We start from the raw sequence: 112,026 nt of genomic DNA, 5'->3' as shown, positions 1-112,026 counted from the left end.
GTTTATTCCATAGAGTAAAACTCACTTCATACCGTTTTGAAGACCTTTTGTTTTGAACAAAATACTTGAGGTACAGTAGCATATGTCTACTTGACCTGTTGTCTCATTGTTGTGAGAGTTCGGTTGAATTCATCAAACTCACTTTATATTGTTTACTGTTTATTTTTGTAGCAATTCGAGTGTAGGATAAATCTGTTGCTGGTAATAAATATAACAAGGTTCTATAAATAAACTACCTGTCTGTTCTTCTCTATTCAATTGAATTGAATACTGCTTGGAAAGTTTCAAATTCTTTGACATGCAAAACAACTTATTTTTAAAGGAACTGAAATAGTTACAGGCAGCACGGTGGGGCAGTGGTTAGCGCATGTGCGGCACAGTTCTGAGGTCATGACATCGAACCTTCCTGTGTGGAGTTTGCATGTTCTCCCTGTGCTTGCATGGGTTTACTCCGGTTTACTCCCACATTCCAATGTTAGGTGAATTGGCCGGTCCAAATTGTCCCTAGGTGGGAATGAGCAAGTGAGTTGTCTGTCCCTGTGTCCCCTGCCCGAAGATAGGATGGGCTCCAGCACCCCCGCGACCCTACTGAGGATAAGCGGTGCAGATGAAATGAAATGATCTGCATTTCTATAACGCTTTTCAAGTCAATGACTTCCCAAAGCGCTTTACAATGTGCTACACATTTCCCAATAGCGCTAACCTGCTTATTGGGGGTATTAGGGGTTCAGTGTCTTACCCAAGGACACTTCGACATGTAACACGGACGAGCCGGGATTCGAACTGGTATCCCTTGATCCCAAGACGAGCGCTCTACCTCCTGAGCTACTGCCGCCCCATAATAATGAATGGATGGGTAGATGGATGAAATTTTTACTTTCCCTGGTAATGAGTTACTTTTACTACAGAGTCATTCAGTTACTAACACAGTTATGTTTTGGGAGAAGTACTGTAACTAATAACTTATTTAAAGTAACGTGCCAAAAACTGCTTGTCAGGGATAAGAATGGTAAGCTATCATTTTTTAATCCCGGCTCCTCCGTGTTACATGTCGAAGTGTCCTTGGGTAAGACACTGAACCCCCAATACCCCCAATAAGCAGGTTAGCGCCTTACATGGCTGCACGGCCGCTATTGGGAAATGTGAAGCACATTGTAAAGCGCTTTGGGAAGTCATTGACTTGAAAAGCGCTATAGAAATGCAGATCATTTCATTTCATTTAATATAGTTTACATTTAGAATGGAGAAGTTTCACTTCTTAAACGCCATTGATAGTTACTTTCCCTGGCAATGAGTTACTTTGACTACAGAGTCATTCAGTGACTAACACAGTTATGTTTTGGGAGAAGTACTGTAACCAATGTTCCCTGTCATTTTGCAGGGGTCTGAGCGTTCACATGAAGTCGGTGAGCAACGCTTGAAACAGCAGTGAGCAACGGCAATCCCAAGTGTGGCAACTAAATCATTATCAAACGTGTCCAAAACTTGACATCGAGTTACATTTTGCGGAGTTTCCGGCAATGCAAAATTATTTTTCTCTTTTGTATGAATTGACTCATGTACGATTGCAAAGGTTGCAGGCTCACAAACGTCATTTGTTTTTACAATTCCTTCACAAGATATCCATTTCTTTTTATTTCCTGATATATTTTGTCGCATAATATTAACATTTTTGGGGGCTTATTTAGTCGGTTGTAAGATACAGAATTGTACTTAATCACATTTTTAGTGGAAGTACAATGTTGGCAACAAGATTGACTTGATATCATTGGAAATTATTTGAATGCAACACAAACTTTTTCTTCTTTTTTCCGTGCTTTTTTTCTACTTTTTTTTTAAAGGAACTTAAAAAAATCTCATTGTGTTTATTTTTTTCGAGCTGTTACTTTTTTCTTTTTGTTCTCTATTTACTTTTTTTCCTATATTACTTTCTTTTCTGGCTTTTTTTCTAAAATTTTCCTTCTTTTTTTCTCTTCCTTTTGTTTATTTTTTTCTCAGCTTTTCACTACCTTTTCATTTTGGTATTTTTTTCTTTTTTGTTCTATTCCCCCTTCCTTGAAGTCATTTTGTGCATAATTGTACATAATATTTGGTCATGTTGGGATTCAAGAAGCAAAAACAACCTGAAGAGCCGTTTAGGACCCCAAAGAGCCGGTTCCTTTTAGTGAGCTGAGCCGAAGAAGCCGGTTCTCGACAAACTCTACTAACTTTACTCAACTTCGTTCTACTCTGACTCGACTTCCAAATACCGCATTTAGGACACAACGTCAGGGGAACCCGTGTATTTTGACCTTCATGCACTGTAACTTTGACTTAAATCGCTTCTTAATTAGTAATTTTGAGCCCTCATTTTTGTGCGCCGGCAAGATTTTCTTGTGCGCAGCTTAGAGGGAACACTGACTGTAACTCATAACTTATTTCAAGTAACGTGCCAAAAACTGCTGGTCAGGGATAAGAATGGTAATCTTTTAATACAGTTTACATATAGAATAGAGAAGTTTCACTGTTTTAAACAGAGTTTACATTGAAAAATGGCGCGTATAGATTTACTGTACTAACACATCCATATTTGCCATTAGCTTTCAAGATAGCAAACTTGTGTTAAAACAGGTATAATTTAATTTCAATCGATAAACTTATCGAACAGAAGGGGTTTAAAAAATAATAAATGATCGATATATTATTTAAAACCGGAATTTATGGAAGATAAGTCAAATAGGCAAGGAAGTTGATTGGTTGAAATCCAAGGTGTGGGCGTGACTAAAACGGCGCGTGGGTTCGCTTGGGTGACACAATTAAAACAACTTTATCTTCACGGGAGAAACGCGTTTAATTGAAGAATACTTACAGCTTGAGTTTATGTCTTTAAGTAGTTACATTTTTATGTTCTCGCTTTGGGAAGAAAAAAATGTGACGCTCGGAGACCGCTCGCGCAGCGCCGCTGTCCCCCCCCGGAAAGGATTTACTCCATCGAAAAGCATCATTTTCAAGGGCCAAAAACTTTTTCATCGTCGGCTTTTCTTCGCTTGCATTTTTCTTCTAAATCGGTGGAGTAAAACGATCGACTCTACGTTGGGATTTTCCCATGCAATCGTGCAGTGTGTCTGTCGCCGTCGCTGCCTGCGCTGCCGCTCGGAGTCTCGGCTCTTCTGATGGTGGTGATGAGGAAAAGAAAATGGCGGCGGGAAAAGCCAGCGAAACCGAGGAGGACTTTCCGACACTGACAGCGCAGGAGAGAGACGCTTTAGCCAGGATTGACAGGTGAGGATTGGGAACTCGTAGGGTGTCGAAGTCCCGGGGAGGGCCTGTACTTCACTCCCCTTAACGGACACCTATCCCCCCTATGTTGTCTTTTTGCAGCTCACTGTTTGGATTTCAGAAGCTTCATGAAGATGGCGCCAGAACGAAGGCGTTGTTGATGAAGGTAACACATTTCGAGTGTTTGTGACCCAAAACGCGCATTGTAACTCAAAATGCTTTCCACATTAGGGGTTTAAAGGAAAAAATAACACATTGTGGAGACGTCCTCCCCTCTAAAAGCTAACCTGCTCGCGAGCGGCCCTCTTGTAGAGTCGACCGAGGCCACTTAGCCTGTTTGTTAGCATGCTAGCTTCGTAGTTAGCCGCTCTCATCCGGTGCTCAGCGACCCTGCACCTGCGTCTCTTTGCATTTCGGTTGTGAATTTAAAAATAAATCTCCCAGCGCCATCTTGTTGGTATTAATATAATATTTTCGGTGTTTGTTTAAATCTCGGGTCGTCTCATGCTTTGTTGCAGCCGAATATCGGCCGTTGTGCTCGGCGTGTCAAAGGTGGACCTGCTGTGGCTGACGTTTTCTTCTAATATCGTCAAAGATTCATCATAACACTCTGGATATTACGTGGAAAACGTGTTTATTATAATAGAATGGAAGGCATTACACAGAGTGTCATGAAATTCTAAGATGTCCCATTTAGGGCGCACGTAGAATTGAAAACTATGTACAATTACTTATGTCAAGTCATGTTTATTTGTATGGACCTTAATCACAAAGAGTCTCAAAGAGCTGCAGGGATCAAAGACTATTGCAAACTATACAGACTGTTATGACAACATCCCCTGATCTAAAACCTATCTATGTGGCGGCAGTAGCTCAGGAGGTAGGGCGCTCGTCTTGGGATCAACGGATCCCAGTTCGAATCCCGGCTCGTCCGTGTTACATGTCGAAGTGTCCTTGGGTAAGACACTGAACCCCTAACACCCCCTAATAAGCAGGTTAGCGCCTTACATGGCTGCAAGGCCGCTATTGGGAAATGTGGAGCACATTGTAAAGTCATTGACTTGAAAAGCGCTTTATAAATGCAGAAAAATAAATCTATCTATCTACCTTGGTCATATCCCTTAAGGGGGTGACCGGCAGCAAGACAAACACATACAATAACAAAGAAAAAATAGCAAAAAAAATAACACACACAAAATTTTTGGGGCCATGGCCAACCCAATTGCCCAAACACCCAAACAAGTTAGGCACTTCGGCACCTAAGCCGGTCATGCTTTCGTCCCTCCAGATGAAACGGGACACCAGAAAGCGGCCACTCGGCTCAGGGTGACACAACACACTCTTCTGTTCGACAGCTTTCACTGGTTTACCCCTGCCGCATCATACAGATGCCCTGCCCATCCCTTAGAATGCGTCCAAACATCCCACTTTCATTTTACATCACCTCTCCACTAATTCCTATCACCAACAAGAGCTCTAGCTTCCATTAGATTCATACCTCTTTCCTGCAGTGCACTCATAACACCATCCATCCACGTCAATCGCGGCCTTCCTCTTTTTTTCGTTTTCTTCTAATATCGTCAAAGAATTATCTGACTCAGTGTTGTAATAACACTCTTGATATAACGTGGAAAACGTGTTTATTATAATAGAATAGAAGGCATTACACAGAGTGTCATGAAAAGATGTCCCATTTAGGGCACACGTAGAATTGAAAACTATGTACAATTACTTATGTAAAGTCATTTTTATTTGTATAGACCTTAATCACAAAGAGTCTCAAAGGGCTGCACGGATCAAAGACTATTGCAAACTATCATTACAGACTATTATGACAACATCCCCTGATCTAAAACCTACATGAGGGCAAATACACAGATACATAGATATTGTCAACATAAAATATAGGTTATTCATTTGCTATAGAATAGAAGTGTGTTTTAAGCCTAGATTTAAACAGTTCCACTGAGGTTGCAGATCCAATCTCAGGGGGAAGAGCGTTCCACAGCACCGGGGCTGGAATGGAGAATGCTCTCAAACCTGCAGATCTCTTCTTGGCTCATGGGATCACTAGTAGACCAGCGTTTTCAGAGCAAAGGCTCCGGACCGGAACATAGGGGGAATGAAATCTGAAAGTTATGAGGGAGCAAGTCCATGCAAGATTTTGTGTACTAAAAACAGAACCTTAAAATCACATCTTAAGCTAACAGGGAGCCAATGCGGGTTAGCTAAAATCAGGGTCATGTGATCAAACCTTCTTGTCTTAGTTGAAAGCCTCGCTGCAACATTTTGTACCAGCTGAAGGCTCTTGATTTTGGACTTCGGGGGACCGGAGAGTAGTGCATTACAGTCATCGAGACGGGAGGTCACAAACGCGTGAATTATAATCTCTGCATCCGGCTGAGACAGCATAGGGCGTATTTTAGCAATGTTGCGAAGATGGAAAAAAGCTGTTCTAGTAATATTCTTGTGTGTGCAAATGTGCAAAGAATACATTTTTTATTTCATTTCCTTTGCCGTATTTTCACATACCTAGGGTGCACTGTGTAGTTGGTCTTATTTCTGTATTAAACACTACACATGGCGCACCGCATGATAGGTGTAACAGCCTTACGACTACACAGACAAGCATAGGAGTGTGCATATTTAAAAGGACGACAGAAGCAAAACTGGGTTTTGTTTAAGTAGTGATTACAAAGTAAAACGCACAGATGAAACTACATTTAAAAAAGAGGTCGTGCAAAACAGTTTGGCACTTATATTTTTACTAGAAATCCATATCAAACATCCATCCTTCCAACCATTGTCTGCACTGCTTATCCTCAGTAGGGTCGCGGGGGTGCTGGAGCCCATCCGAGCAGTCTTCTGGCAGTGGGTTGGGGACTGAACTAGTTGCCAGCCAGTCCCTGGGCACACACAGACAGACTATTCACTCGCTCATTCACACCTAGGGACAATTGGGACCGGCCAATTAGCCTGACATGCATGTTTTTGGAATGTGGAAGGAAACCGGAGTGCCCGGAGGAAACCCACGCAAGCACGGGGAGAACATGCAAACTCCACACAGGAGGTTTGATCTCATGACCTGAATACTGTGCCGCACACGCGCTAACCACTGTGCCGCTTTCGATCTATGCTGCCATATCAAACATAACTGTCTAAATACTGGTCCTCTGTTTCTGATCAGCTTCGCTAAATCTCCATTAAAAGGTTCACTATCCTTACCTCCTCGGAAATGCCGGCTGTGTCAAAAAAGTTGTGTCCCGGGGAACGCACGTTGATTCGAGACTATGCGTCCCCAGCAAAAATGACGCGTCTAGGGCGCAGGGTAGCGGGCAAACCAGAACACTGCACCAGGGGTCGGAAACGTGGTAGTCGCAAAAGTAGTAGCTACCAGCCATAGCAGCAAACTATGTAGATTTGTTTTTGTTTTTTGTGTTTTTGGGGGGTTTTGAGAAAGAGCCATACCAAGTATTTTAAGACAAAATTGAGCAAAACCACCAAACCTGCTCTCACGCTAAAAGTTGATTTTTCAGTGCATTTTATTTCACTGTGGGAATTGAACAGATTTATTTAACATTCATGAAATAATAATAACGCCCGTGTCCCATATCAACAAATATTCCACTTTAAACTTGTCTCCCTCCCACAGTTACTAAAGATCATTAACTCATATTGACCATCATTCTTTTCGTGAATAATGGTTTTAAAAGAAGGTGCAAACGGAGTTCTTTTGTAAAATTGTCACAAAAAACTGCAAATGGAAGTTGATGTTATGTATGATGTATTTCAGCCGACTGGGCATGTGTGAGAGAGACTGGAGCGTGCTGTGTGTGCATAGCTCCGCCCATCCTTACTGCTCACCCAATGAAATTGTTCGGTATGCTTCGCTAGCGTTTTTGGGCAATTTGATTTTTCTGAGTGATTGATTATAACGTGTCTCAATAGTGAAGCATGGATTGTTTATTTAGCTTCCACAAACAGGATTCTTTAGCAATGTACAGCCAAAACGGGGTCTGTTGATGTGACACCTTGACTGTAAACTGTAGTTAAGACCGTGCTCTTTATATACTGGACCAAAAAGGTATTGCTTTTTAACAGTTATGTGTTTATCAATCTCGAGTTTGTGTTGATTGGAATCAGAATGCTGCAGGGTCAATATGCACCGGTAACATTTTGTCTCCGAGTCGAATGTACTTGTGAAAAGAGCCATGCCTGGCTTCTTGAGCTATTGGTTCCCAGCCCCTGAAACACACACCCATGATCATAAAGTACAAAAGATTACACAAGTGTGATGCTCATTTGCAAAGTGCTACACACGAATCACCTCGCTAGGTGGTGTAGGACATTAGGAGTGGCTAACTCCCTAAGTTGCAGCACAGAGCAGTGTCTGAAACTCATGAGAAAAAGTTAGCGGACACCCGGGCAGATAACTCTGAAAAGTTGCCTGCCCAGCCATAAAGTTGCCTGCCCCATATACCACTCCTCTTTCCACGATGCTTTTAATGTACGTTTACGTTTTGTAGCGTCATACATTTTGTTAGCTTCTTTTGAATCTTTCTTCTGGGGCTGAGGTTTTGGCTTGATTCCTAACCATTTTTCCATTTCTCTTGTGTTCTCTGTGCGTCTAATTTGGAAAATATATGCAAATGCACGACCTTATAAGGCTCGGGAAAGTCAGGAAGTTATTCGATGCAGGCTTCTGATTGGCTGCAGAGTATGCAATTTGCCAAATGAACCGAAATTTTGAAATTTCCAAACCGAACGAAGATTTCAAAATTGGGACAAAGCAAACCTTTGATTTGAAAAAAATAAAAAAAGATTTTTTTTCTTTCTTTCTTGAAAAAGTTGGCGGCCACCTGGGCGGAGACGTTTTTTAAGTTGTACGTCGACGTAAAAAATGCACGCCCTGGGCGTCCGGGCAGACATTTTTTCCAGACACTGCTGTTTTCCAGCTAAGATACACTCATTCGCAGGCATTTGACTGAAATCAAATTCAGGCGAGAAAAAAAACCCATTTCTGTATATGTTCCAATTTCGATGATTTAATGTTAGTAGCACTTGCAGTGGGGACAGAACGTTTGGAGTGTTCCTTTTCGAAAGAAACCAAAAGCGTCCATATTCTCTAAGAAGAGCATTCAATTGTCTTATATTGGGATTTGAGGCTAATTTGACAGGATTGTTAAAGAGACATTTTGGAGGTTTGGAATTCATTTTCAGTTTTTGCTTTTAATGTATGTTTACGTTTTGTTGCGTCATCAATTTTGTTAGCTTCTTTTGAATCTTCTGGGGTTGAGGTTTTGGCTTGATTCCTAACCACTTATCAATGTTTCTTTTGTTCTCTGTGCATCTACTTTGGAAAATCATAGGCAAATTACCTATAATGCTCTGGAGAGTCCGGAAGCATGAAGTAATTCGATGCAGGCTTTTGATTGGCTGCCGAGTATGCAAAATGACAAACGAACTAAAATTTTTAAACCGGACTAAGATTTTGAAATCTGAATAAAGCAAACGTTTGATTTGAAAAAGAGATGTTTTGTAAGTTGTACGCCCGACGTAAAAATGCACGCCCGGGCAGACGTTATTTCAGACACTGCTGTAAGCAACAGACTTGTGTTTGAATGAGTAAAATGCTTAGTACATTGTGAAGAGCTTTGGTGGTCTTCAATGAACGATTCAAGGCGCTATACAAAAACAGTCCATTTACCATTTGTCAGGGGATGTAACCTAACAGCTTTTTCGATGAATGCTCAAGCTTGTACTAAATTATCTTTTTGTGACCGGCATGTTCCAAACAGATTCTGTGATGTGAGACGTGCAAATTCAATGGTTTTTTCTTACCTGTGGATTCCTGCTACGACTCACATTCTAGATCGTGGGTCGTCAACCTTTTTCAATCCGATAGCTACTTTTTGTTACTGATAGACTAGAAAACGCTACCATTTTGATATACGTATCTAGTCAAGTCATGTATATTTGTGACACCCTTAATCACAAAGAGTCTTAAAAAGCTGCACAGACCACAGACTGTTATGACACCATCCTGTCCTGATCTAAAACCTACATGAGGGCAAATAATACACAGATATTGTCAGCATAAAATATAGGTTATTCACATGCTATAGAATAGAAGTGTGTTTTAAGCTTAGATTTAAACATTTCCACTGAGGTTGCAGATCCAATCTCAGGGGTAAGAGCATTCCAGAGCACCGGGGCCCGGATGGAGAATGCTCTTGAACCTGCGGATTTCTTCTTGGCTCTTGGAATCACTAATAGACCAGCGTTTTCAGAGCGAAAGCTCCGGACCGGAAAATAGGGGGAGATTAAATCTGAAAGATATGAGGGAGCAAGTCCATGTATGAGTTTGTATACTAGCAACAGAACCTTAAAATCACATCTTAAGCTAACAGGGAGCCAATGCAGGTTAGCCCAAATCGGGGTCATGTGATCAGACTTTCTTGTCTTAGTTAAAAGCCTCGCTGCAGCATTTTGTACCAGCTGAAGGCTCTTGATTTTGAAGTTCGGGGGACCGGAGAGTAGGGCATTTCAGTTATCGAGGCGGGAGGTCACAAACGCGTGAATTATAATCTCCGCGTCCGACTGGGACAGCATGGGGCGAATTTTAGCAATGTTGCAAAGATGGAATAAAGCTGTTCTACTAATATTCTTCAAGTGTTTTTGAAAGGACAGTTCTGGGTCAAATAGGACATCTAAATTTTTGACTGAGTCACTCTGGGTGATATTACATTTGCAATGTTCAGAGCAATTTTTGAGTACAACTCACGGTATTTAGATGGACCAATAACTAGCATTTCAGTCATTTCAGAGTTAAGGCGCAAGAATTTGAGTGACATTTTTCTAAACATGTTTCTAAAATAACAACAGCATTTATTATAACATAGGAACATTCTGGCGGGCCATCAGGGTTTCATTGGCCCCACCAGAGTCTCATAAACTTGTATTATTTAAAAAAAAGAAAAAAAGAGGACAGAATTTTTAAATATACCGTAGTTAATGGTGTATAACACGCACTCTTGTATAACGCGCACTCCTAATTTTTTATTAGATATTAGTATAAAATCATGTCTTCCTTTTTCTCAGTTTAAACTTTGATGTTGGATGACATACGAAAAGGCGGCCAATTTTAACCCGTTATCACACTATTTGTTTTTGGTCACAATTTCAGAGACAAATGTGAATTTCGCTGAGCGTTTCGCATAGTACAATGACAATAAATTCGTCACTTATAATGCTTAGAATAGAAGGGCACACATTGATCATAGATGTACCTACTTGATTTTGCTCTTTGATGCGAATGAATTTGAAATGTACACAATTATCTTTCAGGGGAAAATACCCCCAAACCGTCTACCCGCCAGGGTCTCAAAATTATATGAGAAAGACTGAACAATTTAAGATGTTACTACGGTATTGCCAGTTTGTAATATTCAAAGTCAACCCAAAAAAAAGAGAGAGGCCGGGATAAAGAGAGAGGGAGAGGGCGTGAGAAACAAAAGAGAGGAAAAGAGAAGTCGTAAGAGGGGGAAAAGAAAGCGAGAGGAAGAAAGAAATCCAAAGAGAAATAGAAAGACAGAAGGAGAGAAAAGAGAAAAGAAAGCGTGAAGGGTAGGAAGAGAGAAGGAAAAAAGGAAGTTGGAGCAAAAGAAGTTAAAAAGACACACAGAGAGAAAGAGACAAAGAGCAACAAGGGAAGAGAAAAAGAGAGACACAGAGAGTGGAAGAGGCAGAGAGTGGAAGAAAAGGGGTGGAAAAGACAGACAGAGAGAGAGAAAGAAATAAAAGTACAGTTTCTTTGTTCGAGGCACCTTTCTTTGGCAACATTAGGTTGACATATTTCAACCTGCAGCTTGTTTTTCTCTTGCGCTTCTCTGAGTGTTGTCTCGCGGGCCGGATTCAATCCCTTAGCGGGCCTGATCTGGCCCGCGGGCCGCCTGTTTGACACCTGTGATCTAAACGATCGAGCTGTTTTGCAAGGAGAAATGGGCCAAAATATCAGTTTCTCCATGTGCAAAACTGATAGAAGCATACTCCAAAAGGTGGCGCTACAAAATATTAACTCAATGGGGCTGAATCGTTTTGCACACCCACTTTTTGTGAAAATATCCAATAAAGTGTGTTCCACTTTGTGATCGTGTCCCACTTATTGTTGATGCTTCACAAAAAATACATTTTTTAATATCTTCATCTTTGGAGTTTGAAATGTGGCAAAGGGTCACAAAGTTCAAGGGGGCCAAATAGTTTCGCAAGCCACTGTATATAATCCCCGTTTCCCCTCATCCTGCTTTGCAGCACTTCTATATATAGTATATCTAGTTGACATTTTATGTTGTGTTTGTCATTGTTTGATTGTGATGGATATGAAATTACCGTATTTTCCGCACTATAGGGCGCACCGGGTTATAGGGCGCACCCCGAAAAAATAGTTTTTGGTCCTATTTTTGACATACATAAGACGCACCGGATTATAAGGCGCTACAATGGGAACGTCGACAAAACAGTCAGATAGTTCAGTCCAACTTCTTACCCCCTTAACATTCCCAAAGCTTGCAAAGACGCAAATACGTGTCGAGAACACGTGCGGATGCGGTGTCCGTACGATGTCACTCAAATGCATCATTTCAAATATCATTCGGAAGGTTAAAGTCTTGGGATTCAAGAAACGCCAACCATTCCTTAGTTTCTATTTTCTTTTTCGCTCGCAACTTTACTGTGCATATGACAATAAACACTTGGAATTGAGTTTAATTCACCCAACTCATCACAGCAACATCAAGATCGTTCTAAAACAACAAACCGGGAAAATATAAAGCCGCATAGCTCACCTAAGTTCTCACGTTCAATAATGATACGCAGTCATGGTCTTCTTACAACCGTGGGTGAAGTAAATCCAGGAGAGTAGAATATTTACAAATACAGACTAATGAAACATGTTTCTTTATGGCGTACTTTAGCAAGCTTGCCATTCAGTCATCTTTTTCGGCCGATTGCAGGGTTTGTTTTGGCCATCCAGCCAATCCGAGGCTCCGAATAACTTCAGCCAATAGCGATCGATTTAACGGATGATTGACACATTGGTTAGCCAATGAAACACCGGTATATAAATCCCAGCATACACCGCGGACTTGCTACGCCATTGCTAAACTCGGCCGATTGCAGGGTTTGTGTTGGCCATCTAGCCAATCCGAGGCTCCGAATAACTTCAGCCAATAGTGATCGATTCAAATGATGATTGACACATTGGTTAGCCAATGAAACGCCGGTATATAAATCCCAGCATACACCGCGGACTACTCCACGTTAGGGGTAAAATCGAGTCGGCGGCTGTTGAGTAAGTTGCGAGACCTTGCGACTTAAAATTGAGCCATATATAAGGCGCACTGTATTATAAGGCGCATGGTCAGCTTTTGAAAAAAATGAAGACTTTTAGGTGCGCCTTATAGTGCGGAAACTACGGTAATAACTATGATTAAAATACTACAACTGCTAGACATACAACAGATGAGTAAAAGAGCTGTCTCAGAGTTGTGGTGTAGGGGTTTGTGTGTCCCAATAACCCTAAGAGCTATGTTGTATAAGATTCCAAGTCCTACCAGATGGGCCAGGGGGATTATGTTCAACTGTAAGGGTTTGTACCGGAAATTCTTGAACGCTTGGATTTTCATGTTTTCAAATTCAGGAAAATGCTTGCATTTTGGGTGAAGATTCTGAAAATGCTTGGAGTTGTTGCCATTGCCACGTTTCACGGCAGTCTGACACGATAGACCACTCTTTAAATCACAGGTGTCCAACGTCCAGCCCGTGGGCCAGATCAGGCCCGCCTAGGGTTTTGATCCGGCCCACCAGACATCACTGAGAGAAGCGAGAGAGAAAAATGAGCTGCGGTCTTAAATATGTCCACCAGGTGTCGCCAAAGCCAGACAGGACTTGTAAAGAAACTAAAGCTCTATCTCTTTCGGTATCTCTCTCTCTCTGTCTCTTTCTCTTTTTTTTATTATTTCAGTCCTTCGATCTCCTTTTTTTCTCTTTCTTACCTTTTCTTTCACTCTCTCGCTTTCCCTTTCTTTTTCACACTCACTCTTTGACTCTCTCGCTTTCACTTCTAATTTTTCTTTGTTTCTTTTCCCCCTCTTTTTTATATATTATGCTCTCTCTATACCTCTCCCCTTTTCTTTCTCTCTGTCTCTCTTTATTATTTCAGTCTGTCTATCTTCTTTTTTCTTTCTCTCTTTTTTTCCCTTTCTTTCTTATCTTCTCTTTCACTCTCTCGCTTTCCCTTTCTTTTTTGCACTCACTATTTTTCTATATCTCTTCGACTGTCTCCCTTTCACTTTTCACTTTTTTTCTATATTATGCACTCTATTCCCTGTTTTCTTTCTCTTTCCTTTCTCTCTCTCTCTCACTCCTTACTCCATCTCCCTTGTTCTCTTTATCTTTCTCTCTCTTTCTTCGTCTTCCTCTCGCTTTCTCTTAAATCATAGCAGTATTTTTGCGGCATTTCTGTAGCATTTCAGTAGTATATTAGTAGTATTTCCATAGTAGCATTTCTGTAGTATTTTTGTAGCATTTCTGTAGTATTACCATAGTAGTAATTTTGTGCCATATCTGTAGTATGTTTGTAGTATTTTTGTAGCATTTCTGTTGTATTTTAGTAGTATTTCCATTGAAGTATTTTTATAGCATTCCTGCAGCATTTCTGTAGTATTTTTTATCGTGTTTCCATATTAGTCTTTTGTAACATTTCTGTCGTCTTTTTGTAGCATTTCTGTAGTGTTTTTTTGTAGTATTTCTATATCATTTTTGTAGTATTTCAATAGTAGTATTTTTGTAGTAATTCCATAGTAGTATTTTTGTAGTATTTCTGTAGTCTTTATGTAGTATTTCCATGGTAGTATTTCTATTGTATTTTCATAGTAGCATTTCTGTAGTATTTTAGTAGTATTTCCATTGAAGTATTTTATAGCATTCCTGCAGCATTTCTGTAGTATTTTTCATTGTGTTTCCATATTAGTCTTTTGTGACATTTCTGTCGTCTTTTTGAAGCATTTCTGTAGTATTTTTTTTGTAGTGTTTCTGTGTTGTTTTTGGAGTATTTCAATAGTAGTATTTTTGTAGTAATTCCATAGTAGTATTTTTGTTTCTCTAGTATTTCTGTAGTCTTTATGTAGTATTTCCATGGTAGTATTTCTATTGTATTTTCATAGCAGTATTTCTGCAGTATTTTTTAGTATTTCAGTCTGTACTTTTTTGTAGTAATATTTTTGTAGTATTCCTGTCATATGTTTTCTGTAGTAGTATTTTCTTTGCATAGCATTAATGCACCGGTATTTTTATAGAATTATTATTGAAGTATTACAATAGTATTGGTTCTGTGTTTTTGTGGTAGTATTTTTTTATGATAGTATTTCTGTCATCATACTGCTGTGCGTCTTTGTCCCTATTTTATGGCTCAATTTCACGATCTAATGAGGAATCGGCACGATATTTTGTGGCTACGCTTCCGATTCAGGGGCGTGTTTTTCACTCGCAACTCTGTTCTTCTCAGGCGGTCCGCTGCTACGATTCAGCCATCCTCAAGGCGGAGGGAAAAGTAGAGCCTGAGGTGTTTTGCCAACTAGGCCACTTCAACCTCCTCTTGGAAAATTACCCAAAAGGTGAGTGCGCACTTTTAAGTTCCTCTTTCCATTCCTGCTCTCCTACTTCAGGGTACCTACGGGCGCTTGAAATCCTTGAACATGCTTGAAGTTTGGGTGCTTGTAAATGCTTGAAATTGTTGCCATCGCCATGTTTCTTGGCAGAAATTATTACAGGAATGTTTTTTTAAAAGGTGCGTGAAAAAATGACAGCGACACGCCTGCTCTCGTGGCTTGTCATGATGCAGTTTTCATGTGAAGCATCACTGCCCCCAACTGGTCACACCCAAGAGGACAGCTCTATTTAGAAAACTGCTTTCTTGACTCGGCTCATTGAGAAGAGACAGCTGTTTTGGCTCACTAACACCTCCTTAATGCTATATTATAATTAATAACAAAACATTAAGCCCCAAATCATTAGGTAATTAGTGATTTTACGTATTTTGTCCATCCATTATCTGCACCGCTTATCCTCAGTAGGGTTGCGGGGGTGCTGGAGCCCATCCCAGCTATCCTCGGGCAGTGGGCAGGGGACTCCCTCAACTGGTTGCCAGCCAGTTGTAGGGCACACAGGGACAGACAATTCACTCGCTCATTCACACCTAGGGACAATTTGGACCGGCCAATTGACCTGACATGCATGTTTTTGGAATGTGGGAGTACCCGGAGGAAACTCACGCAAGCACGGGGAGAACATGCAAACTCAACACCGGAGGTTCGATCTCATGACCTCAGAACTGTGCCGCACATGCACCAACTACTGCACCGCCGTGCTGCCCATGTTTTTTGTAACACATGAAATATAATTGAAAATATTCACAGATCTAAAAAACAAAACAAAAACAATTTTACTCACTGAACACATTTAAAGTCAAACAATAACATAAAATCCATGAAAATGCAAGACAATAAAATGCAATTAAAAAAATTGACCCCTCAGTGCTATAACTGAATGCTAAAACGCTAACTATTTACAATTCTATTTTGACCAATTTAGACTCAGATCTTCTGAAAAACACCCAAAAAAGATAAATTAAAATAAGTAGAACAAGAAGCAAAAGATCAGCAGTCTCTTAGATTGAATGCACTCTGCTTCGGAGCAATCAATATCATCCAAATGAGACATTTGGCTCATTTTTCTGTTTTTATGCATATGGGACTTTCTTTTTTGTCTTGCGTACTGAACTCAATTATTACCCGACACCTATAGATCCTTTACCGTGTTTGTAAACAAATGTGACGTAGGCACGCTGCGCGCGCATTGTTAAAGCAGAACGTCAGAATTCATGTCAGTTTATAGCAGCCCAAAAAGATCGTAAAACCTAGATCGTGACAGCTCAAAATACAACAAAGTGTGTGCTAGCAGCGAGATGCTGACTTTATTTGAGTCATCAAAGTCAACCATACTAATATCAACTATCATTATTTTTGTACGTGCTGTACTTCTTCCCTTGCAGGTACTAGAAAATTAAAAAATTTGGCCTTGAAAGTGCTTGAAAAGTGCTTGAATTTGGGCATGAAAGAAGTGTACGGAATCTGTACTTGTCCATTTCTTTGTCATTCGGTCCCTTGTTGACTGTGATCGTCCATCTTTTTCTACTTTTTACAGCATTATCGGCATACCAGAGGTACTACAGTTTACAATCAGACTACTGGAAGGTAAAGGAATATTTTTTTCTAAATTTGATTTTATTTTATTATATATTTATCCTCTGAGCGCCACATCTAATCCTGTTTCAAACAAGCTTCACGTTTTTATCAATGACTATGAATTTGAAATCTAAACCTTGGCACTCATGTTTATATGGTGGTCAATTTTAAACCATTGTTACTTTTATTTCTTTCCATAAAAACAACTGGTATCAACAAACTAAAGGAGGGGTGCGTCGTTTGAGGTTTCCTGACAAAATGTAAAATTACATATTTTCTCTATTAAGTCAGTGTCTGAAATAATTTCTGCCCGGACGCCAGGGGCGTGCATCTTTTACGTCGGGTGTACAACTTACAAAACGTCTCCGCCTGGGGTGCCCAACAACTTTTTGAAGGGGAAAAAACGTTTTTTTTTTTTTTTTTTTTTTTTTTTTTTTTTTGTTTTTTTTTCCCCAAAACGAACGTTTGCTTCATTCAGATTTCGAGATCTTCGTTCGGTTTGGAAATTTCGGAATTTCGGTTCGTTTGCATACTCTGCAGCCAATCAGAAGCCTGCATCGAATAACTTCGTTCTTCCGGACTCTCCCGAACGTTATAAGGTCGTGCATTTGCATATCATTTTCCAAAGTAGAAAGATGGATAAGTGGTTAGGAATCAAGCCAAATCCTCAGCCCCAGAAGAAAGATTCAAAAGAAGCTCTCAAAATTTATGACGCTAGAGCAGGGGTCGGGAACCTTTTTGACTCAAAGAGCCATAAAAGCAAAAAATATTAATTTTATTTTAGGAAAGAGCCACACCATATATTATGAGACAAATTTACTAAATTGCTAAACCCGCGCCCCAGACAAAAGCTTAGTCTTCAGCACATTTATTTTTGATGATTTGATAAAAATTATGAAAAGAGAATAATGCCAGAGCCCCTGTCCCAAAATCAACAAACATACCACTTTAAACTTGTCTCTTACTTGCAATTACTCAAGATCGGTTAAACGCCTTTTGACCCGTTTTTTCATACATATTGGTTTCAAAACAAGATGCAAGCAGTTATTGTGTAAAAACGTCACAACATTCTGCAAATAGGGAGCCTGATGAGCTCACTTTTGGCGCAGACGGCGTAGGACGAGAGATGGGAGGGAGTGCTTGCAATTTTTGCATAGCTCCACCCATCCCTCCCACTCACCCAATCAAATGACTAAGTTCTCTTCCGGTGTTATGGCGTATTTACAGTTCTGTGGATTCATCATAAGGTATCTGAACACTGAACACAGATTATATAGTGAACTTTTATATAAAGGATTCTTTAGCGTTGTACAGCCAAAACGAGTTTTTTTCCCCTTTTTTTTTTTATGTGACACCTTGACTGTAAATTGTAGTGAAAAACGTGCCCTATATATACTGCGAAGTAATAGTCCATTATTTAGCAGTTAGGCTTTGCGTGTACCCAAATAGGATAGACAACTCGAGTATTGAACAAAATGGGGAACTTTTGCATGCAATCAAATTTGTCTCTGAGCCACAGATACTCATAGAAAGAGCCATATATGGCTCGCGAGCCATAGGTTCCCGACCCCTGCGCTAGAGGATGGTGGAAAGAGGAGTTCACGTGACTTGTAGCAGACGACACAACGCAAACATCGCATGAATGAGAATGAGTCAATACAGGTTACATACTGATGGCAGATGGAAAACATGCAATGAATGTTATAAGTAGATTTAGAATAAACTTAATTTTAAAGTGTTGTTCTGTTATATATATACTGATTATCGATCCTTAATACTGCGATTAGTCGTCTTTGTGTGTTTCAAGTTGTGAAAAATGGCCCACGATGCTTTTAATGTGCGTTTACGTTTTGTAGCGTCATGAATTTTGTTAGCTTCTTTTGGATCTTTCTTCTGGGGCTGAGGTTTTGGCTTGATTCCTAACCACGTCTCCATTTTTCTTGTGTTCTCTCTCTACTTTGGAAGATGATATGCAAATGCACGACTTTATAACGCTCGGGAAAGTCCGGAAGGACGAAGTTATTCGATGCAGGCTTCTGATTGGCTGCCGAGTATGCAAATTGCAATACTCTGTACATACTGGTGGCAGATGGAAAACAGCGATGCCATATACATGCAATGAATGTTAGAAGTAGATTTATAATAAACTTAATTTTAAAGTGTTGTTCTGTTATATAGTCTGATTATCAATCCTTAATACTGCGATGAGTCGTCTTATTGTGTTTCAAGTTGTGAAAAATGGGGCAGGCAACTTTATGGCTGGGCAGGCTAATTTTTCAGAGTTGTCTGCCCTGGTTTCCTGTAACTTTTTCTCACGGGTTTCAGACACTGATGAAGTGTGAGTTCAAACTGCCTTTATCCATATTTTCCACTGCTTTTATCGTAATTTTATCATCAGTGTTACTGCCACGGAGCGCATTATGCCGGAGCAAAGGGGGCGGGAGAGATGGGGGCGGGGAGAGTGAGTTCTCACGTGTGCTTGCGGTTTCCTTTAAATCGAGGATAAAAATGGCGACGTGAGAAAAACGTAGTACCCATCCCTCAACGTCATAATGCCACTAGTCACCAAACATCACTGCAAGACCAATGATAATAACAACAATAGCAATAATAACAGTTATGGTATAATAATAGCAACAATAACAACAAAGTTAAAAATAGTTTTAAACGCGGTATTTCCAATCTCCCGTATCACTCATATCCCGTTTTCTTCATCTCTATTCCGCCAGTGTTGTTTTTTTGTATTAGATTTAAACACGTGAATAGTTGGACATGGTTTGATCTCGTCTTGTAAATTGTTCCAAAGTTTGACTCCACACACAGACACACACATACTTTTCCTGGTGGTTCTTACCTTTGGGATTATGAATTTACTACAGCCCCTTAAGTTATAATTTCCCTCTTTCCGAGTGAATCATTTTTGGATGTTTTCTGGCACTATGTTTTTGTTGACCTTAAATAGCAGTTGTGCAGTGAAATCATCCAATTTTAATAATTTGGACTGCAGGAATGAAATATTAGTATGATCCCGATATCCTACACTGTGTATGGTTCTAATTGCACGTTTTTGGAAGATAAAAAGGGGCTGGAGTGAACTTGTATAATTATTGCCCCAGACCAGGGGTCGGGAACCTATGGCTCTCTTCGTTATTCATTATCCATTATCCGTTATCGGTCAGTTCATAATACGCTACAAAGCCTAGGAGCCGGGACACTTACTCTCAGCCAAAAGGCCAAGCTAAAGTCCTAGCCCTAAAGCCTTGCTGCGATCATTGCGAATGCACCGTTCCCGGAGGTACTGCAATACCGGGCCGATGCGTGGAGTGGACAGAGCAAGCTCTTATTCCATCTCCGGAATGCAAAAATCAAAGGCCAAGCTAAGGACCTAGCATCAGGCTAAGCTAAGGTCCTAGCATTAAAGCCTTGCTGAAGTGCCAAAGCGACTAGACCACTAAGACTGGTACACGCAAAGCCAAACCAAAGCTATATATGATGGTATTACTTTGCAGTATATATAGGGCACATTTTTCACTACAATTTACAGTCAAGGTGTCACACAAAAAAAAGGGGGGAAAAAACTCGTTTTGGCTGTACAACGCTAAAGAATCCTTTATATAAAAGTTCACTATATAATCTGTGTTCAGTGTTCAGATACCTTATGATGAATCCACAGAACTGTAAATACGCCAAAACACCGGAATAGAATTTAAAGTTATTTGATTGGGTGAGTGGGAGGGATGGGTGGAGCTATGCAAAAAGTGCAAGCACTCCCTCCCATCTCTCGCCCTACGCCGTCTGCGCCAAAAGTGAGCTCATCAGGCTCCCTATTTGCAGAATGTTGTGACGTTTTTACACAATAACTGCTTGCATCTGGTTTTGAAACCAATATGTATGAAAAAACGGGTCAAAAGGCGTTTAACCGATCTTGAGTAATTGCAAGTAAGAGACAAGTTTAAAGTGGTATGTTTGTTGATTTTGGGACAGGGGCTCTGGCATTATTCTCTTTTCATCATTTTGATCAAATCATCAAAAATAAATGTGCTGAAGACTAAGCTTTTGTCTGGGGCGCGGGTTTAGCAATTTAGGAAATTTGTCTCATAATATATGGTGTGGCTCTTTCCCAAAATAAAATTAATATTTTTTGCTTTTATGGCTCTTTGAGTCAAAAAGGTTCCCGACCCCTGCCCCAGACCTTTGCACAATATGTTAAGTATGGCAGAACTCGAGAATAATATAATAAATACAATGCATTACAGTTTAAAATGAATTTGGCTTTATTCAGTATTGAAATGGTTTTAGATACCTTAGTTTGTATGTCTGATGTGTGTTTTCCAGCTTAATTTATTGTCTATTATGACGCCTAAAACGTGATTTCTGATACAGTGTCTATTGCAGCACCATCTATTTTTACTTCTAAATCTTGATTTGCCCTGCGATTACCAAAGAATATTACTTTGGTTGATGATGAGGATGACCTGCATTCTTGTTATCGTGTCTGAATAAAAATGTTCTGATCACACACAGAATGCTGCCTTTCTCTATGGTCTGGGGATGGTCTACTTTCACTACAATGCCTTTCAGTGGTGAGTATTATTTCATATTTCATAATTTATGTTTCATGCTCGTCCAATAACTCATTGAGACACGAAGCAACTGGCGTAACTTGTCTCAAATTACTTCTACTAAGTATGCATCGGATCTGTGACAGAAAATTTTGTGCCTGAAAATGACTAGAAGTGCACTTTGTTTCGTCCACACAATAAGATTATCATATTAGCATATCAATATCATTTATATCATTTATGTGTGTGAGTTGTTCGGTCCATTTCAACCCTTTGGCTTGGGCCAGCACCTTTGTCGCGATCCGACATTCCACCACACGAATGTTGAAATGAGAGGATGCTGCTTTATTCATTTCCACACAGCAGTTGGATATCACAAAGACAGCATCGTCAGGGAGTTGGACATCACTGGCCCTCAAGGGTTCAAACTCTATCAATTTTGCGGTCCCTTTCTCTGCCAGGAATGAAATGGACTGGCTGGCGCTTAGCTATGTGCCGTGAAGACTTCATTTAATATTATTATTATGTTTGAGAAGGAAATGAAATGTTTTTGAGTGTTTGAGGAGTACGTTACTAGATTGGATGGATTGAGAAATGAAATTGTGAGAGACAGAACTGGAGTAGTAGTGGAACTGAGCAAGCATGTGGATAAGAGAGTACTCAGTTGGTTTGGACACATGGAGAGGATGGATGAGGAGCGAATGTTGAAGAGGATCTACAGAGCAGAAGTCAATTGAAGGAGACCAAGGGGAAGGCCGCGATTGACGTGTGCACTGCAGGAAAGAGGTCTAAATATAGTGGAAGCTATAGCTCTTGTTGGTGATAGGAATGAGTGGAAAGGGGTTGTGAAAGGATAGTGGGATGTGTGGACGTGTTCTAAGCGATGGGCAGGGCACCCGTATGATGCGGCAGGGGTAAACCAGCGAAAGCTGTCGGGCCCTGCTGTCGAACAAAAGAGTGTGTTGTGTCACCCTGACCCGAGTGTCATGACCGCTTTCTCGTGTCCTGTTCAATCTGGAGGGACAAAAGCGTGACCGACTTGGGTGCCGAGGTGCCATCTTGTTTGGGTGTTTGGACTTTTGGGTTGGCCATGATCAATTTTTTGTGTTTTTTTTCTACTTTTTTCTTTTTTATTGTATCTGTTTTTGTATACGTGTTTGTCTTGCTGTCGGTCACCCCTCTTGAGGGATATGACCAAGGTAGATAGATAGAATAGAAGCGGCGTGGCATCATAGTGGGGGCGTGGCCTAACTTGTCAACATCCTGTGAAAATCACCAGCCTCTTTAAATTGGCGACTGTGGATCTAAGGGAAGGTGAGAGAACACATGTTCCAAAGGATGGGCAGGGCACCTGTATGATGCGGCAGGGGTAAACCAGCAAAAGCTGCCGGACCCTGCTGTTGAACAGAAGAGTGTGTCGTGTCACCCTGACCCGAGTGACATGGCCGCTTTTCGTGTCCCATTTCATCTAGACAAATAGATCGATGTTTGCGCGGGTAAATTTGCGGGAGTGACTTGTTTGTCGCTTAAGAGAGCTCCAACTGCTGCACCACTAATCAGTTTGCTGTTTCTTCACTATTTACTCCCCTGAGCATTAAAAGCTTAATTGCCCACAAAACATGTACTTAAAAAGAAGTGAGAGAATTTTCCGTTTTGCCATTTCAGGCTATTTAATTGTCATCATAACTGGCCACTTAACTTAAAGTAGATTAATTTGTATTTGCATTTTAGATCTTTGAGCAGTTTTCCTGTTTCGCTTTCGCTTTATTGGCCAACTGGGTATCTTTTAAGCTGATTAAAATAAGAATTTAATAATCTAGCGTCTAGTCATATACCAAGCTGTTATTTCTCGTTTGATATCATACCTCTTTTCTTGCTATCATAGGTCATTTTTTGATGTTGCATTTTCATTTTTGGCCAAGTGTTTCACATTTTCGGTTGAGACGTCGACCGATTATCGGATGGGACGATTGTCTGTAGGGCTGAGAGTCACGATTATTTTTATAATCAAGGAATGGGATTCCTGAAGAACACATTTTTAATGACTTCCACTGATTTAAAAATTGAAGTTTTAGACGGCTAGAAAAGTAGTGCACAAAACAGCATAGTCAAGTCATGTTTATTTGTGACGCCCTTAATCACAAAGTCTCAAAGGGCTGCACAGACCACAGACGATTGCAAACTACAGACTATTATGACACCATCCCCTGATCTAAAACCTACATGAGGGCGAATAATACACAGATATTGTCAACATAAAATATGGGTTATTCATATGCTATAGAAAAGAAGTGTATTTTAAGCTTAGATTTAACCGTTTCCACTGAGGTTCGAATCTCAGAGGGCACAACACCGAGGCCCGGACAGAGAACGCTCTTGAACCTGTCGATTTCTTCTTTGCTCTTGGTGTAACGAGTAGACCAGCGTTATCAGAGCGAAGGCTCCGGACTGGGACATAGGGGGAAATTAAATCTGAAAGATATTAGGGAGCAAGTCCATGCATGATTTTGTATCATACCAAGAGAACCTTAAAATCACATCTTAAGCTAACAGGGAGCCAATAGCTAAAATCGGGGTCATGTGATCAAACTTTCTCGTCTTAGTTAAAAGCCTCGCTGCAGCATTTTGTACCAGCTGAAGGCTCTTGATTTTGGACTTCGGGAGACCGGAGAGTAGTGCATAATATTATGATAATAATATTATCATAACCAGGGATCAGAATGGAGCTTTTCATTTTCAGCTGAAATAGCCAGGGTCCAGGGCAGAGCCCGGTGGGGGGCTCAGCCCCCCTGAAGTCAACAGCATTTATCTTATTTGCTATGTGAAAATTGCACTAGAATGAATTAAATCCAACAAAACAGAAACCATGTATTATATATATATATATATATATATATATATTTAAAAAATAATAATATATTGACATTAAAAGCATTCGTAATATTGAACATGATCATGATGATACAAAATAATCTATTTTAATCATGTTTATAACAAATTTTAAATTTTGTTTATCCTGTTCTAAATATTGTATAAACACAAAAGATAAAATCATTTCATAAATAAATAGATTTATAAATACCTCAGATTGGGATTTTCTGTCACACAGGGGAACCAGTGGTTGACTGCTGCTAGTATTTGAAGTGGAAGGATTTGAAACGGCCAATAATGTTGAACCGGTGGCTGCCGATTTTAAATGCGGATCCGAGTGCATCATTTGATCGCCGGCAAGCTATTTTTGCTTTGTGCTTGTTAATTTTAGCATGATCGATCAGTGCCACACAACCTCGCGTACCATAATTGATCAGATCGACACAGTATAGACACTTTGTTTTCCCTGGAACATCACACTTTGCGACGAACTGGCTCAAAGTTTCTGTAACTTCCTCGATCTTTGCGCCGATTTTAACGTTTACTGTGACAGTCTTCTCCAGCCATGACCACTTAAATTTATTCTTGATTCCTTTATCAATCTCGGAGACAAAAGCCTCGTCTTCTTTTCTTAGTATTTTCATATTTACTTTTTCAAACACTCATTTCACCGTTTGAAAAGACCGGAAGGAGCGCCATGTTTGAGAAAGCCAATGCTCTGAACAAAAGCTCCGCTGATTGGTTATCGGCGAACCTATCGACCAATGGTCTAACTGCTAACTTGGGGTGATGAAACAGTCACGTATCATACCTCACCCCCCCAAAAATATTTTCTCATCGAATTTAGACGATTTACGGGGATGACCTTTGGGGTTCAAAAACAGCGGAAATCCGCGGATCCGCGGAAAATTCTGATCCCTGCATAACATTATGTAATATAAAAATAATCCAAGTATGTGTCAATTAAATTGTCAAGAAACAAAGATGCTTACAAATATATGCTACACACCTGCAAATATGTGAGATACTCTTTTCCTCCCACCTTTTCAAAAGATTATACTTATTATACAAAACAAAAAGAAATAGCTATACATTTTATTGTATGTGTATCATTTTTCTTTATCCACAAGAAATATATCCAAAATGTTAAACCCCTTTTTAAAATGTTGTCAACAATTTTTTTTTTGGGGTTAAATCTTTCAGTAAGATTAAAATTCCCAATATAAAACTTGCTCGTACCTAATATGCCAAGAAATCTGTCCTTTATGTAGAGTTAAACATGCCATTATTATTTTTTTTTTTAACTTTATTTATTTTATTTACTTATTTTCCACATTTTTTTCCCCAGTACTTTTGCAGCCTTTTCCGTTCCCTTGAAAATTGCTCACTTTGTTTTGTAATGGAACTGTAAAATGCTGCAATGTTGAAACTTACAAACCAATTTTGTTTGTAATGATGCAATGTTCAAGAAAAAAAGAGATTCAAAAATAAAAATGTCAGATAACTTTTTTATAAAAACGGTCCTGGTGCACTCTGCCGGACCAAAGTGGGACATCAACTCTCAGCGTCGAAACGGAATCTGGTGTAGTTTGATTTGCATTGATTAAACATATTTAGTGACTTAAATCAGGAATCGATGTCCTATTTAGTTGCCTACTTTTTTAATAGTTGAATTCATAGATTAGTTGTTGCAGCCCTACTGTTTTAGATAGAGATAGATACTTTATTCATCCCCGTAGGGAAATTCTCACTTCCAGCAGTATCCTTGTGTTGAAAAATAAAATCATAAAATAAAAGATATAGAATACAAAAATACCAAATATAACGTGTTGATATAGAGTATTTAAATAGTGCTATGGAAAATACACACTGTAATAAAAGTAGGGTAATATGCAACTGTGGAGGTGGTGTTAAATGTGGGAAAGAAAAAGAGAGAGAGGGAGAGAGCGTGAGAAACAAAAGATAAAAAGTCGTGAGAGGGGGAAAAGTAAGGGAGAGGAAGAAAGAAATCCAAAGAGAAATAGAAAGACAGAAGGAGAGAAAAGGGAAAAGAAAGTGCGAAGGGTAGGAAGAGAGAAAGAGAAAAGAGGGAAAAGGAAAAATTGAAGTTAGATCAAAAGAGGTTAAATGACTCAGAGAAGAGAAAAAGAGAGACACAGAGTGAAGTAGACAGAGACAGAGTGGGAGAAAAGGGGTGGAAAAGAAAACGAGAGAGAGAGAGAGAGAAATAAATAAATACAAGTACAGTGTCTTTGTTCGAGGCACCTGGCTTTGGCAGCATCAAGTTGACATATTTCAACCTGCAGCTTGTTTTTCTCTTGCGCTTCTCCGAGTGTTGTCTCACGGGCCGGATTCAATCCCTTAGCGGGCCTGATTTGGCCCGCGGGCCGCCTGTTTGACACCTGTGATGTAGAGTATTTAAATAGTGCTACGGAAAATACACACTGTAATAAAAATAGGGTAATATGCAAATGTGGGGATGGGGTTTAATGTGGGTTTAAAGAGCCTCGTGGCATGAGGAAGTAATGATCTCCTCAGTCTGTCCGTGGAACAAGACTGTGACAGCAGTCTGTCGCTGAAGCTGTTCTTCTGTTTGGAGATGATGCTGTGTAGCGGATGTAATGTTTTCTGAATCTTGTTCAAACATCTCTACTTTTTTAAATGTAATTAGACTTTTTCATGACTTTTACCAAGGGCGATCAAAGCATTCCAGGAAGTTTTGTACATCGATCCAGGATTCTCTCGAGCCAAGGAGATCCATCTCCGACTGGGTCTCATGTTCAAAGTCAACACAGACTATGAGTCGAGCCTAAAGGTAGGGGGCCACCTATGAAATTTGCGAAACGCTTTTGGAGTATTTTCCTAATTTCTGCATTGATGTTGTATCCTAGCATTTTCAGCTTGCTTTGATTGACTCCAACCCATGCACTTTGTCCAAAGTTGAAAGTAAGTTCACCTTCTTTATGTTTTCACTTCGAATGTTGACAATGACTACCTTTAATGGAATGGTCTGCATTTCTATAGCGCTTTTCAAGTCAATGAAGACCTCCCAAAGCGCTCTACAATGTGCTTCACACTTTTCCCTTTTACACACTAACTAACCGATAGCAGCGTCAGCCATGCAAGGCTACTACCAGCTATCAGGGGGAATTGGGGATTCAGTGTCTTGCCCAAGGACACTTCGACATCTAAAACAGGAGCCGGGAATCGAACCTACGAGCTCTTGATGCCAAGACGAGCGCTCTACCTCCTGGGCTACTAGTCTGATAAAACTGTCCTCTTGGATGCAACATTACGTGGCAGTAACGCTTCACATCAAAACTCGATAACGAGGACTGGGGCCACCATTGGCGTCATTTTTACGCACTTTTTAATTTTTTTTCTTTATTTAAAAGCTTGGTCTGTCGAGTCAGACTGCCGGGAAACAAGACATAAAGCGCTTTGGGAGGTCTTCATTGACTTGAAAAGCGCTATAGAAATGCAGACCATTTACCATTTTGATCGCCGGTTGATTTCTTCTTTTGGAGGTAGTGGAAACATTGAAAAATGAACCTTGAAAATGCTTGTAAAGTGAATGAATGAATGAAAACTTTATTCGGACATCAAAATAAAAACAGAACAAAAACAATAACTCAACAACAAAATTACGTTACATAATATGTTCGAAAAGGGGTAGTAAGAAGCAAAATCTTATATTCCCTACCCCTTCATCTTCCCCACCAAATACACCAATGATATAACAACAAATGTAATGATATTAATAATAACAGTTTTGATATAGCCCTGCGATTGGCTGGCAACCAGTTCAGGGTGTCCACTGCCCGATGATTGCTGGGATGGGCTCCAGCACCCCCGCGACCCTACTGAAGATAAGCGGTGTAGCTAATGAGATGAGTTTTGATATAAGAATAGCAACAATAACACAAAGTTAACTAGACGCACTATTCCCAATCTCCTGCGCACTCATACCCCACATTACATTGATCAGATATCAGTAATTATAATAATAACAATAGTCACATATTTTATACACTAATCATCGTAGTACCCATCTATTAACGTTATAATGCTACTAGTCACTAAATATCATTGACACCAATGATAATAACAACAATAGCAATAATAACAGTTATGATATAATCATAGTAACAATAACAACAAGGTTAACTAGTTGTAAATGCGGTATTTACAACCTCTCGTATCTCTCATATGCCATTTTCTTCATCTCTGTTTTCCGCCAGGAATGTTTTTTTGTATTTATATTTAAACACGTGAATAGTTGAACATTGTTTGATCTCGTCTTGTAAATTGTTCCTAAGTGTCACTCCACACACAGACACACAAATACTTTTCCTGGTAGTTCTCACCTTCGGGATTATGAATTCACGACAGCCCCTTAAGTTATAACTTCCTTCTTTCAGAGTGTATCATTTTTGGATGTTTTCTGGCACCATGTTTTTGTTGTTCCAAAGTTTGACTCCACACACACACATGCGCACATACTTTTCCTGGTGGTTCTCACCTTTGGGATTATGAATTCACGACAGCCCCTTAATTTGTAACCTCCCTCTTTCCGAGTGAATCATTTTTGGATGTTTTCTGGCACTGTGTTTTTGTTGACCTTAAATAGCAGTTGTGCAGTGAAACATTTGACTAAATCATCTAATTTTAATAATTTGGACTGTAGGAATAAAATATGAGTATGATCTCAATATCATACCCTGTGTATTTTTCTAATTGCACGTTTTTGGAGGATAAAAAGTGAACTTTTGTAATTATTGCCCTAGACTTCTGCACAATATGTTAAGTATGCCAGAACTAGAGAACAATGCATTATAGTTTAAATTGAATTTGATTTTGGCTATGAAAAAGCCTCACCAACCCTGGGTTTCCCCATGTTGACAATGACAAGCCTCTCTAATATTTGAAGTAGGAGAACTTGCGCAATTAGCGGTCGACGAAATATTTCTTTGCCCCACTGTATCCATTCCTCTTCTCATACGCATACCCAGCAAGGGCAGCCCCCGTCCTTCTTCCCCTTTCTCTACCCTCCCTCGCTCTATCTGCCGAGAGTCACTCAAGCAGTTTAGATCAGACACTGCGGCGTTCCGTGCTCAAGAGGGTCCACGGTCACACTTCCTTCCCATTACTCCCATTTTGTCCATTTCGATTCGGGTTTCCATTGACGGACACCTCAGCAGAACTTTGCCAAGTTTCCCCTGACCAGGAAGGAACCGAAGGACTTATTCAAATTGCGTCTCCGTGTTTAAAACCTCACTTTTGTTTCCTTTTGCAGTTCAGTTCCACATTGCTCATCTGTATGAGATTCAGGTAAGTCTGTCTTTTGTGTTTCTTTTCTTAGCGCTTGTTTTTCAATTCGGATCGGGTGCCGCGAAATTTTGCAATGTTATCCGATAGGAAATGTGTGGGGGGTCTTTTTTGGAGTCTGGACAAACAAAATGGGGATAAAGGTGGTGCATGAGTGGGAGGCGAAGGCGGGGGGGGATAGGAAATTATTCCTAGCCGATCGACGGGGTTGCCACGGAAACCTGAGTCGGTCTCTCCCCTTTATTTATATGCTGCTAGCGTTTCTCTGTAGATAGATAGATAGATACTTTATTCATCCCCGTAGGGAAATTCTCACTTCCAGCAGTATCCTTGTGTTGAAAAAATAAAATAATGAAATAAAAGATATAGAATACAGAATATAGAGCAGGGGTGTCAAACTTATTTTTACTCAGGGGCCACACGATAGAACAAACATTCTGTCGGGGGCCAGACGAGTAGATTAAAGAGAAAGAAAAAGAGAGATAAAGAAATAAGAGAAAGAGGGAGGGAAAGGAGAGAGGGCGGGACAAAGAAAAAGAGAGAGGGAGAGAGAGAGCGGGAGAAACTAAAGATAAAAAGTTGTGAGAGAGGGGGAAAAGAAAGGGAGAGGAAGAAAGAAATCCAAAGAGAAATAGAAAGACAAAGAGAGAAAAGAGAAAAGAAAGTGCGAAGGGTAGGAAGAGAGAAAGAGAAAAGAGGGAAAAGGAAAAATTGAAGTTAGATCAAAAGAGGTTAAATGACTCAGAGAAGAGAAAAAGAGAGACACAGAGTGAAGTAGACAGAGACAGAGTGGGAGAAAAGGGGTGGAAAAGAAAACGAGAGAGAGAGAGAGAGAGAGAGAGAGAGAGAGAGAGAGAGAGAGAGAGAGAGAGAGAGAGAGAGAGAGAGAGAGAGAGAGAGAGAGAGAGAGAGAGAGAGAGAGAGAGAGAGAGAGAGAGAGAGAGATCTATATATATATCTAAGTACAGTGTCTTTGTTCGAGGCACCTGGCTTTGGCAACATCAAGTTGACATATTTCAACCTGCAGCTTGTTTTTCCCTTGCGCTTCTCTTGAGTGTTGTCCCGGATTCCATCCCTTAGCGGGCCTGATTGGGCCCAGGGGCCGCCTGTTTGACACCTGTTATATAGAGTATTTAAATAGTGCTACAGAAAATTCACATAAAGATAGTCATATGCAAATGTGGGGGTGGGGTTTAATGTGGGCTTTTACTCCCCCGGGTGGAGTTCAAGAGCCTCATGGCATGAGGAAGAAATGATCTCCTCAGTCTGTCCGTGGAACAAGACTGTGATAGCAGTCTGTCGCTGAAGCTGCTCCTCCGTTTGGAGATGATGCTGTGTAGTGGATGTGATGAACTGTCCATGATTGACCGCAGCTGTAGGAAGGTACTGTCACTTTAAGCAACTATTGTCAAGGGTCACTTACACGAGCATTGCTGAATCCGGCACCTGGAGGAAAGGCAGGAACCCAGCACCACTCATTTTAAAAGGAGACTGTAGAGAGAGTCCACTCTTTCAAATTCCTGGGTGTGCACATCTCTGATGACCTCTCCTGGTCTGCAAACACCAGAGCGGTGGTAGGGAAGGCCCAGCAGCGACTCCATTTCCTGAGAGTGCTCAGGAAAAATCATCTAAAACACCAGCTGCAGGTGTCCTTTTACAAAGCCACAGTGGAGAGCATTTTAACATACTGCATTACGGTGTGGCATGCTGGGTGCACGGCAGCAGACAGGATAACGCTTCATGGGGTCATCAACACAGCACAGAAAATCGTCGGTTGCTCTCTGCCCAGTCTGGAGGACATTGCCTGCTCTCGCTACCTCAGCAGAGCTGAAAACCCTAACCACCTCTTTGACCTGCTGCCTTCCGGCAAGCGCTACGGATCACACAAAACAAAAACAAACTCAGAGACAGTTTCTTCCCCAGAGCCATTACCACCCTTAACACACACCGCACAACAAACTGAAACTCTTGCAAACACACTACCTCATACAGATGTCAAATTGTGCTCATGCCTATGCTCACTTTGCAAAATGTTGACAATTTTTTGCACAATATTGACTATTTTTGCACGCATATTGCACTAATACGATCACAAAACTGTATATAACATCCTACATGCCCACATTTCTTGTGTAAATATTGTGCGAATTATAACCTTATCTTCTTTCTTCCTTTATCTTCTTTGTTTTCTTTCATCCTCACTGTTAGATAGAATAGAAATAGAATATACCTTTATTGTCATTGTTACAAAATGGGTTAACATATTGTGACAACGAAATTGGGCATGACACTCCAGTTTCACACATTCACAGTGAGGTAAAGAAACCAAGAAGATAAAGGAACAGAGAAGATAAGGTTATAAAACAAGGAGGATAAGGTTATAGTTATAATTCACACACTATTTACACAAGAAATTGATGAAGATAAGACCAATTTGTTGAATCGTCTCATACGTGTTCAAAGAATGCAGGAATCAAAATGACATAAGAGGGAGTTCTTTTTATTGATACACAATTCCAACAAGAGACTCAGCGAATCAAAGATATACGTGTGTCTTTATAGTTTTCCACATAGCACGTGTACCCAGTTTGGCCCCGTCCCTTTTCACGCTTCATGCCCAGCGTTCCGTCCTTATTTGGAAGTGTTTTTAAGTTTATGCCAGTTTGTCACCTTGCCCTTTGCCGTTATCTCTTGTTGTTTTTATTGTTTATACTAATTCGTCCGCCGAGACCTTCCCGAGATGTAAGCAACATTTCTCCCAAACTGTAAGCAAGTCTTTCTACATTTCTTTCTAAATGTATGCAAATCTATTCTACAAATGCAAGTTTATTTTCTACAACAAAATGTCGGCATGTAGGATGTTACATACAGTTTGGTATCGTATGGGTTTGTGCAATATGCAAAATAGTCATCATAGTGCAAAAAATAGTCAACATTGTGCAAGGTGAGCAGTAAACATGTGCAAGAAACACAGACATGAGTACCATTTATGTTCGTATGAGGTAGTGTGTTTGCAAGAGTTTCAGTTTGTTGTGCGGTGTGTGTTAAGGGTGGTAATGGCTCTGGGGAAGAAACTGACTGTTTTTGTTTTTTGTGTGACCTGTAGCGCTTGCCGGAAGTTTAGGTAAATGTGAACCTGGAGTGCCACACCCAATTTCGTTGTCAAAATATGTTCAACCCATTTTGTAACTATGACAATAAAAGTCTATTCTATTCACCTGCGATTAAAATGTTTGCTTTTTAATTGCTATGTGTCAGTGATTTATAGACCGTGTTGGGCAGGATCTGAATAAAACGATGCATAAGCAACTCGCAGAGCTAAAAAACGCAGGTGTGCAAGGGCCAAGCCAAAGACAGAATTCTTTAGATTACTCTGTTACTGAACAAAATAACATTCACTCTGCTAGCCTCTGGGAAGAGGTACTGCAGTGTGGGATGCAGGACCACCAGGTTCTGCAACAGCTTTGTACTCCTGGCCATTAGACTGTTAAATGGTCAATCACACTCATAGTAAGCCTACACAGCTGCTAATCTGTACATCTGTTTGTTTTTGTTTTTTTGCACTACTGGCAGTTCTCTTATACCTCGCCACTCCTTTGCACATCTGTTCTCCTCTGCACTGTCGTACTCCAGTGTTATTGTTATTGTATAGTGACTTGTTTACCTGACTGCCCATTTTGCACATCTGGTTAGCTGCTCCTCTTGCACTCTTTGCACTACTGTCTAATACTATAAATAGCTATGATTATTAGTATATTATTAGTACTTCAATACTCCCAACTCAATACAACATTTTATTTATATCTGTACATTCAAGGAAACTCTGCGGTCAGATGTATCGACATTTCGTTCTGTATACACGTGTACAAGAATGACAATAAAGTATATCTGAATTTGAATTAGATAGATAGATAGATACTTTATTCATCCCCGTAGGGAAATTCACACTTCCAGCAGCCTACCCCGTTGTTTATTAACAGATTAACGATGCCCTAGGGGTGCTTGTAGCGGAGTAGATGACGTCACGCCAGTCCAAAAGTTCGACATCCCTGCGGCAGATGGAAATCTTTTCTTTGTGAAAATCCAGGGATACACCACCTCCTGTTAGCAAGTCCGCCTCCTCTCCGATTCCCCCCGGCTTTCGTGTCTCTGTTTAGCGGCGTTGAAGCCGGAATAGCTCAGGGTAGCTCCGGGTGGCTACACGTTAGCGTCCGGAATGCTAAACGTGAGCCACGTTTCCGCAAAACACAGCAACTGCGCTCCCTGTGCGCTTCGATGTTTTCCACCAGCACTCGATCTTATTTGGTCGTGAGTTCGCATTTACCATGATTACGGATGGTACCGAAGACTTATAACGCCGCTAGCCGCTTCGCTAGCTCCGGCTCTTCTTCCACGATAGGCCCCTTCATCACGCCGGGACGAGAATTCTTCAGGGCAAGGAGTTGAAATTCCTTGAATACACGCATTTTGTGTGCGCTAAAACCCATGTCCCATAGGATAGAAGTAATCCATAGTGTAGTTGTCAAAACGGGAAGAAAAAACACCGAAAATAGGAGCAGACAATAAAACAATAGGGCAGCTGCTGGAAAAGGCAGCCGCTCGTGGCAGCGCCGCTTTGAACAACTGTAAACAATTATTATAAACACCATTATAAACAATAATTGTTTATAATGGTGTTATTCCTAACATTGTTTATATAGTTAACTGTTATAGAGGGTTATATTTGTTCACAAGCGCTCCAATCTGCTTCCACATTCAGAAGCGATACCGGGCCGCCAAGGAGGCTTATGAGAACCTCTTGCAGGCAAAGGATCTTCCTGCACAGGTGAAAGCCACTACCCTACAACAGCTTGGTAAGCTGCTCCTCCGAACGCATCACTACAATACAAAGTATACGGTGATTATAGTACTTTGTTGGTGCTTTTGTCTTCTTCTCACCCCAGGATGGATGCATCACACGGTGGAGCAGCTTGGGGACAAAGCCAGTAGGGACGGCTATGCTATTCAGTGTCTACAGAAGTCTCTGGAGGCAGATCCCAACTCTGGCCAGTCGTGGTACTTCCTGGGCAGGTAAGGGGCACTCGAGATGCTACTTGTTGTAAATCAACAGGTCATTTCATCCAGCCATCCATTATCTGCACCGCTTATCCTCAGTAGGGTCGCGGGGGCGCTGGAGCCTATCCTAGCTATATTCGGGCAGTAGGCGGGGGACACCCTGAACTGGTGGGCACACAGAGACGGACAATTCACTCGCTCATTCACACTTAGGGAAAATTTGGACCGGGCAATTAACCTGACATGCATGTTTTTGGGAATGTGGGAGGAAACCAGAGTGCCCGGAGGAAACCCACGCAAGCACGGGGAGAACATGCAAACTCCACACTGGAGGTTCGATCTCATGACCTCAGAACTGTGCCGCACACGCGCTAACCACTGCGTTGCCGTGCTGCCCCGGGCCCTTTCATTTGTTTGTAAATATTTTGACATATCCAGTGGTCGGCAGGGCTTAGCCTTGGTGAACAAGAGTACTTGGGCTGGTTAGAAGACAGTGGGGAAAAAAAGCTGTTGCTGGTTGTCGTCATGTTGTGTGTTTGTGTGTTAGAACTGGAAAAAAACGATAGTGATCATAAATTGAAGTTTTAAAGGATCATAGCGGACACAACTGATCCAAGAAATAGAATAGAATAGAATATACCTTTATTGTAATTGTTACAAAATGGGTTAACATATTGTGACAACGAAATTGACTTGAAAGAAAGAGAAGAGAGTTGTGGTAAATGCATTAAAGCAAAAAGATTGGACCGAGGCACTCATCAAAATGCTCGTGTTTGCAGCGCACACTTCATATAAAGGGAAGAGAAATTAAACGTTTATTATTGATGCTATCGAGTCCATATGACTTATTATATTGTCAAAGTGTCTTATTTGCTTAGCTTCATCTAAAAGCTAGCCTGTGTTGTGGATTAACTGTAAATCGGCAGCCTTCGAGCTGACAGTGGCCGGTTGTGTGTAGACATCTGGCAGGATGTTATGAGAAGATGTTGATACAAGAAGTCACAAGATGTAGATTCCGAGAAAAACGTCACGTGACTTTGTTGAACACAGTAGCTCTGTAGCCTAGATGGTAGGGCGCCCGCTCTGAGACTGGGAGGTCGCTGGTTCAAGCCTCGGCTGAGTCATACCTAAGACTTACAACATTGGTACTCATTGCCTCCCTGCTTGGCGCTCGGCATTAAGGGTTGGAATTGGGGGGGTTTGGTCACCTAATGACTAAAATGGCTGCGCCCTGTTTGGCTGCGGCTGCATCGGCTCGCTACAGTTTAACTGTACGGGTCAGGTGTATCAACATTTCGTTCTGTGTGCATTGTTACAAAGAATGACAATAAAAGTAAATTCTATAAAGCCCAGCGTCTCTTGGACAAATTTTGAATGTGGCTTGAATGTTGCTGAACGAAATAAAGAGCGTTCCCTTTCTGCCATATTTCTGTCTCTGCGTATATTTTGGGGCAACGCCCAACGACGTCCTCTCCAAAATTTTCTCCTAAATAAAAACAAAAACATGAATAAATATATTTATCGAATAAATGACTTTGATTGTGTGCCCAATGATTGTTGGCTGGGTGCCTGTTTATTTTTGACCCATGCATGGCTAGCTTTGGGAGTTAGGCTACACGCTAACAGTTGGCTGAAGTTAAGTAAATAATGAAGTAAATTTTACAATCGCTGTGCTAGGCACCCCTCCCTGGCAGACACTAAATACTTAGACCTGGCTGAGAGTGGGTGTATACCCGCATGTAATAAAATGCGTCTTTGAGAGGGTTGGGGGCCCTTCATTCTTTTTCTTCTTGCTCTGTCTTATCACGGTTTGGGCCCTACCCTCTTCTGCTCTGCTCTGAGGTGCAGCCATGCGGTCCCTCCCGTCCATCGCCTTTTTCTTGGTCCTAGCTAGAGCAAGACTTCATGTTCAACCCGCGCAATGTACTGTAAATAAGTCTTTATTCCAACTCCACAATGAATAGTCCTCATTTGCTTCGTCAACATGTTCGATACCTATCCAGAAGAAGTTCAACCAGTTCCCGTCTGCACTCAAGAAAATACACTTTAATAATAAGATATTTTGTCAATTCAGTAAGACACAATCGGGCTGCCAATCAGAAGCCTGCATCGAATAACTTTGTCCTTCCGGACTTTCCCGAGCCTTATAAAGTCGTGCACTTGCATATCATCTTCCAAAGTAGACGCACAGAGAACACAAGAAAAATGGAGAAGTGGTTAGGAATCAAGCTAAAACCTCAGCCCAAGAAGAAAGATTCAAAAGGAGCTGACAAAATTGATGACGCTACAAAGCGTAAAGGTGCATTAAAAGCATCGTGGCCCATTTTTCACAACTTGAAACACACTAAGACGACTAATTGCAGTATTAAGGATTGATAATCAGTATATATAACAGAACAACACTTATAAGTAGATTTATAATTAACTTAATTTTTAACATTCGTTGCATGTTTTCCATCTGCCATCAGTATGTAAATGTATTGACTCATCTTCATTCGTGCAATGTTTGCGTTGGGTCATCTGCTATAAGCCACGTGACCTCCTCTTTCCACCATGCTTTTAATGTACGTTTACGTTTCGGAGCGTCATCAATTTTGTTCGCTTCTTTTGAATCTTTCTTCTGGGGCTGAGGTTTTGGCTCGATTCCTAACCACTTATCCATTTTTCTTGTGTTCTACTTTGGAAAATGATCTGCAAATGCATGAACTCAAAACGCTCGGGAGAGTCCGGAAGCAGGAAGTTATTCGATGCAGGCTTCTGATCGGCTGCCGAGTATGCAAGTTGCCGAACAAACCAAAATTGCCAAACCGAACGAAGATTTCAAAATCGGAATAAAGCAAACGTTTGATTTGAAAAAAAAAAATGGAAACAAAAGGGTTTTTTTGCTTGAATAAGTTGTCGACTACCCGGGCGGAGACGTTTTGAAAGTTTACTCCCGACGCGGCAGTAGCGCGGGAGGTAGAGCGCTCGTCTTGGGATCAAGGGATCCCAGTTCGAATCCCGGCTTGCCCGTGTTACATGTCGAAGTGTCCTTGGGTAAGACACTGAACCCCTAATACCCCCAATAAGCAGGTTAGCACCCCAGATGGCTGCAAGGCCGCTATTGGGAAATGTGGAGCACATTGTAAAGGGCTTTGGGAAGTCATTGACTTGAAAAAGCGCTATATAAATGCAGATCATTTCATTTCAAAAGATGCACGCCCCGGGCGTCCGGGCTGACGTTATTTCAGACACTGTCAATGGCATTAAAATATCTTACAACCAATTTTCCAAAGTCTTGAAAATGTGAACACATTAGTATATTTATTTGAACTAATAATTTAATAATTGACTTTGGTGGCAAGACGGCGTGACCACGATAACAGAACTTTCGAAACGGTGATGTGCTTTCAGTCAGACGCATGTCTTAGGTCCACTCGCAATGCACGTAAAAACTTCGGACCGAGACGTTTACTTTGGACCGTGTGAAAGTGGACATTAAATAGCTAAAAGCTGCACCAGGTCATGTGTACGAAAGACTAGAAAAATCGGGTTTTATGGTTTGAACTGTGGGTTTTTTGTAGTCCTAGTCTTAAATTTGATTTCAAAAGGCATTCAAAAGTCTTGAATTGAAAATTCAGCTCGGATGTTCTCCTTTGTTTCTGCAGGTGCTACTCGAGTATTGGAAAGGTCCAGGATGCCTTCATCTCCTACCGGCAATCCATCGATAAATCCGAAGCCAGTGCGGATACCTGGTGCTCTATTGGGTAAAATCTCCATTTCTTTGCATTGCGTTTAACAGTGTGTTGTTTTTTGACCACTAGCTGTCGCTCTATTGCAGGGGTCTGGAACATTTTCAGCGCAAAGATACATAAATGCATAAAAATGAATATATAAATGTAAATTTTTGGGGGGTTGGAGGCAATGTTCGCTGTAATTTCCCGCGGGTCTGAGTCGGTGAGCAACGCTTGAAACAGTGAGCAATGGCAATCCCAAGTATGGCAACTAAATCATTATCAAACATGTCCAAAACTTGACATCAAGTTACATTTTGCTGAGTTTCCGGCAATGCAAAAACATTTTTCACTTTTGAATGAATTGACTCATGTACGATTGCAAAGGTTGCAGGCTCACAAACGTCGTTTGTTCTTACAACAATTCTTTCACAAGATTTTCATTTTTTTTTTCCTGGTATCTTTTGTCGCATTATGCTAACATTTTTGGGGGCTTATTTAGTCAGTTGCACGATACACAACTATATTTAATCACATTTTTTTAGTGGAAGTACAATGTTGGCAACAAGATTGACTTGGTATAATTGGAAATGATTTGAATGCAACACAAACTTTTCCTTCTTTTTCCCTGTTTTTTTTTTCTTTTTTTTTACTCCTTTAAAAAATCTCATTGTGTTTATTTATTCCTAGCTGTTACTTTTTTCTTTTTGTTCTCTATTTACTTTTTTTCTTTGTTTCTTTATTTTCTTTTTCTGGCTTTTTTTCTGAATTTTTCTTTTTTTTCTCTTCCTTTTGTTTCTTTTTTCTCAGCTTTTCACTACTTTTTCATTTTGGTATTTTTTTTGTTCAATTCTCCCTTCCCTTTAAGTCATTTTTTGCACAATTTTACATAATATTTGGTCGTGTAGGGATTAAAGAAACAAAAACAACCTGAAGAGCCGTTTGGGACCCGAAAAGACCCTCTTTTGGTGAGCCGAACCGAAGGAGCCGGTTCTCGAAAAACTCTACTGACTTTACTTTTCAACTTCGTTCGACATTAACTTCCAAATACGGCATTTAGAACACAGCGTCAGGGGAACCCGTGTATTTTGACCTTCATGCACTGTAACTTTGACTTAATTGGCTTCTTAATTAGCAATTTGGAGCCCTGATTTTTGTGCGCTGGCTAGATTTTCTTGTACGCTGAGAATGTGCAGGCAGTGCGTGAATGCGGACACGCGCAGCTTAGAGGGAACATTGGTTGGAGGGACACCATATATTAAAATGAAATTCAACAAAACTGCCAAATGCGCTCCCCAGACAAAAGCTAATTCTTCAGCAGGGTTTGTATGGGTTCTTTTAATCCTTAAAAATGCTTGAATTTTAATGTTTTGTTTTCAAGGTCAAGTGGAAGCTAGAGCTCTTTTTGGTGATAGGAATGAGTGGAGAGGTGTTGTAAAAGGATAGTGGGATGTTTGGATGCGTTCTAAGGGATGGGCAGGGCACCCATATGATGCGGCGGGGGTAAACCAGCGAAAGCTGTCGGGCCCTCCTGTTGAACAGAAAGTGTGTTGTGTCACCCTGACCCGAGTGACACGGCCGATTTCTTGTGTCCCGTTTCATCTGGAGGGACCAAAGCATGACCAACTTAGGTGCTGAGGTGTTTGGGCATTTGGGTTGGCCATGATCCCCCCCAAAATTTTGTGTGTTTTTAGCTATTTTTTCCACCTTTTTATTTTCTTTGTCATTGTATGTGTTTGTCTTGCTGTCGGTCACCCCTCTCGAGGGATATGACATGGGTACATAGATAGTTTTCAAGGTCACAAAAAAGCTTGAATTTTGGGTTTAGTGCTTGAAAATGCTTGAAAGGGTTTCCGTTGCGATTTATCTTGAAAAATAAAAAAATCTGTCGAAATTGATGCCGACACACGCCTGTTCTCGTGGCTTGTCATTATGGCGTTGTCAATGTGAAGCGTCACCGCCTCCTATTGGTCGCTCTCAAGGACAGCTCTATTTAGAAAACAGGCTCCTTTGGCTCCCAAACGGCTCCACAGATTTCTTTTTAATGATATGTCATCAATAATAATAAAACATTATGCGCTACATTATTTAGTAATTAGTCATTTCAGATGTTTTGCAGGGGATCCCTGAAAATCATATAAAATTCAAATATACAGAGATCTTCCCCCAAAAAGAATTGTACAATAATTATACAATTTTAGCTCTTTACACACAGAAATGGATTTTACTCCTTAGCTTTCCGACAGCGGGCCATTGGTAAAGGAATACATGTCTGTAAGGCGTCAACAGTCACTAAAATATGTCATGCCACATATTATTGGAAAGTGCAAACCATTCGAATTCAAGACATCATGACCATTTCAAAAAGTACTCGTCAGAGAAACTCCACCATCCGTCTGAAACAAGATACTGAAAACTATAAAGCTGGTGTAGCTCACCAATTACGTCATCAAATGATCTGGTTACATACATTGACTCCAAAACACACCATAATGCCGACAGATTAAAAAAAATCCGCCTAAAATAATGTCTGCATTGTTTGATGCTCTTTGTTGTAATCCATTATTGTTGGTAATATACTGATTAAAAGGGATTCATTTTCTCCTTTTATACTCCCTTTTTTTCTTAACTTCTTTATACAACAATAATTATTCGTTCCATCAAAGCAAGTGAGCCGTTTGAGAGCAGACTCTTGAATGAGTTGAGCCGAAAGAGCCGGTTCTCTAAAAAGAGACGGACTTTCACTACACAACTCAAATTCGAGATCGGCGTGCAGAGGAAAACTCGAGACCAAAACAACAATGGCGGACCTGCCCCGACGAAAAGTTTGTCGTGCGGTAAATTGTTAAAAAACGCTAATGACAATTTCGTGTCAAAAAAGTTGCGTCCCGGGGACACACGTTGATTTGAGATGATGCGTCCCCAGCAAAAATAATGCGTCTAGGACGCAGGGACGCGGGCAAACCAGAACACTGCTTAGTTAAAAGCCTCACTGCAGCATTTTGTACCAGCTGAAGGCTCTTGATTTTGGACTTTGGGAGACCGGAGAGTAGTGCATTACAGTCAGGGTTACTTTAACTGGATTACTTTCAATGACTTTTGGATTACCCCAATAGCAAATATGCTCATAAAAGACAAAAGAAAGTAAATATGAATAAAATGACGACTCACAACACGCGGTAAGCTTTCCCTCCTGGCTTTGATCTCTTTGATCTCCGGCAAAACGAACATCAAATGCCACAGAAACAAAATGAAAATAAATCCAAACATCATTTTTGCCGTCCCAAGTATTCCGTTACTCCCCAAGCCTGCGCAAAATTGATTCATTTGATTCATATTTAGTTTATTTTGTCTTTTATGAGCATATTTGGTATTGGAGTCATCCAAAAGTCATTGAAAGTAATGAAGTTAAAGTAACCCTACCCAACCCTGATTACAGTCATCGAGACTGGAGGTTTGGAAAAAGGCTTTGAAAAAGGTTCCGGAAGCCTATCCTTAGTTTTTCCTTCAATCGTTCATTCTGTGTCTACGATTCGAGTCCTACGCTCAGCCGCTTCCTATTCTCTTTCCTCAGGGTGTTGTATCAGCAACAGAACCAGCCCATGGATGCACTGCAGGCCTACATATGCGCCGTTCAGCTGGACCACAGCCACGCCGCCGCCTGGATGGACCTGGGCACGCTCTACGAGTCCTGCAACCAGCCGCACGACGCCATCAAGTGCTACATCAACGCCACGCGAAGCAAGGCGTGCACCAATGCCGCCATGTTGACCCACCGGATAAAATGCCTGCAGGTGGGTGCAGAGAGACGTCTAATATATAGAGCAGGGGTGTCAAACTGGTTTGAGCTGGGGGCCACAAATGCTATAAAAAAAATCTCACGGGGGCCGGACTAGTAAGGTGAAGAGAGAGGGAGAAAAAAAGAGAGAGAGAGGGAGGGACAGAGAGAGTGATAAACAGATAGGGAGAACAAGGGAGACAGTAACAGCGAGAGAAAAAGAGAGAGCAGAATAGAGATATGAATGGGGAAGAAGGGGGAAATGAATAGAGAGGGAAAAAGAAAGTGAAAGAGAGAGATACTGATAGACAGAGAGAGAGAGAATTAAAGTGTAAATTAGAGAGAGAGAATTAAAGTGTAAATTAGAGAGAGAGAATTAAAGTGTAAATTAGAGAGAGAATTAAAGGGTAAATTAGAGAGAGAGAATTAAAGTGTAAATTAGAGAGAGAATTAAAGTGTAAATTAGAGAGAGAATTAAAGTGTAAATTAGAGAGAGAGAGAATTAAAGTGTAAATTAGAGAGAGAGAATTAAAGTGTAAATTAGAGAGAGAATTAAAGTGTAAATTAGAGAGAGAATTAAAGTGTAAATTAGAGAGAGAGAGAATTAAAGTGTAAATTAGAGAGAGAGAATTAAAGTGTAAATTAGAGAGAGAATTAAAGTGTAAATTAGAGAGAGAGAGAGAATTAAAGTGTAAATTAGAGAGAGAGAGAAATAAAGTGTAAATTAGAGAGCGCGAGAGAGAGAGAGAATTAAAGTGTAAATTAGAGGGAGAATTAAAGTGTAAATTAGAGAGAGAGAGAATTAAAGTGTAAATTAGAGAGAGAGAGAATTAAAGTGTAAATTAGAGAGAATTAAAGTGTAAATTAGAGAGAGCGAGAGAGAGAGAATTAAAGTGTAGATTAGAGAGAGAGAATTAAAGTGTAAATTAGAGGGAGAATTAAAGTGTAAATTAGAGGGAGAATTAGAGAGAGAGAGAATTAAAGTGTAAATTAGAGAGAGAGAGAATTAAAGTGTAAATTAGAAAGAGAGAGAGAGAGAATTAAAGTGTAAATTAGAGAGAGAGAGAGAGTATTAAAGTGTAGATTAGAGAGAGAATTAAAGTGTAAATTAGAGAGAGCGAGAGAGAGAGAGAATTAAAGTGTAAATTAGAGGGAGAATTAAAGTGTAAATTAGAGAGAGAGAATTAAAGTGTAAAATAGAGAGAGAGAATTAAAGTGTAAATTAGAGAGAGAGAGAGAGAGAGAATTAAAGTGTAAATTAGAGAGAGAGAGAATTAAAGTGTAAACTAGAGAGAGAGAGAATTAAAGTGTAAATTAGAGAGAGAGAGAATTAAAGTGTAAATTAGAGAGAGCGAGAGAGAGAGAATTAAAGTGTAGATTAGAGAGAGAGAGAGAGAATTAAAGTGTAAATTAGAGGGAGAATTAAAGTGTAAATTAGAGGGAGAATTAGAGAGAGAGAGAATTAAAGTGTAAATTAGAAAGAGAGAGAGAGAGAGAATTAAAGTGTAAATTAGAGAGAGAGAGAGAGAGAGAGAATTAAAGTGTAAATTAGAGAGAGAATTAAAGTGTAAATTAGAGAGAGAGAGAGAATTAAAGTGTGGATTAGAGAGAGAGAGAATTAAAGTGTAAATTAGAGAGAGAGAGAGAATTAAAGTGTAAATTACAGGGAGAGAATTAAAGTGTAAATTAGAGAGAGAGAGAGAGAGAATTAAAGTGTAAATTAGAGAGAGCAAGACAGAGAGAATTAAAGTGTCAATTAGAGAGAGAGAGAGAGAGAGCAAGACAGAGAGAAATAAAGTGTCAATTAGAGAGAGAGAGAGAGCAAGACAGAGAGAAAGAAAGTTAAAGAGTGAGAGAAATAGAGAAAAAAGAAAAAGAGAGAGAATGAGAGAGTGAACAGGAGAAAGAAAAAGAGGGAGAAATAAATAAAAAAGAAGTGAGCCAGAGAGAAATGGAGAAATACTACCACAACTGTTTTGCAAGTGTTAACTGGCTTTGGTGACATCCGGTGGAAATATTTAAAACTACAGCTCATTTTCCTCTTGCGCTTCTCTCACTGTTGTCTTGCGGGCCGGATTTAAACCATTGATGGGCCTGATCTGGCCCACGGGCCGCCTGTTTGACACCTGTGATATAGAGTGATAGGGTGACCCTGAGAACGCCCGATCTTGAGAAGCTAAGCAGTGGCAGCTCGGGTCAGTACTCTGATGTGAATGAATTAGGTCATTTGGCGCACGCTCTACTGCGACAGCGCTAACTGTACTCCGCCGTTGGTTAAAAATGAATTTCCCTCAGGCAGAGTTCTCAAAATATATTCAGTTCGGGTCCACTGAAGCCAGGATCCGGGTGAGGTCAGGCCAAAGGGACTTTTCTACGAAAACAGCACTAATAAAAAAACATTACGCTGTTCTTCAAGGGACAGTCTTTTATTTTTGTCCACTAGATGTCGCTGTCATGTGTAGTGCAACCAAAAATGGGTCCAAGGAAGACTACAAACTCCGGAGACTGAAAGCTAGCATAAAGCAGCCTAGTTTTACCCAGACTTTTTTCTTTTTAAAAGACAAACCGAAGGGGAAATATACTTTTTTTAACGGAATAAAAAAATAGGTTAAAAAAAAAAAAAGAAATAGAGTATGTGTCATGGTTGCCATGGCGCCCAATTGGCCCCTGCCGTGTGGCGCCAGCTTCTGTCACGGTTGCCATGGCGCCCAATTGGCCCCGCCCGCGGGCGCCAGCTGAAGCTCGTTGACAGATTGGCTCCCTGTCAGTATTCAAACGCTGTCCTGACAGTCCCTTTTTGTCGGTCCATCTGCAAATCTCCGTTTTTACACAGCAAGCCCTTTTTTTGCCTGTCCTGTGTTTTTGCTTTTTTTTTCTCCCGCTACGATCCGTTTCGATTTCGACTTTTTCCATTCCCGACACCGCCAACGCTCGCCACGGAAGTCCCACTTCCGCGGCTGAGCAACCTACTCCCCGCGACCAGCGATCTCCGGATCGAGTGTGCGCTCCTTTCTTTTTTTCCCCAATAAAACTGTGGGTAACGTTATGCGAGTGGGTCCTGTTTCCTGTTCTGGTCCTGACAGTAAGTATGTAAAGTCAAGTCATTTTTATTTGTGACGCCCTTAATCTCAAAAGAGTCTCAAAGGGCTGCACAGGTTATTGCACAGACTATTATGACACCATCCCCTGATCTGTGACCAACATGAGGGCAAGGAAAAACTCAAAAGCCTCAACATGAGGAAAATTAAGAAACCTTGAGAAGGGACCGCACATGGTATGGTGAAAAAAGGAAAATGGGGGGAAAAGAATGACAAAAGAAAGTGATTAAAATGGAAAACATTTTCAATTTTCTCTTTTCATTTTTTTTCTTCATTTTTTTCCATTTTTCGTTTCTCTTTTTCTTGTTTTACTTTTGTCTTATTTCCTTTTTTATTTCCCTTTTCCCAAGTCCTCGTATTCTGTCTTCCGTTGGGCTTTTATTTCTCGTTCTCCGTGCCACGACCGAATTTAGCGACATCTAGTGGAAAAATAATGCACACTGTCCCTCTAGCTTTCATGTTAAAGCAGATCCCTCAAACCATTATCCTTGGGGACCAAATGAATTGAATTATTATTTTTATTATATAGTGCAGCCAGCTGGTCTCCAAGGAATTGTGATTTTAGGATTCGGATACAGATTACACGTTGGTAACACAGACACAAAACTATTGAACCCGGAATTTCTGACACACTCAAAAATATGAGGGAAAGACGATCTCAGAACCCCCATGTTGGACAAACGAGCCTCATCTGCAGCCCTTTTCGGGATCATATACTGCAGTTCATTCCCGACCAAGCAAACAGCTTGGCCTTGTAATCAATGTTCCCTGTCATTTTCCTTACGGGTCTGAGCGTTCACACAAAGTCGGTGAGCAACGCTTGAAACAACAGTGAGCAACCATAATCCCAAGCGTGGCAAGATAATTCATTATCAAACATGTACAAAACTTGACATTTTGCGGAGTTTCCGGCAATGCAAAATGATTTTTCTCTTTTGAATGAATTGACTCATGTATGATTGCAAAGGTTGCAGGCTCACAAACGTCATTTGTTTTTACAATTCTTTCACAAGATATCCATTTATTTTTTTTTCCTGATATATTTTGTCGCATAATATTAACATTTTTGGGGTCTTATTTAGTCTGTTTTAAGATACAAAACTGTACTTAATCACATTTTTTTTGTGGAAGTACAATGTTGGCAACCAGATTCACTTGATATAATTGGAAATTATTTGAATGCAACACAAACTTTTTCTTCTTTTTCCCGCGTTTTTTTCTACTTTTTTGTTACTTTTTTTTATTTTTGTTCTCTATTTACTTTTTTCCTACATTTCTTTCTTTTCTTTTGTTCTGGCTTTTTTTTCTAAATTTTTCCTTCTTTTTTTTCCTCTTCCTTTTGTTTCTTTTTTTTCTCAGCTTTTCACTGCCTTTTCATTTTGGTATTCTTTTCTTTTTTGTTCTATTCCCCCCTTCCTTTAAGCCACGTTGTGCATCATTTGACATAATATTTGGTCATGTTGGGATGAAAGAAGCAAAAACAACCCGAAGAGCCGTTTAGGACCCGAAAGAGCCGGTTCCTTTTAGTGAGCCGAGCCGAAGAAGCCGGTTCTCTACTAACTTTACTCAACTTCGTTCCACTTCGACTCGACTTCAAAATACCGCATTTAGGACACAACCCTTCATGCACTGTAACTTTGACTTAAGTCGCTTCTTAATTAGCAATTTTGAGCCCTGATTTTTGTGAGCCGGCTAGATTTTCTCGCGCGTTGAGAATGTGCGAGCAGCTTAGAGGGAACACTGCTTGTAATCCCATTCCTATATTTGCTTCCACTTTGCCTTAAAGCCATGTCATGTCTGCCCTGTGCATGAGTCATTTGGAACTCTTGTTGCCGAGTGTCATGCAGATGCCACCTCCCACATGCAGCTCCAAGGCAATCCTTCACACGAGCTATGACCTGGCTTTACCATTGCTGGTGTTTTTTTTTTTTTAAATCATTGTTTTGGATCCTCGTTTTGATTGACGTCAAGCGAGAAAGCCCTTTGTGTTTTCCTTTTTTTTTTCTTTTTTCTTTGTTTTTTCACGTCGTTTTCCATTCCCCTAGGCTCAGTTGAGTAACCCCCAGCTCAGTAGCCCACAGAGTAAAAGTAAAATGCTCCCTCTTATTGAGGAGGCATGGAGTCTTCCAATCCCAGCCGAGCTCACCTCCAGGCAGGGAGGCCTGAGCAGTGCGCCGCAGCAGGTGAGAGACCAGATAACCCCTTCCCCTTTGACCTGAGACCCTCAAAACGCATATTCCTGATGTAAACGCCTTCACAACTGTCAGACCGTGATCATTGTGCAACTCTTGGGTAACACTTGTGCAGGAACTTTTCCTCTCATGACGGTATACAGGAGACCCTTCGGTTTTTCATGGTTAACGGGGACCACGACCACCCTGGAAAAGCGAAAACCTGCGAACTAGTGTCGCACCTTCGTCAAAGCCCCCAAAAGGGTTCTACTTAAACCTCGAAATGACGTCATTACCGACTGAGAGTATGCGACTGTAACAAAATAACAAGTATAGATGTGCAAATAATGACACACGACACGCTTTTAATAGCAGTTGAATGAAGGTTTTTTTTGTCATGACAACATCCATCCATCCATTATCTTCCGCTTATCCGAGGTCGGGTCGCGGGGGCCCAGACGTCCCTATCCCCAGCCACCTCCTCCAGCTCATCCGACGGGATCCCGAGGCGTTCCCAAGCCAGCCGAGAGACATAGTCTCTCGAGCGTGTCCTGGGTCGCCCCCGGGGCCTCCTGCCGGTAGGACATGCCAGGAACACCTCCCGAGGGAGGCGTCCAGGAGGCATCCTTATCAGATGCCCGAGCCACCTCGACTGGCTCCTCTCAATGCGGAGGAGCAGCGGATCCACACAGAGTCCCTCCCGGATGACTGAGCTTCTCACTTTATCTCTAAAGGAGAACCCAGACACCCTGCGGAGGAAAGTTATTTCGGCCACTTGTATCCGGGATCGTGTTCTTTCGGTCATGACCCAAAGTTCATGACCATAGGTGAGGGTAGGAACGTAGATGGACCAGTTTCGAGAGCTTTGCCTTTCCGCTCAGCTCCCTCTTCACCACGACGGACCGGTACAGGGTCCGAATGACTGCAGACGCTACTCCGACCCGTCTGTCGCTCTCCCATTCTATCCTACCCTCACTCGTGAACAAGACCCCAAGATACTTGAACTCTTCCACTAGGGGCAGGATCTCATCCCTGATCCTGAAATAGCATGCCACCCTTTTCCGTCTGAGTACCATGGTCTCGGACTTGGAGGTGCTGATCCTCATCCCGGCCGCTTCACACTCGGCTGCAGTGTCATTACAACATTAAAACACAATTGTAGGGCCTTTCTGTGTAAGAAAGCGATTTAGAGAGCGTCCGGCTAGCTGCGCACTAGCATCGATTTTCCTTAGATGGAGACAATTTTTAGGGCAGCACGGTGGAGCAGCGGTTAGCGCGTGTGCGGCACAGTTCTGAGGTTGTGAGATCGAACTTTCTGTGTGGAGTTTGCATGTTCTCCCCGTGCCTGCGTGGGTTTCCTCAGGGCACTCCGGTTTCCTCCCGCATTCCAAAAAACATGCATGTTAGGTTAATTGGCGGTCCAAATTGTCCCTAGGTGTGAATGAGCAAGTGAATTGTCTGTCCCTGTGTGCCTTGCGACTTGCTGGCAACCACTTCAGGGTGTCCCTTGCCCACTGCCCGAAGATTGCTGGGCTCCAGTGCCCCTGCGACCCTACTGAGGATAAGCGGTGCAGATAATGCATGGATGGATCTACAAATAATGACACACAACACATAATAGCAGTTGAAGGATTTTTTCTTTTTTGTCATTACTACATTAAAACACAATTGGAAGGCTTCTATCAGTGTAAGAAAGCGATTTAGAGAGCGGCCGGCTAGTTGCGCAATAGCATTGATTTTTCCTTGATGGAGACAATGTTGAAAATAAAGTCGTCCCCAATGTAACGGTTGTTGCTCCAAGTCATCCATTTCATGGCTAATGAACCTGGCGTTAGAAAGATACAGGGTCTGCAGCGGTGGCTAAAGAGAGGTTTTAGCCTAGCTCTCAGCAGAAGGTTGGACCAGCAGCCTTCTAACTGACGCCACCCCAGTCGCTTCTGGAACCGGTTAATAATCCACGGAGCACCCTGTTGGTTTTCACCATTCCATCACGCTCTTCTCAGAGCCCGATTTAAAAGATGAATTTATTTAAATGGAACGAGACGCTAAAAGCTCGCTGTCTCTTTGCTTTCCAGTTTTGTTTACGGAGGCTGACAACCTACAAGGCTTATCACAGTCACACCCACCTAGCACAGAGCATTTTCTCTAATCTGTCCCCGCTTGTCTGCTGTCTAACACATCACAACGCACGACACAAGGATATCAATGACAATAAAGACAAAATCAATTCAATTTAATATCCGCTAAGTAGCGAGGGGTCTCTGTATATCTTTGTTACTGTCACTGTGTTATTTAGTCTCTTTTGGATATCCCTTTAAAATGTAACATTCACACGACACTTAGATATAAAGGAAGTCTAGCCAAGTGTTACTCATCAGTTTTCCGCCCTGTTTCTTTCCAGTAGTTCCCTTACTTCATCCATCTCTCTGATCAAGTCAAATACTAATCTTCCCATTCCTTCACCTCCTTGTACAAAAGAGAATCAAGGCAGCCAAAATTAATGTTATCTTGTAAGAGGCAGACCTCTCCACATTTGTTCAGAACTGACAGATTTAAAATGTGCAGCTGTAAAGTTTATCACATTTAGTTTTGTGATACATGTTGGTCATTTGATGCTGATATGGCTAAGCGCCATCAGAGAGGTTGGTTTTTGTTTCGCCTTCAATTTCCAGGCTCCTTCAATGGTCAACTCTTAATTTCGACCCTTTAACAGTAGAAATGTGGAGTATTTTTGCACGATTACGGTTTCTATTTTGACTGTTGTGTGATTTGGTGAGTCTCATTGGGTCCAAATCACTTTTGTGTATCATCTCCCGCTACGATCCGTGAATTGAAGTGGTCTCGACATGATTAACCATTTGATGGTAGAGAACAGTGCTTTTCGACACCTTGCGAGCTAAGGCGCATTTTTTTCACGGAAAAAAAACCCGCTGTTGTATCCACTAAAAGTAGGACGAATCGATAAAAATCGATTCATAAAAGCATTGGCAACTATTTACATCGATTCGCCATGTTGTTGATTTATAAGTGATGGCCGACCTGAACAAAAAAAATCCCCTTTAAAAGACTACCGTAAAATCCGGACTATAGAGCGCACCTGATTATAAGCCGCACGCACCATATTTTACGGGCTTTACTGGTTTTGTCCATACACAAGCCGCACCCCTATATAGGCCGCATGAGCCCACATTGAAACACAGTCACAAGTTTATCCCGAAATTGACTTTAGGTGCTGCGAACGTGACTACAGATATAGTACACAATGCAATTACCGCAGTCGACAACATGAACGTAAAATGATAGCGGTAGTTACAATTCAATGCAGACCTTTAAAGTCCTAGTCCCGTTAAAAGTAATCCAATGAAAAAAATGTATATTTCCAAAGTTAAGGGTGGGAAAAATAAATATCCACTATTGTCCGCTGCAACAACAATTAGATATACCGGTAACTCAGCTTCACCCCACTTCCCGTCAGCCCGCGTTTGCTCCGCCCCTTCTTTTTGGTTCGACGGTAGAAAACGTATCAGAATAAGTCTCTAAAATAAATACATTACAAAAATATACAGTTGCAAATACATTTTATACATGGTTACACATATTTACAAAGAAAGACGGTACACCGAGAGAGTTTTCAAAGCTTTAATAATAATAATATAACTTTCATCCCAAACCTTGCCTGTGAAAGGTACCAACACGCTACTCCTAACACACTCGTTACACATGAAGCGTAGCTGTTTAAGATTGCTGTACCGCAATTGCGAAATTCACGGTAAACCGTCCTCATCTTTCTCCTTATAACTGTCGCCATCAAGGGCGTCTTCCTCTTTATAGGAAAGAACCTTTGTCATACGTACAATTCAAACGTGAACTATAAAGATGCAGTCTACCTCTGCGCACCTATTCTACCGGTCTAAATCTTACCGTTAAAAACATTTCATAGATTGGCCGCTTCACTGAATAAGCCGCAGGGCTGAACATTTGGGAAAAAAGTAGCGGCTTACAGTCCGGAATTTACGGTAAATTAAAACCAAAAAATAAGCATATTTATTCATTTAAAATTCTCCCCCACCGCAACTTAGCGTGCATCTATTTTGACTGCCAAAATGGAGCAGCGAGAAGCAAAATATAAACTAAAAACGGGTGTACCGAGAAGACAAACTAATCCCAATTTATGATCTGATTTGTGCTTTTGTGCTTCGATCACTTCCTTAGATTTTCCAATTTCAGACTAAAGAAATATCTATCTATCTACCTTGGTCATATCCCTCGAGGGGTGACCGACAGAAAGACAAACACATACAAAAACAAAGAAATTAAAAAAGGGAAAAAAAACTTAAGTTGGTCATGCTTTCGAAAATTTTGAAAAAAAAAAGGGAAAATAGCAAAAATCGCACACAAAAATTTTGGGGGGTAACCCAACCCAAATGCCGGGACACGGGACACTAGAAAGCGGCCGTGTCACTCGGGTCAGGTTCAACAGCAGTGCCCGATAGCTTCCACTGGTTTACCCCCGCCGCGTCATACGGGTGCCCTGTCCATCCCTTAAAACGCATCCAAACATCCCACTATCCTTTCACAACACCTCTCCACTCATTCCCATCACCAACAAACTATATAATATTTGAAATTATTTCTTTTTGTTGGTGAAAGAAATAACAATTTGAAATATTTTACTTGTTTGAGCTACACAAATCTATTTCAAGCAAAGTGAGCTGCAGTATTTTTCCTCGCGTCATTAGTCAAGTGTGCATCAAGATCTCTCATTCGCTCTTTGTCTGGCCTCTTATTCTGTCCCCCGGCGTTATTTTCTTGTTGAAATGCATTTATCACATTCCTAAAAATATGTACATTATTTTAAACCTAAGGAATCTTTGTTTTTTTCTGCCCAAAATACAAGCTGCTCATGCATTGTGGCAAAATGGCAGAATTCATGTCAGTTTATAGCAACCCATTGACACAAAAGATGATATATTATAAATAGGAACAGAGCAAAATAGCACAAAGTATGTGCTAACAGCAAGATAGCGACTTTATTTTCGTCATCAATGTCAACGGGATGTGAGAATAAAAATTGAGGGCCAGGACATTGTCATAAAGAAAATTCAGGTTCTTTCTGATTGGTCCTGAAAAATTAAGTTAATTCGTCTAGTGGCGGGCTGACAAAACATTTCATTTCGGATTTGGTTCAAGTGTGGTCCTGTCAATCAAGGTAGCTAGTTAGCAGGGTTAGGTAGGGTTACTTTAACTTGATTACTTTCAATGACTTTTGGATGACTCCAATACCAAATATGCTCATAAAAGACAAAAGAAACTAAATATGAAAAAAACGACGACTCACAACACGTGGTAAGCTTTCTCTCCTGGCTTTGATCGCTTTGATCTGCGGCAAAATGAACATAAAATGCGACAGAAACAAAATGAAAATCAATCCAAACAGTCTTTTATTAGCATATTTGGTATTGGAGTAATCCAAAAGTCATTGAAAGTAATCAAGTTAAAGTAACCCTACCCACCCCTGCTAGTTAGTTCGGTTAGTTGGGTGTCAATATTTGCGGGGCTTGGTCGGGCTAGATTTATTTAAGCCCGATCTTACCTTTACTGCCAATTATAGTGGAAACTCTGCCCTTTATACACTGAACCGCAAGAGAAAGTCCTAATTGGAACAACACAAATAAAATTTGCATGAGAAAACTTATATCTCAGGGCCATATTTGGCTCGCGAGCCATAGGTTCCCGACCTCATGGGTTAGGGTATCGAGCATTTTCACAACAATGGAGCACCAAATTTATCTAATTTTGTCCCCCAAAAAGAGCTGTGGGTGACAGAGTTAACATTGAGTGCACATTTTCTCAGGTGTGGGTCATTCATCCTCGTAGCTGAGGTTTTAAGCTGTTCGTGTTTGGCCCCAAAGTTATTGAAAAAATTGACCCTTTTGAGTGTCATTCGCACAAGCAAAAATCGGTCTGCCCGATAATCAGTCGACCTGTAGTCCAGAGCGTTTTCAGAAGGTCAAGTCAAGTCATGTTTATTTGTGACGCCCTTAATCACAAAGAGTCTCAAAGGGCTGCACAGACCAGATTATTGTAAACCACAGACTATTATGACACCATCCCCTGATCAACATAAAATATAGGTTATTCTTAGCTTGGTAGTGCACCATTTTCTTTCAGATTTCCCGCAGTCTTGTTTAAGCGATCTAGTTTCATCAGTAAACCAAGGCGTGCGTCTTTTAGGTTGTGATTTAAGCCGTAGGGGCGCCACAGAATCCAGGTCACTAGCCAGGGTAGCATTAAACTCATTCATGAGTGAGTCAATCCAGCCTTTATGTAAAAGACTGCACTGCTTTTACGTAACAAGTCCAGTATGTATTTAAGTCATTAAACCGCTATCTGCGTGCGAGTGTGTGTGAATGGGTAAGTGTGAAGCACATTGTCAAGCTCTTTGGAAGGTTTTGTGTGATTTAAAGGGCTATATAAATGCAGACCATTTACATTAAATTAGATGGATCTATCTACCTTGGTCATATCCCTCAAAAAGGGTGACCGACAGCAAGACACACATACAATAGCAAAGAAAATAAAAAAGGGGAAAAAATAGCAAAAAACACACACAAACATTTTTGGACCGTGGCCAACCCAAATGCCCAAACACCCAAACAAGTTAGGCACCTCGGCACCTAAGTTGGTCATGCTTTCGTCCCTCCAGATGAAACGGGACACCAGAAAGCGGCAATGTTACTCGGGTCAGGGTGACACGACACACTCCTCTGTTTAACAGCAGGGCCCGACAGCTTTCACCGGTTTACCCCTCCCGCATCATACAGGTGCCCTGCCCATCCTGTAGAACGCGTCCAAACATCCCACTATCCTTTTACAACAAATTAAATAGATAACAAATAAATTAGATAGATAACAAAATACAAACAAATACATAAAACTGCCGCCACCTTTAGTATGAAATCAATGGATTATGATTCATTTGGTGATTTGACAAAGACTGGTGCATACCAGTTTCTAATGTTTTAAGTGGAAATGTGTTGCGGTACTGGTAAATAGGGTTATTGCAAAATTTGTCTGTCTGTGCTGTCATCCATAAAGGATGCTATTAGTAACGGTCAGGGTTGGGTAGGGTTACTTGAACTGGATTACTTTCAATGACTTTTGGATGACTCCAATACCAAATATGCTCATAAAAGACAAAAGAAACTAAATAGGAATCAAATGATGACTCACAACACGTGGTGAGCGTTCTCTCCTGGCTTTGATCTCTTTGATCTCCGGCAAAACAAACATAAAATGCCACAGAAACAAAATGAAAATAAATCCGAACAGCTTGCCAACATCATTTTTGCTGTTCCATGTGTTCCGTTACTCCCCCAAGCCTGCACAAAATTGAGTCATTTTATTCATATTTAGTTTCTTTTGTCTTTTATTAGCATATTTGGCATTGGAGTCATCCAAAAGTACCGTATTTTCCGCACTATAAGGTCCGTTATAGGGCGCACCCCCTAAAAATAGGTTTTGGTCCTATATTTTAGACTCATCACAGAAACATCAAGATCGTTTTAAAACAAGATACCGGGAAAATATAAAGCCGCGTAGCTCACCTAAGTTCTCTTGCAGCCATCACGTTCAATAATGATTTGTAACCATGGTCTTCTTATAACCGTGAGTGTAGTAAATCCAGGAGAGTCAAATATTTACAAATACAGAATAGTAAAAAATGTTTTCTCTATGCCGTAGTGCAACCCAACGTGTGATTCACATTCATCTTTTTCGGCCAATTGCAGGCTTTGTTTCGCCCCTTTAGCCTATGCGATCCTGTAAATGATCAAAAGGATCCGCCCCCTTTACCTCCGAATAACTTTAGCCAATAGTGACTGATTCAAATGATGATTGACACATTGGTTAGCCAATGAAACGCCGGTATATAAATCCCAGCATACACCGCGGACGACTTCGCCTTCGGGGAAAAATCTAGTCGGCGGCTGCTTGCCTTAGTTGCAAGACTTTGCGACTTAATATTGATCCATATATAAGGCGCACTGTATTATAAGGCGCATGGTCAGCTTTTGAAAAAAATAAAGGCTTTTAGGTGCGCCTTATAGTGCGGAAAATACGGTAATTGAAAGTAATCAAGTTAAAGTAACCCTACCCAACCCTGGTAATGGTTTACTCCCAATTAAACAACGTCAACCTCTGTTCTTTTTTCCCCATTTTCAAACTGTCAATCCCCTGCTCTAACAATGCTTCTTTCTGATGTCCTTCCCTTCCCTTTTTTCTGCATTCCTTTCCATCTTTCTGCGCTTTGGTCACTTTCAACTGTGGTTCAATGTTTTTCTTTTGGGTTGATTTCCCCCTTCCCCTCTGTGCTCTCCTTTTCATTTTGCCTACGCTACTCCCCATTTTCTCCCTTCCCCCCCAGGCATGTAAACCCAACCACGCTGCCGAGGGGGGCGGCTCAGGTCAGGCTCTGCCTCCTCACGTGGCTGCGCTGGGACAAACCGAGGACCAGTCCTGTCCAGCCAAAAGGAAGCGGGCTTCCAGCCCTGCCAAGGTAAAAAAAAGTACTTTTTGGATATCGCCTTGTATTGAGACTAACGTGCCAAATTCCATGAATTAACAGGGAGAGTCTTGGGCCTCGAATCCATCACAACAGCCTGTTCCCAACTGGTACCTCACCCCGCAGAAGTTGCAGGTTGGTCATTACGTTTGTTGGATGTATCATTTTAGATAGATAGATAGATAATTTATTCATCCCCGTAGGGAAATTCACACTTCCAGCAGTATCCTTGTGTTGAAAAAGAAGATAAAAAAATAAAGATGTAGAATACAAAAGTATTTAAATCAGGGGTGTCAAACTCATTTTAACTTGGTCCAGTGCCAGAAAACATCCAAAAATTATCCACTTGGAAAGTTATAACGCACGGGGCTGTAGTGAATTCAGAATCCCAAAGGTGAGAACCACTAGGAAAAGTATGTGTGTGTCTGTGTGTGGAGTCAAACTATGGAACAATTTACAAGACGAGATCAAACAATTTCCAACTATTCACCTGTTCAAATATAAATACAAAAAACCATTAGTGGCAGAATACAGAGATGAAGAAAATGGGATACGAGTGATAGGAGATTGGAAATACTGCGTTTACAACTTTAGTTTACCTTGTTGTTATTGTTGCTATTATTATATCATAACTCTTATTATTGCTACTGTTATTATCATTGGTGTCACAATGATATTTAGTGACTATTAGCATTATAACAATAATAGATGGGTACAACGATGATTAGTGTATAAAATATGTGACTATTATTATAAGTATTGATATCTGACCTATGTAATATGTATATCAGTGAGATTTTGTTGCATTAGGCACAAGAGCTATCGAACATGTCATGTTAACATCATTTTTGTTGTTGAGTCATTGTTTTTGTCCTGTTTTTAGTTTATAATGTTAGAAATAAAGTTTTCATTCATTCATAATAATAATAATAATAATAATTTCCTTTGTATTGTCATTCTTTGTAACAATGTACACAGAACGAAATGTCGATACACCTGACCCGTTGTAGCGAGCCGATGCAGCCGCAGCCAACAGAGGGCGGCGCCATTTTACCAATGTTATAAGTCTTAGGTATGACTCGGCCGAGGCGCGAACCAGCGACCTCCCAGTCTCAAAGCGGTCGCCCTACCATCTAGGCTACTGAGCTGGTAAAGCAAAGATTGAAGGAATTAACATTTTTCTTAAAAAAATAATAATTTCTAACTTTCTCAATGTCTCCACAATACTACCTATTCATTAGGCAACTCATTCGAACAGAAGTGTATGCTGAACAAAGTCCCTGTTAACTAAAAAAGCTGTCACAGTCTTGTTTCAGAGATCATTTCTTCCTCATGCCATGAGGCTCTTTAACTCCACCCAGGAGGAGTAAAAGCCCACATTAAACCCCACATTTGCATATGACCCTATTTTTATTGCAGTGTGTATTTTCCGTAGCACTATTTAAATCACAGGTGTCAAACAGGCGGCCCGCGGGCCAGATCAGGCCCGCTAAGGGATTGAATCCGGCCCGCGAGACAACACTTAGAGAAGCGCAAGAGAAAAACATGCGGCAGGTTGAAATATGTCAACTTGATGTTGCCAAAGCCAGGTGCCTCTCACAAAGACACTGTACATGTATTTCTGTCTTTCTCTCTCTCTCTCCTTTTCTCCCACTCTGTCTCTGTCCCGCTCTGTGTCTCTTTCTCTTCCTTTGTTGCTTTTTGTCCCTTTCTCTCTCATTCATTTAACCTCTTTTGATCTAACTTCAATTTTTCTCTTTCTCTCTCCATACCCTTTGCGCTTTCTTTTCTCTTTTCTATCCTTCTGCCTTTCTATTTCTCTTTGGATTTCTTTCTTCCTCTCCCTTTCTTTTCCCCTCTCTCACGACTTTTAATCTTTGGTTTTCACGCTCTCTCCCTCTCTCTCTTTTTCTTTCTTTGTCCCGCCCTCACTCCTTCTCCCTCCCTCTATCTTTTATTTCTTTATCTCTTTTTCTTTCTCTTTAATCTACTAGACCGGCCCCCGACAGAATGTTTGTTCTATCGTGTGGCCCCCGACTTCAAATGAGTTTGACACCCCTGGTTTACAGCAACCGATTGACGCAAAAGATTGTATATCATAGATAGGAACAGAGCAGAATAGCAGAAGGTAGCAAGATAGGGACTGGGAAAATGGACAAATTGGCCTTGAAAAGTCCTTGAATTTTGGTCATGGAAAATGTGTAAAAACCCTGCTATTCACTCGTTCATCTTTGTTTTTGTTCGTGTTCCCTCCAGTTGTTGGAACAGCTGCAAAGTAATCGGGCCAGCTTGAAACCCCCCCAGTTTCAGATTTTGGAGCAGCTGGAAGCTCAGTTCACAATGATGCAACAGCACCAGGTATATATGAATCTGTCTTTTTGATTTACGAACAATCACGATGAATAATACTGCATACTGTATTTTCACGACCATGAGGCGCATAAAAAAGTCTCCGATTTTCTTGAAATTCTGTGGCGTGTTCATTTGACCTGTGAAAAGTGATGGGTCCCGGGGAATCGCATGCTCAAAAATCTATGGGTCCCAACAGAGATCTATGGGTCCCCAAAATTTAGTGTTATCCAGGTTGAAATTGTAAATCGATGACAAATATATACCGTAAATTCCGGACTATAGAGCGCACCTGATTATAAGCCGCACCCACCACATTTCATCGGGATAACCGCTTTTGTACTTACACAAGCCGCCCCTGTATATAAGCCGCACGTAATACAATCACAAAATTAACCCAAACCCTACTTTGAGTCCCGCGATCTTAACTGAACATAAAGTACACAGTTCAAAAGTGAAAACAATTTTTGCATTGCCGGAAAAAGATTTGATGCAGATCTGCAGAGTCCGGGTCCCGTTAAAAGTAATCCAAGGAAAAAAAGTGTATATTTCCAAAGGTAAGGGTGGGAAAAATATATATCCATTATTGTCTGCCGTGTCCACAAACACTCACCTTTAACCGTCCCCACTTCCCGTCATCCCCCGCGTTTGTTACGCCCCTTCTTTTTAATTGGTCAGTGCAAGACTTATCAGAATCAGTGTCCAAAATAAATACATAACAAAAATATACAGTTGCAAATACATATTATACATGGTTACACATATTTACAAAGAAAGACGGTACACCGAGAGAGTTTTCAAAGCTTTAATAATAATAATATTATAACTTTTATCCCAAGCCGTGCCTGTGAAGGGTAGCAAAACGCTACTAACAACACGCTCGCAATACAGTTAACGGGTCTGTTAAAAAAATATATTCATTCACTTTTAATCATCACACTTAATTGGTAATACAAAGCAGTTATCACTTCAGATTTTTCAGTTCACAAAAATATTGTACATTATACAAAATAATGTTGCTGAAATATTAGTCTATATATTCATGCAGTTTTAATCACTTCAGATTTTTCAGTTCATATATTCTTTGTAGTTTGCTGTCCCGCCACAGTTGTGATGCCTTCTCAAGGTCCAATTGCAGCAACGGAATTTCCATAGCTTATTTGTGGTTTTCATTGTCGTGGTGCCGATCCAATGTGCTTTTCTGAAAGTTCGTATTGCGAAATGATTTACGCAATCCAGTAGCCTCCATTATCATCCTCCTCACAGCGTAACCAGGAATATATTTGAGTCCATTTTGGCAGAAAAGTCCTTTTCTTGCTAAGAGTATTCTTTTGTTTATCTTTTGTTTATCTTTCGTCGAATCGTTCGCTTCAAAACACGTGTTTTGCTTGCCTTCGCGGTCTTTTGAAGAATTTCTCTGCCGTTTTTTCGTGCCGGAATTATTGGCGTTATCGCTTTCTGTATTATGTTTTGACTTATTACCGATACTACTAATAATAATAATAATAATTTCCTTTGTATTGTCATTCTTTGTAAGAACGAAATGTCGATACACCTGACCCGTTGTAGCGAGCCGATGCAGCCGCAGCCAACAGAGGGCGCCGCCATTTTACCAATGTTATAAGTCTTAGGTAAACTACCAATTTTTTGTTGATTTGCACTTAATACCAACTGTTTTTTCGGAGGCATACTTCTCTTTCACTCGACGACAACCACCAAAACAATGACGTCATCTCGAAGCAATGAAATCTCGTTTGCCGAGATCGGCGCGAGACCAAAACAACAATGGCGGATCTGCCTGACGAAAAGTTTGGAGTGCGGTAAATCTTGGTTAAAAAAAAAAAAAGGTAATCGGGTAATAATAACAATTTTGTGTCAAAAAAGTTGCGTCCCGGGGACGCACGTTGATTTGACACTATGCGTCCCCAGCAAAAATTATGCGTCTCGGACGCAGGGACGCGGTCAAACCAGGACACTGGCTCTCTATCGCACCCTGTGTGTAAGGTAAAGCGACGGATGTAGCTGAGGACACGATGAGGCTGTAATGGGTGAAGTGTGGGTGTATATATAAGGCTAGGTCACACTGCAGGGCTTAATGCTCAATTTTCAAATTTTGGGTGAAATCCCATGTTTTTGCGGGCTCATTCACATTTCCGACTAAATGCGACTTGTATGCGTCTCCTGTTTGATTGCCATCATATCAGAAGGAGACGCTTGACGTCACACGCAATGCATTGTTTGCAGAAGTACTCATGGGTGCTACCGCCGTAGCGTATGTAGCAATTTCAAAGTTATTGTGCTAGCTGTGACTGAACAGAGTTGTCCCCCCCAAATATTTATTCGATCCAAAATTTCACAATCCCTCCATTGAATGCTTTCCATGTATTCGTCCGGTGTGTTGTTTTTTACGCTACGTGGAAGAACATGGCGTGCGTCTTTTAGGTTGTGATTTAAGCCGGAGGGGCGCCACTGAATCCAGGACACTAGCCAGGGTAGCATTAAACTCATTCATTAGTGAGTCAATCGAGCCTTCATATAAAGCACTGCACCGCTTTTAAGTAATAAGTCCAGAAGGTAATTAAGTCATTAAACTGCTATCGGTGTGTGAATGGGTAAGTGTGAAGCACATTGTCAAGCAATTTGGAAGGATTTTGAGTGACTTAAAGTGCTATATAAATGCAGGCCAGTCGGATTTAGGCACAACAGCGGCCGCAACAGATGGAACCCGTGCCTTATCCAGTGTTCATTTTACCTGTGAAAAGTGATGGGTCCCGGGGACTCGCATTCTCAAAAATCTATGGGTCCCCAAAATTTAGTGTGTTCCATCCCCTTACAAACTGTCGTATTTTCCCTTACAAAATACAAAAAAAATAAAAAATTCAAACATGTTTATTTATGTAGTTTAACATGTTATATTGTACATGCATTTCCTTATATCATATATATTGTTAATGAACATTTTGTTGTGAGATACTGAGTTGCTCGACATGAATGAGGTTTATTATTAAAAAAAAGTTCAAAAATGAAGTCGCTTGGGCGTTCACTGTAGAAGGAAAAAATACATGCAAATAGAATTAAGTAGAATAATACATTTTCTTATTCAAATTATGAATTCATTTTCTGCATTCAATTATTGTTGGTAATATACTGATTAAAAGGGATCACCACAAACCTGTCCTTTTTCATTTTCTCCTTTTATACTTCCTTTTTTTCTTAACTTCTTTCTACAACATAATCAATCGTAATATAATGCATCAAAGCGAGTGAGCCATTGGAGAGCCGGCTCTTTAATGAGTTGAGCCGAAAAAGCCGGTTCTTTAAAAATAAACTGACTTTCACTACACAACTCGAACTGGAGATCGGCGTGCAGACGAAAACTCGAACGCGAGACCAAAACAACAATGGCGGATCTTCCTTACAAAAAGTTTGGAGTGTGGTAAATCTTTGTTAAAAAATGATAATGACAATTTGGTGTCAAAAAAGTTGCGTCCCGGGGACGCACGTTGATTTGAGACGATGCGTCCCCAGCAAAAAGAATGCGTCTAGGACGCAGGGACCTGGGCAAACCAGTACACTGCTTACTTAAAAGCCTCACTGCAGCATTTTGTACAAGCTGAAGGCTCTTGATTTTGGACTTCTGGAGACCGGAGAGTAGTGCATTACAGTCAGGGTTTGGTAGGGTTGCTTTAACTGGATTACTTTCAATGACTTTTGGATTACTCCAATACCAAATATGCTAATAAAAGACAAAATAAACTAAATATGAATAAAATGATGACTCACAACACGCGGTAAGCTTTCCCTCCTGGCTTTGATCTCTTTGATCTCCGGCAAAACGAACATCAAATGCCACAGAAACAAAATGAAAATCAATCGCACGTTGATTTGACACTATGCGTCCCCAGCAAAAATAATGCGTCTAGGACGCAGGGACCCGGGCAAACCAGAACACTGCTTATCGTGCGGTGCGCCCTGTGTTGTGTTAAACACAGAAAAAACACGAGCTACGGAGACTGCGCCTTTTAACTCGTGAAAATACGGTGCTCTTTTCTGACACAATGGGTTCATTCGTAGAATGTCGACGGTATTTTCTCTGTTTTAGATGCGGCAGAATGCTTCAGGAGTCCAGCCGCGCCCCTCCCTCCCCAATGGCCCGACTGCCAATTCCCTCCCGTCCCCTAATCCCAGTCTGTATCCCACGCGTCCGCATCTGGGACTTCATCGGCCCCTGTGCCCCCCTCAATCTTTACCCAATGGGCCCGTAGATCATGGGGCACACAGATGCTCGGACGCAGTTTCCCTCCCCGCACGTGAAAGTAACAGTAGTAGTAGTAGTAATAATACGATTCAATCGGGACCGACGACCTCGGGGCCCAATAGAGATGTGCCTTATCTGCAAGCTACCGGCAGCGGCGACGCAGCACTGCTACCTCACACCTGCACAAGCACGCAAACACAGGACACCGCGCCGCGTCCTCTGCACCTTAACTCCTCTCAGGTAGGTGGATTATGAGCAATGTTCCCTGTCATTTCCCAGGGGTCTGAGCGTTCACACAAAGTCGGCAGTGAGCAACGGCAATCCCAAGCGTGGCAACTAAGTCATTATCAAACATGTCCAAAACTTGACATCAAGTTACATTTTGCTGAGTTTCCGGCAATGCAAAAATTGTTTTCACTTTTGAATGAATGGACTCATGTACAATTGCAAAGGTTGCAGGCTCACAAATGTCGTTTGTTTTTACAATTCTTTCACAAGATTTCCATTTCTTTTATTCCTAGTATCTTTTGTCGCATAATACTAACATTTTGGGGGCTTATTGAGTCGGTTGCACGATACAGAATTGTATTTAATCACATTTTTTAGTGGAAGTACAATGTTGGCAACAAGATTGACTTGGTATCATTGGAAATTATTTGAATGCAACACAAACCTTTTCCTCTTTTTCTCCTTTTTTTTAAATTCCTTTTTAAAAAAATCTCATTGTTTTTATTTTTTCATAGCTTTTAGTTTCTTTTTTTTCTTTTTTTTTCTGGCTTTTTTCTGAAAATTTCCTTCTTTCTCTTTTTCAGTTTCTTTTTTTCTCAGCTTTTCACTACTTTTTTATTTTGGTATTTTTTTCTTTTTTGTTCTATTCCCCCCTTCCTTTAAGTCACGGTGTGCATAATTTTACATCATATTTGGTCGTGTAGGGATTAAAGAAGCAAAAACAACCTGAAGAGCCGTTTGGGACCCGAAAGAGCCGGTTCTTTCTAGTGAGCCGAGCAAAAGAAGCCAGTTCTTGAAAAACTACCGACTTTACTCAACTTCGTTCTACTTCGACATTGACTTCAAAATACGGCATTTAGAACACAGCGTGAGGGGAACCCTTGTATTTTTACCTTCATGCACTGTAACTTTGACTTAATTCGCTTTTTAATTAGCAATTTCCAGCCCTGATTTTTGTGAGCTAGCTAGATTTTCTTGTGCGCGGAAAAGTTCGCAGCTTAGAGGGAACATTGCTTCCAGGAGTATCCTTGTGTTGAAAATAAAATAATAAAATACAAGATATGGAATACAAAAATACCCAATATAACGTTTTGCTATAGAGTATTTAAATAGTGCTAAGGAAAGTAAATAGGGTTAAATGCAAATGTGGGGGTGAGGTTTCATGTGGGCTTTTATTCCCCCGGGTGGAGTTAAAGAGCCTCGTGGCATGAGGAAGAAATGATGCAGGTTGGAAGAGTTGCACGAGTTGGGGAAGGCGCTAAAGCAGGGGGTCGGCAACCCAAATGGGAAAGAGCCGTATTCGACTGGACCAGAGCAAAATTCATATCCCCAAGTGTCATTCAAAATATATACTGACAAACATCAGAAATCAACTACGAAAACAGTTAAAAAGTGCTTGTGACAGTATTGCGCTAATACCCGTTTGAGGTGACTTCTGTGTGGAAATTAAGATTACAAGGTTTATTGCGATGCCACTTTAAAAGGGGAGGAGCTTGTCAAGTCAAGTCATTTTTATTTGTATAGCCCTTAATCACAAAATTGGCCTCTGCCGTGTGGTGCCAGCTTCTGCCACGGTTGCCATGGCGCCCAATTGGCCCCGCCCGTGGGCGCCAGCTGAAGCTCGTTGACAGATTGGCTCCCTGTCAGTATTCAAACGCTGTCCTGACAGTCCCTTTTTGTCGGTCTGTCTGCAAATATCCGTTTTTACACAGCTAGCCCTTTTTTGCCTGTCCTGTGTTTTTGCTTTTGTTTTTCTCCCGCTACGATCCGTTTCGATTTCGACTTTTTCCATTCCCGACACCGCCAACGCTCGCCACGGAAGTCCCACTACCGCGGCTGAGCAACCTACTCCCCGCGACCAACGATCTCCGGATCGAGTGTGCGCTCCTTTCTTTTTTCCCCAATAAAACTGTGGGTAACGTTATGCGAGTGGGTCCTGTTCTGGTCCTGACAGTAAGTATGTAAAGTCAAGTCATTTTTATTTGTGACGCCCTTAATCTCAAAAGAGTCTCAAAGGGCTGCACAGGTTATTGCACAGACTATTATGACACCATCCCCTGATCTGAAACCAACATGAGGGCAAGGAAAAACTCAAAAAACCTCAACATGAGGAAAATGAAGAAACCTTGATAAGGGCGGTCTTTTACGCTTCTAAAATGTAAGGATGTCTTGCCACCCTTCAGCCGATTGATCTGTCGCTCTCTTCCTTTCCAGGTGCTACAGAAGCGACCTGTTTCTCTTGTGGGCCCCCATCCCGAGGTTCCCACCTCTAACCCGCATCCCCTCAACTCAATCGCTCTCCCGCAGTCCAGCAATCAGGTTGGGCATTCCGACGCCGCCGCGCCGCAGCAACAGCCGGCGCACAACCACCTTCCCCCGCCTCCGTCCCTCCCCCCGTCCTCTACCTCAAGTGGGGCCTCACCCAGTGTGTCCACTACCAAAGACGGCAAGACCGCACCCACCCTCGCCCCCGCGGCCCTCGGTAACGGCAGTTCGGAGGGCGGGACGCCATCGCCGCTGGCGTCGAAAGACGACAAAGCGGCGCAGTCCGACGGTCTCGCCTGTAACGTCTACTCGGGGAAGGTTGGCGAAAGTGGTGAAAAGCAGAGCCTTAGCGCAGACAATCCAAGACTATCCGCCCTGCTGGCAGGGGAGGTGGATCGGGGAGAGGGGAAAGCAGAAGGGACGGCCTCCTCGACGACTCCTCCCAACAAACTCAACCACGTCCACCCTGCCGGCTTACCCTCCACCCCCAACACGCAAGGAAGTTCGGCCGCCTCCTCGCCTATCTCTGCCATATCCACAGCCACTCCCTCACCCAAATCCTTAGAACACACCCAGGCGGGCGGCCACGGTCTCGGCACCACCGCCACGACACCGACCGTCAACGGGAACGGCAAAGGGGGGATTTCGGAAGACTCCCGAAGCCCGCAGAAGCCCGAAACGGTCACCGGTCTCAAAGCCACACCGCCCCACGGTTCCTCTTCCTCATCCTCGTCATCTTCATCCTCTGTGTCGATCTACCCCAGTTCCACTGATGTGCTGAAAGCCTGCAGGTAAGAACCGGTGTTTTGGGCTGTTTACAGTTTGTTCTGTGCGTTTTCATCATAATATGTCTCAATAGTTAACCTAAATTGTTTAATGAATTTCCATATAAATGGTAAATGGTCTGCATTTCTATAGCGCTTTTCAAGCCAATGAAGACCTCCCAAAGCCCTTTACAATGTGCTTCACACTTACCCATTCACACACGCACTCACACACCAATAGGGAGTCCGCCTCCAAACGCTTTGAGGATAATCAAGATGGTAAATGGTCTGCATTTCTATAGCGCTTTTCAAGTCAATGAAGACCTCCCCAGAGCGCTTTACAATGTGCTTCACACTTACCCATTCACACACGCACTCACACACCAATAGGGAGTCCGCCTCCAAACGCTTTGAGGATAATCAAGATGGTAAATGGTCTGCATTTCTATAGCGCTTTTTAAGTCAATGAAGACCTCCCAAAGTGCTTTACAATGTGCTTCACACTTACCCATTCACACACGCACTCACACACCAATAGGGAGTCCGCCTCCAAACGCTTTGAGGATAATCAAGATGGTAAATGGTCTGCATTTCTATAGCGCTTTTCAAGTCAATAAAGACCTCCCAAAGCGCTTTACAATGTGCTTCACACTTACCCATTCACACACACACACTCACACACCAATTGGGAGTCAGTCATGCAAGGCAAATACCTGCTATCGGGGGCATTCGGGATTCAGTGTCTTGCCCAAGGACACTTCCACATATAACACGAAGGAGTAGGGAATCGAATCCGCGACTTCTTGATCCCAAGACGAGTGCTCTACATCCTGAGTTAATGCCGCCCAGATGCACACAAAAAAAATTTCCCTCGTTTTGTTTTATTCTATCTTTGAGGACAATACAGTGACTAAAAAATAGTTTGATCATGGGATGAAATCGAATGCCTTTTTCTATGTCATCTACATCCCCAGTGGTCTAGTGATAACACAGTGAATCCAGGCTTATTAGTATTGGTATTATTGTGATTGCCGTTATCACTGATGATACAGAAAAGGTTGGGGATTGCTGGCATAAATAACACATATTTTGACAAGGGGCGCCCTCCAGTGGTATTTTACAGTAACTGACGCATTGGATATGGTGATGGGATTTTTGTAGCGCTGTTAACACTAACGTCAGGGATGTCAAACTCATATTAACTCTGGGGCCACACGATAGAACAAACATTCTCTCGGGGGCCGGACAAGTAGATTAAAGAGAAAGAAAAAGAGAGATAAAGAAATAAGAGAGAGAGGGCGGGACAAAGAAAGAAAAAGAGAGGGAGGGAGCGTGAGAAACAAAAGATAAAAAGTCGTGAGAGAGGGGGAAAAGAAAGGGAAAGGAAGAAAGAAATCCAAAGAGAAATAGAAAGACAGAAGGAGAGAAAAGAGAAAAGACACAGAGAGAGAAAGAGACAAAGAGCAACAAAGGAAGAGAAAAAGACAGACAGAGAGAGCGAGAGAGAGAGAATGGAAGATAAAAATAGAGAGAGAGAGAGAAAGAATGGAAGATGAAGAGAAATAGAGAAAGAATGGAAGATAAAAAGAAATAGAGAGAGAGAGAGAGAGAATGGAAGATAAAAAGAAATAAAGAGCGAGAGAGAATGGAAGCTAAAAAGAAATAGAGAGAGAAAGAATGGAAGATAAAAAGAAATAGAGAGAGAGAGAGAATGGAAGATAAAAAGAAATAAAGAGCGAGAGAGAATGGAAGATAAAAATAAATAAAGAGAAAGAATGGAAGATAAAAAGAAATAGAGAGAGAGACAAAATGGAAGCTAAAAAGAAATAGAGAGAGAGAATGGAAGATAAAAATAGAGAGAGAGAAAAAAAATGGAAGCTAAAAAGAAGTAGAGAGAGAAAGAATGGAAGATAAAAAGAAATAGAAAAAGAGAGAAAGAATGGAAGATAAAAAGAAATAAAGATAATGAGAGAAAGAATGGAAGATAAAAAGAGAAGGAGAGAGAGAGAGAGAGAAAGAATGGAAGATAAAAAGAAATAGAGAGAGAGAGAGAATGGAAGATAAAAAGAAATAAAGAGCGAGAGAGAATGGAAGATAAAAATAAATAGAGAGAGAGAAAAAATGGAAGCTAAAAAGAAATAGAGAGAGAGAATGGAAGATAAAAATAGAGAGAGAGAGAAAAAATGGAAGCTAAAAAGAAATAGAGAGAGAAAGAATGGAAGATAAAAAGAAATAGAAAAAGAGAGAAAGAATGGAAGATAAAAAGAAATAAAGATAATGAGAGAAAGAGAAAGAATGGAAGATAAAAAGAGAAGGAGAGAGAGAGAGAGAGAGAAAGAATGGAAGATAAAAAGAAATAGAGAGAGCGAATGGAAGATAAAAAGAAATAAAGAGCGAGAGAGAATGGAAGATAAAAAGAAATTGAGAGAGAGAGAGATACAAGTGCAGTGTCTTTGTTGGAGGCACCTGGCTTTGGCAACATCAAGTTGACATATTTCAACCTGCAGCTTGTTTTTCTCTTGCGCTGCTCCGAGTGTTGTCTGGCTTGACACCTGCGACTAACGTGAACCAACTGATTTCACTCATTCCAGAGTTGTCCTAATTTGTGCCGTTCTGTGGATTTGCATGCAGAAACTTGGGGAAGAACGGTCTTTCGAATAGCAGCATCCTTCTGGACAAGTGCCCGCCGCCAAGGTTGCCCCCTCCTCCTACGCCAGCCCTGCCCAAAGACAAGCTCAACCCACCTACACCCAGCATCTATGTGAGTCCTCCAGAAAATCCAGTCTCACTTGAGGGGGGTCAAGCATACGGCCTGCGAGCCTGATCGGGGCTGCCGACAGATCAAATATACCAAATCCATCCACCCATCCATCCATTATCTGCACCGATTATCCTAAGTAGGGTCGCGGGGGTGCTGGAGCCCATCCCAGCTGTCTTGGAACAGTGGGCCGGGGACACCCTGAACCGGTTGCCAGCCAATCGCAGGGCACACAGAGACAGCCAAGTCACGCGCTCATTCACGCCTAAGGAGAATTTGATTTTGGTCAGGCCAATCAACCTGACATGCATGTTTTGGGAATGTGGGAGAAAACCGGAGTGCCCGGAGGAAACCCACACAAGCACGGGGGGAATATGCAAACTCCACACAGACAAGTCACTCGCTCATTAACATCTTGGGAGAATTTGATTTTGGTTAGGCCAATCAACCTGACATGCATGTTTTGCGAATGTGGGAGAAAACCGGAGTGCCCGGAGGAAACCCACACAAGCACGGGGAGAACATGCAAACTCCACACAGGAGGTTCAATCTCATGACCTCAGAACTGTGCTGCACAAGCGCTAACCACTGTGCCGCCGTGCTGCCCTTACCAAAACCAACCTTTTTTTAATTTCTTAAGTATTGGCCTGGTATTCTGTTATTTAAGGTCAACAAAAACATGGTGCCAGAAAACATCCATAAATTATTCATTCAGAAAGAGGGAAATTATAACTTGAGGGGCTGTCGTGAATTCATAATCCCGAAGGTGAGAACCACCAGGAAAAGTACAGTATTTTCGGCACTATAAAGCGCACCGGGTTATAGGGCGCACCCCGAAAAAATAGTTTTTGGTCCTATTTTTGACATACATAAAACGCACCGGATTATAAGGCGCTACAACGGGAACGTCGACAAAACTGTCAGATAGTTCAGTCCAACTTATTACCCCCTTAACATTCCCAAAGCTTGCAAAGACGCAAATACGTGTCGAGAACACATGCGGATGCGGTGTCCGTACGATGTCACTCAAATGCATCGTTCTATCATTCGGAAGGTTAAAGTCTTGGGATTCAAGAAATGCCAACCATTCCTTAGTTTCTATTTTCTTTTTCGCTCGCAACTTTACTGTGCATATGACAATAAACACTTGGAATTGAGTTTAATTTAAAAATAGACACTCCATTCCATCCATTATCTGCACTGCTTATTACAGAAACATCGAGTTCAGTCTGAAACAAGATACAGGGATAATATATATAGCCAGAGTAGCTCACCGAAGTCGTTGTGTTCATAATCATGTGCAGCCGTGGTCCTCTTATATCCGTGAGTTTAGTAAATCCAGGAGAATGAAATATTTACAAATACAGAATAGTAAAAAAATGCTTTCTGTATGCCGTCAACCAAGTGCTATACGCATTCATCTTTTTCGGCCAATTGCAGGCTTTGTTTTGCCGTCCAAGCCAATGCCAGCCTGTAAATGATAAAAAGGATCCGCCCCTTGACCTCCGAATAACTTTAGCCAATAGTGATCCATTCAAATGATGATTGACACATTGGTTAGCCAATGAAACGCCGGTAAATAAATCCCAGCATACACCGCGGACGACTTCGCCTTCGGGGGAAAATCGAGTCGGCGGCTGCTTCCCTTAGTTGCAAGACTTTGCGACTTAATATTGATCCATTTATAAGGCGCACTGTAATATAAGGCGCATGGTCAGCTTTTGAAAAAAATAAAGGCTTTTAGGTGCGCCTTATAGTGCGGAAAATACGGTATGTGTGTGTCTGTGTGTGGAGTCAAACTTTGGAATAATTTACAAGACAAGATCAAACAATGTCTAACTATTCACATGTTCAAATATAAATACAAAAAACATTACTGGCGGAATACAGAGATGAAGAAAATGGGATACAAGTGAGATTGGAAATACTGCCTTTAAAACTATGGGTAACTTTGTTGTTATTGTTGCTATTATTATACCATAATTGTTATTATTGATATTGTTGTTTTTGTCATTGGTGTCGCAGTGATTTTTGGTAACTAGTGGCATTATGACTTTGAGGGATGGGTATTACGGAGAATAATGTATAAAATATGTGATTATTGTAATTATTACAATTATTGATATCTGACCTATGTAATAAGTATATCCATGAGATTTTGCTATATTAGACTTAAGAGGAGAAGATAAAGGGGTAAGGAAAATAAGCATCTGCTTCTGACTACCCCTTTTCGAACATGTTACGTCACATTATTTTGTTGTTGACTCCTTGTTTTTGTCCTGTTTTTATTCTAATGTTCTAAAGTTTTCATTCCTTCATTCAAATCAGTTGGAGAACAAGAGAGATGCCTTCTTTCCACCACTGCACCAGTTCTGCACAAATCCTTCCAATCCCGTCACGGTCATCAGAGGACTTGCCGGAGCACTCAAACTGGGTACGTTTTCATGTCTCTAAAGCGCAAAAATCCTAACCGAGGAAACGATTGTATGAATCGTCCATCTTTTATCTGCAGACCTGGGCCTTTTCTCCACCAAGACTTTGGTTGAAGCCAACCCGGAGCATTTGGTCGAAGTGTGGACGCAACTTTCTCAACCTGCCGACGAGAATTGGGACGTGACCGGCACTAAGAAAATGTGGCGCTGTGAAAGTGCTCGGGCCCATACGACCATCGCTAAGTATGCGCAGTACCAGGCCGCTTCCTTTCAGGAGTCGCTACGGGTAAGTGAGCAGACGACGCACTCTGACGAAAAAACATCCAGTCTAACTTTTAATGTCTACATTTTCAGGAAGAAAATGAGAAAAAGGCACTCAAGGAACCCTGCGACGCTGAGCCAGCAGCAGAGAGGTACACCATATGTAGGGTTTAAAAAAAGACCACTTACCGTAAATTCCGGACTATAGAGCGCACCCGATTATAAGCCGCACCGGCCACATTTTAAGAGGTAAACCGATTTTGTACATACACAAGCCCCACCTGTATATAAGCCGCATGTGCCCACATTTAAACATGTAACACAAACACAAAATGAACCCAAACCCGACTTCAAGTCCCACGATTGAAACTAAATGTCCTTTATTAAAGTCCACAGTCCAAAAATCACAGCCGGCAAAATGAACGGAAAATGATACCGGTACTTAAGGTTTGATGCAGACCTGCAGAGTCCGGGTCCCGTTGAAAGTAATCCAAGGAAAAAAGTGTATATTTCCAAAGGTAAGGGTGGGAAAAATATATATCCACTATTGTCCGCCGCGTCCACAAACAGGTCCGTCTGTTCCTCACCTTTACCCCACTACACCCCCCCCCCCCCCCCCGGTTTGTTCCGCCCCTCCATTTTCATTCCCCTGTGCAAAATATATCAGAATAAGTGTCTAAAATAAATACAAATAAATACATTCCAAAAATATACAGGTCCAAATACATATTATACATGGGTTACACATATTTACAAAGAAAGACGGTACACCTAGAGAGTTTTTAAAGCTTTAATAATAATAATATAGCTTTGACAGGGCAGTTAATGGTAGCAACACTCGAGCGCCGCTGGCGGCCGTTAGAAGAATTACATAAATTGGCCGCATCACTGAATAAACCGCAGGGTTGAAAGTTAGGGGAAAAAGTAGCGGCTTATAGTCCGGAATTTACGGTACTTGTGGGGGAACTATAAAAGTTGGCTAATGCTAGAAAATACCCCAGGCATGAGACTTGTTGAGTTTTCTTTACAACCGCAGTTGAAGGGGGAGTTCAGAGGAGCGAGGAATATACAGTGGAACCTCGCTAGTTCGCGGGTTCAGAGCTTCGCGGGTCTAAAAAAGATTCAAAAATTAAAAATATCGAAAAATATTTAAACATTAATAATAATGAAAAATATTAAATTAATATTAGAAATTACATTATTTTACAAAATTTGAAAACAAAATATTCAATTAGAATTAGTAATTGCATCATTTTACAAAATTTTAAAACACAAAGAAATGCACGTACAGTAATGATGAAAAATATTAAATTAAAATTAGAAATGACATTATTTTACCAAATTTGAAAAAATAATTCAATTACAATTAGTAATTGCATCATTTTACAAAATTTGAAAACACAAAGAAATGCACTTACAGTAATCATGAAAACTATTACATTCAAATTAGAAATTGCATTATTTTACAAAATTTGAAAACAAAATATTCAATTTGAATTAGTAATTGCATCGCATTGCATTTAAGGAATGTGTTTTCATATGGTGGAAAATCATGATTTGGTCAATACCAAAAGTTCATCTGGCTTAACTCAGCCGAGATCATACACATATCCCTTATCTTGGTTTTGCACTATACCCAGTGTTCTGGTTTTCCCGCGTCCCTGCGTCCTAGACGCATTGTTTTTGCTGGGGACGCATAGTCTCAAATCAACGTGCGTCCCCGGGACGCAACTTTTTTGACACAAAATTGTCATCATCATTTTTAACAAAGATTTACCGTACTCCGAACTTTTCGTGAGGCAGATCCGCCATTGTTGTTTTGGTCTCTCGCCGATCTCGGCAAACGAGATTTCATTGCTTCGAGACGACGTCATTGTTTTGGTGGTTGTCGTCGAGTGAAAGAGAAGTATGCCTCCGAAAAAACAGTTGGTATTAAGTGCAAATCAACAAAAAATTGGTAATTTCTTGAGTATCGGTAATAAGTCGAAACATAATACAGAAAGTGATAACAACGCCAATAATTCCGGCACGAAAAAACGGCAGAGAAATTCTTCAAAAGACCGCAAAGGCAAGGAAAACACGTGTTTTGAAGCGAACGATTCGACGAAAGATAAACAAAAGAATACTCTTAGCAAGAAAAGGACTTTTCTGCCAAAATGGACTCAAATATATTCCTGGTTACGCTGTGAGGAGGATGATAATGGAGGCTACTGGATTGCGTAAATCATTTCGCAATACGAACTTTCAGAAAAGCACATTGGATCGGCACCACGACAATGAAAACCACAAATAAGCTATGGAAATTCCGTTGCTGCAATTGGACCTTGAGAAGGCATTACAACTGTGGCGGGACAGCAAACTACAAAGAATATATGAACTGAAAAATCTGAAGTGATTAAAACTGCATGAATATATAGACTAATATTTCAGCACCATTATTTTGTATAATGTACAATATTGTTGTGAACTGAAAAATCTGAAGCGATAACTCTGAAGCTTTGTATTACCAATTAAGTGTGAGGAAGATCCGCCATTGTTGTTTTGGTCTCGCGGTTCGAGTTTTCCTCTCCAGTTCGAGTTGTGTAGTGAAAGTCCGTCTCTTTTTAGAGAACCGGCTTTTTCGGCTCAACTCATTAAAGAGCCGGCTCACTTGATTTGATGCATTATATTACGAATCATTATTGTTGTATAAAGAAGTTAGGAAAAAAATGAAGTATAAATGAGAAAATGAAAAAAGACAGGTTTGTGGTGATCCCTTTGAATCAGTGTATTACCAACAATAATTGAAAGCAGAAAATGAATTCATAATTTCATAATACCCCCCAGAAATGCCAATGTTTCAAAAATATGTGATTCGGGATTCACACTTTTTTTTCCCGGCAGCATCGCACGGAAACGAAGAGGACCCTTAAAGCACATCAAGTTCGGAACCAACATCGACGTGTCGGACGAAAGAAAGTAAGGAGAGCCGGTCCGAAGAGGTCCTATCCATCCGATTTTGCTCTTGAAGGCATCTTGCTCTGTTCCCTTTAGGTGGAAACAGCAACTCCAGGAACTCGGTAAACTGCCGGCTTTCGCCCGGGTCGTTTCGGCCGGCAATCTGCTCAGCCACGTGGGACACACCATCCTGGGCATGAATACCGTGCAGCTCTACATGAAGGTCCCGGGGAGCCGGATAGCAGGTTGGCTCCACGGAATCCGTCCACGACATCGGGTTTCCCAAACTCCATTTCCGGGGTTCTCCCGAGGTCTTAAAAAAAGTTTTCGGTTTGATGACTGCGAATTAAGGCTTTGGAAAGTTCTTAAATTCTGTGTCCAAGCAGTGTCTGAAATAGTGGATCTTCTACGACGGGCGTACAACTTACGCAACGTCTCCGCCCGGGTGGCCGACAACTTTTTCAAGGAAAAGAAAAAAACGATTTTTTTTTCCAAATCAAACATTTGCTTTATTCCGATTTCGAAATCTTCGTTCAATTCGGAAATTTCGGAACTTCGGTTTGTTTGGCAATTTGCATACTCAGCAGCCAATCAGAAGCCTGCATCGAATAACTTCCTGCTACCGGACTTTCCCGAGCGTGATAAGGTCGTGCATTTGCATATAGACGCACAGAGAACACAAGAAAAATGGAGAAGTGTTGAGCAATCAAGCTAAAACCTCAGCCAGCAAAAAGAAACATTCAAAAGAAGCTAACAAAATGTATGACGCTACAAAACGTAAACGTACATTAAAAGCATGGTGGAAAGAGGAGTTCACATGGCTTGTAGCAGTCGACGCAACGCAAACATCGCATTAATGAAGATGAGTCAATACAGGAACATAATGATGCTTTATTCCGATTTCAAAATCTTCGTTCAATTCGGAAATTTCGGAACTTCGGTTTGTTTGGCAATTTGCATACTCGGCAGCCAATCAGAAGCCTGCATTGAATAACTTCCTGCTACCGGACTTTCCTGAACGTTATAAGGTCGCACAGAGAACACAAGAAAAATTGCTTCGTGTTGAGGAATCAAGCCAAAACCTCAGCCCCAGAAGAAAGATTCAAAAGAAGCTAAACAAAATTGATGACGCTACAAAACGTGAACGTACATTAAAAGCATGGTCGAAAGAGGAGTTCACGTGGCGAATAACTTCCTGCTTCCGGACTTTCCTGAGCGTTATAAGGTCGCACAGAGAACACAAGAAAAATTGATTCGTGTTGAGGAATCAGGCCAAAACCTCAGCCCCAGAAGAAAGATTCAAAAGAAGCTAAACAAAATTGATGACGCTACAAAACGTGAACTTACATTAAAAGCATGGTCGAAAGAGGAGTTCACGTGGCGAATAGCTTCCGGACTTTCCCGAGCATGATAAGGTCGTGCATTTGCATATAGACGCACAGAAAACACAAGAAAAATGGAGAAGTGGTTGGGAATGAAGCCAAAACCTCAGCCCCAGAAGAAAGATTCAAAAGAAGCTAAACAAAATTAATGACGCTACAAAACGTAAACGTGCATTAAAAGCATGGTGGAAAGAGGAGTTCACGTGGCTTGTAGCAGTTTACGCAACGCAAACATCGCATGAATGAAGATGAGTCAATACGGATACATAATTATGCTTTATTCCGATTTCGACATCTTCGTTCGGTTTGGAAATTTCGGAATTTCGATTCGTTTGGCAATTTGCATACTCAGCAGCCAATCAGAAGCCTGCATCGAATAACTTCCTGCTCCGGACTTTCCCGAGCGTTATAAGGTCGTGCATTTGCATATAGACGCACAGAGAACACAAGAAAAATGGAGAAGGGTTGAGGAATCAAGCCAAAACCTCAGCCCCAGAAGAAAGATTCAAAAGAAGCTAACAAAATGGATGACGCTACAAAACGTAAACGTACATTAAAAGCATCGTGGAATGAGGAGTTCACGTGGCTTGTAGCAGACGACACAACGCAAACATCGCATTAATGAAGATGAGTCAATACAGGTACATAATGATGCTTTATTCCGATTTCGAAATCTTCGTTCAATTCGGAAATTTCTGAATTTCGGTTCGTTTGGCAATTTGCATACTCGGCAGCCAATCAGAAGCCTGCATCGAATAACTTCCTGCTACCGGACTTTCCCGAGCGTGATAAGGTTGTGCATTTGCATATAGACGCACAGAGAACACAAGAAAAATGGAGAAGTGTTGAGGAATCAAGCCAAAACCTCAGCCCCAGAAGAAAGATTCAAAAGAAGCTATCAAAATTGATGATGTTACAAAACGTTAACGTACATTAAAAGCATGGTGGAAAGAGGAGTTCACATGGCTTGTAGCGGTCGACGCAACGCAAACATCGCATAAACAAAGACGAGTCAATACAGATACATAATGATGCTTTATTCCGATTTCAACATCTTCGTTCGGTTTGGAAATTTCAGAATTTCGGTTCGTTTGGCAATTTGCACACTCGGCAGCCAATCAGAAGCCTGTATCGAATAACTTCCTGCTTCCGGACTTTCCCAAGTGTGATAAGGTCGTGCATTTGCATATAGACGCACAGAGAACACAATAAAAATGGAGAAGTGTTGAGGAATCAAGCTGAAACCTCAGCCCCAGAAGATTCAAAAGAAGCTCACAAAATTGATGACGCTACAAAACGTAAAGGTACATTAAAAGAATGGTGGAAAGAGGAGTTCACGTGGCTTGTAGCAGTTTACGCAACGCAAACATCGCATGAATGAAGATGAGTAAATACGGGTACATACTGATGGCAGATGGAAAACAGCGATGTTGTATACACGCAATGAATGTTATAAATAGATTTATAATAAACTTAAATTTAGAGTGTTGTTTTGTTATATATTCTGATGAGCAATCATTAAAACTTTGCAACAATGTTTTTTTTTTTTTTTTTTTTGAGATGAGTCGTCTTATTGGGTTTAGAGATGTGAAAAATGTCCGGTAACTTTTTGTTTCAGACACTGGTAGAAGTCTTTAATTGAGCTCTCAAACATTTTTCCTTTTCTCTGTCTTATCTGTGTGACAGAGCTTATTAGGGCCGCAACAACAAATCGATAGAATCGTCGAGTGGTGCGATGTAACGCCATTTAGCGCACTAATCAATGCAATGTCGGGACACCCTTGAAATCGGCCTTTGGTCCAGCGTTTTATAAAAAAACATATTCATATTTTGACAAATTAAGATTTAAATAGAAAAACACTGTATTCAGAATTGATAACCAAATAAATACAACTTAAACAAGTAAAACACCATCAAATTAGCCAGTCGTCTCTTTGTGTCTGTCTCTCCGCTTGTGTTTCACTGTGTCTCTCTTTCTCTGTCTCCTGCTATCTCTCTCTTTCTGTGTCCATCTTTCTTGATCTCTTTTTTGTGTCTGTCTTTCATAATCTGTCTCTATCTGTTTGTTTCTCCCTCTTTCTCAGCCTTTCTCTGTTTCTCTCTTACTATGTCCATCTTTGTTATTGTCTCTGTTTTTTTTCTTTTTCTCTATCTCTTTCTCTCCTTATCTCTGTTTCTTACTCTTTCTCAGTCTTTTTCTGTGTCAATCTTTGTTGATCTCTTTTTTGCATTTTTTTGTGTCTTTCATAATCTGTCTTTTTCTCTCTATCTGTTTTAGTTTCTCCCTCTTTCTCAGCCTTTTTCTGTTTCTCTCTTACTATGTCCATCTCTGTTTTTGTCTCTTTGTTTCTTTCTCTCTATCTTTTTCTCTCCTTATTTCTGTTTCTAACTCTTTCTCAGTCTTTTTCTGTGTCCATCTTTGTTAATCTCTTTTTGTATTTTTTTTGTGTCCATCTTTCTTAATCCGTCTCTTTTTCTCTCTATCTCTGTTTCAGTTTCTTCCTCTTTCTCAGCCTTACTCTGTTTCTCTCTTCCTATGTCCATCTCAGTTTTTGTCTCTCTGTTTTTCTCTCTCTATTCTTTCCTTATCTCTCAGTTTCTTACTCTTTCTCAGTCTTTTTCTGTGTCCATGTTTGTTTATCTCTTTTTTGTCTTTTTAGTGTCTGTCTTTCCTAATCTCTATCTCTGTTTCAGTTTCATCCCCCTTTTCAGTCTTTCTCTGTTTCTCTCTTCTTATGTCCATTTCTGTTTTTGTATCTCTGTTTCTTTTTTCTATCTCTATTTCTTTCCTTATCTCTCAGTTTCTTACTCTTTCTCAGTCTTTTTCCGTGTCCATCTTTGTTGATCTCTTTTTTGTCTTTTTTGTGTCTATCTTTCTTAATCTCTCTCTCTCTCTTTTTCTCTCTCCTTTTCTCTCTGTTTCGGTTTCTTCCTTCTCGGTCTTTTTCTCTGTCCATCTTTGTTGATCTCTTTTTTGTGTCTGTCTTTCCTGATCTCTATCTCTATTTCAGTTTATTCCTTTCTCAGCCTTTCTCTGTTTCTCTCTTCCTATGTCCATCTGTTTTTGTCTCTCTGATTCTTTTTTTCTATCTATTTCTCTCCTTATCTCCCAGTTTCTTACTCTTTCTCGGTCTTTTTCCGTGTCCATCTTTGTTGATCTTTTTTTGTCTTTTTTGTGTCCGTCTTTCTTAATCTCTCTCTCTTTTTCTCTGTGTTTCAGTTTCTTTCTCAGCCTTTCTCTGTTTCTCTCTTTCTATGTCCATCTCTGTTTTTGTCTGTTTTTTTTTTCTCTATCTCTATTTCACTCCTTATCTCTCAGTTTCTTCCTCTTTCTCAGTCTTTTTGTGTGTCTGTTTGTAGTTCTGTCTTTCTTTTTCTCTTTGGCTCGTTCTCTCCCTATCTTTGTCTCTCTGTTCTTTTTGTCACTTTTCACTAGATTTTTAACTTTTTGGTACTTTTTCAGTTATTTTTTCATACTTTTAGGTAGACCACATTCTTCAAATGTTTTTGTTGTAGTACTTTTTGACTTTTGGCAATTTTTACAGGCGTTTTTCCAGGCCTAGTTTTGGTCAATTTGCATTTAAAGGTTTGTTTTTCCGTCTTTTTTCTTAAACAAGAGAAGCCATGTTCAGAACACTTCATGTTCACTGTTGCGTTTATGTTAAGAAAGATACAAATTAAAAAAACTGTTCATACAGGCAATTAAATGGAATAAAACCTTTTTTTTCTAGTCAGAAACTATATGTGTATGTCAATTTTTTTGTATAATTTTATTTATTTATTCCTGATTGATCAATTTCCTTGTTAAATAAGCAAAAAATCATCATATTTTGTGTTAAAAAATAAAGATATTTGAGAAGATTGTAATGTTTTTATCAGAGCTTCTTTATAAAAAAAACTGATGCGGCCCAGCCTCACCCAATACTCTCGCCCCCAGTAAAAACTATTGACACTATTGGGAGTTTGGGACCCCTGGTCTAAATTCGTTAACAGACCAAAAGCGGTACGATGATTGATTTGTATATTTGATTACCCATAGGCCACCAGGAGCACAACAATTTCTGTGCCGTCAACATTAACATCGGGCCGGGGGACTGTGAATGGTTTGCTGTACCGGAGCCTTACTGGGGTGTGATGAGCAACTTCTGTGAAAAGTAAGGCTGTGTTTTAAAGTGCTTGAAATCCTTGAAAGCGCTTGAATTATAATGTTGTGTTTTCAAGATCAGGAAAAAAAATGTTTGAATTTTGTTTGAAGTGCTTGAGATTGTTGCCGTAGCCATGTTTATTATAGACCATGCAATCGATGAAGACAATTTTTAAAAGGTGCGTGAAAATGACGACAACATGCCTGCATTCGGTCATGATGGCGTTGTCATGTGAAGCCTCGCACCCAAGAGGACAGCTCTATTTAGAAAACCGGCCTTTTTGGCTCAGCTCACTGAGAAGAACCTCTTCCGGCTCCTAAACGCCTCCTCAGAAGTTTTTTTTTCTTAATGATATCAATTATTAAAATATATTACGCCCCAAATTATTTAGTAATTAGTAATTTCACGTGTTCTGTAGGTGATCCCTGAAAAACACAGGAAATTTAAATATCGTAAGAGACACAAAAACTTTAGCCTTTTACATTTAAAGTCAAACAACATGACAAATATAAAATCGTCAGTGCTATAATTAAATGATACAATGCAAAAAAAATATGTATTAACAATTCTATTTGAACTGAATTACACACAGATCCTCTGAAAAACATGCTAAAAAATATAATTTAAAATAAGTAAAACGAAAAGCAAAAGATAAGCAAGATTAAATGCACTCTGCTTCAAGGCAATCATAGTGGAATGGCAGAATTCATGACAGTTTATAGCAGCCCATGGACGCACAAAAAAAACGTAGATAATTGATAGCTCAAAATAGCACAAAGTATGTGCTAGCAGCAAGATAGTGACTTTATTTTAGTCATCAAAGTCAACAACCTCAAAAAGTTATTTTAGTCAGTGCTGGATTTCTTCCTTTGGAAGGTACTGGAAAAATCTGGCCTTGAAAGTGCTTACAAAGTGCTTAAATTTGGCCATGAAAGGGGTGCACGAACCCCGTAAGCTGCTCTTTCTCTCCGGGTATTTCTGAGAACGCTTCAGACTCTTTTGTTTTCTTCCCCCTTTGTCATCCCTGCTGTCATTGTGCAGAAGTTTTGGGCAATAATGACAAAAGTTGACTCCAGCCCCTTTTTATCCTCCAAAAACGGGCAATTACAACCATACACAGGGTAGGGTATCGAGATCATACTCATATTTTATTCCTGAAGTCCAAATGATTAAAATTGGATGATTTAGTAAAAATGCTATTTAAGGTCCACTGCCAGAAAATATCCAAAAATGATCCACTTGGCAAGTCATAACGTACGGGGCTGTCGTAAATTCAAAATCCTAAAGGTGAGAACCACCAGGAAAAGTATGTGTGTGTCTGTGTGTGGAGTCAAACTTTGGAACAACAAAAACATGGTGCCAGAAAACATCCAAAAATGATTCACTCGGAAATAGGGAAGTTATAACTTAAGTGTCTGTCGTAAATTCATAATCCCAAAGGTGAGAACCACCAGGAAAAGTATGTGTGTGTCTGTGGGTGGAGTCAAACTTTGGAACAATTTACAAGACGAGATCAAACAATGTCCAACTATTCACTTGTTTGGATTTAGATCCAAAAACACATTACTGGAGGAATACAGAGATGAAAAAAATGGGGTATGAGTTTACTATGGGTAACTTTGTTGTTATTGTTGCTATTGTTATATCATAACTATTAATTAGTGGAGTCCCCCCACAGAACCAAGTAAAAAAATGACAGAAACATCACTCTGGGTTAAAAAATTGTATGCTAACTCATAATGCTAACAACCGGGGTTATATACACATGACGGGATCATCTTCCAGATCAATCACAACTCTTACAATTGCCGCGGAAATTGTCTAGTATTATTACTATTGTTGTTATTATAACTGGTGTATTTAATAGGGAAGATGAAGGGGTGTGGAAAATAAGCATCTGCTTCTGACTACCCCTTTTCCAACATGTTATGTAACATTATTTTGTTTTTGAGTTATTGTTTTTGTTGTTTTTATTTCAATGTTGGAAATAAAGTTGTCATTCATTCAAGGAACAACATCAATTTTCTCATGGGCTCCTGGTGGCCAAATTTGGAGGACCTCTATGAGGCCGATGTGCCCGTATACCGCTTCATCCAGCGTCCGGGTGACCTGGTCTGGCTCAACACGGGCACGGTCCATTGGGTGCAGGCCATCGGCTGGTGCAACAACATTGCCTGGAACGTCGGACCTCTTACAGGTATAGGGGGCGCTCTCACGTGAACTTTTTCAGTGCCGGACGTTTCATCAAAGTGCCTGTTTCATTCCAATTTTCCCGTTTTGACTTATTTTTGAAGGCCTACGGAGAATTTAGCTCCGTAGCTATAAAGGTATAGGACTCTTTAAAGCAGGGGTGTCAAACTCATTTGAACTCGGGGGGCCACGCGATAGAACAAACATTCTGTTGGGGGCCAGACGAGTAGATTAAAGAGAAAGAAAAAGAGATAAAGAAATGAGAAAAAGAGGGAGGGAAAAGGGGAGAAGGCGGGACAAAGAAAGAAAAAGAGAGAGAGGGAGAGAGCGTGAGAAACAAAAGAGAAAAAGTCGTGAGAGAGGCGGAAAAGAAAGGGAGAGGAAAAACTAAATCCAAAAAGAAATAGGAAGACAGGAGAGAAAAGAGAAAAGTAAGCGCTAAGGGTAGGAAGGGAGAAAGAAAAATGAGGGAAAAGGAAAAAAGGAAGTTAGAGCAAAAGAAGTTAAAAAGAGAGAGAAAGAGACAAAGAGCAACAAAGAAAGAGAAAAAGAGAGACACAGAGAGTGAAAGAGACAGATAGAGTGGGAGAAAAGGGGTGGAAAAGAGAGAGAGAGAGCGAGCGTGAGAAACAAAAGATAACAAGTCATGAGAGAGGGGGAAAAAGAGAGGGAGTGGAAGAAAGAAATCCAAAAAGAAATAGAAAGACAGAAGGAGAGAAAAGAGAGGGTATGAAGGGTATGAAGAGAGGAAGATAAAATAGAGAAAAGGAAAAAAGGAAGTTTGAGCAAAAGAGGTTAAAAGGGACAAAGAGCAACAAAGGAAGAGAAAAAGAGAGACACAGAGAGTGAAAGAGACAGAGAGGGAGAAAAGGGGTGGAAAAGAAAAAGAAAGAAAGAATGAAAGAAAGAGACAGAGGGAGAGAGAAATAAATACAAGTACAGTGTCTTTGTTCAAGGCACCTGGCTGTGGCAACATCAAGTCTGCACGCCGATCTCGAGTTGTGTGGTGAAAAGTCCATCTCTTTTTAGAGAACCGGCTTTTTCGGCTCAACTCATTCAAGGTAGCCGGTTCTCCAACGGCTCACTTGCTTTGATTCATTTTATTACGAATTCTGATGTTGTATAAAGAAGTTAAGAAAAAAATGAAGTATAAAAGGAGAAAATGGAAAAAAAAGACAGGTTTGTGGTTATCCCTTTAATCGGTACATTACCAACAATAATTTCATGCAGAAAATGAATTCATAATTTGATGATTAAAACTGAATGAATATATAGATTTATATATTTGTCGCTGATTTACAATTTCAACCTCGATAACACTAAATTTTGGGGACCCATAGATCTCTGTTGGGACCAGGGTTGGGTAGGGTTACTTTAACTGGATTACTTTCAATGACTTTTGGATTACTCCAATACCAAATATGCTAATAAAAGACAAAAGAGACTGTGTGCTTTATATTCAGTTACAATTGCGGGACTCAAAGTCAGGTGTTGGTTAATTTTGTTATTGTGTTACATGTTTTATGTGGGCGCATGCGGCTTATATACAGGTGCGGCTTGTGTAAGTACAAAAGCGGTTATTCTCTTCAAATGTGGTAGGTGCGGCTTATAATCAGGTGCACTCTATAGTCTGGAATTTACGGTAAATATGAATCAAATGATGCCTCGCGACACGTGGTAAGCTTTCCCTCCTGGCTTTGATCTCCGGCAAAACGAACATCAAATGCCACAGAAACAAAATGAAAATCAATCCAAACAGCTTGCCAACATCATTTTTGCCCTTCCGTGTATTCCGTTACTCCCCAAGCCTGCACAGAATTTTGTCATTTGATTCCTATTTAGTTTCTTTTGTCTTTTATTAGCATATTTGGTAGTGGAGTAATCCAAAAGTCATTGAAAGTAATCAAGTCCCCGGGACCCATCACTTTTCACAGGTTTGATATAATTCCCAGCACTATAGACTTAAGAGTTCATTAAAAAACGGTCTATTTTTAAGTTTTGGTACTCGGCAATAGTCCTTCTGAAAACATATTCGTACGTGATGGTCGTGAATGAGTTAAAAAGGGGAAAAGTAATCCCACCCTTGAGTAGGAAAGTCAAACTGAGCTGAAACTCTGTAAAGACAAATTGCCTCTAATATGATATGACCTTTTCAAAATGGCATTTATGATTTCCAGTTGATTGGTGACCTTTACAGCTGATTGGCCTCTTTGACTTTTCAAAGTCCTGTATGCTTTACCGCAGCCTTCTTTTTTTATTCCTTTTTTTTTTTTTTTTTTGTAAAGTCAACCGGCTCAAATTTTTGCATTCCCTGGGAGGCAAAAAATGATCGCGTGTTCTTTTTCTATAGTCCTATACAAAGTCATGCGATGACTTTTCACTGACTGCAGCTCCAGTTGGCAAAAAAAATGTTTGTAAGTGCTTGAAACTGTTGCCATGTTTCTCGGCAGTCTGACTGTGTGGACTGTGCAATAAATGAGGACATTTTTTAACAAACGGTGTGAAAATGATGCCAACACGCTTGCTCTGGTGGCATGTCATTACATCGTTGTCATGTAAAGCGTCACCGCCTCCAAGAGGACAGCTCTCTTTACAAAACCGGCTCTTTTGGCTCAGCTCGCTGAGAAGAGTGGGTATCCTTTGACTTTTATTGTTTTTATATATATATATATATATATATATATATATATATATATATATATACCGGAGCAGGGGTGTCAAACTCATTTTAACTCTGGGGCCACACGATAGAACAAACATTCTGTCGGGGGCCGGACGAGTAGATAAAAGAGAGAAAAAGAGGGATAAAGAAATAAGAGAAAGAGGGAGGGAAAAGGAGAGAGGGCGGGACAAAGAAAGAAAAAAAGAGAGAGGGAGAGAGCGTGAGAAACAAAAGAGATAAAAAGAGAAATCGTGAGAGAGGGGGGAAAGAAATGAGAGGAAGAAAGAAATCCAAAGAGAAATAGAAAGACAGAAGGAGAGAAAAGAGAAAAGAAAGCATGAAGGGTAGGAAGAGAAAGAGAAAAGAGAGAAAAGGAAAAAAGGAAGTTAGAGCAAAAGAGGTTAAAAGACAGAGAGAGAAAGATACAAAGAGCAACAAAGGAAGAGAAAAAGAGAGACACAAAGAGTGAAAGAGACAGAGTGGAAGAAAAGGGGTGGAAAAGAAAGAGAGAGAGAGAAGTAAATACGTACATAAGTACAGTGTCTTTGTCAGAGGCACCTGGCTTTGGCAACATCAAGTTGACATATTTCAACCTGCAGCTTGTTTTTCTCTTGCGCTTCTCTGAGTGTTGTCTCGCGGGCCGGATTCAATCCCTTAGTGGGCCTGATTTCACACCTGTGCCCTAGTGGGAGGTGGCTAGAGTCAAGAACATTTACATTTCTGACACTTTCTGGGAGATTGATACAGGAGGGGATTCCCAGCCCCCTCGCTCAACTCAACTGTCAAATGCCGAGCGCCAAGCAGGCAGGCAATGGGTACCAATGTTGCAAGTCTTAGGTATGACCCCGGCCGCGGCTTGAACCAGCAACCTCCCAGTCTCGGGGCGGGCGCCCTACCCCCAAGGCCACCGAGCTGATAGTTTTTTTAATGATATATTATCAATAATCATGAAACATGAAATATACATTAAAATAGCGCTTTAAAAAAACGAGTTAAACCAAGTGCAAAAGTAAGCAGTCGCCTTAGCGAAGTTCGAAAAGCACTCTGCTTCAGAGTGTTGTGGATTGTGGATAAAAATTAACGATAAGTATGTAGGCATCTGGTGAAGGTGGTGGGATGACGTTGTTGCAAGAGGCCACAATTTGATATGCTGATGGAGCCGAGATATCTTAACTTTATTTGAGAACACTATAAAAGCCAATGTTTGAACGTCTGGAACTTTGAACCTGTCCGGATGGAATAAAGCGCGTTCCCTTTTCGCCATGTCTCCTCTCTGCGTATATTTTGGGGCGACGCCCAACAACGTTCTCTGCAAATTAATCAATCAATAACATTAAAATGAGTCTAAATTTGGCTCATTTTTCTGCTTTTTATACATTCAGTACTTACTTTCCATTGTCTCCCGCATTGAACTCTATTCTTACCAAACACCTATAGCAGGGGTGGCTAACCCGGTCCTGGAGAGCCGCACGTCCTGCATGTTTTGGAAGTTTCCCTGCCCCAATACAGGTGATTCCAATCACCTGGATCGTTATCAAGCTCTCACAAAGCCTGCTAACAACCTGAAAATGGCGTCACCCGTGTTGGAGCAGAGAAACCTGCAGGATGTGCGGCTCTCCAGGACCGTGTTAGCCACCCTTGACCTATAGAGTCTTTTCTGTGTTTTTAAACAAGTGTGACTTATTGAAGCTGCGTGTGCATTGTTAAATAGATAGATGGATAGATAGATACTTTCTTCATCCCCATAGGGAAATTCACACTTAAAGCATAATGGCAGAATTCATGTCAGTTTACAGCACCCCATTGACACAAATAGGTGGTAGATCATAGATAAGAACAGCTGTAAATAACACGATAGCGACTTTATTTGAGTCGTCAAGGCCTACCAAGGAAAAAAATATTATATTGATTTGGCGCCAGATTTCTTCCTTTGAAGGTACCAGTGTTCTGGTTTGCCTGCGTCACTGCGTCCTAGACTCATCATTTTTGCTGGGGACGCATAGTCTCAAATCAACGTGCGTCCCCGGGACGCAACTTTTTTGACACCAAATTGTCATTATTACCCGATTACTTAGTTTTTTTATTAACAAAGATTTACCGCACTCCAAACTTTTCGTCAGGCAGATCCGCCATTGTTGTTTTGGTCTCGCGCCGATCTCGGCAAACGAGATCTCGTTGCTTCGAGATGACGTCATTGTTGTGGTGCTTGTCGTCGAGTGAAAGAGAAGTATGCCTCCGAAAAAACAATTGGCATTAGGTGCAAATCAACAAAAAATTGGTCATTTCTTCAGTGTCGGTAATAAGTCGAAACATAACACAGAAAGTGGTAACAACGGCCATAATTCCGGCACGAAAAAACGGCGGAGAAATTCTTCGGAAGACCGCGAAGGCAAGGAAAACACACGTTTTGAAGCGAACGATTCGACGAAAGAAAAAAAACAAAAGAACACTAGCAAGAAAAGGACTTTTCTGCCAAAATGGACTCAATTATATTCCTGGTGACGCTATGAGGAGGATGATAATAGATTGGACTTTGAGAAGGCATTACAACTATGGCGGGACAGCAAACCACCAAGAATATATGAACTGAAAAATCTGAAGTGATAACTGTTTTGTATTACCAATTAACTGTGAGGATTAAAACTGCATGAATATATAAATATTTCAGCAATATTATTTTGTATAGTGTACAATATTTTTGTGAACTGAAAAATCTTGAAGTGATAACTGCTTTGTATTACCACTAAACGGTGATGATTAAAGCGGAATGAATATATAGATTTATATTACCGTATTTTCCGCACTATAAGGCGCACCGGGTTATAGGGCGCACCCCGAAAAAATTGTTTTTGGTCCTATTTTTGACATACATAAGACGCACCGGATTATAAGGCGCTACAATGGGAACGTGGACAAAACAGTCAGATGGTTCAGTCCAACTGATTACCCCCTTAACATTCCGAAAGCTTGCAAAGACGCAAATACGTGTCGAGAACACGTGCCGATGCGGTGTCCGTACGATGTCACTCAAATGCATCCTTCCATCATTCGGAAGGTTAAAGTCTTGGGATTCAAGAAATGCCAACCATTCCTTACTTTCTATTTTCGCTCGCAACTTTACTGTGCATATGACAATAAACACTTGGAATTGAGTTGAATTTAAAAATAGACACTCCATTCCATCCATTATCTGCACCGCTTATCACAGAAACATCGAGTTCAGTCTGAAACAAGATACAGGGATAATATATATAGCCAGAGTAGCTCACCAACGTCGTTGTGTTCATAATAATGTGCAGCCGTGGTCCTCTTATATCCGTGAGTTTAGTAAATCCAGGAGAATGAAATATTTACAAATACAAAATAGTAAAAAAAATGCTTTCTGTATGCCGTCAGCCACGTGCTACACGCATTCATCTTTTTCGGCCAATTGCAGGCTTTGTTTTGCCGTTCAAGCCAATGCCAGCCTGGAAATGATAAAAAGCATCCTCCCCTTGACCTCCGAATAACTTTAGCCAATAGCGATCGATTCAAATGATGATTGACACTGGTTGGCCAATGAAACGCCGGTAAATAAATCCCAGCATACACCGCGGACGACTTGGCCTTCGGGGGAAAATCGAGTCGGCGGCTGCAAGTTAGTTGCAAGACTTTGCGACTTAATATTGATCCATATATAAGGCGCACTGTATTATAAGCCGCATGGTCAGTTTTTCCCCGTATTTCCATCTGATGTGTTACTCGTGTTTCAAGCCCACCAGTACAAGTTGGCCGTGGAGCGTTACGAGTGGAACAAACTCCAAAGCGTGAAATCCATGGTTCCCATGGTGCACCTCTCTTGGAACATGGCGCGCAACATCAAGGTGTCTGACCACAAGTTGTTTGAGATGATCAAGTAAGTCGCTCTGTCACCCGTTAGCATTAGCATTAGCATTGGATTTCAGTTTTTATGTCCGACGCCTTCTTCGCAGGTACTGTTTGCTACGGACGCTGAAACAGTGCCAGTGGGTGAAGGAAGCTTTAGCCGCAGCCGGCAAAGAAACCGTGCAGCGGAACCGAACCAGAGACGAACCGGCTCACTACTGTACCATCTGCGAGGTTGGTACAAAGAGACTATCGTGCTTTTACCAGACTTCTAGGGTCACAAGCAATGTTCCCTGGAGTTTTCCTTACGGGTCTGAGCGTTCACACAAAGTCGGTGAGCAACGCTTGAAACGACAGTGGGCGACGGCAATCCCAAGTGGGGCAACTAAGTCGTGATCAAACATGGCCAAAATTTGACATCAAGTTACATTTTGCTGAGTTTCCGGCAATGCAAAATGATTTTTCTCTTTTGAATGAATTGACTCATGTACGATTGCAAAGGTTGCAGGCTCACAAACGTCATTTGTTTTTACAATTCCTTCACAAGATATCCATTTCTTTTTATTTCCCGATATATTTTGTCGCATAATATTAACCTTTTTGGGGTCTTATTTTGTCGGTTGTAAGATACAGAACGGTACTTAATCACATTTTTGAGTGGAAGTACAATGTTGGCAACACGATTCACTTGGTATAAATGGAAATTATTTGAATGCAACACAAACTTTTTCTTCTTTTTTCCGTGTTTTTTTCTACTTTTTAAAAATTCCTTTAAAAAAAATCTGTGTTTATTTTTTCCGAGCTGTTACTTTTTTCTTTTTGTTCACTATTTACTTTTTTCCTACATTTCTTTCTTTTCTTTTTTTCTGGCTTTTTTCAAAAAATTTTCCTTCTTTTTTTTCTCTTCCTTTTGTTTATTTTTTTCTCAGCTTTTCACTACTTTTTCGATTTGGTATTTTTTTCTTTTTTGTTCTATTCCTCCTTCCTTTAAGTCATTTTGTGCATAATTGTACATACTATTTGGTCATGTTGGGATTAAAGAAGCAAAAATAACCCGAAGAGCCGTTTAGGACCCGAAAGAGCCGGTTCCTTTTAGTGAGCCGAGCTGAAGAAGCCGGTTCTCGACCAACTCTACTAACTTTTTTCAACTTCATTCTCCTTTGACTCGACTTCAAAATACCTCATTTGGAACACAGCGTCAGGGGAACCTTTGTATTTTGACCTTCATGCACTGTAACTTTGACTTGATTCGCTTCTTAATTATCAATTTTGAGCCCTGATTTTTGTGAGCTGGCTAGATTTTCTTGTGCGAGCAGTGCGCAATTGCGCACTGCTCGCAGCTTAGCGGAAACACTGGTCGCAACTTACTATTAATTATTATGTTCTGGGAGGAGCTTCGTAACCTGAAAACTTTGTAAGTAGAGACTCATTTTAAATCCAGTCCAAGCCCCAAAAAAGTACAGAAATATATTTTTTGAATCATCAAAGTATCCGACGATGAAAAAAATACGTGGTAACATGAGCCCACCTGACAGTCAACATAAAACAAGAGGCACATAATGTTACAAAACAAAGAATGTCAAGTCATGTTTATTTGTATAGCCCTTAATCACAAAGAGTCTCAAAGGGCTGCACAGACCACAGATGATTGCAAACCACAGACTATTATGACACCCTCCCCTGATTTAAAACCTACATGAGGGCAAGGAAAAACACAAAAATCTCAAGTCAAGTCCTGTTTATTTGTATAGCCCTTAATCACAAAGAGTCTCAAAGGGCTGCACAGATGAAAGACTATTGCAAACCACGGACTATTATGACACCATCCCCTGATCTAAAACCTACATGAGGGCAAGGAAAAACACAAAAATCTCAGGATGAGTCAAGTCATGTTTATTTGTATAGCCCTTAATCACAAAGAGTCTCAAAGGGCTGCACAGACCACAGTTGATTGCAAACCACAGACTATTATGACACCATCCCCTGATCTAAAACCTCCAAGAGGGCAAGGAAAAACTCCAAAACCTCAAGTCAAGTCCTGTTTACATGTGACGCCCTTAATCGCAAAGAGTCTTAAAGGGCTGCAAGACCACAGATAATTGCAAACCACAGACTATTATGACACCCTCCCCTGATCTAAAACCTACATGAGGGCAAGGGAAAACTCAACAACTTCAAGTCATGTTTATTTGTGACGCCCTTAATCACAAAGAGTCTCAAAGGGCATCACAGACCACGGACTATTGCAGACTATTATGACAGCATCCCCTGATCTAAAAGCATGCAACACTCAGCAATGACATCGATAAGGCAGACAGTTGATTTTTTAAAACACGGAACTCTTTAAACGATTTGTATCGCCTACTCCTCGTTCAAGTGAAGCTCTTGGCTCATGTACTGTGCGTCCTGCATTCTCTCCAGGTGGAGGTGTTCAATCTATTATTCGTGCGACGTGAGCTCCTGTCCAAGAAGCCCTACGTGGTCCATTGCCAGGACTGCGCCCGCAAAGGCAGCGCTACTCTGGACGACTTTGTGGTCTTGGAGCAACACAGGATGGAGGACCTCATGCAGGTCTACGACCAGTTTGCATTAGTAAGTCCACAGACATCCATGAATATTTCTTTGTGATGCTCACATAGCGTATTTTCCGGACCAGCAGGAAAAATACAGCAGGAGTCAAGTCACATACCTGCCAAGGATTGCGGTTTTGCCGTAATGAGCAGTGTTCTGGTTTTCCTGCGTCCTAGACGCATCATTTTTGCCGGGGACGCATAGTCTCAAATCAACGTGCGTCCCCGGGACGCAACTTTTTTGACACCAAATTGTCATTATTACCTTTTTTTTTTAACAAAGATTTACCGCACCCCAAACTTTTCCTCGGGCAAATCCGCCATTGTTGTTTTGGTCTTTCGGTTCGGGTTTTCGTCCGCACGCCTATCTCGGCAAACGAGATTTCGTTGCTTCGAGATGACGTCATTGTTGTGGTGCTTGTCGTCGAGGGAAGGTGAAAATCAACACAAAATTGGTCATTTATTCAGTGTCAGTAATAAGTTGGAACATAATGCAGAAAGTGATAACAACGGCAATCATTCCGGCTTGAAAAAACGGCGGAGAAATTCTTCGGAAGATCGCAGAGGCAAGGAAAACACGCGAAGCGAACGATTCGACGAAAGAAAATAAACTAGAATACTCTGAGTAAGAAAAGGACTTTTCTGCCAAAATGGACTCAATTCTATTCCTGGTGACGCTATGAGGAGGATGATAATGGATTGGACTTTGAGAAGGCATTACAACTGTGGCGGGACAGCAAACCACGAAGAATATATGAACTGAAAAATTTGAAGCGACTGCTTTGTATTACCAATTAACTATGATGATTAAAACTGCATGAATATATATAGATTAATATTTCAGCGATATTATTTTGTATAGTGTACAATATTGTGAACTGAAAAATCTGAAGTGATAACTGCTTTGTATTACCAATTAACTGTGATGATTAAAACTGAATGAATATATAGATTTATATATTTATATGATATATTTGTCGCCGATTTACAATTTCAACCTGGATAAGACTCAATTTTGGGGAGCCATAGATCTTTGTTGGGACCCATAGATTTTTGAGCATGCCAGTCCATAAGACTCATCACTTTTCACAGCTCAAATGAACACCGAATGAGTACGGTTTTCTTGAACCCACTATGGCAGGGGTCGGGAACCTTTTTGACTCAAAGAGCCATAAAAGCAAAAAATATTAATTTTATTTTGGGAAAGAGCCACACCATATATTATGAGACAAATTGACTAAATTGCTAACCCTGCGCCCCAGACAAAAGCTTAGTCTTTAGCACATTTACTTTTGATGATTTGATCAAAATTATGAAAAGAGAATAATGCCAGAGCCCCTGTCCCAAAAATTAAAAAACATACCACTTTAAACTTACTCAAAATCTGTTAAACTCATTTTGACCCTTTTTTTCATACATATTGGTTTCAAAACCAGATGCAAGCAGTTATTTTGTAAAAACGTCACAACATTCTGCAAACAAGGAGCCTGATGTGCTTACCTTCGGCGCAGACGGCGTAGGGCGAGAGATGGGAGGGAGTGCTTGCACTTTTTGCATAGCTCCACCCATCCCTCCCACTCACCCAATCAAATGACTAAGTTCTCTTCCGGTGTTTTGACGTATTTACAGTTCTGTGGATTCATCATAAGGTATCTGAACACTGAACACAGATTATATAGTGAACTTTTATATAAAGGATTCTTTAGCGTTGTACAGCCAAAACGAGTTTTTTTTGCGTGACACCTTGACTGTAAATTGTAGTGAAAAACGTGCCCTATATATACTGCAAAGTAATATCATGTTATTTAGCTTTGGTTTGGCTTTGCGTGTATCTGAATAGGATAGACAACTCAAGTTTTAAACAAGATGGAGAAATTTTGCATGCAATCAAATTTGTCTCTGAGCCACAGATACTCGTAGAAAGAGCCATATATGGCTCGCGAGCCATAGGTTCCCGACCCCTGCACTATGGTATTAGGGTTGGATCACAAAAACGACGGTATTCCCCCTTAAAAAAAAACAAATCAATAAAATCGTAAAAACATTCCACCGCAAGATGGAGACGAAGTAGCATTTCAAACAAAAGGCTATTCGCTGCCAGTCGTCCGCGCATGCGTGAGGTTCATTTTTAGCAGCTAGCGGCGTTATAAGTCTTCGGTACCGTCCGTAATCATGGTAAATGTGGACTCTCTACCAAATAAGACCGACGAACTGGCTGGGATGGTGAAAAACAAAGAGCACAGGAAGTGCAGACGCTGTGTTTTACGGAAACGAGGCTCGCGACAAACATATAAATAAATATGTAAATTTATATATTCATTCAGTTTTAATCATCACACTTAATTGGTTATACAAAGCCGTCGTCACTTCAGATTTTTCAGTTCACAAAAATATTGTACATTATACAAAATAACATTGCTGAAATATGAGTTTATATATTGATGCAGTTTTAATCACTTCAGATTTTTCAGTTCATATATTCTTGGTGATTTGCCGTCCCGCCACAGTTGTAATGCCTTCTCAAGGTTCAATTGCAGCAACGGAATTTCCATAGCTAATTTGTGGTTTTCATTGTCGTTGTGCCGATCCAAAGTGCTTTTCTGAAAGTTCGTATTGCGAAATGATTTATGCGATCCAGTTTTTTTGTCACGCTGGGTGCACGCATCACAGAACATGTAGCCTCCATGATCATCCTCCTCATAGCGTCACCAGGAATAGAATTGAGTCCATTTAGGCAGAAAAGTCCTTTTCTTGCTAGGAGTATTCTTTTCTTTATTTTCTTTCGTTGAATCGTTCGCTTCAACACACGTGCTTTCCTTGCCGGAATTATTGCCGTTGTTATCACTTTCTGCATTATGTTTCGACTTGTTACCGACGCTGAAGAAATGACCAATTTTGTGTTGATCTTTACCTAATACTGTTTTTTCGGAGGCATACTTCTCTTTCACTCGACGACAAGCACCACAACAATAACGTCATCTCGAAGCAACGAAATCTCGTTTGCCGAGATCGGCGTGCGGACGAAATCTCGAACCGCGAGACCAAAACTACAATGGTGGATCTGCCTGACGAAAAGTTTGCAGAGCAATAAATCTTTGTTTAAAAAAAAAACTGTAATTTGGTAATAAAGACAATTTGGTGTCAAAAAAGTTGCGTCCCGGGGACGCACGTTGATTCGACACTATCCGTCCCCAGCAAAAATGATGCGTCTAGGACGCAGGGACGCGGGCAAACCGGAACACTGTAGCAGGGGAGCATTTTTCGAGCGAAGGTTCTAAGCAGGAACATAGCAGGAAGTTAAATCTGAAAGATATGAGGCAGCAAGTCCATGCATGATTTTGTATACTACCAACAGAACCTTAAAATCTCATCTTAAGCTAACAGGGAGCTAAAGCGGGTTAGCTAAAATCAGGGTCATGTGATCAAACTTTCTTTATCTTAGTTAAAAGCCTCGCTGCAGCGTTTTGCACCAGCTGTAGGCTCTTGATTTTGGACTTTGGGAGACCAGAGAGTAGGGCATTACAGTCATCGAGACGGGAGGTAACACATGGGGCAGCATGGGGCGTAATTTAGCAATGTTGCGAAGATGGAATAAAGCTGTTCTAGTAATATTCTTAACATGTGTTTGAAGGGACAAATCGGGGTCAAATAGGACACCTCAATTTTTAACTGAGTCACTCTGTGTGATATTACATTTCTCGATGATCAGAGCCGTTTTTGAGAACACGTCACGGCATTTAGCCGCTGCGTCCGTGCGCGCCGCCATCATCATCAATTTTCCAGGATTTCAAGTACCCACGCCAAGCAATGGATGAACTCAAGCTCCTCTATTCTTTTGGTTTTGTCTTCTCCCTAGGCCCCTCCTCTTCACTCATCTTCATCTTGACATTAGGGGACCCACATTTTCTACAGTGGAACCGACGCGTCCACGGACAACTTTCTGATATTCAGGAAACCCCCCCCAGGCCGTCCGACCGCCCCCTCCCCGGGTGGCAGGTCTCCATGGCGATGGCCGAGGACGCTGCGTGTGTCCGTCTATGCAACCTATTTGGCACGCAGGCTCCCCGCCAGATGGGGGCAGCACCGAGATCTCTCACAGGACTGTTTCGCCCTCCCCGACAATAAAGGTTCATACGGCTTCGGCTGAGGACTGGATCAGAAAATGGAAGAAAGGATACAGGAGGGTTTCTTTTAATATGTGACAAAAAATTTTGTAGATAAATGTCGAGAACTGTCTCTAGCACCCTTAAGACTACTGAAGTGACCTCCTCCTGGACCGCTTTTCTCACTCTTCTTCTTCATAGCGTCTTCAGTTTGTTCTCCCTAAGGAGCTGCTCTTTGTCTAAACTTTTGTTTGTAGAGCGATTTTTGCTTTTCCTTCGTCTCGTTTTTTTCTAAACTGTTTTTCCTTCGGTAAAAAAAAAAAACACAAAAAAAATGGGAGTCAAAATGCTAGCCAAGTCACAAAGAAAATGGGTTGCACATAGACTTATGAAATAAACTTTGATTCGCGATGGGTTGTTTCTAATCTCCGTGTAAATTGACACTATTTATAAATCCGTATTTATTGCTTGGAAATATTTGTCGATGGAATGCGATTATTTTTTTTCCCAGAGTACCTGCCGTTCAATTTCAAGAGGTTTTGTCATTTTAACACAAGTCCTCTTACATTTTATATATATATATATATATGAATATAAATAAATTTGCTTAACAAGCAGTGTACAGAAACATTTAAAATGGTTTTATTGTTTGAAGAATGTTTTATGAGTCAATAAATACAAAGTTGTCAAATCATCTGCCTCGACTTCCTGCAGCGTCCTACCAAAGAAAGGGGACGTTCTTCTCTGGATGGTGAAAATTGCAACAGTACGATACGATGCATTCGGATCATGTCCTAACAGGTTAACTTTACATCTTTCGAGTTACAGTGGAACCTGGGTTTTCGAACGCCTCTCGGAACAAATCGGAGTCTGACCGAAAATTGAGAAATTCTTGCTTCGCTGTTCGGTCAAAAAAATCGGAGTTCGAACGCTAGGGTGCGATGCTGAGCGACGTACGGGTGTTTTAGCCCCTTATTATGCCTCCGAAGAAAGTCAGTGCAAGCAGCAAAGTTGCTACAGGTGAAAAAAGAAAAGTAGTGCGTACAACTATTGCATTTAAGAAAGAAATAATAGCTCCACTGTCGGCCTGCGCCTTCTGCTGACCACCACAAAGGTAAGAAATCCTATTCTTTATCCTTTTTTTTTATTCTTACAGGTTCATGTTAGCGTAATCTTTCGTACGGAAGATTACAAAAAGCTAACCCAGGCTATTCGTACATTCGCGTTATGTTTGCGTTAAACATTCAAGGTAAACATTGAGGTTGTTGGAACGGAGCCCCGTTTCCAATGGACCGCTCACCACTTGTTGTGGAGACCCGGGTGCTAAATGACTTGTAAATGACCTGATTTTTTTTATTTTTTCACATTCGTATTAGCGTAATCTTTCGTACGAAAGATTACGATAACGCGAATGTACGATTAGCCTGGGTTAGCTTTGTTTACGTAAAACATTGAGGGTGTTGGAACGGATTAAAACGATTTCCATTATTTTCAATGGGAAAAACGATTTCGGTGATCGAACATACCGGTTTTCGAACGGGGTTCTGGAACGGATTATGGTCGAGAACCGAGGTTCCACTGTACCTTTGAAAATAAATAAATCGCTTAAGAAGCAAAGTACTGAAACAGACATTTTATGAGTCAATAAATACATGTCAAAATATGTGTCTTAATTTCCTAATACAGTACTGTAGTGTCATCGATACCACAAAAGCTTAGCTAGCGTCAGGTCGATAGCTTCGCGTGACAAATGATTTCCGGTAGATATCATGTTGATGGTTGATATTGGCTGAATAATAAAAAAAGGAGCGTGACCACAGAAGATGTTTAATTGAAGCTTTAATTTCCTTCTCTGGATGGTGAAAACTGCAACAATACGATACAATGCATTCAGATCACGTGCCAACAGGTTGGCGAGTAAATCTATTAACCTTACATCCGTCGAATGATTATAATAATGCTTCGAATATCAAAGAAACACTTCGAAATAGATGGCATTTCCTTATTTATTTTTCGACATGGATGGAGATAGATTGGACATGAAACAGTTCGTGAAACCAGAAGTGAAGAGAAATTATTTTTCCCAGAGTACCTTTGAATAGGTCTTGTCATTTAAACACAGCCACTCATATATAAATCAAATTGCTTTAGAGGTACTGATTATTGAACTGGATGGTGAAAACTGCAACAATACAATGCATTGAGATCATATGGTAAATGGTCTGCATTTCTATTGCGCTTTTCAAGTCAATGAAGACCTCCCAAAGCGCTTTACAATGTCTTTCACATTTACCCATTCACACACACACTCACATACCGATAGGTAATCAGCCTCCAAACGTTTTGAGGATAATCAAGATGCTAAACGGTAAATAGTTTGCATTTCTATAGCGCTTTTCAAGTCACTGAAGAGCTCCCAAAGCGCTTTACAATGTCTTTCACACTTACCCGTTCACACACACACTCACATACCGATAGGTAGTCAGCCTCCAAACGTTTTGAGGATAATCAAGATGCTAAACGGTAAATAGTTTGCATTTCTATAGCGCTTTTCAAGTCAATGAAGACCTCCCCAGAGCGCTTTACAATATGCTTCACACTTACCCATTCACACACACACTCACACATCAATAGAGAGTCATCCATGCAAGGCGCCTACCTGCTCATTGGGGGCATTAGGATTCAGTGTCTTGCCCAAGGACATTTCGACATATAACACGGAGGAGTCGGGAATCGTACCTGCGATCTCTTGATCCCAAAGTCGAGCGCTCTACTTCCTGAGCTAAGTGGATAAACTTTACATTTATCCAAACTATAACAACTTATTATTGCTTGTACATCAAAGACACACTTTTAGAAACGCCTTGTTAATCCCAGGGATCTCAAAATTCTGGACTCATCATTGGAAAAACCCAGGGATCTCCGGATCTCAAAATTCTGGACTAAGGGCTCTCCAGATCTCAAAATTCTGGACTAAGGGCTCTCCGGATCTCAAAATTCTGGACTAAGGGCTTTCCGGATCTCAAAATTCTGGACTCTTAAATGGAAAAACCCAGGGATCTCCGGATCTCAAAATTCTGGACTCGTCAATGAAAAAACCCAGGGATCTCCTGATCTCAAAATTCTGGACTAAGGGCTCTCCAGATCTAAAAATTCTGGATTCGTCAATGGAAAAACCTAGGGATCTCTGGATCTCAAAATTCTGGACTAAGGGCTCTCCGGATCTCAAAATTCTGGACTAAGGGCTTTCCGGATCTCAAAATTCTGGACTCTTAAATGGAAAAACCCAGGGATCTCCGGATCTCAAAATTCTGGACTCGTCAATGAAAAAACCCAGGGATCTCCTGATCTCAAAATTCTGGACTAAGGGCTCTCCAGATCTAAAAATTCTGGATTCGTCAATGGAAAAACCTAGGGATCTCTGGATCTCAAAATTCTGGACTAAGGGCTCTCCGGATCTCAAAATTCTGGACTAAGGAATCTCCGGATCTCAAAATTCTGGACTCGCCAATGGAAAAACCCAGGAATCTCAAAATTCTGGACTCGTTAATGGAAAAACCCAGGGAACTCCGGATCTCAAAATTCTGGACTAAGGGCTCTCCGGATCTCAAAATTCTGGACTCGTCAATGGAAAAACCAAGGGATCTCAAAATTCTGGACTCGTCAACGGAAAAAACCCAATCCGGCCGTGTTTTCATGAAGTAACGTCTGAAACCCAGCAGACAATGTAGCTGTAGACTGACACACAGAGTCCTACACTGTATGCCAGGTCAAGAAAGTACCCGAAACACCATTCCGAATGGGAACTCCAACGACCCTCCACTTGCACATCTGGTTAGCTGCTCCTCTCGCACTCTTTGCACTACTGTATAATACTATACATAGCTCTCATTATTTAGTATATTATTAGTACTTCGATACTCCAACTCAATACAACATTTGATTTATAGCCGTACATTCAAAAGGATCCGGAGGAAAAATGGCGACCAACGGAGACCCAGTAGCCAGATGTAGCTGCTGCCAGCCCAACAGGATCTACACTGACTACTGAGCAAACGTTAAAGCCCCTTTCATTTGTTTAGAAAACCATGTGACCCGGTCCAGTAGGCGGGGCTTAGCCTGGAAGCAAAAGAATACTTGCGCTGGTCAGAAGACAGAGGAAAAGAAAACTGTCATAGCTGCTAGTGAGCCAGAATTGAAGAAAAAAACATGAGAGATTGTAAATGGAAGGTTTACAGCAAGGGGTGTCAAACTCATTGGAACTCGGGGGCCGCACCATAGAACAAACATTCTGTCGGGGGCCGGACGAGCAGATTCGAGAGAAAGAAAAAGAGAGATAAAGGAATAAGAGAAAGAGGGAGGGACAAAGAAAGAAAAAGAGAGAGAGGGAGAAACAAAAGATAAAAAGTCATGAGAAAGGGGGAAAAGAGAGGGAGAGGAAGAAAGAAATCCAAAGAGAAATAGAAAGAGAGAAGAGAAAAGAGAAAAGAAAGCGCAAAGGGTAAGAAGAGAGAAAGAGACAAAGAGCAACAAAGGAAAAGGAAAAGAGAGAGAGAGTGAAAGAGACAGAGAGGGAGAAAAGGGGTGGAAAAGAGAGAGAAAGAAAGAAAGAAAGAAAAAGAAAGAAAGAAAGAGAGACAGACAGACAGAAAGAAAAAAAAAGAGACAGAAAGAAATAAAATTAGAGACAGTAAGAAAGAGAGACAAAGAAAGGGAGAGAAAGAAAAAGAGAGAAAGAAAAAAAAGAGAAAGAAAGAGACAGAAAGAAAGAAAGAGGGAAAGAGAGGGGAAGAGAGACAGAAAGAAAGAAAGAGGGAAAGAGAGACAGAAAGAAAGAAAGACAGAAAGTAAGAGAGAAAGAAAGAAATAAAGAAAAAGAAAGAAAAAGAAAGAAAGAGAGAGACAGACAGACAGACAGACAGAAAGAAAGAAAAAGAGACAGAAAGAAATAAAATTAGAGACAGTAAGAAAGAGAGACAAAGAAAGGGAGACAAAGAAAAAGAGAGAAAGAAAAAGAGACAAAGAAAAAGAGAGAAAGAAAAAGAGGGAAAGAAAAAAGAGAGAAAGAAAAAAGAAAGAAAGAGACAGAAAGAAAGAAAGAGGGAAAGAGAGGGGAAGAGAGACAGAAAAAAAGAAAGAAAAAGAAAGAAAGAAAGAAAAAGAAAGACAGAAAGAAAGAAAGAGAAAGAAAGAGAAAGAAAAATAAATAAATACAAGTATAGTGATTTTGTTCGAGGCACCTGGCTTTGGCAAAATGAAGTTGACATATTTCAACCTGCAGCTTGTTTTTCTCTTGCGCTTCTCTGAGTGTTGTCTCGCGGGCCGGATTCAATCCCTTAGCAGGCCTGATCTGGCCCGCGAGCCGCCTCTTTGACACCTATGGTTTACAGGATACGAGCGAACACTCCCGATCGAAGAAAGGAAAGAGTCGTGGTAAAAAGATTGGACCGAGGCACTCAGGTATCAGGTAAAAGAAACTAAACGTTTCTGATTGTTGCTATCGGGTCCGTATTACTTATGAAATTGGCGAATAGTCGTTATTTTATTAGCTTCAGCTAACTCTTAGCATGTAGCCTAATCAAGAGATGCTTTTTCTAAATATAAAAAAATAGAAATACATGAATAATTAAATGCATCAAATAAACAACTGGGATTGTGTCACCAATGATTACTAGCAATGCATACAAGCCTCTATCTCGGTATGGTTTTTTTCGTTGCAAACGAAGCGAGCGGTTCGATGCTACTGTGCGCATGCGTCTGCCGCCTGGGGATTTCCCATCATGCATCATTCCGTGATAGTCGTGTAGTGAAAGGAAGTCCGTCTCTTTTTAGAGAACCGGCTTTTTCGGCTCTACTCGTTCGAGAGAGCCGGCTCTCAACCAACGCCGTGTTTAGAAGGCTAGCGTTGGCATTTGGGCTACACGCTAACAGTTAGCTCAAGCTAAGAAAATAACAAAGTACTTATACGATATATGATAAGTAAAACTTCAAATTACAATCACTTACGTTTTCTTTTTCTCTGTCTTCTAACCGGCGCAAGTATTCTTTTGCCTCCAGTTTCGATAGTGACGCAGAGAGTCTATAAAGGATACTGTAAGGTTAACTAGCTAGCCAAGTTTGCAATGTTGATTCCTCCGAATCTTTCTCGAGATCCCTTCCTGGAACCCTAGGAGAGAAGGCAAAAAGGAGACGTTAGAAAAAACAAACTACCACATTAAATGGTGGGATCGTGGGTATCGTGAAAATGGATCCATAACAATTATACATTTTACTATAAAGGATTTTATACAAGTAACATTTATTGAATGCAATGAAGATTTATCACAGAGAAGGCTTAAGTTCAATGACAGGGCACGCCGTTCCGAATGCGAGTGTTTTGTTTAGTTCTGTTGATAACAGGACTCTGACCGAGAAGGCCAGACGCAGGAGGCCAGGTACTGATTTGATAATCGCTCGGGGTCCAAACATCGAAGAGACGAGGGGGAGTCCGCGTGGGGAGTCTCTGGCCCGCCCATGGGAGGAGCCGACACACCAGCTTGGGAGAAAGACGTGGTTCGAGAGAAGAACGAGAGGAAAAATCAGACAGAGAGAAAAGGCTCGACGAAGACTAATTCGATGGAATTCACTTAGTTTATGATTTAAGAAATTAAATCTGCCCCCCCGTGTGGAAATTTTATATAGCGCTTTTCAAGTCAATGACTTCCCAAAGCACTTTACAATGTGCTTCACATTTCCCAATAACGGCCGTGCAGCCATCTAAGGCGCTAACCTGCGTATTAGGGGTTCAGTGTCTTACCCACGGACACTTCCACATGTAACATGGAGGAGGCGGGATTTGAACTGCGATCTCTTGATCCCAAGACGAGCGCTCTACCTCCTGAGCCACTGCCGCCCTCTTGTCGGTCTTTTCACAAAAAGAAACGAGCATGCATTGTTAGGTGGCTAGTCGGATAACTAATGCGAACAATTTGGCAAACGGGACATTTTTAATATTTTTTTCCTAACACAATCAACAACAAACAGACCAAATATGAACCATCTTGACATAAATATACCAAAATTGGGAATAAAGGCCTTTTTTCAGTAACAGGGGCCAACTAACTCATGCCTTTTATCGCCGTTAAAACACCGTCACCGTTACTGGTGGTCAAAAGCCGTGCGTTACTTTGGCGGGAAAAGGAGACAAGGTTTCTGATAAGCTTTCTTGTTGTGAGTGCTTTAGACATGGCGGCGTCTTTTGGTGAGGAGGCGGCAGCGCGCCCCATGGGGGGGAGGAGTTCCTGGCATGCCCAGGGGAGGAGTGAGTCCCGCTACGACCCATTTTTTGACCCTGACCACGTTTTGATCTCCCGTCCCGGCTAACGACTTTTTTGCCCTGACTCCCGTTGGTCCCGTTTTTCACCTCTTTCCCTCCCGTCGTTCCTGATTTAACCATTCGTCTCTGGCTACGACCTGTTTGTTGACCCCGACCATGTTTTGATCTCCCGTCCCGGCTAACGACTCGTTTTTTGGACCCTGACTGCCATCGGTCCCGGGAAAAGAAGAAAAAGTTGTGTAGCATTCAAATAATTTATAGAATATATATATAATTATATCAAGTCAATCTTGTTGCCAACATTGTCCTTCCACTAAAAAATTGAGATTAAATACTGATGTGTATCGTGCAACCGACTATTAAGCCCCCAAAATGTTAGTATTATGCAACAAAAGATACCAGGAAAAAAAATGGAAATCTTGTGAAAGAATTGTAAAAAAAAACAAATGAGGTTTGTGAGCCTGCAACCTTTGCAACCGTACATGAGTCAATTCATTCAAAAGAGAAAAATCATTTTGCATTGCCGGAAACTCAGCACAATGTAACCTGATGTCAAGTTTTGGACATGTTTGATAATGAATGATCTTGCCACACTTGGGATTGCTGTCGCTCACTGCTGTTTCAAGCGTCGCTCACCGACTTTGTGTGAACGCTCAGACCCCTAAGGAAAATTACAAGGAATATGGTCGGTGGTCCGCCCACACCATTGGGAGGAGTCAGCACGCCCATGGGGGGTGGCCGACGCCCCGATGTGTCAAAAAGACGGAAGGAGAGACAGACGGGGGATCAGATCGGAGAACGGGAGATGGGAGGCCCGACAAGACTAATTCGACAATAATTCGGCAAAATTCGATGGAATTCACTTAAACAATTTAAGAAAATAAATCAGCCCCCGTGTGAAAATGCCTGTCTCTTGTCCATATTTTCCCCTGAAATTACGAAAAGAGCATGCATTGTTAGGAGAATAAAGTTTGTGTTTGGTGAATGGAGTCAGATCACTCATTCGAACAATTTGGTAAACGATAGATTTTTAATATAGTTTTTTTTAATAACACCATTCAAAAAAAGCCACTAGAATATATTTAGAAAGCGATGACGAGTACGGTATTTACAATCGGTGAATGCTGCAACGGACTCGTGTCGTTTGCGAACGAAACGGCTCAATGAGCTTTCTCTTGGAAGCGGGAGCCGGCTACCAGGCGACCGAGAGCCGGTTCCTTTCCAGACGCCATTTTTTTCTCCTGTGATTGGTCAAAATGCTTTTTTTTTCTAGGTATTCTGTGCTGTTGACTTTCAAGTTGTTGATTACAAAAAAAAATATTTTGTATTTTATTTTTTTCTTTGTAAATGTAAAAACATTTTAATTTATGTTTCCTAAAGTTTTCAATTGTAAACATTTAAGTGTTCATTTCTTTATTATTTCCACTTTTTAAGTGATTCATAATAATAAATAAAAAAGGTAACATACGGATTCAACAACAAAAACAACCTAAAGAGCCATTTGGGAGTCAAAAGGGCGAGGCAAGCCAAAAATGCCGGTTCTCAAAAAAAAAAAAAAAAGAGTCTGTCTCTTTCTCTCTTACTTTCTGTCTCTTTCATTCTGTCTCTCTTCCCCTCTCTCTTTCCCTCTTTCTGTCTCTCTTTCCCTCTTTCTTTCTGTCTCTCTTCCCCTCTCTCTTCCCTCTTTCTTTTCTCTTTTTCTTTCTCTTTTTCTTTCTCTTTTTCTTTGTCTCTCTTACTGTCTCTAATTTTATTTATTTCTGTCTCTTTCTTTCTTTTTTTCTTTCTTTCTGTCTGTCTCTTTCTTTCTTTTTCTTTCTTTAACTCTTTCTTTCTTTCTCTCTCTTTTCCACCCCTTTTCTCCCTCTCTGTCTCTTTCTCTCTCTCTCTCTCTCTCTTTTCCTTTTCTGCTCTTTGTCTCTTTCTCTGACTCCCGTCGGTCCCGTTTTTCACCCCTTTCCCTCCCAGCTTAACAACGGACCATTTGAGTTCATTTCCCTTTTTGAACTCGCTTGATATTTTGTACTGCTGATTGTCATATTGATATTTCTTGCCGTTTATTCCTGTTGCACACAAAAATTGCTCAGAAAATGTCCAATTCTTTGACATACAACTTTTTGACATCAACCGGAACAGGATTAGAACCCAATTGCGTGACAGTATTATTGGCCAGAAAAGAAAAGCGAAAAAAGACAAGAGAACGGTAATAAATAGGAAATTAGCTGAAGAGCTATGAGCCGCTGCGTCCGTGCGCGCCGCCATAAGAGAATAGAATTGGATTCTATTCATTTATTAAACAAATATTTATAATGAGGAGAACCCAAATGCGCGACGTTTCTCACACAAGCCTTTTATTTTACGGGAAATGGGGAGGCAGTATGATGATATCCATGTTGGCGTGTCTCTGATGAATAAATATGTCCTGCCTGTCTCTGCCGATTCCTACTAGACCACGCGTGTCAAACAGGCGGCCCGCGGGCCAGACCAGGCCCGCTAAGGGATTGAATCCGGCCCGCGAGACAACACTCAGAGAAGCGCAAGAGAAAAACAAGCTGCGGGTTGAAATATGTCAACTTGATGTTGCCAAAGCCAGGTGCCTCGAACAAAGACACTGTACTTGTATTTATTTCTCTCTCTCTCTCTTTCTGTTCCACCCCTTTTCTCCCACTCTGTCTCTGTTTCTTTCACTCTGTCTCTCTTTTTCTATTCCTTTGTTGCTCTTTGTCTCTTTCTCTCTCTGTCTTTTAACCTCTTTTGCTCTAACCTCCTTTTTTCCTTTTCTCTCTTTTCTCTTTCTCCATACCCTTCGCAATTTCTTTTCTCTTTTCTCTCCTTCTGTCTTTCTATTTCTCTTTGGGTTTCTTTCTTCCTCTCTCTTTCTTTTTCCCCTCTCTCACGACTTTTCATCTTTTGTTTCTCACGCTCTCTCCCTCTCGCTTTCTTTTCCTTTGTTGCTCCTTGTCTCTTTCCCTGTGTCTTTTAACCTCTTCTGCTCTAACTTCCTTTTTTCCTTTTCTCTCTTTACCCTTCTGTCTTTACTCTTTTCTCTCCTTCTGTCTTTCTATTTCTCTTTGGATTTCTTTCTTCCTCTCCCTTTCTTTTCCCCCTCTCTCACGACTTTTTATCTTTTGTTTCTCACGCTCTCTCCCTCTCTCTCTTTCTTTGTCCCGCCCTCTCTCCTTTTCCCTCCCTCTTACTCTTATTTCTTTATCTCTCTTTCTCTTTAATCTACTCGTCCGGCCCCCGACAGAATGTTTGTTCTATCGTGTGGCCCCCGAGTTCAAATGAGTTTGACACCCCTGTACTAGACAAAGTAACGCAGCGCTTTTCAGTAACGGTGGAAAGAGTAACAAGCGAGACGACCCCGATACTGGAAAAAAAAAATGGCGTTTCTCCCGACCCTGATAATGACAATAAAGGATTCTATTCTATTGAAACGGGTCGGTCGGAGAAGGTAGGGAGAATGGAGCTAGCTGTTTCCATGGAAGCAGGGTAAAGGCTGTTCAGTGGGAGGAGGGGCTACAAAGTACAGCATGGGTGCACACATAGCCCACTTTCAAGGGGTGACCGCAAATGGAAGCAAATGGACGGCCAGGGAGAAGTTCAACTCGGGAGGAACGTCAAGAGTTAAGCCTCAAGTGGTGCAACTCCTGGCTTTTCGTCGAAGCGGAAAATGGCGCCTGATGCGCAAATTCCAAACCGATCGGTGGTCAATGTTCCCTCTAAACTGCGTGTGTGCGCGTTCGCACACTACCCAGAGCTCTTCCGCGCACAAGAAAATCTAGCCGAAAAATCAGGGCTCCAAATTGATAACTAAGAAGCGAATTAAGTCAAAGTTACAGTGCATGAAGATAAAATTACACGGGTTCCCCTGACGCTGTGTTCTAAATGCGGCATTTGGAAGTCAAATTCGAAGTAGAACGAAGTTGAGTCAAGTCAGTAGAGTTTTTCGAGAACCGGCTTCTTCGGCAAGGCTCACTAAAAGGCACCGGCTCTTTCAGGTCCCAAACGGCTCTTCGGGTTGTTTTTACTTCTTTAATCCCAACGTGACCAAATATTATGTAAAATTATGCACAAAATGACTTAAAAGAAGGGGGGAAAAATAGAGCAAAAAAGAAAAAAATACCAAAATGAAAAAGTAGTGAAAAGATGAGAAAAAAAGAAACAAAGAGGAAAAAGGAAAAATTCAGAAAAAAAGCCAGAAGAAAAGAAAAACAAAAGAAAAAAGGTCAATAGAGAACAAAAAGAAAAAAGTAACAGCTAGGAAAAAATACACGCAAATTTTTTTAAAGGAATTAAAAAAAAATAGAAAAACGTTCCTGATTTCCCTGTTTGTCTCCGGCTACGACCCGTTTTTTGACCCCGACCACATTTTGATCTCCTGTCCTGGCTAACAACTCGTTTTTTTAACCCTGACTCCCGTCGGTCCTGTTTTTCACCCCTTTCCCACCCGTCCGTTCCTGATTTCCCCGTTTGTCTCCGGCTACGACCCGTTTTTTGACCCCAACCATGTTTTGATCTCCCGTCCCTTCAACGACTCGTTTATTGACCCTGACTCCTGTTGGTCCTGTTTTTCCACTCGTTTCCAACCCGTTCGTTCCTGATTTCCCCGTTTGTCTCCCGCTACGATCCATTTTTTGACCACGACCACGTTTTGATCTCCCGTCCCGGCTAACAGCGCATTTTTCTACCCTGACTCCCGTCGGTCCCGTTTTTCACCCCTTTCCCTCCCGTCGTTCCTGATTTCCCCATTCGTCTCCGGCTACGACCCTTTTGTTGACCCCGACCACGTTTTGATCTCCCGTCCTGGGTAACGACGCCTTTTTTTACCCTGACTCCCGTCGGTCCCATTTTTCACCCCTTTCCCTCCCGTCGTTCCTGATTTCCCCATTCGTCTCCGGCTACGACCTGTTTGTTGACCCCGACCATGTTTTGATCTCCTATCCCAGCCAACGACTCGTTTATTGACCCTGACTCCCGTTGGTCCCGTTTTTCACTCGTTTCCAACCCGTCCGTTCCTGATTTCCCCGTTTGTCTCCGGCTACGACCCGTTTTTTGACCCCGACCACATTTTGATCTCCTGTCCTGGCTAACAACTCGTTTTTTTAACCCTGACTCCCGTCGGTCCTGTTTTTCACCCCTTTCCCACCCGTCCGTTCCTGATTTCCCCGTTTGTCTCCGGCTACGACCCGTTTTTTGACCCTGACCACGTTTTGATCTCCCGGCCCAGCTAACAACTCGTTTTTTGACCCTGACTCCCGTTGGTCCCATTTTTCCCCCCTGTCCACTCCTGATTTCCCTGTTTGTGTCTGGCTACGACCCGTTTGTTGACCCCGACCACGTTTTGATCTCCCGTCCCGGCTAACGACTTTTTTTGACCCTGACTCCCGTTGGTCCCGTTTTTCACCCCTTTCCCTCCCGTCGTTCCTGATTTCCCCATTCGTCTCCGGCTGCGACCCGTTTGTTGACCCCGACTACGTTTTGATCTCCTGTCCCGGCTAACGACTCGTTTTTTGGACCCTGACTGCCATCGGTCCCGGGAAAAGAAGAAAAAGTTGTGTAGCATTCAAATAATTTATAGAATATATATATAATTATATCAAATCAACCTTGTTGCCAACATTGTACTTCCACTAAAAAATTGTGATTAAATACAGTTGTGTATCGTGCAACCGACTAAATAATCCCCCAAAAATGTTAGTATTATGCGAGAAAAGATACCAGGAAAAAAAAAATGGAAATCTTGTGAAAGAATTGCATAAACAAATGACGTTTGTGAGCCTGCAACCTTTGCAATCGTACATGAGTCAATTCATTCAAAAGTGAAAAATCATTTTGCATTGCCGGAAACTCCGCAAAATGTAACCTGATGTCAAGTTTTGGACATGTTTGATAATGACTCAGTTGCCACACTTGGGATTGCCGTTGCTCGCTGTCGTTTCAAGCGTTGCTCACCGACTTTGTGTGAACGCTCAGACCCCTAAGGAAAATGACAGGGAACATTGTGGGTGGTCCGCCCACACCGTTGGCACAATTTCCTGCTCTTCACGCAAATGAGAGTGTGCAGGGGCACATTTGCGAGAAGATATGCGCAAAAAAACCTTTTAGTGCGACAATCTGACAGAGGGTTTCGTACGGTAATTGTGATTTAAGAGGGGGCGATGACGGCACCCGGGGGAAAACAGTTACGCGCAAGACCCCCGTGACATATTTCATGTCAGGGTTCGCCCAGGATGATTCCATTCGAATTGAAGACTTTCAAGACCACATACCAGGAATTCTAAAAACAATTGAGCATCTTTCCTGGCATACAGACGCGGAAGGCAGGCATTGAGTTGTGACGGACCACGACGCCCTGCGCAACCAGGACACTTTGAAGGCAGACCGCACTAGCACCGAAATGGGACTGGCCCCCAACCCGGCCCCGCCCAGGCTTATACTAAGGATGCTGGGCGACCCCATGTTGGAGTTACGTGCCGAACTGCCTCCGTTTCCTCGCCATCTGCAACAGTTCCGGAATTCAGCTGGGCGACCCCGCGTTGGAGTTTCGCACCCAACTGCCGCCGTTAGCTCACCCTTGCCGGACGCCCCCTCTGTGACAGATTCTGAATCTCAGCTGGACGACTCCATATTAGAGTTCCACGCCCAACTGCTGCCGTTACCGCACCAGACGCCCCCACTGCGACGGGTTCCGGACGTCAGCTGGGCGACCCTGTGTTGGAGTTCTGTGCCCAACTGTCGCTGGTACCCTGCCATCCCAGACGCCTTCTGCTACAGGTTCTGGACGTCAGCTGGGCGACTCCGCGTTGGAGTTCCGCGCCCAAATTCCGCTGTTACCTTGCCATCCCAGACGCCTTCTGCGATGGGTTCCGGACGTCAGCTGGGCAACCCAGTTTTGGAGGTCCTCGCCCAACTGCTGCCATTACCTCACCCCTGCTGGACGCCCCATCTGTGACAGATTCTGAATGTCAGCTGGGCGACTCCATGTTGGAGGTCCTCGCCCAATTGCCGTCGTTACCACACCAGACGCCCCCACTGCGACGGGTTCCGGACGTCAGCTGGGCGACCCAGTGTTGGAGTTTCGCGCCCAACGGCCGCCGTTAGCTCGCCATCCCAGACGCCTTCTGCTACGGGTTCTGGACGTCAGCTGGGCGACTCCGCGTTGGAGGTCCTCGCCCAACTGCTGCCGTTACCCTGCCATCCCAGAAGCCTTCTGCTACGGGTTGCGGACGTCAGCTGGGCGACCACTTGTTGGAGGTCCTTGCCCAACTGCTGCCATTACCTCACCCCTGCCTGCCGGACGCCCCCTCTGTGACAGGTTCTGGACGTCAGCTGAGCGACTCCATGTTGGAAGTCCTCGCCCGACTGCCGCCATTACTGCACCAGACGCCCCCACTCCAATGGGTTCCGGACGTCAAGTGGGCGACCCCATGTTGGAGTTCTGCGCCCAACTGCCGCAGTTACCTCCCGCGCCGGATGCCCCTGCTGCGACATGTTCCAGATGTCAGCTGGGCAACCCTACGTTGGGGGTCTGTACCAAACTGCCGCTGTTACCAAGCCGGACGCCCCTGACGCAAAGGGTTCAGCCATCAGCTGGGCAACTTCCTCCTACAGCTAGAACCCAGTTCTACTTCAAATTATTCAACCACAAGGGGTTAAAGCAACACTTTCCAACCCCACAATTTTCCGATGACAACAGAGAGAGAACCGGCTTCTTCGGCTTGGCTCACTAAAAAGAACCGGCTCATTCGGGTCCCCAACGGCTGTTCAGGTTGTTTTTACTTCTTTAATCCCTACATGACCAAATATTATGTAAAATTATGCAGAAAATGACTTAAAAGAGGGGAGGGGGTGAAATAGAGCAAAAAAATAAAAAAATACCAAAATGAAAAAGTAGTAAAAATATGAGAAAAAAGAAACAAAGGGAAGAGGAAAAAGAAGGAAAAATTCAGAAAAAAATCCAGAAGAAAAGAAAGATACAAAGGAAAAAAGGTAAATAGAGAACAAAAAGGGAAAAGTAACAGCTGAGAAAAAGTACACATGAGATTATTTAAAGGAATTAAAAAAAATAGAAAAACGTTCCCGATTTCCCCGTTTGTCTCCGACCCGTTTTTTGACCCCGACCACATTTTGATCTCCTGTCCCGGCTAACGACTCGTTTTTTTGACCCTGACTCCCGTTGGTTCTGTTTTTCACCCCTTTCCCACCCGTCCGTTCCTGATTTCCCCGTTTGTGTCTGGCTACGACCCGTTTGTTGACCCCGACCATGTTTTGATCTCCCGTCCCTTCAACGACTCGTTTATTGACCCTGACTCCCGTTGGTCCCATTTTTCACTCGTTTCCAACCCGTCCGTTCCCGATTTCCCCGTTTGTCTCCCGCTACGACCCATTTATTGACCGCGACCACGTTTTGATCTCCCGTCCCGGCTAACGACGCATTTTTTTACCCTGACTCCCGTTGGTCCCGTTTTTCACCCGTCCGTTCCTGATTTCGTCCATTTGACCAAATTTCCCAGTATTCCCAACCCTGGTCAGCGTGTGCATGGCTTCTAGTGATAGGAATTCCTGCTGGTTTAAATAACTGGCTCTTTTGGCTTCGCTCATCGAAAAGAGTCAGTTCTTTAGGTTTTGTTGATAATGGATATATAACCATTAATCATGTAACATTATGCACCAAATCAATAATTCATTGTATAAATATATTATGCTACGATATTATAATGGCCTTTATTGTCTAATTCTGCAGATAACCAACTTAATTTTAGGGTTCACAAATTGTAAACGGTAAATGTTCTGCATTTCTATAGCCAATGAAGACCTCCCAAAGCGCTTTACAATGTGCTTCACACTTTCCCTTTTTACACACTAACCGATAGCAGCGTCAGCCATACAAGGCGCCCCCCACCTAGCTGGATCTGACCATCTCTGTCTGTCCCTCACCCCCCTCCGGAGAAAATCAAAGCCTGCAACACGAACATCTTCTTTGTTCCTTTATCTTCGTTGTTTTATTTTTTTCATACTGTTAAATGTGAACCTGGAGTGCCACGTCCAATTTCGTTGTCACAATATGTTCAACCCATTTTGTAACAAAAACAATAAAAGGCATATTATTTTCTATTCTACTTACAAGCCTCCAACAAGGAAAATACAAACATCTTCTTTGTTACTTTATCTTTGTTTTATTTTATCCTCACTGTTAAATGTGAAACTGGAGTGCCACGTCCAATTTCGTTGTCACAATATGTTCAACCAACTTTTGTAACAAAAACAATAAAGGCATATTCTTTTCTATTGTACTTACAAGACTACAACAAGGACAATACAAACATCTTCTTTGTTCCTTTATCTTCTTTGATGTATTTTATCCTCACTGTTAAATGTGAAACTGGAGTGCCACGTCCAATTTTGTTGTCACAATATGTTCAACCCATTTTGTAACAGAAACAATAAAGGCATATTCTTTTCTATTCTACTTGCAAGCCTCCAACATGGACAATACAAACATCTTCTTTGTTCCTTTATCTTCTTTGTTTTATTTTATCCTCATTGTTAAATGTGAAACTGGAGTGCCATGTCCAATTTCGTTGTCACATTATGTTCAACCCATTTTGTAACAAAAACAAAGGTATATTCTTTTCTATTCTACTTGCAAGCCTCCAACAAGGACAATACAAACATCTTCTTTGTTCCTTTATCTTCTTTGTTTTATTTTATCCTCACTGTTAAATGTGAAACTGGAGTGCCACGTCCAATTTCGTTGTCACAATATGTTCAACCCATTTTGTAACAAAAACAATAAAGGCATATTATTTTCTATTCTACTTACAAGCCTCCAACAAGGACAA

General features: G+C 41.3%; 1 protein-coding gene, 1 long non-coding RNA gene and 1 pseudogene across 3 annotated transcripts in view; 1 reads left to right on the top strand and 2 right to left on the bottom strand.

The window, feature by feature from the left end:
* The first annotated feature begins 2,763 nt into the window (after positions 1-2,763).
* On the top strand, positions 2,764-95,562 carry LOC148368374 (lysine-specific demethylase 6A-like). 2 transcript variants are annotated; one of them, XM_088330400.1, is made up of 30 exons: positions 2,764-3,261; positions 3,361-3,424; positions 14,822-14,930; positions 16,519-16,568; positions 21,084-21,142; positions 26,687-26,807; positions 26,884-26,938; positions 29,289-29,323; positions 34,080-34,173; positions 34,264-34,390; positions 38,023-38,121; positions 41,663-41,882; positions 47,010-47,147; positions 55,561-55,692; positions 55,762-55,833; positions 57,955-58,056; positions 62,150-62,545; positions 64,748-65,589; positions 68,194-68,323; positions 70,649-70,754; positions 70,833-71,038; positions 71,107-71,165; positions 73,897-73,971; positions 74,047-74,195; positions 79,372-79,486; positions 81,487-81,674; positions 88,083-88,224; positions 88,301-88,427; positions 90,615-90,785; positions 94,620-95,562. In XM_088330400.1, the coding sequence occupies exons 1-30, from the start codon at positions 3,086-3,088 to the stop codon at positions 94,647-94,649; spliced, it is 4,389 nt and encodes a 1,462-aa protein (XP_088186526.1). In that variant the 5' UTR covers positions 2,764-3,085; the 3' UTR covers positions 94,650-95,562. The 2 variants fall into 2 exon arrangements, with proteins under 2 accessions (XP_088186526.1, XP_088186527.1); XM_088330401.1 differs by lacking the exon at positions 47,010-47,147 and having other exon boundaries at positions 2,765-3,261.
* On the bottom strand, positions 19,833-19,979 carry LOC148368375 (U2 spliceosomal RNA; annotated as a pseudogene).
* A 4,550-nt stretch (positions 95,563-100,112) lies between the features above and the next one.
* LOC148368373 (uncharacterized) overlaps positions 100,113-112,026 on the bottom strand; it is a 20,672-nt gene continuing 8,758 nt past the window's right edge. The window contains exon 3 of the long non-coding RNA XR_015849860.1: positions 100,113-101,032. This is a non-coding gene — a long non-coding RNA (uncharacterized LOC148368373). The remainder of the gene's footprint in view (positions 101,033-112,026) is intronic.

Source organism: Urocampus carinirostris, chromosome 3, assembly GCF_059441175.1.
Source record: "Urocampus carinirostris isolate Australia breed hairy pipefish chromosome 3, RoL_Ucar_1.0, whole genome shotgun sequence".
Lineage (NCBI taxonomy): Eukaryota > Metazoa > Chordata > Actinopteri > Syngnathiformes > Syngnathidae > Urocampus > Urocampus carinirostris.
The sequence above is the reverse complement of the archived record's forward strand: the minus strand, read 5'-3'. Positions and strand labels throughout refer to the sequence as shown.

Excerpts from the sequence above, each read along its gene's own strand:
- LOC148368374 (XM_088330400.1), top strand. The coding sequence starts at position 3,086 with ATGCAATCGTGCAGTGTGTCTGTCGCCGTCGCTGCCTGCGCTGCCGCT. Across the intron at positions 38,122-41,662 it reads GATACCTGGTGCTCTATTGG|GGTGTTGTATCAGCAACAGA; the intron begins GTAAAATCTCCA and ends CTCTTTCCTCAG. Across the intron at positions 70,755-70,832 it reads TGCCGGAGCACTCAAACTGG|ACCTGGGCCTTTTCTCCACC; the intron begins GTACGTTTTCAT and ends TTTTATCTGCAG.